Source organism: Lupinus angustifolius, chromosome LG14, assembly GCF_001865875.1.
Source record: "Lupinus angustifolius cultivar Tanjil chromosome LG14, LupAngTanjil_v1.0, whole genome shotgun sequence".
Lineage (NCBI taxonomy): Eukaryota > Viridiplantae > Streptophyta > Magnoliopsida > Fabales > Fabaceae > Lupinus > Lupinus angustifolius.
In genome coordinates, this window is record NC_032022.1 from 15,110,517 (window position 1) to 15,249,524 (window position 139,008).

General features: G+C 32.1%; 23 protein-coding genes, 2 long non-coding RNA genes and 1 pseudogene across 35 annotated transcripts; 10 read left to right on the top strand and 16 right to left on the bottom strand.

Annotated features, from left to right (window-relative positions):
- LOC109326876 (probable protein phosphatase 2C 59) lies at positions 404 to 5,253 on the top strand. The gene is made up of 8 exons (XM_019559756.1): positions 404 to 805; positions 1,660 to 1,787; positions 2,582 to 2,680; positions 2,769 to 2,927; positions 3,283 to 3,369; positions 3,464 to 3,555; positions 4,087 to 4,161; positions 4,738 to 5,253. The coding sequence occupies exons 1-8, from the start codon at positions 723 to 725 to the stop codon at positions 4,930 to 4,932; spliced, it is 918 nt and encodes a 305-aa protein (XP_019415301.1). The 5' UTR covers positions 404 to 722; the 3' UTR covers positions 4,933 to 5,253.
- On the bottom strand, positions 8,467 to 9,153 carry LOC109326878 (protein GLUTAMINE DUMPER 2-like). The gene has a single exon (XM_019559759.1). It carries the CDS (start codon positions 9,111 to 9,113, stop codon positions 8,631 to 8,633), a length of 483 nt encoding a protein of 160 aa, XP_019415304.1. The 5' UTR covers positions 9,114 to 9,153; the 3' UTR covers positions 8,467 to 8,630.
- LOC109326877 (uncharacterized protein At1g32220, chloroplastic) lies at positions 13,173 to 17,914 on the top strand. Its single transcript, XM_019559758.1, has 10 exons — positions 13,173 to 13,328; positions 13,650 to 13,767; positions 13,898 to 13,986; positions 14,520 to 14,575; positions 14,688 to 14,743; positions 15,435 to 15,528; positions 15,923 to 16,002; positions 16,683 to 16,725; positions 17,024 to 17,115; positions 17,547 to 17,914. Exons 1-10 carry the CDS (start codon positions 13,273 to 13,275, stop codon positions 17,724 to 17,726), a joined length of 864 nt encoding a protein of 287 aa, XP_019415303.1. The 5' UTR covers positions 13,173 to 13,272; the 3' UTR covers positions 17,727 to 17,914.
- Positions 19,265 to 21,768, top strand: LOC109326875 (F-box only protein 13-like). Its single transcript, XM_019559755.1, has 2 exons — positions 19,265 to 19,917; positions 20,346 to 21,768. The coding sequence occupies exons 1-2, from the start codon at positions 19,849 to 19,851 to the stop codon at positions 21,612 to 21,614; spliced, it is 1,338 nt and encodes a 445-aa protein (XP_019415300.1). The 5' UTR covers positions 19,265 to 19,848; the 3' UTR covers positions 21,615 to 21,768.
- On the top strand, positions 27,287 to 29,889 carry LOC109326699 (transcription factor btd). Its single transcript, XM_019559444.1, has 2 exons — positions 27,287 to 28,515; positions 29,646 to 29,889. The coding sequence occupies exons 1-2, from the start codon at positions 27,509 to 27,511 to the stop codon at positions 29,692 to 29,694; spliced, it is 1,056 nt and encodes a 351-aa protein (XP_019414989.1). The 5' UTR covers positions 27,287 to 27,508; the 3' UTR covers positions 29,695 to 29,889.
- On the bottom strand, positions 29,288 to 41,516 carry LOC109326698 (putative receptor-like protein kinase At1g72540). 2 transcript variants are annotated; one of them, XM_019559443.1, is made up of 6 exons: positions 41,067 to 41,516; positions 40,621 to 40,756; positions 40,093 to 40,229; positions 39,859 to 39,982; positions 39,213 to 39,620; positions 29,288 to 29,319 (listed from the first exon to the last, which is right to left on the bottom strand). In XM_019559443.1, the coding sequence occupies exons 1-5, from the start codon at positions 41,436 to 41,438 to the stop codon at positions 39,256 to 39,258; spliced, it is 1,134 nt and encodes a 377-aa protein (XP_019414988.1). In that variant the 5' UTR covers positions 41,439 to 41,516; the 3' UTR covers positions 29,288 to 29,319; positions 39,213 to 39,255. The 2 variants fall into 2 exon arrangements, with proteins under 2 accessions (XP_019414988.1, XP_019414987.1); XM_019559442.1 differs by lacking the exon at positions 29,288 to 29,319 and having other exon boundaries at positions 39,194 to 39,620; positions 41,067 to 41,505.
- LOC109326697 (protein ROOT PRIMORDIUM DEFECTIVE 1) lies at positions 31,206 to 32,814 on the bottom strand. Its single transcript, XM_019559441.1, has one exon. The coding sequence runs from the start codon at positions 32,670 to 32,672 to the stop codon at positions 31,341 to 31,343; it is 1,332 nt and encodes a 443-aa protein (XP_019414986.1). The 5' UTR covers positions 32,673 to 32,814; the 3' UTR covers positions 31,206 to 31,340.
- On the bottom strand, positions 33,340 to 37,580 carry LOC109326696 (polyadenylate-binding protein-interacting protein 7-like). 3 transcript variants are annotated; one of them, XM_019559440.1, is made up of 6 exons: positions 37,389 to 37,580; positions 35,720 to 36,611; positions 34,713 to 35,154; positions 34,563 to 34,633; positions 34,099 to 34,223; positions 33,340 to 33,953 (listed from the first exon to the last, which is right to left on the bottom strand). In XM_019559440.1, the coding sequence occupies exons 2-6, from the start codon at positions 36,491 to 36,493 to the stop codon at positions 33,653 to 33,655; spliced, it is 1,713 nt and encodes a 570-aa protein (XP_019414985.1). In that variant the 5' UTR covers positions 36,494 to 36,611; positions 37,389 to 37,580; the 3' UTR covers positions 33,340 to 33,652. The 3 variants fall into 3 exon arrangements, with proteins under 3 accessions (XP_019414985.1, XP_019414983.1, XP_019414984.1); XM_019559438.1 differs by having other exon boundaries at positions 34,713 to 35,160; positions 37,389 to 37,578; XM_019559439.1 differs by lacking the exon at positions 37,389 to 37,580 and adding an exon at positions 37,197 to 37,293 and having other exon boundaries at positions 34,713 to 35,160.
- Positions 38,944 to 41,709, bottom strand: LOC109326701. Its single transcript, XR_002105279.1, has 3 exons — positions 41,697 to 41,709; positions 39,058 to 39,228; positions 38,944 to 39,019 (listed from the first exon to the last, which is right to left on the bottom strand). It is a non-coding gene; the product is annotated as an uncharacterized LOC109326701 (long non-coding RNA).
- On the top strand, positions 49,941 to 51,808 carry LOC109326770. Its single transcript, XM_019559573.1, has 2 exons — positions 49,941 to 50,255; positions 51,033 to 51,808. Exons 1-2 carry the CDS (start codon positions 50,005 to 50,007, stop codon positions 51,535 to 51,537), a joined length of 756 nt encoding a protein of 251 aa, XP_019415118.1. The 5' UTR covers positions 49,941 to 50,004; the 3' UTR covers positions 51,538 to 51,808.
- On the bottom strand, positions 51,415 to 59,002 carry LOC109326776. Its single transcript, XR_002105288.1, has 3 exons — positions 58,990 to 59,002; positions 51,583 to 51,895; positions 51,415 to 51,520 (listed from the first exon to the last, which is right to left on the bottom strand). It is a non-coding gene; the product is annotated as an uncharacterized LOC109326776 (long non-coding RNA).
- On the top strand, positions 52,988 to 53,482 carry LOC109326773. The gene has a single exon (XM_019559576.1). The coding sequence runs from the start codon at positions 53,072 to 53,074 to the stop codon at positions 53,405 to 53,407; it is 336 nt and encodes a 111-aa protein (XP_019415121.1). The 5' UTR covers positions 52,988 to 53,071; the 3' UTR covers positions 53,408 to 53,482.
- LOC109326771 lies at positions 53,864 to 56,312 on the bottom strand. The gene is made up of 2 exons (XM_019559574.1): positions 56,149 to 56,312; positions 53,864 to 54,647 (listed from the first exon to the last, which is right to left on the bottom strand). The coding sequence occupies exons 1-2, from the start codon at positions 56,222 to 56,224 to the stop codon at positions 54,055 to 54,057; spliced, it is 669 nt and encodes a 222-aa protein (XP_019415119.1). The 5' UTR covers positions 56,225 to 56,312; the 3' UTR covers positions 53,864 to 54,054.
- LOC109326772 (NAD(P)H-quinone oxidoreductase subunit U, chloroplastic) lies at positions 57,267 to 58,872 on the bottom strand. Its single transcript, XM_019559575.1, has 5 exons — positions 58,559 to 58,872; positions 58,240 to 58,301; positions 58,056 to 58,145; positions 57,794 to 57,937; positions 57,267 to 57,447 (listed from the first exon to the last, which is right to left on the bottom strand). The coding sequence occupies exons 1-5, from the start codon at positions 58,818 to 58,820 to the stop codon at positions 57,349 to 57,351; spliced, it is 657 nt and encodes a 218-aa protein (XP_019415120.1). The 5' UTR covers positions 58,821 to 58,872; the 3' UTR covers positions 57,267 to 57,348.
- On the top strand, positions 63,065 to 65,799 carry LOC109326777 (thermospermine synthase ACAULIS5-like). Its single transcript, XM_019559577.1, has 10 exons — positions 63,065 to 63,230; positions 63,332 to 63,398; positions 63,481 to 63,575; positions 63,985 to 64,087; positions 64,213 to 64,301; positions 64,525 to 64,681; positions 64,867 to 64,942; positions 65,064 to 65,122; positions 65,203 to 65,339; positions 65,452 to 65,799. Exons 1-10 carry the CDS (start codon positions 63,100 to 63,102, stop codon positions 65,528 to 65,530), a joined length of 993 nt encoding a protein of 330 aa, XP_019415122.1. The 5' UTR covers positions 63,065 to 63,099; the 3' UTR covers positions 65,531 to 65,799.
- Positions 66,228 to 70,597, bottom strand: LOC109327088 (omega-amidase, chloroplastic). Its single transcript, XM_019560098.1, has 10 exons — positions 70,319 to 70,597; positions 70,100 to 70,216; positions 69,788 to 70,012; positions 69,479 to 69,572; positions 68,230 to 68,304; positions 67,720 to 67,798; positions 67,323 to 67,338; positions 66,942 to 67,022; positions 66,665 to 66,747; positions 66,228 to 66,563 (listed from the first exon to the last, which is right to left on the bottom strand). The coding sequence occupies exons 1-10, from the start codon at positions 70,544 to 70,546 to the stop codon at positions 66,485 to 66,487; spliced, it is 1,077 nt and encodes a 358-aa protein (XP_019415643.1). The 5' UTR covers positions 70,547 to 70,597; the 3' UTR covers positions 66,228 to 66,484.
- Positions 72,104 to 75,908, top strand: LOC109326067 (PHD finger protein ALFIN-LIKE 4-like). Of its 2 annotated transcripts, XM_019558718.1 has the most exons (6): positions 72,104 to 72,255; positions 72,344 to 72,376; positions 73,284 to 73,512; positions 74,943 to 75,075; positions 75,394 to 75,671; positions 75,750 to 75,908. In XM_019558718.1, the coding sequence occupies exons 1-5, from the start codon at positions 72,159 to 72,161 to the stop codon at positions 75,661 to 75,663; spliced, it is 762 nt and encodes a 253-aa protein (XP_019414263.1). In that variant the 5' UTR covers positions 72,104 to 72,158; the 3' UTR covers positions 75,664 to 75,671; positions 75,750 to 75,908. The 2 variants fall into 2 exon arrangements, with proteins under 2 accessions (XP_019414263.1, XP_019414262.1); XM_019558717.1 differs by having other exon boundaries at positions 72,105 to 72,255; positions 75,394 to 75,908.
- LOC109326172 (solute carrier family 25 member 44-like) lies at positions 78,041 to 79,867 on the bottom strand. The gene has a single exon (XM_019558854.1). It carries the CDS (start codon positions 79,326 to 79,328, stop codon positions 78,276 to 78,278), a length of 1,053 nt encoding a protein of 350 aa, XP_019414399.1. The 5' UTR covers positions 79,329 to 79,867; the 3' UTR covers positions 78,041 to 78,275.
- Positions 81,404 to 83,833, bottom strand: LOC109327066 (transcription initiation factor TFIID subunit 13-like). The gene is made up of 6 exons (XM_019560064.1): positions 83,740 to 83,833; positions 83,204 to 83,343; positions 83,086 to 83,123; positions 82,906 to 82,965; positions 82,738 to 82,812; positions 81,404 to 81,768 (listed from the first exon to the last, which is right to left on the bottom strand). The coding sequence occupies exons 2-6, from the start codon at positions 83,304 to 83,306 to the stop codon at positions 81,634 to 81,636; spliced, it is 411 nt and encodes a 136-aa protein (XP_019415609.1). The 5' UTR covers positions 83,307 to 83,343; positions 83,740 to 83,833; the 3' UTR covers positions 81,404 to 81,633.
- On the bottom strand, positions 84,682 to 88,683 carry LOC109327065 (probable 28S rRNA (cytosine-C(5))-methyltransferase). The gene is made up of 12 exons (XM_019560062.1): positions 88,344 to 88,683; positions 88,196 to 88,246; positions 87,368 to 87,503; positions 87,190 to 87,275; positions 86,957 to 87,055; positions 86,520 to 86,573; positions 86,287 to 86,431; positions 85,975 to 86,036; positions 85,806 to 85,893; positions 85,424 to 85,498; positions 85,114 to 85,275; positions 84,682 to 85,031 (listed from the first exon to the last, which is right to left on the bottom strand). Exons 1-12 carry the CDS (start codon positions 88,653 to 88,655, stop codon positions 84,781 to 84,783), a joined length of 1,521 nt encoding a protein of 506 aa, XP_019415607.1. The 5' UTR covers positions 88,656 to 88,683; the 3' UTR covers positions 84,682 to 84,780.
- Positions 89,747 to 93,380, bottom strand: LOC109326951 (probable protein phosphatase 2C 53). Of its 4 annotated transcripts, none has more exons than XM_019559886.1 (6): positions 93,327 to 93,380; positions 93,142 to 93,210; positions 91,346 to 92,652; positions 90,925 to 91,242; positions 90,718 to 90,823; positions 89,747 to 90,432 (listed from the first exon to the last, which is right to left on the bottom strand). In XM_019559886.1, exons 3-6 carry the CDS (start codon positions 92,255 to 92,257, stop codon positions 90,098 to 90,100), a joined length of 1,671 nt encoding a protein of 556 aa, XP_019415431.1. In that variant the 5' UTR covers positions 92,258 to 92,652; positions 93,142 to 93,210; positions 93,327 to 93,380; the 3' UTR covers positions 89,747 to 90,097. The 4 variants fall into 4 exon arrangements, with proteins under 4 accessions (XP_019415431.1, XP_019415433.1, XP_019415432.1 ...); XM_019559888.1 differs by having other exon boundaries at positions 91,346 to 92,672; positions 93,327 to 93,352; XM_019559887.1 differs by lacking the exon at positions 93,327 to 93,380 and having other exon boundaries at positions 93,142 to 93,274.
- On the bottom strand, positions 95,385 to 103,572 carry LOC109326928 (serine/threonine-protein kinase tricorner). Of its 2 annotated transcripts, XM_019559848.1 has the most exons (12): positions 103,380 to 103,571; positions 101,373 to 101,547; positions 101,128 to 101,211; positions 100,658 to 100,899; positions 100,286 to 100,532; positions 99,439 to 99,518; positions 98,867 to 98,951; positions 98,049 to 98,180; positions 97,856 to 97,969; positions 97,139 to 97,186; positions 95,864 to 95,948; positions 95,385 to 95,495 (listed from the first exon to the last, which is right to left on the bottom strand). In XM_019559848.1, the coding sequence occupies exons 1-12, from the start codon at positions 103,523 to 103,525 to the stop codon at positions 95,404 to 95,406; spliced, it is 1,530 nt and encodes a 509-aa protein (XP_019415393.1). In that variant the 5' UTR covers positions 103,526 to 103,571; the 3' UTR covers positions 95,385 to 95,403. The 2 variants fall into 2 exon arrangements, with proteins under 2 accessions (XP_019415393.1, XP_019415394.1); XM_019559849.1 differs by lacking the exons at positions 95,385 to 95,495; positions 95,864 to 95,948; positions 97,139 to 97,186 and adding an exon at positions 97,227 to 97,383 and having other exon boundaries at positions 103,380 to 103,572.
- Positions 106,179 to 108,474, top strand: LOC109326289 (annotated as a pseudogene).
- LOC109327167 (putative nuclease HARBI1) lies at positions 109,955 to 111,792 on the bottom strand. 2 transcript variants are annotated; one of them, XM_019560234.1, is made up of 2 exons: positions 111,539 to 111,792; positions 109,955 to 111,499 (listed from the first exon to the last, which is right to left on the bottom strand). In XM_019560234.1, the coding sequence occupies exons 1-2, from the start codon at positions 111,697 to 111,699 to the stop codon at positions 110,245 to 110,247; spliced, it is 1,416 nt and encodes a 471-aa protein (XP_019415779.1). In that variant the 5' UTR covers positions 111,700 to 111,792; the 3' UTR covers positions 109,955 to 110,244. The 2 variants fall into 2 exon arrangements, with proteins under 2 accessions (XP_019415779.1, XP_019415778.1); XM_019560233.1 differs by having other exon boundaries at positions 109,955 to 111,792.
- On the bottom strand, positions 131,784 to 133,694 carry LOC109327036 (ribosomal RNA-processing protein 14-like). Its single transcript, XM_019560012.1, has 2 exons — positions 133,547 to 133,694; positions 131,784 to 133,035 (listed from the first exon to the last, which is right to left on the bottom strand). The coding sequence occupies exon 2, from the start codon at positions 133,023 to 133,025 to the stop codon at positions 132,021 to 132,023; it is 1,005 nt and encodes a 334-aa protein (XP_019415557.1). The 5' UTR covers positions 133,026 to 133,035; positions 133,547 to 133,694; the 3' UTR covers positions 131,784 to 132,020.
- Positions 135,148 to 138,748, top strand: LOC109327231 (probable magnesium transporter NIPA9). Of its 2 annotated transcripts, XM_019560314.1 has the most exons (10): positions 135,148 to 135,318; positions 135,677 to 135,775; positions 135,915 to 136,044; positions 136,511 to 136,599; positions 136,830 to 136,886; positions 137,029 to 137,087; positions 137,689 to 137,809; positions 137,973 to 138,121; positions 138,472 to 138,552; positions 138,586 to 138,748. In XM_019560314.1, the coding sequence occupies exons 1-10, from the start codon at positions 135,208 to 135,210 to the stop codon at positions 138,686 to 138,688; spliced, it is 999 nt and encodes a 332-aa protein (XP_019415859.1). In that variant the 5' UTR covers positions 135,148 to 135,207; the 3' UTR covers positions 138,689 to 138,748. The 2 variants fall into 2 exon arrangements, with proteins under 2 accessions (XP_019415859.1, XP_019415858.1); XM_019560313.1 differs by having other exon boundaries at positions 138,472 to 138,748.

The following is a 139,008-nucleotide window of genomic DNA, read 5'->3' on the forward strand; positions in this document are numbered from 1 at the left end:
CGAGAAACAATATTTAAGATCAGAATAAGTTATATCACACTTATTTTTACCCCTACTCCAAACAATTTTCGAGTTCCAAATGAATCATAATAACAATAAAATAGTGGTATGTAATATATATTATTAAATATATAATAACTAAATAGTCAATTTAATAATATATTCTTCCATTAATTTCATTTTCTTTAAATAGTCAAATTAATAATATATTTTCCATTATTTGATTATGACATGATTTTAACATCTAAACTCAATTATTGGACAAACAAGATGAAGTTGCGTTGAGCTAAAATCAAACACACAACCAACTTTCTCTCCCCCCTCTCTCTCTCTCCCGCCCTCCCTCTCTCATGCAATTTTCTCTCTCTTCCCTCTCTAATGCGTATCTTCTATCTCTCTTTCTCTCCCCTATTCAATAATTCTTCTCAAATCTTCATTATTGCTCAACCTTTCAATTCACCATCTTTATGCTTTTACCTGTATTAATTACACGATTATGCGTAGAGTTTGTCTTTTGTTAACTCTTTTTAAATAAATTTCAATTTCTTCCTTGGGGTGTTGTGTTGTGAATGCAGGTTAGATATGAAAGCGATTAGGGATTTCAAAATGACCCCCCATTAATGTTATGATCACTTGGAATCGTTGATTACACAATAGAACTTTTGTTTCTTGATTTTCTTCAATAAATAGTATCTGGGTACCCTTAATATTGAAGTGGTAAGATGGGTTATCTCAATTCAGTGTTGTCCTCTTCAACCCAAGTTCATGCTGTTGCTGATGCACCTGTCACCGGTGGGGGACTCAGGTTCACACTTCCTTTCACATATCCAAATTTCTATAGTTCTGTTATTGGCTGAAATGAAAATGTTTCCTTTTTCCTTTTTCATACTTGGTTGTCCCATTGAAAAGGGGGTGAGTCCGGTTGTGAGCTTCGGCGCAAGGATAAAGTTGTTGTCTCCTTTTGATTTGGAGGTCAGACGTTCAAATTCAGTAAATGACCCCACTGCTTGCTGGGATAAGAGTGTGTGTATCTACCCTTCTCAGACCCCTTTAGATGAGAGTGTCATGCACTGACCCGACCCTTTTTCGTTGTCTCGTTGACTTTCTGTCAAACATACCCACGGTGTATTGATTTGCATGTTCATAACTCTATTATATGTTATTCTTGCATTCATATGAATTCTATATGTATTTCATTTAGCATGTATCTTTGAATTATGGGGTATGCATTGTTTAACAAAAAACTTTGACAAAACCTTTGTCAATCTAGCACTGTTTTCCCCCAACATTTGACTTTCTCCTCTTTGTTCTTCCTATCACTCTCCTTCTTCACCATTGTACTATCCTTGATTGTTGGTCTTTATTGATTGCCGTTCTTCAAATCGAATATGTTTGCAAATTGCAATCTGTTTCTCAGTTGAGGATGCGTGTCCTTGTTTGATGAAATTTTGTTTTTTATTATGTATATGATGTGAGTTTTCTGCATTACTGATTTAATTGATTCATTGATTAGCAAAAAAGAAGACAGTACTATCTATTTATTGTTGTGTTGAAATTGTATGCTTAAAAAATTGTTTGGCATTTCCATTTAAATATAAATATTAAGAACGAGACTTTATAAGAGGATTGTGACACGTTTTTTATGATTCGTGTCTACAGTCACAATGGCAAATTCAGCTATGGGTATGCTAGCTCTCCTGGCAGGCGATCTTCAATGGAAGACTTTTATGAGACAAGAATTGATGGTGTTGATGGTGAAATCATTGGCCTTTTTGGAGTTTTTGATGGTATATTTAGTTCTTTCTCTTATCTCTGTATCCGGTATGTCCATTCAATGGAAAAGACAACAACAACCAAGCATTAGTCCCAGAGGGGTCAGCCGTAGGCTTACATTGAATGGAAAATATGCCAAAATATAAAAAAAATTCTTTTATGATTTTCCCTTTCTTAAAATAATGGGAAGTTAATTGTTTGATGTAACTTGTTGCTTCCATATGTAGATTCTTCTGCACTTTATGCACTCATAGAATACATAACCAACTTTTGTATTTTTGTCCTCCATGGTCAGTCTTTTCTTCTGCTTATATTTTCTCAAATATACATACACACCTAAAGAGGAAATTTTGGATTTCTTCATAGTTGTGGTCTCCTCACACCTTTGACCTCAAGTCAGTCTAATTCTGGATGGCTTGGTTATTCTGTTTGGGCATAGTATTGTTTTCTGCACATCTAATCAATCTTTCTATGGGCATAATTTCCAGATGCTTAATCCCCCTCTTCTTGAATCCAAACTTCTCTTTACTATCCTGTTTTGTAAAGTGTGATTAAGGCTTGGCTGTTGTTGTAGTATTCTGTTTTGTGACTTTAGAACCTTCATTTCTTCTTCCACGTGAGCAATTATGAAGTACAAAGTGTTTCTTTATTTGGCATCAGAATCTATTTCTTCCGTAGAAGTTAAGCATGAAGGAATTATTTCCTATTGGCTATACCAAAATATAAGTATATAACCTATGCTTGATAATTTTTATCCTCTCAGAAAAATAGAAAACAGTTGCAAGTTTCTTGTTTATAACTCTTTCAGGTCACGGCGGTGTTCGTGCTGCTGAGTATGTCAAACAAAACCTGTTTAGCAATTTGATGAGTCACCCAAAATTCATTTCTGACACCAAATCAGCAATATGTATGTTATCTCCCACTTTAGATGTGTGATATTTTTACCCGATGTTTTCTAATTTGTTAAATCCTCAGAGTAACTTTATTTTACACAGCCGATGCATATAATCATACCGACTCTGAGTTTCTGAAATCAGAACATAGTCATAACAGAGATGCTGGGTCAACTGCTTCCACTGCCATTCTAGTTGGTGATCGTTTGCTTGTTGCAAATGTTGGGGACTCCAGAGCTGTTATATGCAGGGGTGGTAACGGTAAGCCTATTAGCTTTATACAGATACATCGTATATTATATATTCTTAGATGTGTGCAGTTAATTACTTATATTGTTAAATTGTGCCAAATGAATTATAATTTTCTGATTCTTAAAGAGCTCATAATTTTTTTCAAAAAAAAATTATCAAATGCCATTATTTAGATTTCCTGTCTATCCTTATCAGCCTATGCTGAAAGGCTATCTTGATATTATTGATAAATTATATAAAGGAAATTAGTTTATTTTTAAGCGTGCTTATGTTAGTGCACCTGTTGTCATTCGTAAAGAATCCTTCAACCTCCCTATTTTGAATGATTACTTAATATTTTCCTTCCAATTGTGGACTCCTGTAGCAATTGCCGTATCTCGAGATCACAAGCCAGACCAAAGTGATGAGAGGCAAAGGATTGAAGATGCAGGGGGCTTTGTCATTTGGGCCGGTAAGGTCAACATATATTAGTTTTTTTTTAATATATTTCATTTTAAAGATTTATCTTATTTCTCACTATTGATAACTTAACATGACATATTCAGGAACTTGGAGAGTTGGTGGTGTTCTTGCTGTTTCTCGTGCATTTGGTGATAGACAACTGAAGCAGTATGTTGTTGCTGATCCAGAAATCCAGGTGTGTTTGCCATCCTCATTCAGGGATATTTCATATAGCTGTAGAAGATTCATTTCAACCATTGCTTATACAGAATTAATGATTATGTGTATGGTTCACATTATGTGCATATAAGGTGATATACAGTAATCTGGTTTTCATCTAAATGAAGATTAAAAGTGTCCCAGAGAAAGATGCTACGTCGAAAATGAATAACATAGATTAGAAAGAAATTTCTACCAAATTTTTGCTCACTGATATTGGAACTCATTAATTTGTTCTGTAACAAGAAAAGTAACAGATTTGCATGAATACATTTTTATGCATAACATCGTAATTATTAGATCTTTTTTTGTTTTTTGAGGTTCCCACAAATTATGTTGGTGAAACAGTAGAAGGTAGTAAATCTTATATTGTTATAATTACTCTGCAAACCAACCTTCTACTCCCGCTCTGACAGATTTTCTTTACTCTGGTTGACACGACAATAAATCTTATTTGTCTCGCCTTTTTTTGTATAGCTAAGTCCCAAACATGTCTGTGGTCTTGCAGGAGGAAAAGATTGACAGCACTCTTGAGTTTCTTATATTGGCCAGTGATGGGCTATGGGATGTTGTCTCAAATGAGGTTTGCAATGATTTTCATTTCTTCCGCTTCTTCTCATTGGTAATTATAGTGCATCTCCAATCCATCATAACCACTAAAATTTAGATGAACTAAGCTTTGATGCAAAAACTCATAGCAGTAGTCAATGCCTTGTTTTGTAAAATGTGAGTCTAAGATTGCCTACACTAAAAGATGAAAAACCACCAAGTGTCAGCTCGTGGCTCTCGCTTTACTCTCTGCCATTCTTATCATAATAATAATAATGATGATGATGGTATTCTCACATCACTCTTTATCTATACTGCCATTGATCATTTATCATTGTTGTTCCAAAGCATAGGTCTTTCGATCAATGAATATCAAGTTGGTGTAAAAACGGTGAGTAAAAAGTTATGTGAGAGAATAATTTTCCTTCTTATCATTCTTCAAGTCCATTATTTTTGTAAAATGATTATGGCTCATTTTGTCACTCTAAAGATGAAATGATATACATGATCATCATATCTGTAAAAATACATTGGTTGTAAAGTAAACAAAGTCAAATGCCACAAAATCATATTTTTTTCAACTCACTTAAAACATTTAAGCTTTTTTCAGGAAGCTGTTGCTATGGTTAAACCAATTGAGGATGCAGAGGAGGCAGCAAAGATACTAATGTTAGAAGCATCTAAAAGAGGCAGTGCTGACAATATCACTTGTGTTGTCGTTCGTTTCTCGGTGAACCAAGCTGCTTCTTCTCATAGTATCTCCGGCGAAGCAACCTTTGGAGGAAGGATTGTTGTGCATTGCTAATGGTGGTGGATCCAAAGATGGGAAGCAAACCCTGTATCTGTTTTACCACTGAAGAATAGGGAACAAATTCAAACTTGTTATGGTCCTCTAAACATAGAGCTATTCCTCATTGTTTCAGTTTCATAATTAATTGGACACTATATGTAGCTATGAAAAAGTGCATGTGTGCAAGGAGTGTAGCAAGATTTATAATTGGATATGCTGCAAACTTGGTTCTTTGTGTCCATTTAATTTGATTAATGTTAGTTGCTTCAATTCCAAGTAACAGTGATGAATTATGGTTTGTATGAATTGTAATGACAAAATCTGATGCTTTTTCATCATTATGACTATGTTTGATTGAATACATTCACTCAGGATTGTAGAACTTAGTAAGCCAGGTTGAGTAGAAAGCAACCAAATTTGCTGAGTTGGTAGTGAGAAATAGAATGAATCAGAGGTTTTTGTTGGTTCAGTTGGCACAGACTAGTGGAGATGACCAACAAGGTATTGTTCTAGTGGTGTAAGACTCTACTAGATCCTCATGATAACCAAAAGGTTAAGGGTTCGACTTCTGGGAGCGACTTTTGTTAGGAGGAACAATTATATATTGCGAAAGAGATTAGTTCTTTACCTAAGAGAAAAAACTTGTGTGGAAATGTATATAATCAACAAAATTTTGGCAACGTATTATAAATTGATTTTAATTAAAAATAAATCGTACATAATAGTAACAGAAAACATAAATACAATTGTATTCAAATATGACTTATTGGATATATCTTTACAGAAGTTTTTTTAGAAAATGCCCTCATCCTCTTGTTCTTTTGATACAAATAGGCAAATTTAAGAACTCAAGTCCTAAAGAACATGGAAGGACTGTTTTTCAAATGAAGGGCAATTTTCTTGTTAGTACCGTTAAACTATGTTTTTCCATCTTGATTTCCTGTTATGTATTACTGTACAATATTTTAGAACACTCTGTAAGAAACCTTTTCCCATTAAGGGGATATTAATAATTGTCCTAAATATTATTCTATAAAAAAATTGAAATTTTGTCTTGATTAAATGCCGTTTTTACCCAAGTGTTAGACTTAATTTGGAATGTTAATTTTTTCTTTTATTATTATTAGCGTGTCGATCAACATTTTATATTTGTCAGTTTGCATTCTTATTTTTCTGATATCAAGTGTATATAAAAAGATTCTATAAATTCTCAATTTGTGTCTACAAAATTCTCAAAATTTCTAGGAGTTAAAGAAATGTATCAAATCCAATCAAATTTCATTCTTCTTTTATGTTTTATGCAACATGTATGTTATAAACTCACTTGCAACTTGTGTTGCAAAATTATTATCAACTTATATGTTACACAGATAAACATACAAACATAGCAAATGTCAAAATTGGAATATAAAAATTATGTATGTTTAATTATATATTTACCCTAATTTATGAGAACTTCTATCTTCATTTGAATTTTATAAATGCACTGGTTAGTCAAGGGCAACGTTTTCTCTATGCAATATATTCCTTTTATTTTATTAAAGTTAAGATAAATTTGTGTCTATTTCAACTAGTTTGTATTTTTTAATTTTGTCCATGACACATGGACCCTACAAAAGACTCATAATGGATAACCTTCGACATAATTAGTAGATACTTGTGTTTTTAATAACTTTATTATATAATGTTTTTTACATAATTATTAATTTTATTTAAGACATTAAAATAGATAATATAAAACACAATCTATTCATAAACTATTTATAACCCTAATCATGTGTAAACAAGAATTAAGCTCTACTCCAGGTGTCATGCCTAATTATGTATATTGATAAGATTTTGTTAGGAATTTATGCATTGTTAATAATAAATAGTGAATGATATATTGAGAGTATCAGTGATGTAAAAACCGTACCATGTTGGTCAGTTCGACCAGAAAACCGGTGAACCGGATTTTTAATCGGTACGGTACAGATGTTGAACCGGCTAAGTATCAAAATCGGTCACAACCAGTTGAAAACCGGTCAAAACTAGTGAACCGATCGGAATTTGACTAAACCGGCCGATTTATACACATTTTTTTTAAAAAAAAAACTTAAAAACTCATTACATGCCGACCCCTCTTTCCAACTATTCTTCAACACTGCACATGTTTTCAAGGTCTACATTGGTAATGTTGGTGTGTAATCTCAGTGACATTTGTGTAATCTCAATGATATTTGTGTAATCTTGAAATCAACTATCTGAAGTTAGGATTTGATGCAAAAATGAAACCTCGATATGAGACAATTTAACTTTTTGGTGTTAAATGTTAAAACTCCAAATTTATTTTGTTACAACTCAAATATCCACGTAACAATTCAAATTAATATATGATATTATGTTCATTACTATTTCTTTCCCTTTTTACTGTATTAAATTTTTTCTTCCCATTTCTATTATTATTGCTCCATCAAATTTGTATATAATATTATGTCCATTAGTATTTCTTTCCTTTTTACTATATTATTTTTTTATTTCGTTTTCTATTATTATTACTCCATCAATATCTTAAAAAGTCATTGCTTGAGAAGAGTAAACATGTTATTATTAATATATTGGTAAGTTTTATGTGATGATAAAAATAGTAAAAACATCAACCCATTTCATTAATAATAAGATAATAGATTGTACCACTTTGATCTTTGTGTATTATAAGGGATTAATTTCTCAAAGGTAGTTTGGGACACCTTCCCTCAAATAAAATAAAAATATGAGACTACTCATTTACGAATAGGATTTAATATGTATACAATGACAGTGTAAATGTTTTGTACACTGTCAGTAAATCATCAACCATTGATTTGTTAACCATCATTGACTCATAAACAAAAGTAATACAAATCAATGGTAAATAATATACTGACAGTATAAAAAACTTTACAACAGTCGGCACAAATTTTAAACTTTTTTCCCCAAATATAATAAACCTACATATGCAGGAATGAAGAACCCAAGAGTTGTTTTAGTCAATTTTATTTTCCAATGTTAAGAAAGACTGTTAATTTATTGTTTATTTATTTATTTTGTGTAATCTTGGTATTTCTCAAATGATGTGGTGGGAGTTAAGCTCCTCTCCAACCCAATATTTGAATATGATGAAAAGGATAATTTTTTTAATTTTTTTATTAAAAAATTTTAAAATCATAACCTTTAAAACTTTTTTTCATCACGCATCGTAATTACAATCCAATACTGAAATTTCGAGCACGAGAGAAGATTCCGATGTATGTAGTTGACATAATTATTTTATGTCTTTCCCTTTTCGGAAAGCAAGATTAATGCTTGACCCCTCACTAATTGAATCCTACATCCAAGTTGTTCATAGTTAACCACTCTTCAGTAATAATTAACAATGTAATGAACAAGTAATTATATATCACATGTATGCTAAATAGAAGTGTACAAAGTAACAAAGAAGATTGAACAAAATCTATTGCCCTTAGATTGAAAGGAAACTCCACAATTCTATCATTCATCTCCATTTAAATTTACATTTTCCTAATCATGGAAGACATATAATAATGCTAAATTAAACTAGTGATTACGTTTACCATGTTTGCTAACTAATGCGGAAAAATGTAATCAATATGATCATAATTTATGCTAGCGAAAACCATAAGCCTTCGTAATCGTAATCGCGGACTCAGAATTAAAACCTTAAAACAAAATTGTTAATGAGGCTGGCTTTGTTGTTGTGAACTTGTACTTATAGTTTGAACATGATTGCCCTTATTTTTCTCTAATCTCTCACAAGTTTCTTCTTTGTCTATGTTAAAATCATTCTCAGCTCCATTACCAATAGAAGATAAGTTGTTACAAGCTGGGGTGGCTAAAAAAGTAGGTTTATGATTTCCAGCCATAATGACTAGAACCTTGTCTTCATAAACCTTTTTTATAGGCTCATTTTTTGCACTATGGTCACTTTCTCTTTCAGCAACACTTTCCAAGTCCCTTTGTTCATTTTGGGTATGCAATCGACCAGAGAGTTTCCAATAAGAGCATGCTAAGATCAAGAGAGCAAAAGCAATGAGACCAAGCATAGCAGCAAGTCCTCCAAAAAGGTATGGAATTGGAGAGTGCCATGTTGAATGTTGAGTAGTGCTTGTGTCTGTGTAGGTTAATGAAGATGTAGTTGTGGTAAGAATGGTTCTCATTTTTAAATGGCTTTTGGTTAATGGGTAGAGGAAAAGAAAGAAGTGAAGTTTATAATGTGAGTTTGGAAGAGATTATTGGGGTGGCAGGGTATTTATAAGGTGATTTTGATATTTAAATTTTCTTTTTCTTTGTCTTTAAATATAATTTTGTTTGAATATTCATTAATCCTAAGGTTGAGAGTTTGATTCTTGAGAACAACATTTTTTAAGATGAACAATCATAAAATTTGAAAGAGATTAGTTTATTACCCAAAAAGTCATGATGAGATACTTTATTAGTACCAAAAAAATTCATTACCACAACTTTTATTATTATTGTTATTATGTGTTTGGGTCAGAATGACGTGTTTGTCCAAGGTGAGGGAAAGTTGGGTATTGGCTTTTGTGAATAGGGTCATGGACTATTACAGGGTTTGGGTGCCTTAAAAGTTGGATCAGTGTGTAATAGGTAGGGTCATGGGTTAGTTAGTTAGTGGGGATTTTTTGAGTTTTTGTTGAACTAAATGCTGATGTGGGGTCCTAGGGACAGATTCTTAATGACAACTAATTTTTTTTTGTGTTATAAAGGGTATATGAATTAATTTTTTGAGTGTATATCTATTTCTCCCAATAAATATCGTTCTCAGAAATTGAATCATTAATTTTTTGATCATCTTAAAAATATAGCGGAACCTTATACCATTAGATCAATATTGATATTGAGAAGTGAACTAGGTCAAGGGAATCTCTATATTTAAGAGAAAAGCAAAATTAAATTTTATTTTATTTTTTCCCGTCTTAAAATTATTTTCAAAGGTTATGGGATATATTTTTTTAATCCACCAAAGGTCTTACTCCATCGTCTATCCTATAAACAATGGTAACTTTTAAAAAATATTGTGACCCCTTGTCATTATTAAATGTCATTGATCATGAAAGAGTTGTAAATGTGATGTAGTTGCTGTAAAAACAAAATTGGACCGAATATTAAGTTACTAACTCCACTACCTACTCATTGGTTCAAACTTTCAATTTTTATTATTTCACTTAATTTGATCCAAACAATAGATTCTTATAAATTATATCTACTAGAGTCCAAACATCTTCATATGTAAAAATCTTATGCAATTGAAAAGTTACTCCACAAATTGAAAAATCTTAGTTATGTTTTGTACAAATTAAATAGGACCAAAGAGAAGTAGATCATACATCTACATATGATGTTTGTCCTCAATCGAAACATGATGATGTCATTTGCACTTCTAAAAAATGTGGGGTTCAAGAAAATAATCACTCTAGTAGCTACAGTGTTAATATCTTATGATATTTTGCTTTTTTTTAACATAGAAGCATGAAAGAGGTAACTGTATTATTTAATATCTAGTCTTGTAATAATGCATCTATATAGGAATGTGAGATATTTAGTTGAGAAAATAAGAAAAGAAGGGAAAACACTTACCCAGTTAGCTCGGAAACACATCTGTTATCCTACATTTTATACTATTTTATGTACCATACATTTATGATTGGTTAGAAAAATATTTAATAATTAAATTTTAACTTAAATATATTTTTTCTAACGAATCACATGTACATGGAGTGACACAAAATATGAGATAGTATATATGTACCCATTTAGGTGAGTCGCCATTCCAATGTTGGTTATTGGGTCCCAATCCATGGCCACAGTGTTGAAAGTAACCACAATCATCAATAAGAGATAAAAGAGAATAAGCAATGTGCACAAAAGTGGAAACAAAGCTATTGAGGCTTTCCTTTTGTTTCATCATTTAACATATTTATACAGTCCCATAGTAATTAAGGTTCTTCATCACCATTGTTTCTACTATTGAGCATAGGGAACTCCATATTATTTAGGAACGAGAACATCATTTTTATAGATGAAAATATATGAAATTTCATTTTTACTATATAAAAAAATATTAAAAGTAAGGTATCATATACACAAATTTGGTGTGCATGAGTACATATCCTCAAGTCGATGTGGCTCCACTAGAACATCCCACCTACACCTTCATCATCATTGTCTCTCGTTATACCTATCATATTTGAACATTCACAATTAGAAATCCTCCGATCGACACCACCCAGTATTTTAAATTATACTTAAGGTTATTATGGTCATTGCGATACAGTTGATGACTATTGTGGTGTGATTTTGTTGTGAACTGAATATGCTACAAATGCGATTCGATACAGTTGTATTGCTGCTCAATTCAGCCACATTATTTTGATTCAGGTTCACATCACAATTGTAATGTAATACAATTGCAGTGATCACGATATAATCCATAATTTAAAAAAGTGGAGCCACCCTTTGGAGGGTTGGGAGAATGATGGATAGAGTCGGAGTGGGACAAGATAATAAGGGCAAATTGTCATTTTAATGTTATTCATCTTTTAATCTCAACTCACCATTTTTATTTGATAAAGCTAAGCTATGATGGTAAATGGTGGAACATCACCAAAACTGAAAATGGGTGGGTCAAAGCATCACCCTCTAATCAATTATCCCCACCAATTAATTCTCCTATTACTACAGCATTATTCCATTACAAATTCCAATTTGGGTTTGTGATAGATGATCACTTTATAACCTGATGAGACATAACAATTCAATTTTGTAGTATATTTTAAGTAGGAAAAATGTAAATTTAGTATAAATTAAAGGATATAATTATTTTTGTCTTTTGATTTTTTAATGTTATTTCTAATAACTATCATTTCTAGTAATAGAGAGGAGTCTAGCTCGTAGTATTAAGTCAAATATATAGCAATTGCATTATATAATTGTATTTTGCAGTTTATATAATTGTATGCACATCACTTTCTCCTTTCAATCATTTTGATCAACTGCTATAGGTTGATTCCCCAATAGCCCCGGTGAAGATATTTTTATATTTTGGATTAAAAGATAAAGTATTTTTCTATGTTCATGAAAAAGCAAAAAGGTATTGAAATATAATTTCATGACCTCTTGCAATAACGGCCTTATTCACTTGAAATAATAAAGAAAATATTTTTTTTGCCTCCCCATTTTCTTATATCTTTAATTACATTAGGTTTTAACTGTAAGTTAAACATAGCTGTTGTATAAAACTGTTGTGACTCTATTTAAGATTAAAATGACTAGTAACCAGTGGTGTCATGAGTTGGTGAAGTTAATCACTATATGTACTATGATGATGCGTTTTAATTGAATATTCTTATATAATATATGCGCATTTTTATTATCTTCTTTATGTGCAGCTTTTATTATGTGACTATAGTATGACAAATCAATTTTTATAATTATAACATTCAAGGATTATATCTTTATTAAACTTTTTTTGTTAATATGGTTAAAATCAAATCTATGATGTCATATTCTAGACATGAAGGAAAGTCAAGAAAAATAAATAGTATGTAAAACAATTGGAAAATATATAAAGATCAATTTTTATCAATTCACATATAATTTATGTAGAATATTATGATCTCCTAATAAGATTGTTGATCTACTTTTTGCTAAATATGTTTGTTGAGTGACTTACAAATTCTAAAACATTTTTTATATACTAGACAAAAGTTATGATTTGATCTTTTAAAAGTGAGAGCCCATGTAATACCCTAATGAAATGGAATAAAGGCCCATATAAGACCCACACAAAACAACCCATTTTTGTGTGTAAATCATGTGTCTTTGATAAAATGTTATTTCTCAAGTAAATAATCACTTTCTAATAGGCAGTGACAGAATTAGGAATGATAGCGTTTGTCTTAAGTCGGTTTAGTTTAATCACTTTTTAATATAGAATTTAAAATAAATGCAGTATAAAATTTTACACTGTCAACATATCATCCATCATTAATTTATAATACTTTTGTTTGAACAATGATAATTAACATACAAATGACGAAGACTTATTGACAATGTAAAAAAATGTATACATATTAAATCCATAAATAAATGTATATATATTGTAGATGAAAAAAGGTTGAGGTCGGAATTAGAGCCACATGTGATAAACAAGGTGGTGCCATGTGTAATCGTTTATGCTCTCTGTTTCTATACTTATTACTACTATTCACTGTTCCTCATTTCTTCTTCTCATCGTTCTTATTTCCTAATTCTAATTCTAAAAGAGAGAGAGGGTTCAACTGAATTCAATTCTCAAGAATGAGAACACTAGTGTCACGTTTGATCCATTCCACTACCTCAGTTTCTAGACTCAAGTAATTACCTTTTCACCTTTTTTTTCCATCTCCTTTTCTCTGGGATTCCAAGTTTTCATTTGTATATTTAAATTCAATTTATAGTTCTTAATATTATAACCCTAATTCATTTGAAATTCAGCTCTATCAAATAAACACTGCTGCGTAGATTATACTATATAGCTAGCTTGTGCAAATTGAGTGTATTTTGAGCTTATCTATTTGTTTATTTATAGGATCAAGTTTAGTACAAATGTGGTTTGAGTTTTATTATGCTTAGTTTAGTTGGGGTATTTATTTATTGGTTGAATTCATCATTTGTGATTTTTTTTTACCTTGAAGTGCAATGGCCATGTCAAAGAGCGTGAGAAATCTCTCCACTGATTCCAACAAGGTGGATGAGCCCTTCAAAGTTGAAGAAGCAGAGACCGTAAATGTGCCACCACCCCCAACTGAAAGGGTACTCTACAATCATAACTTCATAACCACAATATTTATGTATTGTATATATATATATATATATATATGTTATATGTATGTATTTATGCCTTTTCTAACTTAATACTTATTTATATTCAATGTTAATCAAGTTGCTTGTGTTGGGGGGCAATGGATTTGTTGGATCACACATTTGTAGAGAGGCTTTGGATCGTGGTTTGACTGTTGCCAGTCTTAGCAGGTTTGTTTGATGCTTTTTCATATTTGTCACAACTATTTATCTTTCATATTTACGAATTGCAAGGTTTAATCCTTTCCTTATGATTATTTTTCATGGATATCAGGATAGTCATGGATTGTTAACTCAATTGCCTGTTGTGTTTAAATTATGCCGTGCAAGCCTTGTTATCTCATTTTCATATTTCTTATGTAACACCTATGAAGTACAAACACTTCAAAGATGCCTCACGGAAACCTTCGGATATTTTTAACTGTATTCTACAATTTTTTTAATTTTGATACCACTATACATGGAAATGTTATAGTAATTAGATGGATGTTAACATTTTATTATGTTTATAATGACACAGCACTAATTTATTATGTTAGCCTTATTAATTTTATATCATGTATCATATTCGTGTCATGACTCATGTCTTATATTTTTTTATATTTGCCGTGTCCACGTTTCTGTGGTGTCGAATTTGTGCCCCCTAATTAACACTTTCTTGCTGTAATGTGTCTACCTGCTCATCCACACTGTTTTACTTCCAGGTCTGGTAAGTCATCCCTGCATGATTCCTGGGCTAACAATATTGCCTGGTATAAAGGTTTGCTTTCTTTCTTTTTAATTAATTTTATTTTGTGCATTTCCTTGTAGACAATATCTTAGTGTGATGCTCTAATAGTTCTAATATATCTAAATTGTCTTCCCATAATCAGGGAATATTCTTTCAACTGATTCGTTCAAGGAAGCTTTGAATGGGGTCACTGCTGTTGTAAGTTTCTCTTTATCTTGTTATAATGCCTGGTAAATATTTAGTAACTAAGACTAAGAGGAAGCCCAAAGATGCAGGGGTTTTACTTATTTTCTGTTCCTTTTTCAATCATAAGCTGTTTGCTTTTGGTTTAAACAATTACTTCAGTAAGAGTCCCCTGTGCTTTGATGAAGTTTTCACTTACATTTTAAAAGGAAAACTTGCGTTTTTTTATTTGAGATTTATTGAAGTTTTCCACTTTTACCATAAATTTATGAAACTAGCAAGCTTTACCGTTTAGTATTTTGTGTGGAAAAAAAAAATCTATTGTAGCGGGGACAAGTGAACATTTGAGTTGCAAGCCCACAAGGTGTGGGTACCAATTAGTGGCAAGGTAGGTAAAGGTGGTCGAAGTCTGGCCTCCAGGTTCTAGCAATCTTGAATTTAGATAATAATGAAGAGAAGGATACTACTGTTTGTTGTAGATTACGTAAGATGGGGGAGGGAGGAATAAGAAATAGAAAAACATGCTAACAGATTGACATGGAAAGAGGAGTGAATGTTTGTGATTGACTAGGGAACAATTTTGGGCCAGAAGAATTGTAGTAAACATAGCTTATTAATGTCCAAATGTGATTGACTTGGGAGACAATTTTGTTGCCTGTGAATTATATTATAGGTTTATTGTGCTAACATGTATTTCTTTCATAAGATCTCCTGTGTCGGTGGTTTTGGCTCCAACTCGTACATGTACAAAATTAATGGAACTGCTAACATCAATGCAATTAGAGCAGCTGCTGAACAAGGTAATTGTAGAATTATTGTTAAAAAACAAAGAAGATAGTTTGTGTGTGCATATGTGTATATATATATATATAAAATATATGTATATATTACTTGGTTGAATTATCTGTAAATAGGTTGCCCCCTTCATATATATCCTAAGCAGCTTTCAAGGACTAAATTGAACATATTGACTAGATCTGAGGGACCTAATTATGTTTTTAGGTCCACCAGGGACTAAATTAGTGATGGTTAACAGTCGAGAACTAAATTTGTTTTATGCGTAATGTTGGGACCAAATTGACTGATTGTGCCCATTTCAGGACCAAATTGATAATTTACTCACTAGTTATTGTCTTCTCTTCTACAGTATTTTGGCACTTACTGTTGTAATTTGATTTCCCCTTGGTCTTACAGGTGTTAAAAGATTTGTGTATATCTCTGCTGCTGACTTTGGTGTAGTAAATTACTTACTGCAAGGGTATTATGAAGGAAAGGTAAGTTGCCAACTCATTATTGTTAAGGATTTTTTGAGGAATGAATCATCTTTCGATTAAAGTTGTTGGATTTATTCTAGTGTAAAGTTGCACATTGAGTATAGGGAAATGAGTGAAAGAGTTTATAAGTGGAAAATTGTCAGAAGGCCCATGGAACCATTGCTTTTAAGGTTCTGGTTCAAGACATGGTGTCTCTCTTGTTGTTGTTCACTCTTCCCATTCCCTGGTAACGATGAGACTCCCTAGTGGTTGGAGGCTCATCAGTCGAGGACGAATCCAACTAAACCTGTCAGGAGATTTAATTGTAAACTTTGCTGAAAATTTTAGAAATTTTTCTATTGAGTGTCCTTGCCTATGTGATGGAGAAATATTAACAATTTTCTTAATGTTTGTTGTCTGTTAATTGTGTTCGCCTAAAGTCATTTGAAAAGAAGCATACTGGTTTCACTTTTCATGGTTGGCCTTTTGTATTTTACTGCTCCTATTGTTTATGCTTTACTTCTCCATACATTAATTTATGATATTCTAAATTCCACCTCTCTTTGCCCCTGTATCTCGAGTTAATACTTATCAAGTACACTTGTTTGTTTTTCTACAAGAGAAAAATAGTTATGCACACATGATTTTGAGATATTTCCATTTTAATATCATGGAAATTATATGGTGTCTTATTTATGCAGAGAGCTGCTGAAACAGAGCTTCTTACCAGGTTTCCTTATGGAGGTATGTATCCAGTCTCTTAACTTTCTCATTGAGTCATGGATAGGTTTATTCTACAATGTCTGTAATCAATGTATTGGGTATATAACGTTAACGTATAAGTAAAATCCTCATAACATGTTAAAACTTTGTTAAAATTTTATCTTCCATCTGATAATCTATTTGCTACACCGTTCATTCTCACTCATTTTATGGTTTGCTTTTACAAAGATGCTTTGTTAGAACAAGAAAGTAAAATTTTCAATCTACCTGAAAAGTATGGAGGAAAGTTACTGATGGTGTGGGCCATACCTTTTTCCAGGAATAATTCTGAGGCCAGGATTTATTTATGGGACTCGAAGTGTTGGGAGTGCAAAGATACCCCTTGGTCTAATTGGGTCTCCATTGGAGATGGTAATTTCACGTGTTCTCTAATATGGCATGGACATTCCATTTTCAATCGTGATTTGCAAATATTTTTCCTCTGATATTAATTTTGTATATCAATGTATACAGAATATGCTAATTTGTGTAAGGTTTTCCCCATCCTTGAACCCACCATGTTTATTAGTAATTCATATATGGTTTCACTCATTCAATTGCAGTTGTCAAACCGTTCACCATTTGATTGATTGAGTTTTGAGTGTAGCCATCCTGAAATTGAACTTTGAATTTCTCTTATGACAAAAGCTCCATTTTTCTTTGATATTCGTATGTTTGCATAGCACATTTTACCTGTCAAGTTTTAACTAATGCTTAAAAATGCTTTACTTGTCTTGAATATCAGGGTAAGAAACTTGTTGTTTCCTTTATTTCTGATTGCAATTCATTCTGAGTTTTTGTAGGTTCTACAACATGCTAAACCATTGAACCAGGTACCACTTGTTGGGCCTTTATTGACACCTCCTGTCGATGTTACTGCGGTGGCGAAAGTTGCTGTTAGAGCTGCTACTGATCCTGTTTTCCCTCCTGGGATAGTTGATGTCTATGGAATACAACGTTACAGTCAGCATAAGTCAAAGTAAATTTATCTTTTATACTTTTGTTTTCTGGGAATCTGATATGAGGCGATCTTTGCCTCTGAAAATCTGTGTTTGCTATTGCTAAACTGAGAATATTTCTCCATGCCATTTTCTTTAATAGAATAATGTCTAATAGAGCGTGCATGTAACCATAGGTTGTTTCTCAAATTCAATGTCAAAATCTTTTTCACCAACTCTTGTGTCGTGCCTGATGTAATTACCCATGTGTTGAGAAACTTTGTTTAGCTAGATTGCTTAATTATAACTAGTTCCACTGAACCAAGTAGGTTACATTAGTATGATTGTATGCCTTTAAACTAATCAAGATTGTTATTTAATTGAGATTTAGGAGGTGAATACCAATGCTTTTGTCACTAAAGGTGATTTGTCAATAATAAACAATGATTTATGACGTAACAATATAACATTAGTCTTTTCATGGCTTCATCTAATGGAACTCATTAGTGAGAATTGATCTTGGCCGATCAACTAAACAATTCATATCGTTGACCAAACAAGATCTAAACAATAATATAAGGACTACTTTTGTCATCCGTCTAACACATTGTCTGTACAAGACTATCATGTCATTTGACAACATAGACCTCCGCATGTCACCTGTATATCACACCTACTTTTTGCTAGATGATAAGGACAAACCTAGAATACGACTACTCAGCCTATCATAGATTATAAATCAACTATCCATAGAGTACGAACCTGTCAGAGTCATCCAACATGGGTTAAACATTTGCTTGTTTGGAACAAGGTCGACAAGGTCAGTTGGTCAGTCAGACCAACAATATTTCTCAGAGAATATTCCATGCACCTCTCTACTTGTAAGGAAGTTACTATAAACTCTAAACTCTTTATCTCAACTCTCTTATTATTACTCTAGCATTCTATATTCTCTTTATTTTCATACCTCTCTCAAATACTGACTTAAAGAATCTCAAGCAACATTAAAAACACTTTCCACCATCTACAATATTTAAGAGGCTTCCATTTAGTGGCATATAAGAAGACAATATTGTTTTTAAGATGCCTAATTTATAAAAAAATCAATAAAGTTTTACAGTCATATGGTAACTAAATTATAATGAGAGTTCTCCATAAGCAGAGAAGCTGATTGCTCAATTTTATCATTTTTTACAATTGTATAAAACTAACTAAGAGAATTGGCAACTTACTTAACCAATTTTAATATAGTGAGGTTTATAAAAATCTAATGTTGACATATTCATATTAGAGGAAGAGGCTCCTCAACAAGATTAGATTTAACAACTCAGTTATTTATTCCATATTCCACAGGTAAAGGTCATAAACCCTTTAAATTGTTCATGGGGTGAAAAAGAAAGAGACCAAAAATAATTTGACAAATTAAGTTGCATCATGTGAAAAATCGAAACTTTTCTGCTGGAAAGCACACGAGGAGAAGCAAAAGAAAACATAAACAATAACTCATTTAACAGCTTTTGCTTTTCAACATTTTCTCCTCACTACAAGTCTACAACTTAATATAATCTAATATAATCACTTTTTTCAACAACAAAAAAAGTGCTTGGTTTATAGCTAGGGGCATTGAGCAATGAGCATTGACTTTTATGAATGTAGTTGTAGGAACTAGCAAGCATAACATAGTAGGGTCCCTAGTCCCTATATCCAAAAGAAGACAAAGATTCGGTTAACGAGGGTTTGGTTTGTTACTTGCTTTTTTGCTTTTAGAGACAAGAACAGTGACACACAAATATCATACCTTTGACAATTTTTGTGGTCCTTTTCTCTTTCTTTTATGCAATGTGAAAGAAACGATTAAAGTTATTGCATGTGGCACCACACCACTGTTTTGTTTAGTGTTCTTTCATTTTCTAACCCTCTCTCAGAAATCAGAATCCAAAGCTTAGATTCTTTGGATAGTAATAAGAGTCAACTACTTGTTACTGTTTTTCACTTCCAAAAACAAGTTCCAACCCTCGTGTGTGTATGTGATTCTTAAACTTGTGTAAGTGTCAACTCTAACAAAGGAAGGTTCCTACATAACTTCCAACTGTTTCATTTTGCTTTTTGGATTTCCTGCATTGCTTTTTTGCACTTACCCCTATATTTAAATCACACACACTCTTATATGTTTATCTATTGTGTCTTGTGTTGTTTTCTCATCCATTTTACTAAGCACCACTTTCAGTTCTATCAGGTTTGTTCATTATCTTACTTCCTTGTCTCAATGACTATGATTTTCTTCTACTCCTTGTGTGGGTCTTGTTTGATTTCACTTCAACATTGTTTTCTTTTCCATTCTTTTGTTTCATTGTTTCAAGTTCAAAGAATGTTTTAGAAGAGGGTACACTTATATTTATGCTACCAGGGTCTTTTAATAGTTTCCTAACTATGAAGCTTTAATTATATTGTTCCTCAGAATTCATAAAAGTTGCAATTTTCATGTTGAAAAGTTGAAGAATAGTAATATTGTTGAGAAATTAATTCAAGACCAATATTTTTATGATATAGTTTTGGAACAATTTAGTATTCTTCACTCACTGCTAATGACTTCTAAGATTAGTATAGTCTTTGAAACTGAGAAAGTTGATTATTTGATAACATTTTATTACTTTGTTGCTTCAGTTACTTTCACCCCAGAAAATTTCAATGGAACATAATGGTGTTTGGCATAGTCAAGGTTTGAAGAGAAAGACACCAGAAGATGAAAATCATGAACTCCTCAACAATTTTTCTCTGAATGACCTTAATGAAGATCTCTTTGAAATGATACTTTCATGGCTTCCAACTTCCACATTCTTTCGCCTTACTTCTGTGTGCAAAAGATGGAAATCAGTTCCTTCTTCTTCAAGTTTCAAGCTTGCATGCTCTCAAATTCTTTCAAGGGAACCTTGGTTCTTAATGGTTGCTCCTAACCTTAACCAATCTATTATATTTGACTCTGCTGAAAGCACTTGGAAAAGGCTCAGTCACCCTCCTCTTCTGCAACAAGAGTCTAACCAAAATTGCATGCCAGTTGCAGCCTCTGGTGGCTTGATTTGTTACCGAAAATTATCCGGCGACTTCATTGTTTCCAATCCTGTCACAGGTTCATGTAGTGAACTCCCTCCCCTGCATTTTGCAACACAAAACCAACCTCTAAATGCCATAGTGATGAGTAAAGTTTCCAAAGACCAACTCTCTTACAAAATTGTGTTAGTCTTTGGTGAAATTCCAAATCTTTTGTTTCAAGTCTACAATTCAATCTCTGGCTGTTGGGAAAATGAGGCTGCAATGAAGAGAAAGGTCAATGATAATTCGGAGGTACATGATTCAACCGACGACAATGTAGTATACTTCCTCAGCAAGGTTGGAACTGTAGTTGCAAACAACATCCAAAGAAGTCCATCTAAGCAATATTCATCAGTCATAACTACTACAAAATCCAATGAAGAAGTTGTATATTTTCTTAGCTCCTCAGGGAAAGTGGTAGCTTGCAATTTGACACACAAGTGCTTCGTCGAGTACCCGAGGCTGTTGCCTATTTTCAGCGAGTACTCGATTGATATTGTGGAATGCAATGGTGAGATGCTAGTTGTTTTATTATCAGAATTCTTGGAAAGTGCAAGTTTAAGAGTATGGAAATATGATGAGGCTAATAGAGGGTGGCACCAAATTGATGCAATGCCTGCAGCAATGTCTCATGAATGGTATGGAAAGAAGGCAGATATTAACTGCATTGGTTCTGGTAACCAGATATTGATATGCTTGAATTCCCTTGAGCTATGTACTTATGTTATGTGTGATTTGGTGACTAAAAAGTGGGTTGAATTACCAAATTGTTGCATAAATGGTAAAGTTATTGATTTCATGTCTGCATTTTCATTTGAGCCAAGATTAGAGGCTTCTGTATGACAACAAAATGGAAAGTCTGGTATCTTAGTTGCTATCTATCAGCTACTTGTACTTGAAATTCTGTTATATAAGCTCAAATTTTCTATTCATTTCTTTGTTATTTGAATTATTTCAATCTTCAAGTATATGGATATTTTAAGGTAAGATAGTTATTGTTGATAGAATTCATGGAATGTTTTTGGTACTACTAGGGTATCTCCTCACCATTTTTGGGTAAGGAACTAATCTCTTTTGGAGTGCGTAGTTGCCCCTCCCAACAAATGTAGTTTGTAGGAATCGAATTTTTGGTTTTTTGGTTATCTTGAGAATCTAATGAGGCTTTACACCACTATATTAACACCTAGTTGATATAGAATTCATGGAATACAAAACTGCCAACATTCACTCAAAATCAAAATTCAAAGCAATGACTTAGGGACAAAAAATCAAGCAGGCCTAGGCCCAAAATAAATATCCCTCAATAATATTGAATTCTAACTCAATAGAAAGTGACAAATCATTTAGAAAGTGACAGATATCATGTATAAGATGTGACAAATCATTTAGAAAGTGATGTATTTAAATAAGAGTGTAATATTTATACACTATCAATATAAAAATAAGATTTATATAGTCATTATATTATTTATCACTCATTTAAATTATTATTTTTTAATTACTTTTTCACATCCATAACCGAAGTGGCTTCACTCCCATCTTTATAGAAACTTTATTTTATTTTCTTCCCTCTATTGTGCCTTCACTCCATTTTATTCTGGTTCATTATCATGATGACGTCAGCATGCAGGGCAGGCCCAATTGGAAGAAGAGAGAAAAGTGGTGGCAGATTAAAACATAAGCAAACAGTGCAAGCCCATGCTCACTTATAGCTGAAAATGACATATCAATTTTGAGGGTAAATGTTTTTTTTAATAGTACACAATGGTATCTCCTCACCTTTTGGGTAATGTACTAATCTTTTTTGGATTTGTATCTTCCCGATAAGTGTTACTCACAGAAATCGAACTTTCGACCTTATGAATCTAGTGGGGGGCTCACACCAATTTTGAGGGTAAATTGAGTGAGAGACAAATGATGTAAGGGGGGCTGTATTCATAATTCATAAATGATAATTTAATGTTGCCAACAAAGTTTGTATGCGATATTTACTCAAATTGGAGTGGAGACCACATTATAATTGTTGATATGAATTCAAAGGATATTGATGCATCCACTATATATATATAAGGATTATTAATTTCCTTATCTACGCACGTGGCAACCACTATCTGATTCGATACTCGAACCTCAAGCAATGTGGCATTGTCAGTAATAGCACTCTGTCAATTAAACAAAAAACAAAAATAAGATTCCTCCTATTTTGGAGTTTTTAAGAACTTGTCCTAAGTTTTTTATTAATTTCAAATGTGGTTACTTGTTATATATAAAAATTTATATTTATTGTGAATAAATATTACATTCATTTCAAATGTGTTTGATTTTATAGAAAATGAATCATTAGTTGGATAAAAAAAGAAACATTGTGACAGTTAATTGATCATGAATATAAAACTTTGTCCAATTATATCATTTGATCCTTATAATCTATAAATTCAAATTTAGTTGTGATAATAACTCATAACTCGTTATTACATGAAATATTTTTTCATAATGTGGGGGTGGTGGAGCCAATTGTACTTAAGCATACCCTCAAATAAATAAATAAAGTGTGTTGATTGGCACCATCTTGCTCATCAACTACCACTCTTATTATTTGAAATTGAGTATATAATGTTTCAAATTAGAAATTCTTATAAAAGTATTAACTTTCTAATTTGGAACAATTTTTTCATTGTAAAATCAACGGAATAAAAGTGACACACATGAAAATGAAATCAAACTTAGTATCTTAGTTATTTAACAGAAAAAATCTAAATTAAAGATGAGATAAGACACATTAAACATGTGCTTCATTTTAAAGATCACAAAATTGTAATATAAAAATTACATATGTTCAATTAATTGTTTATCCATAAAGAACATTTTTTTTTAAAAATATATATTTTTCAATCGATCTCTCTTTATTACTTTTTTTAGAATAAAATAAGATGCAATTAAAATTTAAAACATATAAAATTCATTTATGTTATTTTACTTTTTTTTCTGATAGAATCTAAAGAGAGAAATGAAAGGAGGAATGAAAGTGACATAACCTCCCATCTCCATAGACTTGTTTTGGGATTGGCTGAACTTGGGTGCTTTCCTTTGGTTTTATCTCACTCTCACTGTTACTGAAGAAACATAACATCCATATCCAACTTTCATTTTATCCACTCCTATCTTCCCCTACTATCTCTTTCTCATTTCCATTCAAATCCCCACTACACAATTGTCATTAATCCTGTCCAAGTCAGGAATATCCACATGTACGTGAGACTAATTCTCTCAAATTTGATTATTAAGACTCGAACTGAGACCTTACTTAAGGGAAATCAAATTAGATTATTAAGAACCAACCATTTATTACATCCAACTACCTTCAAGCCCAATTGATATGGGTTAATATTTTGATGTGAAGTTGGTACCCCATAAGTAATAGCAAAGCCCCAAACAGGAAAGAGAGATTGAGTTTTGATCAAAAACTTTAAGACATTAAGTTTCTTATTACATATATGCAATTGAATATATATATTCGTATCCAATGTGTGACTTGTTTTACCCTATATTATCAAAATTTAAAATTCAAACAAGTATTTGGCGACGTCTCAAGGGTTTATAAGATGATAAACGAGTTTTTTGATATAAAAAAACAAGGGTGTAATTTTGTAAAGTCAACGGAAATAAATTATGACTTATAAGTTGAGAGATTTTTAAGTTAGTTACTCTTATCAACTAATTGATCTACTACTAGTTTTAACCATAACTTTCAATTCAATCAAAAAGATTATTAACCATAAGTTTCAGCTATTTGTATAATGAGCCTGGACCTAAGTCTATGGAGATGAGAGGTTATGTCAGTTGAGACCAACTATAGTATATGAATAGTATATGACACATGCCACTTGAAATTTTTATAGTAATACTTATATAGAAAAAAAGTTGTATGGAGACACATGTAACATGTCACATTCGGAAAGTACATTTTATAGTTTTTCATATTATCATTTAAATTTAATTAAAATTAAAATATTAATATGTTGTAAAGATTTTATTAGTTGTTTATCCATGATTTCATATCCAAACTAGTCTTTTTCTATTTACATATTGCTTATTGCTAAAGGTTCTTTTGGTTTATGGAAGTATTTTACTTCCTTTCCTTTGTCTTACTAGTGTGCTACTCTTATTAAAATAGGTGAAGGTGGAGTTCAAAATATAATTTAATTGTGGATTTTGAACCAGCTAGGGATAATCCAATACTATCCTAGGATACAAGTGATTATTTATATATAAAAGTTATCATCTGGGATTTATGGGTCGGTTGAATTTGTTGCAACTTGTATCATTGTCTTTATGTCATAATAATGTCAGGGCTTCTCTTTGTGGCGTACTTTACAAGTTGTATTATTAGGACAGTAAAACTTTCTATCAGGTGTCTGCACCAATGGTACTTTTTTTACCTTTATTAATCATTAATTTCATATGGTAAGTGTAAATTTAGTTTGCTATTGCTACATATTCCTAAAGATCTAAATATCGAAAATTACAATACTTGTTAGGAAAAGTAGTAATAAATTTTAAAAGAGATTAATCTCTTACCAAAAAAAGTAAAAGGATAATATCATTGATAATACCAAAAAATTGTGGAGCAGGAAGATATTTAAAAGTGAAATGCTATAATATTGCACTTCAACTCAATATTCTTTTGAAGGGGTAGAATCAATCTAATTTATTGAGATGTTATTGATTGTACTGTGAATTCTGATGTTACTTCTTCTCATGTTTATGCTAATCAACCTCGAGACATATAATGCCACATTGAAGTATTGGTTTTAAATTAAATTAAAAGTTTATTTTTTGACAAAATCTAATAATCTTAGGAAAAAATGTGAAAGTCATTCCATTGGTAAAATTGTGGATCAACAAGAACAAGACGTTAGTCTAGTGTTGTAAAACATCGTTAGATTCCTAGAATGACAAAAAAGGTTAAGAATAACACTTGTTGAGAGAGCAAATCACAACTATGTATCTCGAAAGGGATTAGTTCTTTACTTCTAGGACGATGTACCCTTTTGAAAAGAGAGGGAGAGAGGGAAATAGGGATGGAGAGATTTTGTCTTCATTATTTTGAAGAGGTCCAACCGTCTAAGTTCCCTGTTCTATGAACAGACTCAAATGAACCTCAACTTGTTCATACAAAAAATTTGGGCTTTCTCTATTTATGTCATGCAATATGTAGAAAATACAAGGCAATGTTATTATAGCAGTAATGTAGATTCTTCAGTCATTATCCATTTGCTCTTGCTGACGTATTAGAAACTTGGTCCCATAGCACTAGCAAACAAGTGTGTAACACTCTTAATTGTACAATACCATAAGTATCCTTTGCTTTGATTATCCTCTACCATGTTACACCTTTAACTGTGTCACAACAATTGTGGCAAATCCTTTCACTCATGTTTTATTATTGTGTTCGGTTTACTCAGTTAGCACATACAATACATATGGGATGTTAGATATAAAATCATTGATCAACCTTTAGTTAGTTTCATATTTGTCACCCTTGGTTCTTTCAAATAAAACTTGAATTGCAGTATAAGATACAATGGACATGAGAACTAGAATAACTATCAGTTAAAAGCTTAAGTTTTATAGGATAGTTACCCTTTAAAAAAATTGTTCTTTTTAGTGTTGATGGGATATAGTTAGAATTGAGAACCCGATTGAGTAGCATGCCTGGAGATTGGTCAGAATGGAGCTTAGACCCGCCAATGGAGGTACCTGAAAAGATTCTCTTATGATCAAGTCAATATTAGACTTAGTGAGAGTGATTGAAAGTAAATATGAGAGAGATGAGAGTAGAAAATAATGAATGCAAGTAATAAATGAGAGAATATGATATTAATGATACTTCATTTATGGAAGCCTCTTATTTATAGTATTTGGGATGACTAACGTGACATTTGGGTATTGGTTGATTGTAATTCAGCATATACGGTAGGAGTATAGTAAGCGTACATTAAGTTGTCGATCTGTCGGGGGTAAGTAGAATTTGTAGGTGACGTAGCAGGTAGAATGTCAGCGACGCATTAGTAACAGGTTAGAGCTGCATTAGTTGTGCTTACAAATTTGCATTAATGATACTTGAAGTAGGGTCTACCAGAACTTGACCGATTAGGGAAATGAGGATTTTGGGTGAGTACTCCTCCAATTTACTCGGGGTGGAACAAAAACTATACAACTATGTTGACACATATACGGGTATATGGCATATAAAAATAAACTAGAAAATGTAGAAGAATATTATGTATGCCAAAAATACACATAAAAACTATACAAGTTGGTGTTATTGTTGAAGTAAAATATGGCATGGTGAGAGTAATGCATTTAAAGAGGGTAATAAAATGGTAACAAACATAGGTTGCTGCTGTTTGCCAAAGAAGGGAAAAGTCCAACATTTATTTTGTAGACTAAAGTCCAAAATATTTTAAGGCCATAGGGCCTAGATACTATCCCTACCCACCTATTTATAAAGCTCATGAGACCATCCATGAGGACCAGCACTTTGTTCTGATCACTATCTACCTCTTTATTGTCTTGTACTTTGTCCCTCAGAATTTTATGAGAAAGATAACCCAATGTTTCCACCAACCTACCATTTCATTTCTCAATTCTAACTACACCAAAGTTGATACAAAGCCAGAAGGAATAGTATTATATAAGTGAAAGAAGTAACCACTTCTAAAACAAAAGACACCATGAACCCAAAAGAACAAGATCTTGTAGTGGATGGTGATGTTTGTGAAGCAAAGCAATCTAATACACAACAAATCAAACAACATAAAAAACAAGTTAGGAGGAGACTTCACACTAGCAGGCCTTATCAAGAAAAGCTTCTGAATATGGCAGAAGCTAGGAGGGAAATTGTCACTGCCTTGAAATATCACAGAGCAACTATGAAACAAGCCAGTGAACAAAAACAACAGCAACAACAAAACCAAGAAGAGCAACAAAAGCCATTAATATCATTCAATTACTCCCACAAACCTAGTTTTGACCAAGATGGAAGATACAAGTCTAAGAGAAATCCTAGAATTTACCCATCATGCAAAACCAATTCTACAAATTACATGAATGGTTTTTCACATTCATACTCACCATATCCTCCTCCACAAGCTTCAAATTATTACACATACCCTTCTGCTTCTACACTTGCACCACCAACCCTTATGCCTGATAACCCAAATTTCATACTTCCAAGTCAAACTTTAGGATTGAATCTCAATTTTCATGATTTTAACACCATAGATACTACTACTTTTCACCTCAAAAACTCATCATTCTCCTCTTCATACTCATCCACAACCTCATCTTCTCCTCCACTTTCTGTTGTCACTGATCAGGAAGTTCCTTCAGCACTTGGAGAAGGGTCTTCTTCACTGGTACTAGATTCTATTCAATCATGTGCCTCAACACAGGTTAGTGGAGGATTACACACAGCCATGGATGATGAGGGCATGGAAGAGATAAGATCATTAGGAGAGCAATATCAAATGGAATGGAATGACACTATGAGTTTGGTGAAATCAGCATGTTGGTTCAAGTTCTTGAAAAACATGGAAAACGGGGCACATGAAGCCAAGATTGAAGATGGGTCATGCCATGTTTTTGAAGAACTTGTGGAGTTTCCACCTTGGTTGGATGCAAATGGGAGCTGCTTAGAACAGTGCTCTCAGAATTACTTCCAAGATTCTACTTTACCTTGGTAAGTTCAACATAAGTCTCATCTCCATGATTCTACTTCAGTTGCGAGTTAAGTTTTAGAGTGGAATGAACAATATATGAGGCTTTAAAATCATCTCACAATTATATGTAATGACTTTCAAATCTTCCATTTCTCTTTATTTTCATCCAAATCACAACTTGCAAACTGAACGGACTATAAAGGAATAGAGGAGTTTCACCTTTTTGCTACACTAAAAAAGTTTGCATATTTTCTCCACAACAACATTATAAGATATAATTGATTGATTTTTGAATGCTTCATTTCTTTTAAAGAAAATGACTTGGACGAAGACGAAACCATATAAACACAGTCAATAAGATTTTGACAGTACATTAATATTTTAATTTAATTAAATTTAATTTTAAATGATAGCATTAAAAACCATAAAATGTATTTGTCTTTAACTATGACGTGTTACATGTGCCTCCATACAATTAAATGTCCTAATAATTACTTAGATTGTGATGTGAAATAGCCATTGAATACTAAGTAATTTCCTTGTCTGGTTCTTTTTTTAGTATGAATTTGAGTAGCTTGTGGGTGAAACCTTCAAATGGAATCTTGTGGCTATGGTCCATATATTGTTATCCTTCCATGCAATTAAGCTTGTTGTATATGTTTCTTTCACTCTGGGTTTTCTAGTGTTAGGTCTAGTTGTGAAGTTGGACCACTACAGTTTTGATATAAATTTGAAAAATATGTGGTCGTAATCTATTATCATTATACATTCAAATATTAAAAGTAATATTTATATATAGATATTAAAGTCTAGTTAGAAATACACTTTTAAAAATAATTTTTTTTATGCATGTCGACTATAACTTAAGTATTTATCATATCAGTCCCTAAATTATGTCTCTAACTCTTTCCATCCAATCAGATTTTGGTGTATAATAAAAAGTAATATGTAATTTAAACTTTCCTTTCTATTACTTATTTTTTCTCTTTTTTAAGTACTTTTGGCTTTCTTTGACTATCCCATTATAGCTACTATTTGTTTTGTGGTTTTTAGTTTTGGTAGGTGAATAAGAATAATAATAATAATGTAATTATTCTCTATGTGATTGAATTGGGGTAGATACTTATATATTTTTATTTTCTGTACACAGCATGGACATTGGAGATATTGAAGGCATGGATGAGGATTGGTTAGAGTGACAATAATTGTTTATTTTAGTTTCATCAAATATTTGGATGCTCTCATTATATTTTTCTTTCAGTTATAGGGGTTTGGGACACTATTATTATATTCCCTCTCCCATTTTCCCCTCCTTTTTTATAATGAATAAGGCTTGCAAAATATATCATAAGAGGCAAGCAGAATTAATAATGTGAATTATTTTTTATTTTAATTATTCCTATAATTTATTTTGTTAAGTTTCGGTTCTCTTGATTTAGCTAACATCCATATGTGACTATCAAGAAATTTTTACAAAATTCTGGTTTTAGACTAAAAACATATTTAAGTAATAAAAATATTAACAAATTCCAAGCAAATCAAAGAATAAAAAATAAGACATAACTTTATTTACTATTGCTGAATAGACATGATGAAATAATCCAACAAATATCTATATTCCAAAGTAATTTTAGAAAATTTATTCATTAAATAACAACAAGATGGTAGATTGATAATGGTAAGTGCGATGCAAATATTCCTTACCCATATGCATATATATATATATATGCATATATATATATATATGCATATATATATATATATGTATATATATATATATATATGTGTAAAAGATAGATAATGCATACATATACATATATTATGCATATATACTAAGGTTTCCTTTTAACCTTGTTAGTGTCAAAATAAAGCCTAGAAACACGAAATATGACATCATTGGTAAGAAGCATAATATCTTCTAGCTTCCTATGGAGCATGACCCTAATAGTTTTGTCTACATAGTCCTCTTGTAGTGCACGGTGGCACATATCATTGAAGCTCATAACACCATTAACCATACTCTCTAACACCTTGGTGCCACCATAAAAGGGTGACCCAACACCAAATTGTTGCAACTTATTTAACTCATTAAGAACATTACTCATGCCATCACTTAAGCCTCTCACACATTGAAGAAGTTGGTCACTATTTACTCCTTCCACATATCCTAAGCATTTAAGATTTGGAATTGAGTCTATGAATGCTTTAGAATGGTTCATCTCAGAAATTGTTATGCTAATGGCATCTTGAGCAACTCGTCCTAGTTCACCAAGTGGCCATGAAGGAGACTCGGTTGTTTGGCTAGTTACACATAATAATGATGTTATGAATATCAATGACACAAAGGGTAAGGGATTTTGATTTGCCATTGATAATTTATTTATTTGTGAAGGTTTAAAGTCCAAACATTGTATTTATAACACAAATGCATGCAACGGTTATGAGGTGCTTTCTGCATGCATGGTTACTGTTTTATGAGTAAAGGAGAGGTTAACCTATAATGTTACCCTACCGTGTGCAATTGTCAAAGATATTAATATTCAAATTTGTACATAGCTAGTTCAGTTTTCTGTAATTCACAAGTTGTACTTGACACATTCATGAGTACAATAAGGCCATCTAAATTCTTAAACAACAAACATTATTCTATATTATATATGTAAATCTAAAATAGACATAAAGCATAATATATATGCATTGATAGTGTAAAGAACAACGATAGAGCTCTGCAACTTAATTATGCCATACTTTCATTTAATAAGTAATCATGCCTACAATCATAAGGGTGTTTTCTTTAAAATACACAATTATCTCAAGGCAAAATTGAATTACAACAAAAACCTCATCAAGATTTAAGGTTTTGATATGCACATGTAATCTCTTCCACATTCATCTCAGAATCATCAAGTAAAGGATCCTCATAGTCCATGGTATCTTGCTGCTCAAGTACCACATCCAAGTTCCCTACTTCAGAGTCACTCTGTATCAAACCATCATCATCTTCCGGATCAGACTCGTCGCTGAATGTTTCAAACTTCTTCTTCCTTCCTCTATAACCAACAAGGCTTAACAATTTCTCCCTCCATAAAACCAAGGGACATTTCTCAATGAGCTCAGAACCTTCATAAGCTTCGGTTAAGAACACGCTAAACCTCTTCCCCCTCTCAGAGACATAAAATATTCCACAATGCTTAAGCAAAAGCCTCATAAGTTTCTGAGGCATCACAAGTTCCCAACGAAAGTGAGTTAAGTGATCAGTTACTAATCTCTTCTCAATAGTAAAACTAAGCAATTCATGCATAACAGCAATTGCCCTTTTATCAAATTCTAAAGAACCAGCCTTAAGACCCTTTGCATCAGCATAAGGAGACAAATAAGGCCTTTGCTGAAAAAGTTGAATATTTTTACCATAACTAGATACCCTTTTATAATTTGCAGGGAATTTCAAAGGGAATGGAAGTGAAAGCATACATGGGGTTGTTATTTCAGTTATTTCAGGTATACCCTTCACTTTCTTCTCCAATTCTGTGATTGCCCAATTAGGGTTCCAATTAACAAGCTCCAAAAATTCAACTTCATCCAAAGACTTCACAACTCTAAAATTGTGAGGATAATTATGCACCCAATTGGTTCTAAAATCCATTGGCAACCCAAAATCTCTTCTAAAATGAGCAATCTTTTCCAAAGGAAGACGTTTATCAATCGACATCATCAAAAACCTAGTAACATGTTCCGCAGCTTTATCCGCGTGATTATTAATGACCCTTTCCTCTTCTTCAACCAAGTCTTCACCTTTACGTGTCAAACCGCACCATAACACACCGTTATGGTCCTTATAGAGTTCGAAGAGCTTGGGTGTTTTTCGAAGGAAATCGGAGATCCTATGTGGCTTGGGAAGATTAATTTGCCTACGATATTGATTGAGGGAGCGAACGGGAATAACCATTTCTGGTTCTTGCTTTAGAATCTCTAATAAGAAGAAGATTTTCGAAGTTATCTTCCATTTTTCTGTTGCGACTTCGAGGTCGTGAACCCTTTTCTTTTTGCTTCTGTCTTGGACGCGTTTACTTGTTGTCATCCATCGACTCTGAAACCCACTTCTGGTTGGAGCGGGATATTGAATCGTAGGTGCATTGAAATGCTTCTTCATTGATTTAAGCATTCGAGTGAGAAGCATTTTAGTATGCCTTGCAAGTGTTCGAGGAAATGTTTCAAAGAAGTGGAGTCAGAACATAGAGCCTCAGCGTTGGCCCAATTTGTTCGGTGTTCAAATTATTACATTGGGTTCGGATTGATTCCCATTACATGAGTTAGTTTTATCAGAACAAGTTTGTTTATGTTTTGGATATAAAATTATACATAGATAATGTACAATTGGCTTATAATTTAGAAACTTTTTTTTTTAAATCTCCTCTAACCATATAATGTTGCAATTTATTTTTCGTCAAATAAACACATAATTGGCTTATAATACCCTTTAGGGTATGATTGAGAGTTATTTTTTGAAGGAAAAATGAAATCTTGAAAATCATCTTATAAGTATATTTCGTCATTATCAAGGCTTTTACTTCCCTTTCAGAAATCAAGTGGCAAACATGTATGTAAAACCTTGTCAAAAAGCATTTCAGATTTCACCTCATTTCTCTGGAAAATAGAATGCTGTGAGACTAGGTGTGCCTGAATTAACTAGTAGAAAGCCTCCTAGTATAACTTTTTCTGGTACAAAAAACCTTCCTTATAGAACTATGGAAAGTGCAAGTGGTTACTAAACATGTTTTTAGATTCTTTGGCATTGAATCTAATTTGCAAAGTCTGATTTATATCGTGTAATTGAATTAGTTACCTCTGAGTCAAGAGAAAAAGGAATTTAACAAAGAAGTGAAATTTGGAGTACAAGATTAACAAACGTAAAATGACCCCATAATAACATGGGTTGATGTGATACCTGCTGACTAATGTAACAATCTGCTGCTGCAACTAAACCTTAATGACACAATTTTGCTACAACCCTTCTCTTTCTTTTCTTTTTCTCCCCTAACCCTTTTTTGTTCTTTTTGGATAGTGCTTTTACTTCTCATATACAGAGATACAAGAATGACTACAATGTCTACATGTGACTTTTAACTGTATCAAAAACTTGTACACATTATACTTGGCTCAATATATCACAATACGAAGTAGGCCTGGCTGAGGTTCTGTGAAGTCATGGCCCTCTTCGAGTAGAAATCGATGTACAACTATTGGAAGTCTAGCAGGAATGCGAGAACCCCTTGTATGTTGACCCGTGCCAACAAAAATATAAACTTGTAAAAATTGCTCTGCGGCTCGGGCAGTGCTTTTCAGCACACTCAATTCATGTTTAAGCACATGAATCGCTTCATTTGCATGTAATCCATGCAGATCTATTATCCTCTCGTGTCCCCTTTCGTTTCCCTGCATATCTGGAGCAACTGGGTTTCTGAAAAGAAAATATGTTTTAAGAGGAAAATGAGTAGAGCAAGCTCATCAACAGAAAATTTTTGTATCATGAGGTCAAAGCAGATATTTTCCTAAACTAAAACTCGGGTGGAGAGGAGGAACGAAAACATTGAGGAAGAACAAACCTCTGGTGGTAAATAGGCTCGTTAACTTTTCCATGAGCTGCTTTCACTTGCATGTTGTGCAGTTGCCCTTTAGCACTTAGATCATTTGCTAGGTCCTTATTGCCAATAAGATAAGCTTGCTGCGCCTGTTTTCAAATTCTAAACTATTAAAACACAAAATGTAAGGTCAAACAAAAACACGCCCAATAACAGATGGTTTTGGTAGGGACTTAATTGTTCATTCATGTTCATGTTTTGTATCAGCCCAAAAGCTCCTTTCATTAAATCTACTCGCCCTATCTTGTCCCAACTTGATTATCCGTAGTTATATGTCATTAAAAAAATTCTTCTAAAAAAGAGAGATGTTAAACTAAAATGAAGACTAACTCGGGAGGAAAAAAAGATTTAGAAAATCAAGGGAAATCATGACTTTATATTCTCATTCACTTGCCATTAACTTCTTCAAAGCATGAACTCAGGCCCACCTGCTCAAAATATGCATCACGTAAGCGAGCATGATCACCAGCCTCCTCCCGCATCTCTGAATACATATTTGCTGCCATGCAAAGTTGTTTAAATAACAAAATCTACAAGGAACTTATCCCAAATCGAAGCATATAAACACAATTATTTACCAACAGTGTCACCGGTTTCAAGCCAAACAGGAGCTGCCCGAGCTGAGCCACGGCTTTGTAACCTATCGCCAAAGTCAGCTCTCCCATGTCCACCATAGTAGCCACTGGCCAGAACATGAGAACTCCTACTTGAGCCGATAGCAACATCACCAAAACCATTTTTATCATACTTCCAAATACCAGAATCCTGAGTAGCCAGCTTCTTAACAGCTGAAGCAAAGTCAACAGCACCTCCAGATGGAACTGTAGAGCTAGATTTGGAAAACAGCATCTCTTTGTCAGGCGATCGATAAGGATTGCCACTTTGTTGAACACTATCTACAGCAAATCTTACAGAAGGAGCCTGGCCATCTGGAGAAGTAAGTGCAGGAAAGTCCATGGCACCGAGATTGGGAGCTGACAAAGTCTTGGAATTCAGATTCTGGTTGAAATTACCGTCAACTTGAAGCTACACATTTGTAGGGTGGGGTGAATATAAAAGAGATAATCAGTATAAAGCGCCTTGGCGATAAGTAATAATGAATTAATGATAAAAAATGACAGCACGGAAAGGACAACAAAGTATACTACTTGATCATATGCCAGAAGAGATTATGTATCGCACAATATTCTAACAAAATGACAGTGGACCAACATCACATAACCAAACTCAGAAAGATGCAGATCAAGACCAAAGGGTAAGATTATCTATAAGTCTCTAACAACCCACTCCCCCAATACCGGGCAACTTGGATTAGAAACTGGAAGCTGTGTTGCACCTGAATCACTTCAGAACTTTATGGGGAAATTGCTCTTCCCTGCCAAAACAAGCCACAGGTATCGCTCTAAATACTTAGCATCCATCCCATCAGATGTAGTATTCTACTAAAACATATTGAATATGCTAGGAATAGTTACACACATAAATATAACTGAACATATACATTCTTACAGGCAAACACATAATAGGAGAGTTATAAGGAACCACAATTTAACCACAAGTCGGTTATTAAGTGAAGATCAACTACCTCTAACTGACTGAGTATCTCAGTTGTCAGATGTAAATCACATCCATTGGCATAGTAAACTTCTATTATGCTTTCTGCTGCAAAACCAGGGAATAGAGAAGCTAAAAACTCCAAGGGATTCAAACCAGTATCATCTATAATTGAATTCTCAACCAAAATGTCATTTAAGAATCCCTGTTCAGAGTAGTCATCATAAGTAAGCCCCTCTTGACCACTGCTAACATGGTGGCCGGTACTCCCAATTGGCATATCCCATGGCTTTGCTGAAGTGCTAAGGAAGTTTGTTGAAGGCAGGTCCTCCCTGTAGCTTGAATTGGAAAACCGTAATTTATCTACAAAATTATTGTCGTTAATGAGCTGTTGAGATAATTCATCATGCTCATTTAATATATATCTACTTCCTTTAGAAGAAGGAAACACTGAGGCTTCATTGTCGCCGTGTATGGATAAGCGTGCTAAAGAGAGGTCGTTCAGACCCTGGGACTCCTCTTCTCCCGTGAACTTGAAATCAGGGGTGATATCATCAGGGAGCTGACATCGCCAGTATTGGTGCACTTCATCATCAGAATTATTTGAAATGGATGATTCTGTTCGATCTACAACAGCTTTCCCGAGAGCTCCCCTGGCTGTTGAATCAACTGAGCTAGTAGTTCTAGACAGCGACGATCGGAGTGAAAAGGGAATAAACTCTGCTGCATTTGGATTCAAAGTGGTTGCCTTGTTTGGAATGCCTAGTTTTGCATCAGTGTGAGGTCCTTTCTTGGATAAGTTCATTATTAACTACAGTATGGACAAAATAACTACAACATAGATAAGCTCAATAAACAATAACGGCACGTTCCCAGTCAGACTCAACCAAACCCAACTTGATCCTGCTCATTGATCAACCAAACTGCCATAAAAAAAGAACCCGGGATCAATAAAAATTCCACAAAAAATGTCAGACAATATTCACTAGACAAATGAACTCAATATCACCCCAGATAACATGAATGTGCCAAATAATTAACTCAAAATGTAGGACAGTGGAGCATATCATGCATAATTATAAGAGGCATAGTTAATTATGCTGAATATCAGTGCAAGCAAATATAGCTGCCCATTTTCATTACTAAAAGTTGTGAGTGAATCATGCAAAGCTAAACTGAACAACATAGGGACTATTATGCAAGGTTTACAAAACTTATAATTTATAACAAATCTTACAATCCCCAAAGAGAAAAGTGCTTTGGAGGACAATGATCAATTTCAGAACAAATAAGACACTGGACAAGGTTACAATCCTAAATTTTGTTCGATGTCTACAATTGAAAGTGTTATAATAATAAAAAAAAATGAATTAAACAATACTCCCAATAAACTCCATTAAAAAATGTTAAAAACAATAGAAATTCAGGAGTTTCAAACCCGAATAAAACAAGAACCCCAACAAAACTGATATAACGAATTGAAACCATGAGAACGCGAAAAACACAACCTCCCAATACGGAAGCTGCAAACTTTAAGAGATCGAGAGCAATTCAACGCCTCAAAAAAATATAATAAAACAGACCCAATTACTAGAAAACAAAGCAAACGTAAAGAAGCTGAAAATTACGTCAAAATAATGATAAATTAGTGAGAAGGGTTAGTCAAAGATCTGAAATTTATACATAAAAAAAAATTATACCTTTGCGAAAAAAATTAAAGAGATCCATGGGAAAATGAAAGAAATCAAGATAGAGAGAAAACGTGGAGCTGAAACTTGATTTAATTTAGTGGAAATTTGAGCTTTGAATGTAAGTATGAGGAGTATGATTTAGATTATGAGGGTTTGTTCCTTCTCTCTTCTGTTCCTCTAATATTATTATTATTATTATTATTATTATTATTATTTGGTAAATTTAATTTTGTGTTTGAAAGACTCTTACCCAATACGAATGAACACTAGCACCACAAAATATTAAACAAGACTTTGGCCACTAGATTTGACCTCTCTCTTTCTCTTTAAAATATCATCATTGGAACAATCTCTTCTATTCCAAAGTTTGTATATCTTGTTTCTCATTCGTTAGAAAAGTAAAACATGAATTAATGTAAATTAAGTTTATATTTTTTAACTAATAATAATAAAAGAATACATAGAATGATATACATTTTGGGACAAAAAATGAGTTCTCATTTATTAATACATCTACCCTCCTCCAAGTAAATAATTAATATACTTAATTGGGATTTGTGACCATAAGTTTCCTCACATCTTTAACTTTGATTCCTTTGATATTTTATGGGTAGTGGTTTATTATTTATGAAATAAAAATATTTTTATGATAAATTTTAGTTGTATTTTGGTTTTTATGATAAATTTGAGATGTGTGGATATAAAACATGGAAAATAAGTGAAAAATAAATATAATTTGATTTGTTATATCATAAATTATTGAATTTTTAAATAAAAAAAAGTTTTCTTGATGGGTGTCTTTAACTTGTTATGTTATTACATTGGAAAAAATATATAATCGGACATTAGTTAATTTCTCGTGCATTTTCCAAAGAAATTTTGGGATCTTAAAAAGTTGTTAGATGATATTTGTCTCTAAAAATAAGTTTTGTTAACCAATGTCCTTAAGGAATTCCAAATATAAAATCAGTCTTAAAATATCTAAAAGTTTGACTCTTAACATTAAATGTATTTACTTCCAAGATTTACATTGCATTTAAGATTTCTTTAAGTAATGTCATTAGGTATTAGGTATTGATGGTTAGCAAAACCTTAAGAAATGCTATAAGTTGTGCAAATTAATATTGGAAAATCAAACTCAACCCATCTTTGTATATAATACTTATCATTTTCATGTACAAAATATATTTTTCTTCCTTAAGTAATACCCTCTAACATGAGTTTATAATGTTATATCATTCTACCTATGAGAAGATAACTATATACTATAATTAATGGACTTGATTAATTTATAGTACATTTAAATTTTTGTAGGATATTTTTGTCATGGGGATTAAAAAATGTGAAAACATAATTAAATATGTAAACAATTATATCGCCTTTACCAAAAATTGTCCTTCATAAAAAGAACTAATTTCCTTATAGGTAACCAAAAATCATAGGTCCTAATTGCCTATTATACTGAATCAGAAACCATCTCTATAGCTATAAATGTTGAAAGTTGAAACAAACCACAATAGCTTTGTTTTTTATGTTTTTCTGAGGAAGTTTATTACTATTTAGATAACACCTCATTCAAATGTGTATACTATACTGCTATACAATTATTCTAGCTTTACACGTAATAATATCTAACCTTACTTGTATAAGAGTACATATAGTCATCAAATGCTTTTACATTGTTGCCTATAACATTAGAAAAGCTTGTTTCTATCTATGTTACTTTCAATTCAGCTTCATAATTATGAATATCAAGTTAACTCTCACAAATCAAAATAGCAAACACTAAATAGCTTTTTTTGCCTTTGTGCTATCTGCTATATTTTTATGTACATTAATTTATCTGTTCCTGCAACCATGGCAGCATGTATTAATCTCAGTGGCTGGTTTCACTTACTGCTACATATACAATTGGTCCAATGAACTCATCATCAAAATCCTGAAGTGACTCTAATATCTTGACCACATCACTCATAGTTGGCCTTGGATTTGGGTGTTGGCTCAAGCATTTATAAGTCAATGCAGCAACCTTTATAGCTCCTTTCGTAGGAAATTGCCCTTCCAATCTCGGGTCTACGATACGCTGCAGCTTTCCTTGATCTCTTAATAGTGGTCTTGCCCATTCCACCAGGCTTCTCTGTCCATGACACCTTGACTTATTACTCACTACCCTTTTTCCTGTAAGCAATTCCAGCATAACAACTCCGTAGCTATACACATCGCTCTTTGTAGTAAGGTGGCCTGCGATCGAAAAATGAATTAGCTTCGAATCTCCGTGTTACGGGAATAAGGCATTTCGGTGAACTTTATAGGAAGAAAACAAGGTTGCTTCTGATCAAAATCTTAAGATAACTTCAAAATGTAGTGAGAGCCTTGACTTTTTAACTTGTTTCTTTAATGACTCATGAGTATTTGAGCAATTATGTTGTGTACCTAATAGGCATTGAGCCCATAGAAGATTTATTTGTGTCTATATTACCTGTCATGATGTACTCGGGAGCGGCATAGCCGTGTGTTCCCATTATTCGCGTCGTTACACGTGTGTCTTCTCCTTCAAGTCCATCCTTAGCTAGCCCAAAGTCTGATAGTTTAGCTGTGTAATCCTGGATTTGAAGAAAATTGATATTCATAAACTTGATTTGATATAGGAGATGCAACAACATCATCCTTCAACAGATTTGCATAGCTGCATATTGCACAGAAGAGAACATACTGAGTCTAGTAAGATATTCGATGCTTTGAAATCCCGGTATATTACATGCTTATCTGCTTCATGAAGGAAGGCAAGACCCTTCGCCGCACCCAACGCAATTTTCATCCTAGTCGACCACGGCATGGCAGCAGAGTATCCTGCTTGTATCAGAACAAAACAATTAGCAGCAGGCCTTAAAGGCTTGATTTATGGTATATAAGTTCATCCCTAGTACTTATGTAAGATATGTCTCATCACAATCCAATACAAAACATTGGATTTGAAACAATCATAAACAACATATAATTATTCGATCATGGAGCCATCTTGATCGTAAAATTCTTTATCAACTAAGTACTGATATAATCAGACACGTAGACACATGATATGAACCAGCGACTTTCTACTCTATTTCACTCCTTTGAGGAAAGATCGAGAAACAAAAGAGTAATGATATTCTCACAATCATTCTTTCTACGTATCCTTTTTTTTTTCAACTACTTGATAATAATTGATCATACTTAGAATAAATAAATAAATAAAACATACTTCTGAAGAGTTGATTCTCCAAGCTGCCTCTAGCCATGTATTCATACACCAAAAGCCTATGCTCATCTTCACAACAGTACCCAATTAACTTCACAAGATGTGGATGCCTTAGCTGTCCAAGAATTATAATCTCTGCCTACAAAACAAAATAAGTTCCAAGCTAGTATCATTCAAATATCCATTAATCATATTTCATTACCTAGATTTTTTTTGGTGAAGTATTTTCAAGTTGATTTGTGACTAATATGGACTATTTATCCCTGAGGTTACGCGTTCGAGTCGCAGAAGGCTCCCATTGGAGGGGAATAAAATACTACAGATGTATTTAAATTTAATGAGTGGCAAGCTCAGTATATTCATGGGTCTGAGAAGTCGCATGTCAACTGAGGTATTATAGGGTAACAAAAAGAAAAACTATATTGAATGGCTATTCAGAAAAAGCTTACTAGCCATTCTCTGTGACCTTGGAAACCATCCAAGTCCAATTGTTTCACAGCCACAGTTTGAGCCTTCAAACCATGCCTAAGTTTATCATCAACAAAACCTTTATGCACAGGTCCAAATCCACCTTCACCAATATGATTACTCCATGAGAAATCATGTGTTGCTTCTCTTAGCTCCTCAAGAGTGAATGTGTAAAGCCTTGAACCAACTAGGGAAATGGAAAGATCTTCTATAGAGCTAGAAAGGCTTATATCTGAGAAACATAGCTTTTGGAATGAACCTTGTTTTTCTGATTCCTCTAAAGTGCATTTTATCTTGCCACAACTTAAGATAAAGATAAAGAACTTCCATTTACTCTTTTTAGAACTCATCATTTAATGCCCCAAATACAAAATCCTTGCTTTCAAGTTTCAAATGTAGTAGTATACTATAAAGTATAAAGACAACATAGAAGATGGAAAGTTGAGAAATTTGTAGTATATACATTCCCTTAGTCCTAAGTCCTAACTACCCCTTTTGCTGCATGCACGAATGATTTTTATTACATTTTTATGTCACATACTTTATATTTTTATATGACTATTATAATGATTGACATACACATACATGGTTTTCTAATTTTCTTTAATCACAATTGATATTTTCCAATTCTCAGTTTTTGGTAGGTGATGTTCCTTTGGATTGTTAACTGTTAAGATGTCAATATCAGACATGACAATCCGACAATTATAATATACTTTAAAATTCATAATGAGATTATAATGTATGGCTAGCTTCTAGAATTGGAATAACTCTGAGTATGACTATGGAATTGGTATTAATTAAAACAAGAACAAAGTCTATAACATTCTTATTTATTAGGATATGAATATGGTAGATATATATAAGTCTTATCATCATAAACAAAAAGATATTTTCGGGGATTTTGAAACAATAAAAATCACCAAACTCCTTAGCTTTTTGGTTTAGCCATAAGACTACAAATGCAGCCTAGACAACCAAAGGACGGAGAAGAAATAGTTTTTTTGGCCTACCAAGAATATTCTCTCATATTTTTTGGTAAATGATTAATCTCCTTTTGGATTTATGGTTATCTCTTCTAACAAGTGTCACTCCTAAGAATCGAACTATCGATTTAGGAAATCCAATTAGACCGTAAATTATTAGACTAAGATGTAATTGGTAGAAAAAAGTATTTAGATAATAAGATATATTGAACCTATTGACAAAAGAAGAGATAAAAAAAGTGGGCTTTGCCAAGAAGGTCAAAGAGAAAGAGTGAATCAAACAACCTAATTCTTATGGGAAATATGCCAAAATTCTAAACCTTCTTTTGGAAATGGAAGCTATAGAAAGGTTAATCATTGCGTCATGCGTTGACAATTTAATTGCCCTTTCCAAGTGTTTAGTGGTCACAATTTGGTTTGAAATGTTTGAATATAAATTGTAAATAACAAGTACTTTAGCTAATCATCATGAAAATACATTAGCTTTAAGAATTATAATATATAGTAGTTCTCCAGCGTGAATAAGTCTGAGTTATTTGAAAAAACGACTTAAGTGATCTCACTAATTGTTACCTTTAAAAGATGACACTGGAAAAAAATGTGAAAATATTTGTAAGTAAATAAAGTATTTCCTCACACCAGGTAATTTGTATCTTTTAATCAATAAAAATGTGATATATTATTTTATTTAGTTTTAGAGGTGTTTTTTTGTACAAAATAATTAAATAAAACAAATGTCATGATTTTAATGTCTTGAGACCACTTATGTTCTTATAAACATGCAACTATCCAATGTGCAAAACAAAAATTACCTACTTCAGTTGCCACTTGCAAGTTTCAACGTGCAAGCACTAACGAAATTAGTAAAAAACACTCAAACGTGATCAATTTTAAACACCTTCGCCTAAAGAACTATAAAATAGGCATCAAAGCAAATTAATTAATATTAATCAATCAATCAAATACTAATGAATGTTGGTTCAAGTGGTACATGTTTGATTCCCTTAAGCAATGTCTCGGGTTCAAGTCTTGTGGATAGAAAAAATATCCGCCAGGAGGTTAGCCCCATGTACATGTTAATATTCCCAGCTCGAACAGGATTGCCTCGAGGATGAAACCAAAAAAATCAATCAAATGCATTAGATCATGGTCTCCAATCTCCATATATAAGAATACTTAACGTGCTTCAGTTAATGAAGGTCGTAATCAAAACAGTGAGGTATCTAGGGCTTGCGGTAGGTGAAGTGAAATGTTCAAACAAAAGGCAATAGGGTAATGCCTCATTATTATAAGGTAGCTTAGGTCCTTTAAAAAAATTACATTTTTTTGCATTTTGTAAAATGAAAATAATTTGAATTTAAACTAGAATCATAATCCCTTTTATTTTTTGCACTATTTTGATAAGCTATTAAATTATAATATGTCTAAACTAGATCGAGTGAGGCCATAAAAAAGTACAAATTTAAAGTTTGTTATAGGTCGATGTTAGTATTTTGTTACAGGTGAGATTCAAACTCACAACTTTTTTTGTTTCATTCTTTAAATTCTTTATCATAACTATCAGACCACCTTATAATTAATGGGGAAGGAAAAATCGATGTGTATATATACAATGTTTCTTATTCCTCTTCCGATTCTCCCCTCATAGAAAATCCCCTTACCTTAAGAAATCAATGACGACCAATTATGTTTGTTTATTATTTTTAAACAATGTTTTGGACATTAAAATTCTTATATTCTATAACACGTGGACAAGCTAATGTTGCAGCATTTTGAGAAACTAGAGCAACCACATTCATTATAGTAGTTGATATTTTTTGTATTTTGTAAGGTAAATTCCAAAGAGTATTGTAAAAAGATGCCCTAGATAATGGAGAGAATTCTTATAGGCTTGTCTTTTAGATGAAGACACTTTTGAATGAACCATTCTATAGTTTGCTAAAGATATATGTTGAGTTTCTATGAGAACCACAAACATATGTTTATACAGAGTCCATAGAAGCTAGAGGCCCAATCAAAACAAAAGAGAAGAATATCTGATTTTTTGTTCCCAAGGGGAAGGTTTTTTATTAGAATAATCACAGAGCAGTGCAACCAATTACCCTCATATATCATCGTATTCTTGTAAGAGATTTTAACTGTTGAGTATATCATTTTTTCATATTTTATTTATTATTGCCTTCTAAATATAAATAATATATATAAATGATGAATAATATACTAAATATAAAAAAATTACGCTCACATTAAAAATATATTATACTATTACATAATAAGGTTAATTACCAACAAACTAGCATAATTGATAGATAATAAGCATAATTATGGTATAAACTAGCATAATCGATAGATAATTAATTACTTTCCTTAATATATGTCAAATTAATTAAAATTTTAATGAAAAAAACTTTTGAAATAAGGTAAGAATCAAAAGTTTTTAAATATGTTAAGTAACGGGAGTAAATAAGATATGAGAGAAATATTTATGCATTTTCAATGCAAAGATTTATATACAGTTAAGACATTATCTACATTTATATGGGGAAGCTAACCTATACATGTAACCCATTCATTATCTTTACAAAAAATCCAGAAACCAAACGACTAAAAATAAAAAAGCTTCCTTAGTTCTTATCTATGGCTATATGGCAATGGCGTCCACAACTCCAATTCTGGGAGAAGAAAGGGTGGAGAAAGTGGTAATAGCGAGCTCAGGTGTAAACATGAAGAAAAGTGATAATGTGAGTTTGTTGGAAAGAGCTCAAGTGGTAAGTAACTCATCATCCACTTTTTCTAGCAGTTGTTGCAGATTTTTATCACTATCATTTCTATAACTAAGACTTTATTCATGTAGATTAAGCTTAGTTAAAAGAGTATACAAAAATAAGAAACATAATACAAGTTAATTCTATGTTTTTTCTTGCAGACATTATACTCAGAAAATAAGAAAGAAAAGGTGGAGCTTCTAAATGGGATATCAGTTGGAAGAGAAAACACTTCAAACATTTCACCTCTTCAACAAGTAGACCTATAACTCATATACTCGTATTATATAGTGACTATATATGAAATTAAATATGATATCTGATCCTTATTATGGTTCATTCATAATGTTCTTACTCAGGAGGTTCTCATAATCTGGGGGGAGAATGACCAATTATTTCCCGTGCAGATGGTCCATGAACTCAAAGAGTATGTATCTAAATTCTTCAATATTATATTATTAGTTCTTTGTGCCTTCTTCTTCTTCTTTCTTATATTTTTTTCTTCTATACACAAATCCTAATAACACATGTGTATATATATATTTAACTCGAGGACTCAACCCTTGATAACTACTTCTGTAATTGAATCATTTGTTATATATATATATACACTTGCTGCATGGAGTGGATTATTAAATTTTGTTTGTCATGTAATAATGGCAGGGAATAATGACGAGAGATTTTATTAGGGTTTTTAATCAAACTAAAGTTGTAAAATTTCTCTGAAAACATTTGTTATATTTCTTTTAAACACATGATCACATCACAAGAAGTTATATCCATTTCCTTTGTTTTGTTTTAGGATATATGTACTTCTAGTTTATAGAAGGTTTTATAGGTACATTGGTCGAGTAAATGCATTGTTCATTATTCACAAATATTAATATCATTAATACAATAATGTCAAACAAGGTAATGATAACGAAAAAATAATAATTTATTAAGTAAATTATATTCCTACCTTAAGTTTTAGTGAAATTATGTAATCAACCCTTTATTTAAACTTACACAAATCACTCCTATTTTTGTACATATATTACATTTATTACCCCTATAGAAAAGATAAATATAATTTCTTAAACAAAAAATCGTGACGAATGTAATTAAATTAAGTAAAATATTATAAAGGCAAGTCCAAATAGTATAAAAATCATTCTCTATTTATTATGTTAGTTATAATTACAATATAGTATAAGAGTAATTTAAACATCTCTTTAGAACTATTGATACAATTTGTAACGAACCAAAAATAATGAATAAATATTAACTTTTATACTATTTGAACTTATCTTTATAATATATTACATTTTGTTTCACTTAATTATACAGATGAAATTATTTATAATAAGGAACAAAAGGAGTAATTATATTTTTAAAAATCAAGATGATATTAGTAATAATTTCTAATGTTTCTTATCTTGGATAAAGATAATGTGTGAAAAGTTAATTACTATTATTATTAGAGAAAATAAAGAGTAGATCGAGATAAGTTTATATATAACTTTAATATCAATATATAAATTACATTTTTCAATATGTGCAACAACATTAAAGAGAATTAAGAACTGTTTCCTCCATTTTCATAACTTTTGATATTTAGGATTATCACATTTTTTGGACTACAGCTGGTATTCAATTACTCTATAAATATAAGGAACTAATCATTTTTGTGTGCGACTCCTTCCAATAAGTATCGCTCTTAGGTGTGGAACTTTTACCTTTTGATTTTTCTAGCAGAGTCTTATACTATTAGACCAATATTTTGTTGGTGGATTATCACATAATTTATATTTAAGAATGGGTTTAATGATGTAAAAATTTGATATGATTTAATTAATATAACTTATTTAATTCACATTGAAAAGTACATTTAAAATAAATTGAAAAATGAAGTGTGAAAAAGAATGATTATAAAGAATAATAGTTATAAATAAAGTGGAAACATTTATTGGTTTTCTAAAAATAAAATAAAAAACAAAAAATGAATAAAATGAAAAATCAAAAGGTATAGAACACATGGGGTGTAATTATAACAAGGTGTACATGTTTTCAATTTAAACCGTAAAACTAATGGAACTGAACCAAATCATAAAATGTGATTCAATTTTACAATTTATTTTAATTATTTTTTAAAAAAACTGCTTATGTTCAGTTTATGATTTTAGAAATTTAGTAACAGTTTGAATTAAACCATACCATAAAATAAAGAAATAGATACTATAAATGATGTTGTATTTTTGTTTGGTTTCTTCGAGAAATTTTGTTACTTAAATTATCAATTTTGTGTGAATCATAGTGTTATATATGTTACTAAATTGTAGTTGTTATGTTAATGTTATATGTGGTGTTATTTACTAAATTGTTATATATATATATATGTGTTCCATTCCTAAAGTCTTTATGATTTAGAACATATCTTCAAACTTTTGTGGTGTTCGATTTGAAACTAACATATATTAATATATGTATATGTTACTAAATTATTATGTTGGTTACTAATCATAAATTATATTTTTATATATGTTATTAATTAATATATGTATATTTTACTAAATTGTTATGTAAGTTACAAATTATAAATTATATTTTATATATGTTACTAATTGTGGATTGTACTGTCATACATTTGGTCATTCAGTTTTTTCTTCATAAATTTCATAATTGTTATATATGTTACTAACAAATAATTATGAATCTAATTTTTTACCCATCTAGTTATGATTTATATTTTATGATAATAATAATGATAATATTTATTTGTCATACATCATTCACTGCAGTTACTTTTTAAAGAAAAATCAATAGTGATTACATATGATTAGTAGATCATAACATTGTACAAAACTTATAATATATTATTTATTTATTTTACTTTGTTTTATTGTAATACATTTCCAAAGAACAATCTTTAATGGGATAGAGTAGTGGGTTGTAAAATGTTGGAAGTGAGGATAGAATAATGAAATAATATGAGTAATTAATATAATTTTTCCATTAACTTTATGAGAAATATATATATATATACACTAATAGTATAAGAGTTTTTATACTATCATTATATCATCTATTATTATTCATTTTCAATCGTCATTATCTCTTTAAACAAAAATAACATATTTGAGTGATGGATAATACATTAATCATGTATAAACTTTTATATGTTAGTATATATATATATTACATTATAAATTTATTGACTTAAAAATTAAAAACGGTAAAAATATAAATATTGTAATATTTTTAAATGATTGAAATATGTAACATTAACTATTTCTTTTTTGTGTGTAATAATTCAGTTAAAATTGACTTACTAGGAAGAGACTATATCCATATGTCGGTAAATTATGGATGTGATCGGTGAAACATTGAATGTAGACAGCGACAACAAGTGTACATAGACACTATTTACGGTAAATTATTAGCAAGATTAAGAGGTGGGTAACAACTGTAAAATCGAAGCAACTAGTCACAACACGTTTTAAATGAATATATCAGAGTTTAAGAAATTTTTAGATACCATAAAAAGTTGATATGACTTAATTACTAACCCATTAATAAACTCACTTTTATTTTGAATATTTGCTCTTATTTCATAATTAAGATAATAAAAATACTTTAAGAAATTATTAAATAATATAAAATTCTAATATAATTTGTTTAAATTAAATTCATTCAATCCATACTAGAAATTACATCAAAATAGAAATGAAAAAGTGGAATAAAAATAATAATTCGTATATAGAATTATATTGAAGAATAATTATACATTATATAGCAAAAACGGTAAGGCTATGTTTGGTTGGCATGAAAATGTGAGGAAAGAAAGTGATGAGAATGATAAATGAAGGAAAATAATTTTTTCCATTGTTTGATTGCAGTGAAAAGAATGAAGAAAAGAAAAAAATGGTGGACCCATGCCATTATGTTTTCTCTCCATTATTAGGAGGAAAACAAGTAGAAAAATTAGACCCAGCTCGATTGTCCTAAGTATGTTTTAAACCATGTTCTAAACCAATGACGATGAAGGAAAAACAAAGAAAATAATGAGTATTTAATTTTTAATTGATATGGCATATTTTCATTGGTTTATAACGTGATTTGAGACATATTTTGAGTGATGTTAAATTCCGCTAGATCCATAAAAAGACAAAAATGTCAAGGGTCGATTCTTGAGTTAGACACTTATTGAAAGAGATAGTCACACATCATAAACAAGATTAGCTCCTTACTTACATAGTAATGAGATACTCTTGATAATACAACGAAAATATCATTATTAAATAATAATTATATTATTTTCTCTTTACTTTCTTTCCATTTTTTATCATACCAAAAAACTAAAAAATCACAAAATTTTCTACCCATTTTCTTTTCTCAAGTTTTCTTTCCTCAATTTTTTTCCTTAACTTTTCTTCTCTAAACCAAACACAATATAAGTATAGATTGAAATCCGAAAATATCAAAACACTTAAAAAAAATCAAATAAATATATAAAAGTGGAGGGGAAAAATTAATTACTAAATTATGTTAAAATAAAATATTATTATTTTTAATTTCTGAAATATGATCTTTTTAAAAGGAAAATTCAAAATTATCAGAAAATAGTTGGAAGACTTGTTTTTTTGTTCCTCACATGTATCCTCGCACGAGAGGCAATCCTATCCGAACCGGAATATCCACTAGTGTGTAGAGCTAACTCTCCCAGCAGATATTTTTTTATCTACGAAACTCAAATCCAAGACCCTGCGATAATCAACACTATATTCTCACCAAATGGGTAAGTAATTAATTTATATCCATTATGTAACTGTTACTTCGTATAAATATTGTTCACATAAATTAAATTTTTGATCATTAATCTATCTTTTAGTAGAGCCTTATTCTACATATTTTTTATAGAAAAATATAAAAGATCAATAATAGATGATACAACATCAGCAAACAATTTACTAGAATACTTGTTGCGATTGAGGATAAGGTCAAGTCCCGACCTTCCATATATTTGTCCCACTGATGAAAACTAATAAAATATAAAAAGTGGGTATACCTAAAAAAAGCGTTATCATACTTATCCACTATCTAAGCCTAAGTGGATAACAATGATTATATAAATAACCAAACACATAAAAAGGAAGACCAACAACACATACCATTTTCTTCAAGATCAGATGAAGATGCAAGTATCGGGATTGACACGCGCTGTGAAACGCGCGTCGGCGTTGTTTGAGAGCAGAAAGAGTGATGATGAGGAGGAGGAGGAGGCGTGTTACTCCACAACGACGTCGTCGTCGTCGATCGGAAACGACAGCGATGCGGATGCGACGTCGTCGGAGACAGAGAACGAAGAAAATGAGGCTCATAGTTCGTATAACGGTCCTTTGGATATGATGGATTCTCTCGAAGAGGTTCTTCCAATTAGGTTTGTTACCATCTTAACTTGCATGCTTTGATTTTTTGTCCTTTTTTGTTCGTTTTGATTTTTGATCTTGGTTTATGCTTTCTTTCTATTTTTGTTGCTTTTATTTGTGGATTTCAAATTAGTTGTTCTCTTCCTAGGGACATTTCAATAAAACATAAATAAATAGGGGATTGTAGTCTCACGGCGAAGCATAACAATTTTTATACTAAATCTTGTTGTCGAGTTGGAACAAATGCATTTTTGGGCCTCATTTCATGTATGAAATTTGGTGATCATGTTATGAAATTTAATTTGAGGTCCACTCGTGAGTTGAGTTTTCCCAAACTCAATCGAGTTTTGGAGGGAAAGGAAGGGAAAATGAAGACTTTAGAGCCACATCATGAGTGTATTTCATGCCTTCCATTTTTTTATTCTCCTCCAGAATTCAACTCTTTCATTTTCTTGTTCTCCTCCAAAATTCAACTAGTAAACAGACCGGTAAAATGTCAAACAATAAATTAGACTCAATATAGTGGTCACGGGGATGTTATTTTGGACTAGTGCACATATTAGATCAGATATGATTATGAATTAATGTATTAGGGAGAAATATGAGTTAGAAAATATGGTAAACTCATCTTGAGTGATTTGGGCATGTGTGGAGGAAACCTTAGAAGCCAAGTAACTAAGGCATGGTTGCCGTTCTTATGAAATTTAATTTGTGTATAACATTTTTTGTCGCTAAAAATTGCTGGATGTAGACTGGTTTCTGATGGTTGGGTTTGATGTCATTCACAGGAGGGCAATCTCAAAGTTCTATAATGGCAAATCTAAGTCCTTCACAAGCCTTGCCGATTCATCAATGGAAGACATTGTAAAACCAGAGAATGGATACACGAGGAGGCGTAGGAACTTGATGGCATTTCATCACGGTTGGGACAAGAATCGAAACTTCCCTTTAAGAAGCAACAGTGTTAGTGGTGGCATTTGTAAGAGAACCATAAGCTCAAGTAGAAGTACATTGGCACTTGCATTTGCTTTGAACTATGACAGTTGCAGTAGTTGTACAAGCGAGGGTTCTACTTCAAGCTCAAATTCGCGGTCACCCTCACCGTGTCTACCACCACTCCATCCACGAATTCGAGTATCTGGTGCTAGTGCAGGCCCATCTTCACCTTTCCACCAGAGCTTATCATCTTCTTGGCGATCATTTTCCTTTGCTGATCTTCAACATTGTGCTACTGCTGCTACAATAAAGTTACCGGCCTCACAGCTTGGTAATGAAGCTGCTAATCCATTATAGTTAACCGACCTCATAACTCAACTATGTTTTAGCCTCTTTTTGAACAAATACCCTGCTTAATTGCTATTTGTCTAAGTGAGCTATAGGTTGAAAAGGTAACCAATGATAGATCTTTAAATATGATCTCTTTAGGTTAACGATAATTGTATATAGCAAGGCCATGTAATGCTAGTATCAACACATCTTTTGGTATTAACCTTTCAGCTCTAGTTTAAATGACATTATCTATTGTAGTTTTTGAAAGTTATATTTTGAAGCATACTTGCTTTCACATTTTTGTTCATTAACTTTCTGCAAATAACAGTTTTTATCTTTAGTACTAGTTTTTGCCAAACATAGCTACATTCTCACAGGTAGACTAAACAATAATTTATAATTAGTGTGCCATTCTATTAAATATAAAAAAATATGATGAAAACCAAGATTCTTAGACATGTGAAATAAGAAACTTGGCACAGGGATCTCCACACAAAAATGCTGGTAGATTAACATCAACCGCATCTATAGCCGTGGTTCCAATATCCACGTTTTCAGCAGCTAAAGGAAAGCTGCGCCAAGAATTGAAGGAGGATAAGATGAAGGATTAAAGAAAATGGAATCACAGGGTCAAAAAAATGCTGCACTAGAAAATCCCATAAGGATTAAAGATTCATATCGGAATACAAAAATTCTATACATCTAGGTAACTAGTAATTAACATAGAGTACAAAAATTCTTGTTTGTTCTGTCTTGCATTAATTTTGAGGCATGACATTCTCAAGTTAAAACTACATGATAACATGAATCTTGTTGAAATAGGCTCATACATTTGGGAATATGTTTACAAGACTTTCAAGACATTCCATATTGCTTTGTAATTGATATTGTGTGGACTTCTGCAGCAAAAAGAACGGCATCAGATTCCAAAACAATCTTTTTTTAACATGATTCCAAATGAAACTTAGGCAGGCACAACATCGAATATGTAACTTTGTAAATGGAGAATCTTATTCACATCTATACAATGTAAGAACCCAAGATTTTGTAGTCAGCACCAAGGAGCAAATTCTGCCATGTGCTTTAGAACATACATTTTTTAGTCCTCTCTTACATTTCATGTTCTTCAAGAATCAAAGTCGATTTGCTTTATAAAAAGAGGATATCATTTCCTAATAGTAATACCAAACTATTAAACGCGTAGATTAGCCAAACAATACAATAACTAAGCTTTTATCCCACTAGGTGGGGTCAACTATAGATGCAAATAGCAAAAAATACGTAGATTGTTAGCCTAAATAGGATTCATGCCAAATATTACATCAATTTAACTTTACTCATTTGCATTGTTCTTTCTGAAAAATGATATCATGGTCTTTCTTTAATCTTTCCTCTACCCAAAGTAGTGCTAATATTTAAAGAAATTTTTTTAGTGCAGCATATGCTTGTTACTAATGTTAAAAAGGTTGCTTATCCATTACAGTTCCACTATACATATTTTGGCAGAAAAAGATTAGGCATAGAGAACCAAGGTGACTCATCACCATCAATCTTATGAATGGAACTTGAAGCTAACAGAAGAGGAAGCAAATTTTCTTCATATGAGAGAATAGCTGCCATAGGCTTGGTGGTTCTGGCAGTGGCTTCTCCTCTCTTTATAGACCGCAAACCGGAGGGTGACTTGGAAGAAGATGAACAAGCAATAGGCATTGCTTTTCCATTGCCTCTACTGCTGTTTCTATTGATTTCAGCCATAGCTGTATCAACCGTCCTAGACCGTGATTTCACCAGGTTCGACCGTGAATGGATTCATAGAGTTGGTGGTTCTTCTGCTGGTATTGTGGTGGTTCTTACTGTTCTTTTTCTTATCTTGAAGTGTAAATCCTCTTTGTAAAGTCCTGTTATGCTCAAGCTGTATTATAAGGCATTGAAAAGCTATGTAATGTAAGAATTTCCTTTCTGATGTTTATTCATCTTAAGACAGTAGTAAGAATAACTTACCTATCTAGTAGTAAAAAAAAACATGTCAGCTCTTTCTATCTACTATTTTTCAACTGAAATATATTAGAAATTATATGATGAAGTATTACTAAAAAGTTTGTTCTTCTTGCTGATGTATAGGTGAAAGAATCAGAATTACACGGCTCAACTGAACTTACATGATGAAAAATAGAGAGGAGATTTGAGTAACATTGTTGTTACAAAAAATGATACTTGTTAATGTCATCCTTAAACTATTTTGGGGTTAGGATAAATTCTCTAAGATCCACATCCATATTAATGAGACAGAAATTGTCTTATGTAGCTTTTGATTTACCAAGAAAACTTGGAGCCCACCTAAGAGATTCACTAGAGCAAATACCATAAACTTTATATGTAAACAAGAAATTAAGGAAATATTTTTGTCCTGAATCCATTAACAAATAGCAAAACCAAAATGACTGAAAAAAGAATAACTTAGGCCAAGCCTGCCATATAAAACAAAGAGGAGGGAGGCCCCTAAATCTAGTAGAAAACAATACAGTTTATCTCAGTTTATGATTATAATAGAAAAGCTAACAGAAATGAAGTGGCAAATAGCCATATTCCAGTGAGTGAAGACCAACTATTAGCACCACTGCACACATCATTTGCTCCACTAAAGCAACCAGGTTTTGTTAGTTTAGCCACACCACCCTCAAAGGCAAAGGTGCTATTAGGTTTGCCACTGCTAAACAACACACACCAGAAATAAGGGGACCCTCCATCAGTACCTGTCACAGCAGCACCAACTTGAGTGTGGTTCTTACTATACAGTATGTCTAGGCTCCTCTGGTTCCTTATCAGGATGTCGGAAAATGCCTCAGGTGCATGGACATACTTAGTCTGGCACCCAAGGAAACGACCGGTTATAGGGGCAAGAGTTGATGCCTTAACGCCACAGTTTGGAGCAAATACTTCAGCAAATTGAGATTCTGGTGGCTTCTTGGCATCAGATCCTCCAACAGCACCACAATCACCCTGGTATGCCTTTATGTATTGCAAAGCAAGACATGCAAGCCCCGGGTTGTCAGATAAAGTTGATACCTTGTGAGCTGTTCTGTTTTCGTTAAGCACAGCTACCAACTTGTCCGCGGGGTTATCAGTAACCTTGACTGCAAAGTTTTGTTCATTATGTCACATATGGGGAATTACAAAACAGGTAAGCAGGGAAATACTACTAAAAACAATATGAATTTGAAGTGTTTGAATGATACTATTAGATGACAAATACAACAATGAAGTAAGGATTCAGAATCATTAGTGGGTTGGTGCTTAGGAACTTGCATTAAGCCATAAGGTCGCTTTATAATATGAGGAAAGTAGTCGTATATATAAAATCAATGAAACATCAAATATGTAACCCGAAGCTAATAGAAAGCAAGGCCTACCATACACTCACTTTTGCAATTGTGTTTGATACAAACACAAGCAAGAAGTAAAACATAAAATAAGTACAGCATCACTCAAAGACATACTATATATGACAAGTCAAAGGAAGAAAAGAACTAATAAAACTTCAAGTAACAGAATATTAACTGATCAATAGATTCTATGAGGAAGAATCTAATCTATCATCTAGTTAGCACAAGTCCTAGACAACATTATGATACATTCCACTAAACATAATACAGCTTGCAAGGAATCGCTATCATGCTGAGGGAAATATCAGTAACACAAGATTTTTAAAGCAGCAGCTAAAGTTTTATGTTTCTTCCTTCCTTTGTTTCACTTCACTTCGACATCCCATCTTAAAATACCCTATTCAACTGATAAACCAGAGGCAATTATGAATGTTTACAGGTTCATTTTCTCACAACTTGTTCTCCAATTCCCAACCAACAACCAAATCTCAAATTCCTAAATCCTAATGTTGTCTGTTAATACTAAAGACTCCACTATTAATGATTCCTTAATAAAATGCTGATGCCAATTACATAGGAATCATGTTTCAAAAGCAGAACTGGTTTGCAGTTTGCAGGGATCCTGAACAAACATGGTAATTATGTCAAAAAGTGCAGAAACAGAAAGTTTAATGATATCTAACGCCAAAGTCATAATTTTAACATGGGGGTCAATTAATTTAGCTCCTTACCACAACAAAAGTTATGAATTTTCACATAGGAAAATAAAGCCATTTGGTTAAACCCACTTTCATATAAACCCAACAGTCACATTTTAATAAAATCAATATAGAGGGGTGATCAAATTAGGTCCTAAAGTTATACTGAAAGAGTGAATGTTCATGATTCAACATGAATAGTACTTTTCCCTCAAACAATAAAATATGAAACAACTTTCCCTCAGAGATCAAACGTACACAATAGTTTTACACTTCTACTTCTAAGAAATTAAGATCTAGTCCTAGAAAATCTAAAAGCTTCAGTTTCAAACAATGCATTGTAATGCGTGGACACTTTCTAAACCCTTTGAAATGTCAAATATGAAATCGAGAATGAGGAGCAGCATTGTGACGCATCAGAAAAACTAAAACTAAAACTAAAAACTCAAAAAACTATCTTTTTCAAGTGGGTGTAAGGGCAAGACATAACAGAAAAATTCCAAATCTGAAACAGAAATCACTTCACATAAAGAAACAAACTTTTTGATTCTTACTTTGAGTATCAGCAGAAGCAGCACGAAAGAAGAAAGGGGTGACCAATACATAACACATACACATAATCTTTACCATTGTTATTGTTTCAGAAGAACAGAACACAGAGGTAGATCGAAGTGAAAGAGGATGAATCAGTGTTATGTCTGTCTCAACGTGGTACCCTCTGCTTCAAAAATAGCTGGAAGAAACTCAACAAATCTGGGGCCCACTACAACTTGGTTTTTTCTTTCTTTTTTGTTTTTTTTTTCTTCCTCTTTGGTGAAGTTACCATGTCACTTTGAAGTGATTCTGGAAGTTTAATAAGATTGAGGAACGTGGTTAAATTAGAAATGATGAATGGATTATTGAAGTTGGTATAAAAAGATCAAATTAACACGTTTCTGTCGGTGAGTTATATTTAGTTATTCCAAAATCATGATATATATGTGTATGGTATGTGTGTAAGATACTAAGTTAGTGAGTGTTTATCCATTCATAACAATAGTATTTTGTTTTATTAGCAACAAGATATTAATATAGTAATATAATATTCTGCTATATCAAGATTTAGAAGTGATATCTGTTAAAAGTGACCAAATCCATGAGATAATATCCTTGTTAATATAAAACAATATTAAAAATTCAGTTAACTAAAATTGTCTTGAAGGTACTTATATTTTAAATATAAAATTACTTTTTTATGCCATGTCAAGAAATAGATATTTTGTCCAATTAAAGATAGTTGCACTTTCAAGAATGGAAGCATAATATTTAGCCATAGCAATTTCTGCTACTCAACTTTAGGAATAATTTTCGATAATAAATTTGGTCCCCACTCGAAATATGAGTAATTATTATTTTATTCCCCTAGTAGTGGTGTTGGCTCTTAGCAAAAGCTAAAGTTTGAATATGTATTGTTTCTTCAATGGAATATTTGGTGTACCCATATTTTATTTCTTGGGTGTTGATATTTTTCTTAACATCAACATTATATTTCAACAAGACAATTTCCTTTTAATTGCCAACCTAATATAAATGGTCCATTTTTTTATTAATAATGAATGGATCGTTTTAGCTGGTAGATCAAAGCACTCATATCTATGAGTTCATTCATGAAGTTTAAGAATTTAAGAGTTGATGCAAAGTGAAGAGTTAATTTACTGAAGTTGTATACATTACATTGTTGTTCTGCTGAAAAAGTTTCATAAACCTACATTTTTTTACTGTAAGTTTAACCCAATAGATAACACAAATGATAGCATCACCCATGCTAATAAGAAGTATCCAACCAGCCTTGTCGGTCCTACATCCTCAGGTTCCTGCCATGGAAAAATTTAGTATTGCTTGTCTAAGACAATTGATATCATCAGAGAAAAAATGTATACATTAACCGACTTTATCTTGTCACTATATCATCTTCGATACATGTTCATTAAAGACTTATTTAATATTAAAAATTAGATAAAAATAAACTAGATTATTTCCATAAACTTATTCTCTAATAAACTTATTGAAGTAGGCTAAAATAAGCTTATATAAAGATCATAAGGGATGTTTGGAAAAGTTATATAGAAATTATTATTTGGGCATGAAAGAATAGTTTAAGAAGATCATAATTGATGAATGATAATTTAACAACATTGAAGATGAAGGAAGAAGAAATACCTTTGGTGGAGGATCTCCTCCTTTTTGGATTTGTGTTATGTCAACCTCGAATGGCCAAATATATTTGTCTGTATTTTCTGATCTAGCTAAGCTCCAATCATATATTCTTCTTTCATCTTCTGATGACAGGATTGTGTATGATTCCTATAATATGCATATTGTAAATTAAATCATCATGCATGAATGATATACTTTTACATATATATATATATATCAAATATGAATGAATAATTAACACGCATGCATGTATCTACTTGCTGACTTTAACAAGTTCCAATTTCTTGTTCAGTTCTTCTTCCTCTAAACCTTGACTCTTCAATTCTTGAACCTTGTTATTATATGCAACTGCAACCTGTTAAAAATGAAGAGAAGTAAAGAGAGAAAGAGGTTAACATGAATATAAGTTGAAACAAAAAACCAATTTTATGATGTTTCTGAGTTCTGACCTTGTCAAACGCACACCCTCTTGCAATTCCAAGTCTACCATAATGATCAGCGTCTGTAATAGCTGCATTCTAAACTATATCTCCTTCAATTAAATGCACAACTTTCACATTTATATAGATAAAGTATAATATCTATGACTGTTATAATAAAAATTTATATACAAGTGATTATATCGTCCGCTATTCATTTGTATTACTTTTGTTTTAAGAGAATCAATAATGATTAAATATCAACGAATAACCACATATCATACTCATACACTGTGATGTATTGAAGAGTACATAATACATAAGAGATTATATTAATTGTTACACTTACGTATACCACGGAGAGCCCTTTCGACATTAAGAGCAGAAATCAAAGAATATGGTTCCTTTGGAACTTCAATGGAACTCTCTTCTGAATCAACCTCTGTGGCTGTTGTTTCAGCTGAAAAATCACTAGAGCTTCTAATACAAAGTCTTGGTGGTTTCACAGTAAAAGAAATGGTACTTGAGAATCCAAATAATTTTGATGTTTGAGTGGTTGGAATGTTGTTACAGGGAATGCATAGTGTGGTAGTGGTAGAGGACACAGCCATTATTGCCTCAGATAAGAAGACTTAACAAATATAATAATTTAGGAGCATAGGTTATATTGTCATCAAATGAAATATATGTTGGATAAGGCAATCACTCTTTGCCAGTAATGAGTTATCTGTAACTGGCCCACATAAAATCATATCACCTTAAATTTTGAAAGTATTACACTAAAAAAAACTATCTTGGTTCTCAATTTTTTTTTTAATGCTAGTGACAATTTTGTCCTTAAAAAACTTAAAATGTCGTACTAAAATATTAAATGTGGGTTGAAGTAATAGTTTTTTTAGTATTTTTATTTTCACATATATTATTTTGACTCACGCCACAAATGTTTATAAAGATAAAAGTGAATATTCATTTAAAATATTAATAAATAAGAAAAGGTATCAACAAAGTCTTTACCTAACTCGAGCTAGACTCAAGTTAACTCAACTCCAAATATTAATCGGGTCAGCTTTTGAATCCAAATCCAACCATAGATCTTACTAAAAATAATGCATACATTTTTAGATAAAATATTTTTAATATTATTTATTATTATGAATATATAATTTGAAACATGAAAAAATATATGCAGATATTTTGTTAATTATTTTACATATATGTATATATGAAGAAAAAGTAAGAGAATCAATGACATTTTAGACCTAAATGATATCATTGCTCTATTCATAATTGAATATGTACATATACAAACACAATGAATGGATGGTTATATGACAAGTTAGATCAGATCATACTTGTTCCTTAACTGACCATAAATATTAATCGAGACTAATTTTTGAACTTGAACTTAGCTCTAGACCCGATGAAATCCCTAAAATTTATTCATACATTACCCTAACTACTTCTATATAAGAAATAAATGTAATATTTTAGACAAAAAAAGGGTGATGCGTGTAAATTTAAGCAAAATATAATATATTATGGAGACAAATCTCAATAGTATAAGAGTCATGTCTCTTCATTATTTTTAGTCCGATATAAAATACATCAATAATTCGAATGAAATATTGTTTAAATCACTCTTATACTATATTATGATGAACCAAAAATAATGAATGTATTGACTCGTATATTACTTGAACTTGTCTCAATAATATATCATATTTTATTTAATTTAATTACATTCATTATTAGAAGATTACGATTATCTCTCTCGTGTAAGTTAACTTTTATTTATATATATATATATTAGGAATTTTGTGTAGGTATAAAAAATTAGGAATAATTTATATAATTTTACTAAAACTCAATATTAGTGTAATTAACATAAAAATAATTAATCCTTAAAATCTGGATCTTAATTCAGTAAGTATTCCTTTGGTTACTCAGGGGACCCGGTTTTAGTCCCTCGGAATGACGTGTATATTGAGGATTTAAGACAGAAACCAAATAAAAGAAAGTGTTTGGTAGCTTTTATATTTCAAAGCCAATAAATGTAAATTTACTTCTTTATTAAATATTTGGGTTTTGCTAAATGTTGTTTTAAATGGAAATAGTTAAGAAACTCAAAATTCAAAGTCAACGTTGAATACTAAAAATGTTAATTTTATTTTATTAAATACACAATTTTCAAGGTTAACTTTTACACCTTGCCCTAGGGAAAAGCAGAGTATGTTTGATACATGAAAGTGAAGGGCTAAATTTGGATAGCATTGTCATTTTAAACAAAAAAAATGCTTAAAGGAAAGATGTTTTCCATTTGATTAATTTCAGGTTTTTGTTTCTTTATTTTTAATGAAAATGGTTACTTGTTCTAGAAATATTATTATGAAGGTAATATATATATTGTTGGAAATATATATATATATATAGTTCGTCTTAACGAATCAGCATACCAATTTAGAGTGTTCCACAATCAAGGCTATTGTTTGAAATAAAGACAAAAGGAAACGTGTTTTGAATAAAATAATATAAATACGAAATGAGTAAAATAATGTAATATTATACTATATTTTGATAAAATAATATTAAAATTAATAAAAGAATAATATAAAAACAAAATGAGTAAATTAGTTTGAAAAATAATAAAGTGTGAATTTAATAAGATGGTAAATGAATATACTGTTACGTCAATTTTAAATAAAATAACATATATTTAATATTAATGGTTCTCTATTATTATATTATTTTACTAAATATGATAATATTGATACAACAGGATAAAATAATGACAGAATAGTATATTATTATATTGCTGTGAATAAAATAATATAAATATCAAACGAATAGCTATTTGAAGAAAATGAATAATAACATGCAAAATAAACAAAATTGTAAGTATTTGATAAAGAGGCAAAGTAAATGATATTCATCCATAATTTCTTCCAGCACGTGAAAATTTTCCTTTATGAATTCTAAGAAAATAGCGACATTTATAAGTATTGTTGATATTGAACTAAAAATTTAATAAGGTTTTTGAAGTTAGTAAAAAAAAATACCATCCACCTTTCCCACGGCTGGAGAGAAAGCAAGAATTATATCTTACTATTTTTTATTCCCTTTTATTTATGAGAAAAGATTGTATACTCTGACATATTGTTCGAGTTTTATAGACTATTATTATGTCATTTATTATTAATTTTTAATCATTACTGATTCTTCAAAAAATTAATTCAAATGATGGGTGAATGATATACTAATTGTGTATAAAATTTTATACTATTAATATATAGATATTATATGTACTCTTCCTTTATTTATATGCAATCAAATAATAGAAAAAAATATTTACCCTCTTTTATTTGTCTCAACTTCTATCTCAATCAAACACATGTACAATGTTTTATGTTATGTTATGTATTACTCACGATATATAATTAAAATGACCCGAAATATAAATCAAATTCATCTCAAAAATATATTTGGTCTAGTTTTTAAAACTCGAATATGTAAAAATAAGCTTAACATGTATTACACATCTCTAACCTAGTATTTTAATGTTTTATGTACTTATATTCAACTGTGACCCTAAAATAAATAACTACAACATGAAATATTTTATTTTCTACTTTTCATTTAAGCAAAATTTTGTAATACAAGTCCAAAGTTATAAATTTACACTTTCTTAATATCAAACTTCATTTAAACATTCATCCCAAACCCTAAGATTTTATATATATATATATATATATATATATATATATATATATATAAATAAAAGATAGTTTTATTATCAAATTAAATATCTATTTAAGTAATTGCCCCATTACTTATGATAAAATATTAGCTATAGTAAATCACCCATAAAAAGAGTTTAATATTTATATAGTTTTTGTGTAAAAGTATGCGCGCAATAATTGTGTGTTTGATATAAATTATGTTTTTACTTTTAATTTATAAACTATAAGATTATAAACCATGAGATAATAATTTGTTCATATAATATTTCATTTATGTTCGGATATTTTAATTGAATACTGAACATAAGTTAATATTTTTCAGTAAGGCATCAATATTATTTTAAAAGATTAAATTATAAAAATTGAAGTTATTTATTTATGATATAATTATTTTGATTGGTTTTATATTATTTTTAAAATATAATTTTTAATATTTATTGTCATTTATAAACTTACTATAAATTTTCTAACCTTTAATACCTCATAAAAAGGGCTAAAAACGATAAAACAAAACACAATATAAAAATTAATATTAATATTTTAAAATAACATGAAACACAAATAAATAAAAGTTAGTGAACTTGAATTAGATAATCCACAAAACAAATAGTGCACAAATAATTAAATAAGAAATCAAATGAGAGGTCAATCCAAAAAATGAAAGTACTATTGAAATTTGAGGGGTAAAATAGAAATTGAAATTGGTTGGAAAAATAAGCTATCTAAAAAAAGAAACTCACCATAAAAGAGAGTATCTTCTTATACTTATTTGGCTAATAAACATATTTGTACTGCAACTTTAAGCTCGTATTTAAAAAATAAGCAAAAACTACAAACTTTCATCTATATCAAGAAAATACTAAATAGTACACAATTGATCATTATGTATAATGCTTTTATTTAAGAGAAAGTAATGATTAATAAATAATGAACGATATAAGTAAAAAAAACTTTTATATTGTGAAAATAATAAATATAGTACCAAAAAACTAATAAAATAAGAGTCCATGTATTTAATAATAGTCATATTAAGATAACAAATTTAATGATATAGTTCTTCTTCTTATCTTAGTTGGGTGGTGTTACTATAAAAGGTGATGTGCACCCATTCTATTTCATAATAAGTGTAGAAAATAATAATATTGTGTAAAACATGGGTGAGTTGTTTTTAGTCAACAAGTTCTCAATGTCTGGCCATGAAACTGCCATTGATAAGAACCATGATGTTTGTTGGTACGAGGAAGTGATCGATGATGATCTCAAATGGTCTTTTGCTCTTAACAGGTTTAATTTCTCACCCCTTTTACAATTCACTTATAACAAACACAAAATAATTCATTTAATTACTATAATAACTCATTTATGCTTTATAATATTTTCAATAGCGTGCTTCACAAAGGGATCAGTGATTACCAACAGATTGCTCTCATTGATACAAAGCGTTTTGGAAAGGTTTGCAAGCTTTTATATATATATATATAATTTTATATGTATATGTGACGATCCTTATTAATGCAACATTATATATATGCAGGCCTTAGTGATTGATGGGAAGATGCAGAGTGCTGAAATAGATGAATTCATTTATCATGAATGCTTGATTCATCCACCTCTTCTATGTCACCCCAAGTAAGTTTCTAAACTTTTGATGACATCAAATTATATATATATATATATATATATATATGTAATTATGACTATATATATATAATATCAATGTTTGAATTACATAATATAAGTACGGTATGGTTTGTGGTTTTAATAAATAATCAATCCATGACCACCCATATTACATATAACATTATTAGTATTATTATTTATTAAAGTGTCAAGTGAGAGGCACAATTTCGTTGTTGTTTGTCACTGTCATCATAAAATAATTCACATGCACTAAATATTTTATCTTGATAAAATAGTTGGAAAGTCATAAATATTAAACTAAATATTGAACCCTTTGACTAATTTTATATTACTATGATAATAAAGCATTTGAAGCCTTTGACTAACATGTAGAGGCATGTGTTAATAATTGTGGCAGCCCAAAAACAGTGTTTATAATGGGAGGTGGCGAAGGGTCTGCTGCTAGGGAAGTCCTCAAGCACAAGTCTTTGGAGAAAGTGGTCATGTGTGACATAGATCAGGTTATTTATCATTTATTTGTATTACTTGTTTCGAAAAGTTAATAATGATTAGACATAAATGATGAATGATACAATGACAATGTATATATTTTATTTACTAAATTTTCAACCACTGATTATTGCAGGAGGTGGTGGATTTCTGCAGAAAATATTTGACTGAAAATAAGGAGGCCTTCTCTCATAAGAAGCTTGACCTTGTCATCAATGATGCCAAGTAAGTTATCTTTATTTTGTTTTATTATTTTCTTTTTCATTTTTTTGTTCACTAGAGATTACAAAATGGGAGGTATTTTGTTTGCCTTATTTCCTACACTGAGTATTATTTTCTAAATAATATAAACTAAGTAGTAAGTACCTTAAAAAGAAATATAGTTTTCTAATTAGTATTACTTAATGTTCTCTTAACTATAAGTTTCAACATGAATTTTATGTTGCAGGGCTGAATTAGAGAAGAGAAATGAGAGGTTTGATATCATTGTTGGAGATTTGGCAGACCCAGTTGAAGGTGGGCCATGCTATCAACTCTATACAAAATCATTCTATGAGAATATTCTGAAGCCCAAGCTTAATGCTAATGGCATTTTTGTGACACAGGTTAGAATATTAACACAGTAATTGACACTATTTTCATACCACATTTTAAAAATGATAAAATCACACAAATCCACATAGAAAATATTCTACATGAATAGTATTTCTTATTAAGAATGTTCTTTTATGTCCTAGGAAGATGTTATGTTATGTTATGTACATAGTACAATTGTTTCTATCATGTGCAGGCTGGACCAGCAGGTATATTGACACACAAGGAGGTTTTCACTTCAATATACAACACAATCAAACATGTTTTTAAATGTAAGACTCTCTAATTCAAACCACTTTTGTTATCATTATTCAAATTCAGATATTAATAGTAAAGTCAACATGATACAAGGATATGTTTTTATTATGTACTATTGTGATTGTTTCTTTGCAGATGTAGTGGCTTACACAACTCATGTACCATCTTTTGCTGACACATGGGGATGGGTTATGGTAAGAAAAAATGTAACATTTGCTTATGTTGCTACTTAGTTACCTTGTTTATCATAATTTATATGATTTTTATAACTCAGGCTTCAGACCAACCACTATTCATTGGTGCTGAAGAAATGGACAAAAGAATTGAAGCAAGAATAAATGGTGAATTGCTCTATCTAGATGGTAACTGGTTTCACTCATCTACCACCATGAATAAGACTCTTTCTAGATCGTAAGTACATTTCATTTGCAATTTACATAATTCAAAACCCCTTTTAAGACTTTTTAATAATATCAATTTTCTAACTTAAAACTTATGAATCTTGGCATCATGGTTGTTTCAGGCTGTTGAATGAAACTCTGATATATACAGAAGAAAATGCTAGGTTCATTCCTGGACATGGAGTGGCTTATAATCTCTAAACATAGGCTGAAGATAATTTCTTTTATACTCTTAAAGTATTGTACTGAGTCTAGATTCTACTTCAAAGTTAATGTGAAAACAAAAATTTAATCTTTATGTCACATTATGCTTTGATGGTCACAGTAACTCTTAAGAAGTATATATAAGAATTTAGCGTACATAAAATGAATATTAAATAATGAAATTTAGATGTGACTAGTCTCTTGTGTAATTGTGTTGAAGTATGCAAGTAATATTATTCAATAAAAGTTAACATCTGTTTCATCAATTTGGTTCTGTATATTTGAAGTTAGGTTCATTCGGATGTTCTATGGATTCAAGGGATGAACTCAAGTTTTGAGGCATCCCTCTCTATTTTCAACACTTTTCAGTCCAAATATATTATAAACTGGCATCTCTAACATTAATACGTGAATCAGCTATAATAATCAGCAAAATCCAAACACCGTGATCAGACAGTATAGTTTTATTTATTTATATTTTGTGTGGTACAATTTTGAAACATAAATCAGTTAAAAGTTTGAGGAACAGCTTGGGAACCAATTCAGCAAAATACTGGTTTATGGCATATTTGGTAGATGGACACCAATTTGTTCGGAATTGTTAGAAAAATCAAGCATAAAATGGGAATCAGAGAAACATCCAATGAGCAGAAAAGACTAAAAGAGGAAGCAACTCTACTAATATTGGTGTTGCTTGAAGAGAAGGAATTTTCAAGATTCCATAAATAGCATACCCAATTAAAATGTTTTAGAATTTTCAAATTTCTTTTAGCAAATATCCATACAGAGTATTTTATAGGATAATATTTAAATGCTCTAAAAAATTACATTTCCCTGCTAAACTCCTTTATGCAAAGACACCCTTATTTCTTTTATCCCTTCAGGATTTGGGTTTCATATCAGCAATAATACAGCAATGTAGATTTACCAATTAGAAACGCAGTGCTCACATCAGTGGGAATTCAGCCTTTGAAAATCCACCAATTGGTAAAGATCACCTCTTCTTTGCTTAGTCACAGGGAGATTTGTCCTGAATATTTAAATCACAAAATAAGACTTTAAATTTATTACAAATTGAAATCATAAGCTGAACACATGGAAGAGATAGCTTTAGTGTCAAGAAAAGAAAACCTTCTCTGCTCTAATATTGAATAATCAATTTCTGCTACGATGATTGCTTCCTCATGTTCTGTAGTAGCCAGAATTTCTCCAAACTGCCACATTGATATATTCCTTAGTAAGTACTTATGCACAAGTCATCTTTAGAAGCTTTACTAATAGCTAAGATGTTTATTTCCCTTTCTATTTGGTAATTAAAACTCAGAAGTCAGAACATAAAATACCAACTTACATAATCAGCACACTTAAATGGTACCAAGGAAAAGCTAAACATAAAGGATCAACTTACTGGTCCAACTAGAGTGGAGTGGCCCCAAGCCACATAACCAGATCCAGTATCCCGAGCAGGTGAGCAGGTTGCCACATATAACTGTCAGTAAGAAATTTCAGTATCGTAAACATTCACTAACGTATGATAAATTCCTTACTTATAGGTTTGTAGTTTTGTGCTTTTGTAGTTCTTGTTTTACTGATTTCTTATTCATAGTGCAAACCTATCCCAATTCAAAGCTACTATTTTAAGATTCATTATTTATTTACCCATTGAGAATTGAACCCCAAATAAATGAATAAAAACAATAGTTGATTTTCAGGTTTGATATACTTGTCTTTAATGCTAAAATACATGCGGCAAAAATTCTCCAATGTTCCAAAAGTAAGGGGTCGTTACCTGATTATCTGTGGCCCTGCAAGCGAAGAAGTGAAACACAGATTAGCATCGGAATATAGATCTCACTCATTGCTTAATTGATAAATATTTAAAATGATTGCGGTGCCAAAGATAAAGAAGAAGCAGAAGAAATTGCTATTAAGTATGATCATAAGTTTCTAGCTACTACTGCAAGTTTGCAATATATTCCACGGTAATTTACAAATAATAAATATGGTTCAGCAAACCATCAGTCCAATCTAACGGAACTAACTAGGAGAAAACCCATTGAACAAATAGATTTATTGTGGTTCTTTCCGGACAGTAGCCAACATACACATTATTTGGGAAAGGATAGTATACCGGAAAGTGGAAACATAAAGCAACTGTAATAACATTAGATTGTACTTATTACTACCTTGCCCTCTGCAATAACTCCCAATGCAATGGCCCGGTTGTCATGTTAAATGCCCCAGGGTAGCAGAGCAAGTGAGCACCTGAAGCCAAAAGCAGATACTGTAAGATTCCCAATGCTTACGAAAAATAATAAGAGCATGGCAAGCAACTTCAGAAACAAATCAATACAAATGGACGATTGGTGCTTACAGGTTACAGACAACACAAATAAGAAAAATAATTGACAGATATCATAACAAGAGGAATGAAACATACCGAGGATATCACATTACAGCTGAAATAAAGAATGATACTAATAGGAAGAGTTGCCCAACAAAAAGAGAAAAAACAAAAACGCATAGCCAACAAAATTGTTAGTTTGTTACTCGGTGATGAATTGATGATAGTAGAACATAGGATGCTCCATGAATGAAATGCAATGGAAAACTCAAGTTTCTCCAATACCGCCAAGTAAAAGCAGAACAAGATTCACTGTATTCAAGCAAATTACAAATTAATCCGAAGGACAAACCTCTTGCAGCATAAATCATTGCTAGTTCTGGAAAGCGAATATCATAACAGATGCCTATGCCAATTCGCCCAACCTCTGCATGATTCAACTCATTATTAGTACTTTTAATCCAAACATCGAAAAATTCATTGCACAAAAAATCAGAAAGAAAGAAAGAAAAAAAAATAGACCACCCTCATGAAGACAGCAGTAAGAAAAGACATTCTATTTATAAATATAGAATGATTAGACAGCCTTTACAAGTTCGCTTATTTTTCTCTTCAATTTTATTAAGAATGATTATATGGGAAGCAAATGACTTTCATATAAGTTAAAGTAATATGGAGTATAAGTTTAGCAAGAGGCGGACAACCTATGTTGTATATGTAAATCATATGATTCAAGCGGATGCATGAAATGTCAGAATGTTTCACGTGTCATATATGATAGAAATGTCAACAAGAGAATAAACTCCATGTGAAAATACGAAAATATTGTGTTGGATGAGCGAACACATTAGACCAGATAGGATTAGAAATGAATGCATTCAGAATAAAGTTGAACTAGCTCCTTTTGTATAAAAGATAGTAGAATTGCGCCTTAGGTGGTTTGTACATGTGTGGAAGAAACCGTTAAAAGCCCCAATAAGGAGAGTCAGTCAAATCGAAGCCAAAAAAACTAGGCGAAACGATTAGGAAAGATTTAAAGGTCAATGTTTTGCCAATGAACACGATTTATGATAGCACATTATGACGTCATTCGGTCCATGTAGTCAAGCCCACATAGTAGAATTGAGGCTTCGTAGTTGTTGTATTTATTAAGGCTACGAACAAAACTAGCACTTGGGTGATCCTCCCCTTTTGCACTAAGCTCCTGATTACTTAATAAAAACTGCATCCTTTCCAACTTAAGTCATAACACATACACAAAAGGTCAGGACTATAACAACAACAGCCAAGCTTTAATCGCACTAAGTGGGGACGAGAGGTCGGGACTATATAAAAATAAAAGTAGTCTGAACAGAATTATTAAAATCTGAAACTTAGTTTTCAACAAAACTGCCATATATTCACTCATTGAACATAAGATAAGAAGGCATGGCATTTAAGTTCAAGTTGAGCTATTGAAGAGTATAAGATGACATTGCCCTATCCTCATCCACCTGTCAATATCAGTATCAGCTTAAAACATAGCAGAATCAAATACTGCACTATTACTAATGCCATACAGAACCAAATGCATAAATGTACGAAGTAGGAATATGTTACACCTGTGTCCACGATTGTTGGAGTCTCCCCAGCAGAAAGAGTTTTTGATTCAATAAAGGTAATCTTCCCAGGGATGTCAATATCAAAGAGATGTATCTATAACAACACCGATATGTCAGAAATTACAGAACAGAGCAAATTCTAAAATTGATTGTATTAATCCATTGATCCATTCAACATGCATACAAAATAATCTGAAATGTCGCAAGTAAATCACAATAATAAAGAAAATCGCCATATACAAAGCATCAAAAGCAAACATTACATATGGATGGAATTTTGAAAGTACATAGATTGGCATGAAATTGTACCTTGCGATGCTTGGCTTTGAGCTTTCCATCGGTGCCGAAGACACAGCAAGTGTTGTATAACCGTCCTTCGGAACGTTCAGGTATAGAACCACCAACTATAGTGATCTTCAAATTATGAGACAATTGAGAAAGCATAGCAGTGGACGGAGAAGCATCACCACCAGCATCAATATCCTCAGCATAGATCGGAAAACTATCATTTGAATAAGGACTATTCCAAATTTCCTAATAACAAACAAAAAGTAACAAATTACACTTCAATTACAACTACAAAATAAGCAAAACGAACAATGAAAAGCAGTTATCACTCACCGGCAATAGAACAAGCTTCGCACCCTTGGCCGCGGCTTCCTGAATAGCGTTGCGGGCGTGGGCGATGTTCCTGTCCTTATCAGGAGTGACTGAGAGTTGACAGAGGCCGATCTTGAACTGAAATGAAACATAGTGAATTAATTAGAGTTAACGAAATATCTCGAGTTTTAAATTGCGGTTGCGGTTACGATTCCGGAATAAATAAGATGAATGGCTTGCCTTAGTGAGAGGGGGAGTTGGAAGGGGAGTGGGTGGTGGGGCCCGGGCAGTGTCTGAGCTGGACAGGGACATGATTGGGGAAGAGTGAATTTGATTGGTGCGAGAGAGAAAGGGAAAGAAAAAGGGTTTAAAATTAGAATGAGTGAAGGTGTGAGTGTGGTGATGGTGGTGGAGAATGAATGATTTGGAGTTGGTAAAGAGTGAGGATATTGATGCGTGTAAACTCATTTTTCCTTTTCTCTGATTCTAAATCCAATCCAAACCCTTTGTTTTTTGTTTCATCCTCATTGAATTTGTTCTTTTTCACGGTGGTTGTCCAACGACGTCGTTGCAGGATCAACTAATTTTCCTTTTTAAAAAAATAGTAGTTAACTATTTTAAATATATATTAAAAGCCCTTCCATCACAGGATTTTCATAAATTAAGAAATATAAGTGCATGAAAAGGTCATAATGATATTACCTTATTATTCCCTTAAATATAATAATATAACATTGTTATTTTTTAGGCACAAACAAAATCCTGAGTTGATAACTTATCTTTCTAGTAACAATATAAAAGCTTTATATAGTTTATTATTTATCATTTATTTTCAGTCATTATTAACTCTTAAAAAAATATATATAAATAGTAAATGATTTCTAAATTATTTATAAATATTTACATTGTCATTATACAAATATTATCCTCGTTTTTTAAAAATGAAATAAGATAAATAAAGAATGAGGGAGATCAAATGGAGTATAGATGACTCATCCCAAAACTTTTCAACTTTTTTAAAGGGTTTGTTAACCTTCACCCTAAGATAAAGAGTAAAAATAAAATAAGCAAATATTGAAAAGCCAACTCCACTTTCAAAATGATTAAGTGTATATTTTTTTTAAGAGAATAAAATATTTCTCTGTACAAAAAGATAAATTATTCTCTAATCAGTACAAATAAGTATTTTATAAAAAATGATTAAATGAAATACTGTAAAACTACTTTTTATTGTAGGTCTACATGTGAGTGTTAAGAATATCATCAATAGTTTCATTTGAGAAGTGAAGTATTTGTAATTTCTAGAAAACTTATAATATAATGTAATGCTTAAAATTGCAATTTAACACAATCCTAAAATTCCTTTCATAAAAAATGAGCTTAAGTGAAAAGTAAAAAAAATAGTGTAGGTGGGTATTTACATATAATTAGTTAAAATACATTTAAATCTTAAACCAGTAAATGATAGATGAGTCTTTCCTTATTTGCTTATTTATTTATAACAAGTTGGTAGAGTAGACTAGTTTGGTAGAGTAGACTAGTTGTCCCAACAACTATTAGTGTAATAGCTTCAATGAGGATATATGAAACTATGAAAGCAACCTCCTCAGTAATAAGTATGATGCAAAATCTCCATAACAAAAATAAATCACATTTGAGAAAAATGTATAAAAAAAGTGTTTTGTTATAGGTTGAGATTATATAAATAGATATCCAAAGAAAAATTTGAGATTAAATAATGAGAAAAAATGAGTTCTTTATATGGTTATTGCTTCATTTATCTTTATACTTAATCATTATTAATTTTTAAATATAAATAATTTAATTAAATAACAGTGCATGATATATTAACTATGTATAATAATGTATAAATATTTACATCAACATTATATAAATATTACACTCTTAAATAAATCAAAATTCAACAAACAATATTTTCTAGCTCTAATAGAATAACAAAAATCCTTAATAGAAAAAATGAACCATAATTCATATATATATAAAATATGATTAATATATAAACTAGTTCCGGTGAATAGTGAAAGAAACGAGGTAGTTGAAATTGAGAGTGAGAGTAACAATGGAAGGTAGTGCCATGCACAATCCGCGTACGGTGGTGGAAGTCTTCACCGATTTCAAATCCCGCAGAACTGCGATCATTAAAGCTCTTACCATTGGTATCTACGCTTAACCTTTCTTCTTTTGATTCTTCCCTTTTTCAATTTTAATCATGTTTTTTTCTTTCGTTTTCGTTTGCTTATTCAGATGTTGAAGACTTCTTTCACCAATGCGATCCTGGTATATATACTTTTATTTATTATCTCCTTTGGATTCTCCTTTTTTCCTATTTGATTTTAGATTATTTGATACGAACCTTGTAATTTTAACATTTTAGATAAATGGAGCATTAAATATGTTTTTTAGAGTAAGGTGGGCGTGAATGAGAAGAAACCCTAACGGTTTAACATGTTCATTTTAGCATTTTTCGGTGACTTTTGGTAGTTTTTCATTTCATTTTAATTTTTTAACATTTTTAAAGAATTTCAAGGAAGTCATAGCTTGCTAACTTGATTTCAGCTTGTATCTTATGGGAACAAAAAATTAATGATATTTAATACATAATGGTCTGAGATATTATTACCTTAGTGCCGGGATGCTTAGCGGACAGGTTCTCTAAAATGTTATGCATTGCTTCTCCCAGCCTGTTTCTGGTCGAGCAAATTGAACCGAATGATGACAATGGGCTGAGCTGATAAGGACCGGGATGTTGACTTGTTATCAAATATGGTTAGACTGAATGGAAGTTGAAAACTACTCAACCAGCACCATATTCGAATATGGTTGTTTTTTCTGTCATTTATGTGAATGAATTTCGATTTACCCCTTTACTAAAGATTGTGTTTTGGCCTTTTGGGTTCGAAAAATGTTCCTAATGTTTTAGGCTCTTAGATAGGGAATTTGTGTTTTATCCTTAACACGATGACATGCAAGAGAGACTTTTTGCTAATGTTTTAGGCTCTTAGATAGGGACTTTTCACCATGGATACTTGATTGCTTTGATCTATTAGCTTGTCATTTTACCCGTTTCTCCAATGTACTTCTAAATTCCCTATTATAAATTTTCTTTATATAGCATTCGAATTTATTTTTTATATAAATTTTGTTTTAGAAACTTATGTTCATTTGCATGTGCTTTGTGATACAGACAAAGAGAATCTTTGCCTTTATGGATTTCCTAGTGAACACTGGGAAGTCAATCTGCCTGCTGAGGAGGTGCCTCCAGAGCTTCCAGAGCCAGCTTTGGGTATTAACTTTGCAAGAGATGGGATGCAACAAAAGGATTGGCTGACCTTGGTTGCTGTCCACAGTGATGCATGGTTACTTTCTGTGGCTTTCTATTTTGGTGCTAGGTTTGGATTTGATCAGGCTGATAGGTAGTTATTTTCCTTGTCCCCTTTATTCATGGTTTTACTCTGCTGGCTAGTGTTTATTCTTTTCTTTTGTATATGTTTGATCTGAAGATGCTTAGGTTCATTGTCAATTGTCTGAATGTCTGGTCATTGTTTTCACATTAGTGTCAAAATATTATACCACAGACAGTTCTTATGCTTCTTTGTTGGCACGTGAAGTAAGAAATTAGGCTATAAAGAAGAAAGTTTTAGACACAACAGTGATGAATGTCAAATAAATACACATAAGCAGGAAGTGTCACATGAGAATACCTTAGTATCTAATATACTCCCTTTTGCCTGTTTGCTACATTGACAATTGCAACTAGTTATAAGTTGGTTATTCTTTGTTTCATTTGAGGGAAAAAGGCAGAATATGAAACACAATGGAATGTTTTAAAGATGTTTATTCCAATAATAGTATGTTAGTAACATGTAGTGATTTTGACAGTATAAAGATTTGGTCCTAGTGAGGCTGACTTGAGATAATATGTAGCTTCAGGAACATTTAAACAGCAGTCTGTTCAATTTCAGTTCCACTTTTTTTACAGTTGAAAACTTAACCTGTAATTATACTATGGTTGTTCCATACAGTCGGAGGAAGTTACTCATCAACCTCTGGGTGAAATACATACTCCATAGTCTTTGTTTCATGGCTTGCACTTTTTTTATGTGCCCAATGCTTGTATTAGAATATATATGAGAAAATCTCAAATGTCTCATAGTATCATTGTTGTATATATTCTAAGATCCTAGTTGATCTCTTAGGATTTATTTCCTATTTAGATTATCTAATTTGTTTTCTTATTTAATTAGGACGAAGTCTACTATTAGCATAAGTAGCATTGTTAGATTTGTCTTCTGTATCACATTATCATATTATAAGTATATTCTCCTCCACATCTCTATTCTCTCTTTTCCTCCTTCCTTACCTAAAATCCTCCAATGGCGCAGTGTGGTTATAATAATAATAGACAATTACTTTAGAGTTCTGTCATTCTTTTAACTTGCCACTATCTGCTGAACTTGCTATCCTTGTCTAAAATATCCAGTGTATTACTAATCATGTCTCTGGATGGTGAAATTAATGTGGGAATTCAGTCATAAGAGAGTGATAACCTTCCAATAGTCCTGTTCGCGTGATTAACATAGTTGATTAACTATCTAACGATTCTAAGTACATGAATGATGTTTGAAGATGTATTACTTAAGAAGTTGGAAGCTAGCATTTTTTACAGGTAGTTATGTTGTTACTTCTATAATCGTCAGAATTTGTGCTTTTAGTGGGTCCTAATACCATCAGTACGTGTTCTCTCATGAGTCATGATTATATAGGGTTTACCCTCTCAAGTTGGTAATTAATTTGATATATGTTGTCATCTCAGTAATATTTATTTCTCATTCTTCATATACAGGAAACGGCTGTTTACTATGATTAATGATCTTCCAACAATATCTGAGGTTGTCACTGGGTTGGCCAAGAAACAGGGAAAGGAAAAGTCATCAGTTTCTAATCATAGCAGTAACAAACCCAAATCAAATTCTAAGGTATGCAGGCTTGAAAGTCAAAACAACCATTCGTAGTTATAGTTTGTTGATGGCATAATTTTTAGCAATGAAGCTAGTTGTTTACTCCTAAATTTATTTTTGAATTTGATACAAAATTCCATGGTTAGTTTAGAGTCTTTAGACATGAGGTGCTGGAATAAGTGGGGATTCTTCTGGGGAAATGGGGATGAATAATTTCAGACAATATAGTCTTTTGTTAAGTGGTCTGTTAAGTTGTTTTGTAGATAACATTGGAATTAGATGTGGGCACCCGATTCGTATTTTTTGTGACAATCTCTTTCGATTTGGCACTTACAGGGAGGTTCTGAATCTCAAGCTAAGTATTCCAGAGCAATGCAATCAGAGGATGAGAATGGTTTTGGAGAGGAAGACGAGGAGGAGCATGAAGAGAGTAAATGTGGGGCATGTGGAGAGAACGATGCAGACGAGCAGTTCTGGATTTTCTGCGACTCCTGTGAGAGGTGGTTCCATGGAAAGTGTGTGAAAATTACGCCTGCAAGAGCTGATCATATCAAACATTACAAATGTCCATCTTGCAGCCACAAGAGATCTCGACCTTTACCATGACTATGATGGTGTCTAATGTATATCCCTGCCAATTTTAGGAACTGAATATTTATTAGGCCAGGTTTATTAACCATTGTCAATTTTAGGTAATCTGTTTCAGGTGTTACATTAGGAGGCATGAATTACTGTGGATTCCATCTAAAATTCGGATATGTTTATAAAGCGAACGCAAATATGGTTGTGTTGTGTGTTTCCTTAAACATGGTATTGTTTTAATAGAAGTTATTGATAATCTATAAGTTATAAAACTTATAGATTATTTTGAGTTAAACCATTAACAGTTAACTACTCCATTTTACATGGCAATGAAAAATTCATTTGGAAAGTAATCTCCATGCTGAGAAAAACTGCAATATTTTCCGAAGATTGTTATGCATGATGTACAAAACTCTACTCGCCATTTCTGTTATGAAGATTTGACCCTGTTCGGTTTTTGTCTATAATAACTTATCCTTTGTCTTTGTCTATGTGGTTCAGTTTCATGCGCAATCTGAAAACTTGCACCCTTTGCATAGATATTGCGGATAATGTGGGTATCATTTCTATTGTGAATTGATTTTAAAATATAAGATTTATGGATAAGAGAATAGCACATTGTTTTTCCTTGTAAGTGGTCCATAGAAATGCAAATTCATTGTTGTATATAAAAAATGGTTTTTCTTATCAGCCCATGGTTTCAAGAAAGGACAAGAAGATTCTGGAGGTGCCCTTCATGCTTCATGGAATGAGTTTTCTATATATTTCGTTTGTCTCATTCTGCCACCGCCAATTAAATTAATATATAGCTTCATATCTTAGAGTTCATTGCTTCAATAAAATGGTCATTACTCTGTGTAACCACATATATGTATTTATTTCTATAATTGGATCCTTCACCCAACTGAATTGCAAGTTTTAGCCAACTTACTCTATTCTACATGCATATAACCATTTCACTTCGTTTAAGAAGATAAAAAAAAAAAGAGGTTGGGGGTGAAAAGGGAAGGAAAGAAAGTGAGAGGAATGAAAGAGAAAGGAAAAGAGTTTTTTCTATTATTTGGTTGCATTGAAAAGAAGGAAAGAAAGAAAAAAATTGGTGGACCCATGTATTATGTTTTCTCTCCATTATTGAAAGAAAAACATATAGAAAAAATTGTATGAGGATCGATTGTTACGAAGTATGTCTTAAACTATGTTCTAAATCAATGATGATGAAATAAAAACAGAAAAAAACAAGATATTTTTAATTTTTTAATTCATATTGCATGTTTTTATTGGTTTAAGACATGATTTGAGATATACATTGAGATATTATCTCTTTGATAGTACAAATAAAATATTATTATTAATAATAATTATATTATTTTCTCTTCACTTTCTTTCCATTTTCTATCATACCAAACAACTAAAAAATCATCACATTTTCTATCCATTTTCTTCTCTCAAGTTTCCCTTCCTCAACTTTTCTTTCCTTCATTTTCTTCTCTAAACCAAACACATAGCGTAAGTGCACAAGACCTCACATAGTGAGATCTTAAAGAATCTAACAAAAAGACTATTTTAAACTTACATCAGGTCTCACTCTATGAAAAGGAACTATTCCATTTTAGGTGCAGTAATTATTCATTTCTACAAATATTATTAGGAACCAAATGTTTGAGTTCATTTCTACAAATATTATTAGGAACCAAATGTTTGAGTTTGGCACACATGTTAAATCAACTTTCATTGATTACAATAGAATTTAATTGGAATAGACTCTTGATACATACTAATATTTATCCTATCAACCAATCATGGTTGAGATGTCAACAAAAATATTTGACTCTTAAAATAATGGTTACACAGAAGTTGATACATGATTTTTTGTTTCAAACTAGTGAAGAAATGTAGGGTTCTTGGTTAAATAAACATGTAAACCTATTGTGACTAACCATTATGACTAGTAATTTATTTTTACTAATCGAAAAAAAAATACAAAACATGCACCTATTTCAAGATGGTGCATATAGAAGCACCTAAATAATCAAAAGAAACACCATACAAATTTCAAAGAAAATTCAATCCTTGGGAATGATTTCTGTAGGCAAATTATATACATGTTATGCCAATATTTTGGACAACAAACCATCTATACACATTTTTCCACTCTACCTTGAAACATTTGATACTTTGATATTCACTCACACTCACATAAATCCAATGTTGTCCCAAATGTTTTCTATAAAAAAAACATTTCTTAGGTCCCCATTTATGGGTGTTATATAGGCAAAAAATATAAGGAAAAGTAAAAAAAAAAAACAATCTTTTTCAGAGCCTTATCCATCCCATATTCCTATCCTCAAGATTTAACTAAAGTAAAAGAACAACACTTTTAAAATTAAACACTGAAAGACAAATCTTAAAAAATATAAGTACTGTCTTTGGTAAATGAAGAGAATAACAAGAGTAGGATATACAATGTCATAGTCATATTGGTTGTGACTGATGAGGTAGACTATTACAAACTACAAATAAGAAAAAAGAAAGAAAAGCCCAAGAGATATGAATATGAGAAATTAAACAAGGGAATCCTAATAGTAATAATTCCTACAATACTATAAGATCTTTTACTACTTTGGCATATTATGGAGTCAATTACTCTTAGTAGACATTCGTTTCAAAAACTCATAGGTTGTAATCATGGTTGTTGCAGACATTGACATTGAAACCCACCTTGGTCCCAATCCTCTGTAACAAGCATGCAAGCCACCTTCATTCACCAAATTCTTCACAGTTTGCACAAAAGTTAAAGGCTTTCTTCTCCCATTTTCCTCACTATCCAATACTTGCAACCTTGTCTTGATTGTGTCAAATGGCATTGTCACAATTGCTGATACCCCACTTGCCATAACAGCACTCAAACATTGGACAGCAACCATTGTCTTGGAATCAGGCCTAAAATCACACCCTCTATTGACCAAATTACCCTCATTTTTCTTACCAATGTAGCTACCAAAGGTACCCCAAATGAGCCTATGGACCATAGAGTAAGAAGTCCACCAAACTGCATTGGATGGTGCATAAGTCAATATTGAAATACCAAATCCCCTATAGAACCCTCTTGGTCCATCAGCACATAGAATTTTCCTGAATGCATCAAAACCATTCCTATAACTCTCAGAGTTAAGATTGGTTACTATATTTTTAGTGTTGGTGGTACTATTGCAGCCTTGGACCATAAGTCTTTGGCTCACAACATCAATTGGTGTCCAAACCAATTGTGCAGCCATAGCAGAAGTGACACCAGCAGCAGCATTAGCAATAGCAGTGGCAGTGGTATCAGAAAACCCATGATCAATAAGAGCAGTGCCAACATTACTCTTGGTAACTTCAAGTGAAGCCATGTAAAGTGCACGAGCAGGGATTGTTCCCATCAAAGAAGTTCCAAAACCTTTGTAAAAACCTCTGAATCCTTCATAGCGCATAATGGCACAAGACATGTTGAGACAAGAGTATTGTGCTGAAGAACATTGTTGTCGTGTCTTCAACACAACCATAGGATAAAGAGCAGCTGAGACACCAGAGAATAAGGCGGCGCCTAGGAAGAAAAACTTGGACTTATCAAGCATATGCCAATCTATCTCGGCAGGGATATGAACCTCTGAAGAAGAAGAAGAATCATTCTTGGTTGTGCTTAAACTCATCTTCACCACTTTTGGAAGAAAAAAATATCAAACACCTTTCCTTCCCAAATATCACAATCAAAGGTGGTAGGTTGGATGGTCCAATAACTTTGTATTCATCCACCCAATTATCTAAACCTTAAATGGGTATGTTTGTTTCTATAAAAAGGACAGATTTTTAGATGAAATCAACACAGAGAGTGGGTTTGGGATTGTCCTGTATGAGAGAGAAAATGGATAAAAAAGAAAAGGGGAATTTGAAGAAATGGGTTATGGGATTTATCAGTTTCTTTTCTTCTTGTGGAGACAGATTTGAGAACCGGTGTGGATAAGAATAAATGGGTCAAACATTAGTTGGCAGAAGAAGAAGAAGTTTCAACAGAGTGAAGTATAAGTCTTAACATATACTATGATGACATGTGTTTTTTCATGAGTTGCTGATAATATCTTTCAATGAAAAAACTCATACGGTGGCTATGGTTGTGGTGGTGATGTTGAAAAGAGGAAGGTGGCGTGAAGGAAAATGAAACCTAATGCAGAGAGAGAGAGAGAGAGAGAGAGAGAGAGAGAGAGAGAGAGAGAGAGAGAGAGAGAGAGAGAGAGAGAGAGAGAGAGAGAGAGAGAGAGAGAGAGAGAGAGAGAGAGAGAGAGAGAGAGAGAGAGAGAGAGAGAGAGAGAGAGAGAGAGAGAGAGAGAGAGAGAGAGAGAGAGAGAGAGAGAGAGAGAGAGAGAGAGAGAGAGAGAGAGAAAAGGAGAGAATTTGAAGAGAGACATGTGAAGGGTTTTGTGGATTTATTTTAGGATGAAGGAAATTGACACGTGGCTGTGGGTACTTAGGTGAGTGTTCTGATTATGGTTCTGTCTTCTGCGTTGGGGTTCAAGGATCAAGGTAACAACACACCCATTGTATCACTCTCTTCTTTCTTCATTTGCTGTGGGTCCAATATAATAATACTAATATAACACCAATATTATATCCTATTTATAAATCCTTTTAAGGAATCATCTTTAAGACTAAATAGAGCAAATATTCAATGTATAATATCTAAGAGAAAAAAATATGTTCTGATATTAAGTCAGTTTTATACAGTGATATTCATTAACTTTTCTTCAAAAAAAAAAAAAAAAAAGAAAACCAAATGAGAATGATGTAGTGATTGTATAAAAATATTATTGTAAATGTTTTATTGTATTGAAATTGGAAAAAGAAATATGTTTTCTATTTTAGGTAATTAGGAGAGTTTTTAGAAGGGTATACCTTTACTCTTAACATAATATGCATACCATTACTACTTCTTTGTATAACTATAGAATCAATATATAAATCACTCTCAATAATGTTCATAAGGAATGGACTTGACTTTAGTTAGGTTTGGTTCAACTTGATTGATAAAAATTGGGCTACTATGATCAATATAAATCATTGAATAAAGATTAAACGACTTAGATTTAGTCTCACTAAATCAAATTAAATTGTACTTTTTTGGAATATAAGCTTATAACAAGACATTGATAAATAAAGTATGATTGAAATTACTGAACATTTTAGGAAGCAACGATCCCTTAACATTTGTTAAACTATACATAACCGAAGACAAGAATTACCATATTGTATGGAACCTATCAAACCTAAACCCCAATTCTAAAATTTCCATTTCAATCAGCAAATTTTTATTTAATTTTTTTTTTGCAATTGGATGTTAGTGTTATTTCAACACTCAAAACATTATTGTTTTCAAGGTAATATATCATTGAATACTATATAAAAATTGTCGTGGCCCGACAAAAATGATTTCCTTCTGCACGTTTGGGTTATTAGGCGTGGTGGTTATGAAAATCTTACCCCAACCATATCTCGATATCTAATAAGTAATTTATTATGCAAATAAATGATTTTGTTATTAATAATAATAACAAACAAACTCTAAATCCTCTTATACTGTCGTAAGATCATGTTAAAAGCGGAAGGTAAAATTTCTCAAACTTACTAACTTGAAGGGAACTTAAATATCAGGTTGGAATGGAAAATTCTTTTGTTTTTCATTTAACAAATCTCCAAAACTTAAAAAATAATTATTACTTATAGTTACTAGTATAACTTAAATAAATATTGTTAAACAATAATTTTTCTTTCAATAAACTTGTTAGTTTAAGATAAAATATGACTGACATGAAAAAACAAAAGAATGCTTAACTTGCAACTATAAGAAATAAAGCTGCTAAATTTATGAACAAGTTTATGAGTACATTGTGAAATACCAAGTGAGGAAAGGTCAGCACCAATCTAAAATGCAGCTTTGGCCAGTTCAATAAACCTCTTCATTCATCATTCAGCTGCTGTTTCATCTACTTCAAATACCTTCCTCAGTTTCTCTTCATCTGATTCAAAAACCTTCCTTGCTTGTTTCAGTTCTTCGTTCATGGACAGTAGTTCAGTACACCGGTTAAGTTTTTTATTATCCTGCACAGTACATAAGGACTTTTATGAGTTCAAGTCAAATAACATATTATCATGACTCGGCAAATAGTAATGATAATCAAATGCAGTGTTGGCTCAGAATCTTCTCTTTGAATTGAAGGCCATGGCATTTCAGGTTTTTGCGTGAACAGTATCTAAGCTTGCATTACAATTCCAAATTTCATTTTAACTAGTATCTACTGGATATGACCCTCCGAAATGTTGGGGATCAACCAGTTCTTTGTACCAATTACCAAAAGCTAATAGAGTGAGTTTTCCCTTCATTTTTAACAAAAGATTACAACAATTAGTCTTCACTAATTTCTAATAAGATAAAGGTCCACTTGGTCAACTTAACTAACTGTCATAATGTTCTTCTTAGGCATCACGAATATCCAAGAAACTTGTCACTCAGGATTCTCCTACAGAAGGTTTCTGCCAAAGTGTGTTTCAGCCTATGTGGAACCAGTAAACAACTTCTGCTTGTAGGTTGCAACAATCTATGACACTTGCATTTAGATTTGCTAGCAGAACTTCATAATCTCTAATACACAAAGCTTACTCAACCTAAATTTGACCAATACACATATCTAATGCTTAAGTTTAATGGTATTATTGCTATAAAACCGAAGGAATAGGAGGAAGTAGAATCAGGATCAAAGGTATACTAACTACATAGAGGTCATAAATAGGCATGAGTGCTTTTCTGCAGACTGGCAGGACAAAGGATAGGACCATAGTCCATAGTGTTCAGCCTTTCATATATCATATGCCTGTAATCAAGTGAAGATCGTATTTTGATATAGGAAGTCCAGATCCAGAATAGAGTTTCCGGCTAGTAAATGTGTTAGATTTTACCGAGTCTCGTGAAGTTATGTTTCTGAAAAGTTTGAAATTAAGTTTTGTGTTTCATTTCTAATGCATAAGATCTTCATAATAATTATTTGAAAATTCTTATTAACAAAAAATCACCTTGCGAATCAAATAGAGAAAATCCTCAACTGAAAGCTTCCCCCTCTGTGATCCAATATCTTGGGCTTTATGTACCTAGGCACAAAATGTTTTCATAATAAGACAAACGCCAACCACTCCATGGCCCTCAGACTCAGTTCAACAACAAAAATATACTAATGTACTTACAAGTTCCGTGACATATTCCACAACGATGTCCTCCATAAGTGTGACGCTTTCAGGAAGCGGCTAATTGTGCAGCGGTAAACACATACAACAGTTTAAGTCAATCAATACATAGTTAAATAATTACATAACCATGATAAAGAAATTGTGTACAAAAGAAGAAAAATAAGGAATAACACTTACATTAATATCATCTCCGAATCCATACATCATGTGCTGCACTAAAACAACCAAAAACAAAGGATTAGAAAAAAGGTGGAGATAACTATAGTAGAAAAAAATAAGGAACAAAAAATGTTACATTCTTTTTGAAAAACTCCTCTTTTGCGCTTGGATGAAGTTTCTGATGGTTGTGAAGAAGCTGTTCGGGGTTTTGATGATGTTGCAGCAGAAGAATTACTCATTGTTGTTGCTCAATGCTTTCACAGTTACTTACACACACTAAAGATAACAAGAGCAGTTATGTGGTATTGCCATAGCAGAAAGATTAACAATTCAAGAGAATAAAGCACCTCATTCCATATATTCAAGAGTAAAAAAAAAATGTAAGTTGTCACTGCATCATTCGTCATTCATGTTTAATCATCATTCAGTTTCAAACAACTAATACAAACGAATGGTAGATGATAATAATATACGTGAACAACGTAATGAAATCAGAAAGTGGCGTTGATTGAGAATGAAACCTAATTAGCTTAATTTCATTGGAGAGAAGAAAATGAAAATGAGGAGAGGAAGAAAAAGGGTATATCCGTGATTGATGGTTGTTCGCAGTTGTTAATTGACGGACATATATTATTAAACTTAATGCGATGCAATAAATCGAGATACACATACATGGAATGGAAGCAATGAAGCACTAGGATGAGTTAGCCAAGTTTGAGGAATAAGAGTTCTTCTTTTACCTCTTCCCTTCCCCTTATGCTTATATATTATATCCCATTTTAATACATGTATTTTTTTACCATATCATTCAATCAATTCATGTATTACTGACCCATCTCTTAAATAAGTTAAAAAGAGAAAAATGTATTTACTAATAACAATTCAATACATTTTTATCATTTGCTCAGTTAAAAAAAGTAATGTAAATTGTAAATGATGTAACGATTGTATATAAATTTTTTTATTGATAAGTTTTTAGGTACTAACAAGAGTTATTTCACCTTATAAATATACGAGGAATTAATCCATATCAGAGTATATAATTATCCTTTCTAACCAATGTATTACACATTTTAATTATGTGTATGAGTTTTAAGGTAATCAAGAAAATTGATATATGGAATGATCAGTTTTTCTGGAGAGCAAATGTGTTTCCCATTGACATGATTCTATAGTATAGAAGAACACATACAGTTCAATATTCATGTTTCATTTATGCAATATTAATGTATTGATTTATATGTAATTAATACATAATCCATCATTTATTTTTATTACTTTTTTTTTGAATAGTCAATAAAAATTAAATATAAATTGTAGATAATACAATAACAAATATTTTTTTTCTCATATATTATACTCAAATATCAAACTATAAAAACAAATACGCATGTGTCCTTTTTCACATTGATAATATTCTTTTGGCTATATCCTTTTTCACATTAATAGAATGAAAAATAACATGATTTGATTTTGAATTAGAATTGAATGAACTGAAAATTAGCATGCAGATTCTTACAATCTGTCCACAATTAGGTATAAATAATGCATCATCAAACATCGTCCTTTAACCAAATAAAACAGAAATTACAAGAAACCAAAGAATTGAACTTTATGAAAATAATCTCCTCTTACCCTTTCCAAATAAGGGGAAACACAGTTCTCTCTAATGGGCTTACATTGACATTAATTTGTTTCATAATATTTGTGTTTTTAGTCAGTTGTTGTATCCCTTCTATGCCGACCACTACAGCACTTGTCCATGCAACCATGCCGGTTCAGTTGACCATATAACCACATATTGAACAAGTTGGGTCGAATAAACGGCACAATCGATTTCTTCTTTTGCAGGTTTCTGGTTCTGGTAGAGTTATGGGGAGTTGTAGTTTCATCTTTCCTTGCAAACAAAGCAATGAAGAAACCCTCCCCGTGTTTTGCAGGATCTGTCCGAACCAAATTTTCGGCTGCAAGGAAGGAAAACAAGAAGTGTTAGAAAATTCGCCAGGGTCGGGCAGTTAATGATGCTGGCATAAGAATGGTACTTACAGCCTTCAAATACCGGAAGACCACGACATTCCCACTCTGGGAAGGGATTCGCAAGTTTGAATCCATATGATTCGGCTAAGGGCAGAACAGATTGGATGACATCTTCATTCTCAATTTGGTGGATTGAACATGTGCTGTAGACAATTCTTTCAACCGCGGGAACTGTCAAATATAACAATGTTTTCATATATTTTCAACTGAACAAAGCTAAGCATGTGCTTTAAGGAACATCTCTAAACTTTCAAAGAATCGACATAGAAACAGGAAAATGAATAAAATTGAATTGACAAGGAAAATCGAACTAACGCACATAGTAAAGCATGCTCGAGAGCCTTTCTCTGAAAAGCTGAAAGCTTGTTCAGTCTTTCAATATCAGTATCCTGACCTGTACTTAAAACTTGACAATTAAAAAGAAAATCTTCATATTTAATTTACATGAAGTTGACAAAGAATACCAGTCCATTGCTAAAACGAGGTCATGGTGCATGTTATGAATTAGGTTTGTGTACCATAAATTTGCTTATAAAAAAAGGTTTGTGTCCCATAAATTTGGTTTTAAGATAGTCTACCATTGTGATTATTTTTTTCAACACCATGATAAATTTGAACTCATTTAGAGGCATTTTCTATGCACAAAAGTTGATAGCTAGGTACAAACAATCTAAAACGTAGAAGGTAGAACTAAATGTAACCTTCAGCTTTAGATGGGAGCAGATGGTCTAGTCTTGTAGCAGCGGTACCAGAGCCAGAGCAAGAAGGATCCAAAAGAATAGCCTGAATCTGGAATGATAAATCTGATAATAAGTAACTAGACACAAAAAATGAACAAACATAGATTATAGATAAGAAAATATATTCCACCTTAGAATATGAAGGAGCCTTGGGATCTATGTTCAAGAAATCCTCATTGAGAGCTTGTATGTCTGAACTTGAGTTAAGTTTGAACGGTAGCAAAACAAAATGAAAGCTAACTAAAGAAGGGATAAAAATAGTTTCACAAGATTTAATATAGTATTGTTCCTCACTGCTCCGGAGGCATCATGCTATAACATGCAGAATGGTAATGTGGACAATTGCTTAGCACGTATGATTATATAAAATCAAACTCACTGATCAATGATCATTGTAACATTGTAAGAGCAATCTAGAGAGCAGACAAATATCAATGGATACTAGAAGCACCAGATAGCTTGATAGTGTCTTTCAAACGCTTAACCCTTTCTTTCCGCAGCTCACATGCTATGATCCTACCCTTTCTCTTCATAAGGGCAGCAAGGTGGACAGTCTTGTTTCCTGGTGCCGCACAAGCATCGAGAACCTTAAAATACATTGAAAGTGCACAAAATATTTAATGACACGCCTCTCATCCTCATGATATCATTATATTTAATGCAGCAATAACTCACCTCCCATCCTGGTTCAGGGCTAAGGGCTGGTGCTACCATGGAACTCGCCTTACCCTTTCCATAAGATTGACCAATGTTAGCAAAAAAGAATAGAAAAACAAAAATTGTCATGTTAGTATATTTCTAAGGGTTTTGCTAACCATTGTCATTAAGGCAATGGATAAGCAACCCAAAAGTGTAAAGTCAATGTAGGAAGTTCTGTGTTTAATTTTTAAGAGTCGACATTTTAAGTTTTTCAAAAATGACTTTACACTTTTGGTTTGATATCAATTTCCCTAAGGGCAATGGTTAGCAAAACTCTATTTCTAAAATAGCAAAAAATATTTACTACTCCATCCCACGGACCTATATATAGATAATGATATGCATCTATAACTTCCTTATGTCTTTTTTTATAAAAGAACGAAAGAATAAAGCTCAGAAACTGTAGTTCTTACTTGCAAAAAGATACTTCCGTTTTTGACAAGAGGGTGGTCATGCAAATCAGTGCCTGGTGGAAGTATCAGTAAGTCAGACAGTAAATCGTCCTTTTGAACCTATTTCACAAGCCAAATTGAGAATAATAGCAAAATAAATAACCCTTCCGGATTTATTTATATCATCACCAGAAAGTAGAGCAATAGCTTCAATGAAGAAAAAGAACAATACAGGGATATTTTAAGAGAAGTACCGAGTATTTTTCCCGAAGTTGAAGTAAGGCAGAATCAACATCGAGTTTAAGTGTATTCACACGAACATAACGAGGTAGAGAAACATCTGCATATGAAAAATTCGACCAAATGTAATAATTACAAAATCCACAACGTTCCTATTTAAAAACATATAACAAAAAGTGGAGTTCAAGTGACCTGGAACTTGATGCAGAGCAACCAATTGCTTAACATCCTTGACTTTTCTCTGTATCATAAGCTGTTTAAGAGATGAGTGGAGAGCCTCTTTGTGACGCACGAGGTACTTTTCTGCATCCCCAACCAGTGAAATTGCCTAAGATTATGTTAAGTTAGATATTGTTCGAAAAAATGGCACAGAAAAGAGAAGTGGAAGAGCGGAGAAAACTAGGAACTGATACTTACTAAATGAGTGAAGGTGCTTACAAAAAGCCAACTATGTCGCTTAAATACAATGTGAAAGTAACTAATGTATAAGTAATCTTAAGTTCTTAATTACTTCAACTAAACAACATCTAATACCACTATGTGTGTTTGACCTGACAAACTTATACATTATATGGTAAATTATAACTTATAGATTGGGTCAAAAACACTTTTAGAGCTGCCTTGTGAACCAAAAATAAAGGGATATTTTAGTTTTTGAAAGCTAGCTTATGGAAAATTATAAACTCTTCCAATAGTTTACCTCTCATTTTTCCTTTTAATTTTTTAGCAATTTACAATTCTTATCTCCAACCCAATTTAATATTAAATGACTTTTTAAGTCACTTAATAAATTTCAGCTAGTTGCACAAGCAGCTTTTGGAAAATAACTCCAATTCAATTAGTTAGCTACACAACTATAAGCTTAAAGCTTATACTACAATCTCGCAGTTTTGAACTAAATTTATAGCTATAAGCCATAATCACACAACTATTAACCATAATCACCTGTTATAATAACCATACAAATAATTGCCAAAGTTCATGTACAAGTAATTTATAAAGATAGAGATCCTTACAAACCTGACCAAAAAGAATATCATAGACAATGATGTAAATCAATTCTTCTTGTCTCTGAAAAAAAACAATAGCAGAATGCAGTGTTATTAAACAAGTAAACAATAATGAAAATGAAATGAGTAACTTATACAATATATTATAATAATGAAACCTTCCACTTGGAGTTGAGTATAGAAGAAGAATCCAAAACATGTTTGATAATAGGAAGATGTTTAAGGGTTTGACAAATAATAGCAAAAGTAGCTTTTTTGTTTCTAACAGAAGGTTTATAGATTAAGGATTTGATTGAAGCAAGAGCACAACGCTTAGCATCTCCTTCAAGAACAACTTTCAAAATCTTTGCTGATTCTCTACGAGCGAAATATGCTGATCTTTCACTTCCACTCATCTTTGTTTTCGTTCCTTTCTTTTCTTCATTTTCAATTGCTTTTGGGTTTTTCTTCTGAACATGGATTCGCCCCATTGTTTTATGGTTTCAGGGTTTTGGTTAAGTTCGATGATGCATTTGTTTGTGTCTTTTGTTTTGTCTTTCGTTATGTTAACAAGTTATGTTTGTTGTTTTTTTTAGGTTTGAAAGTTCTTCGTTTTTTTAGTTGCTTGAAGCTACTAGGCCCAAAACAATGTGACCCAACAAAGATATGGTAAATTGAAACTTGCTTGGTGGGACCAATAGCTCTATGCTCTCACACTATTAGAAGACATTTGTTTAGATAAGGTTGACTCATTTTTTATGCTCAAATTAGATTAAGTGGAGAGAGAAAAGTTTCCAGTAAAATAGGTACATCATTTTTTCTCTACTACCAAGGGTATGTATCACCTATGATTAATGAAGTAATTATTTTCGAGTGTGTGATTGTCTATTCTAACAAACGTCGCTTACTAGAATCGAATCATCGACCTTTTCGTCGTCTTAGATTCTCGTCACCAATTTTAAGTACCTTAATGTTTCACTTTTTTATTTTTTTAAGCATCTATGATTCCAAAATCTTTTATTTTCCTTTATTATCCTTAAAAAATAAATTCGCAAACAAATCCCAAATAATTCGTTCTCTAACAAGTTTGCTTTCATATTAGTTTGCATTGACAACATTGAAACCCAATTTTGGTTTGTCATTTTCATCAATTCACTCTACCACCAAAAACCTGATAAAATGTGACTAGGCATCATCATGTATTTGTGACTTTATGCATGAAATGATTCCATAACAAGTTAGACCAAAAAAGAGTAAGTTAGCCAAAAATATGAATCACACAGCTTAATGTTCTGTTTATATGTTGATAGAAGTAGAAATTTCATGTCTTTGTTTTGGGCAAAAAATCTCACTATACATTTGAATCTGAGTCATGTCTTGATTTATGAATCTTACAATACATAACCAACACATCTTTAGAGACAACCAATAACCCCTTATCCATTATTGCTCTCAAAATTACTTTTTTGAATCAAAAGAGATGTGGGAAAAAGAGCATAAAGGATATTATTTTTGTTCTCTATATCATTGCACCACCATAGTGAATGCACTGCAAGCAGTGAAATTGTGACATTGACCACAATGCCAATTAACCACTAGTTTTTCTTAGCACTTGAGGCACAATATAATGAATACAATATGTGATAACAGATGTCAAAGCCATGAAACTAGTCTCCTATTCCTACAATAAGCAGCTAAGATTTACAAAGCCCCAATGTGAAAGTGTTGTATAGTACAAGGAGACTCTTAAATTAAATCAGTTGATTTCTAAAGAAAGGTGAAATGAGTGGTATTAAATGCTACTATAGTACATAGTGTTATTCCCATTTTTAAGCCAAAGAGATGCCCATATGAAAAATTAAGGGCACAAAACTATATTAAGCTTTTTTTACCATGCAATCATCTTCAAACGGAGGTGCAGTTGAAGAAACTGTCATGTTTTGGTCTTAAATTTTCTTTGGGCTTTCAAATCCACCACAATCACAGTGATGTTATCTTTGCTTCCTTTCTGAAGAGCATGGTTTGTTAGGTATTCGGCAGCTGATTGTGCAGCAGGGTCAATTTCCTCTCCCCTTACTGAGGGCAGTGTCGATCCATTTTTCTTGTGCCAGAGAAGTATTCGTCTCCGAGCTATGTCACATGCTTCTTCGTTTGTCATTACATCCCACAGACCATCACTGGCCAGAATCAGACATTCATCCTTTTTGGCACGAGGAAGAAATGTAACTTCTGGTTCTGGAATAATCCATGGCTTCAGATATCTATCGCCTGAAAGTTGCAGCAACAGTAAACAGAAAATGTTTCCCAAGTATTACATAGGTGCCTGAATTACAGGCAGAATGAACGACAAAATAAATGAGGTTTAAACATAGACGATACATCCGGTTTTCACCTTTTTCCATTCATATACTAAGATACAATAAACAATTGCATTGACAAAATAAAGTCATCTAATCAGCCACCTTAATCAAAAAACCTCCATGAAACTGAAAACTAGAACACAATAATAGAAACACCTAAATAAAGAAAAAATTATGAATAAGAAATACATACCTATGGACCTAGACATTGCAAGGACACCAAATACACGATGACCATTCCATTGTATCACCTTGCCTCCAGCTGCCTCAATTCTCGCATATTCATCATCTCGATTCGGCTATCATATAATGAACCAGACATGATCAATTTTTTCCTTCTAATTAGTTAAAATATTAAAATTTTGAAGGAGATGCAAAATTATAATTGGAGGTAGCCTACTTTATGATCGACAGACAACGCCATGGGTTCTTTACCACGACAGAGGACAGCTCTTGAATCACCACAGTTTGAAACTATGATATGAGATGAACATATGATAGCAACAACAGCAGTGGATCCAACAGTTTCTGGGGCAACAGGTTCACAATAAGCTTTCCCTCCAACTTCAGCATCAACCTTTAAAAAACAATTGGTGAAAGTTTTTTTCCACTGATCTTGACAATCATCCTTGGTATTTCCAACTATTAGACCTTCCTTGACAAATTCTATTTCCTCGGCCAAGGCCAAATGTAGATGATCACGACAATAGTTTGCCACCTGAATGAGGAAAGCAAGCTTTGTGACGAGTTATCAAGGGAAAACGCTAAAAACATTGGACACGAGAATCATGTTTAAACTTGAAAGCAAAATAAAACTTTACCTGAGAGCCACCATGACCATCATAGACTCCAAAGGAATGAGTTGTCTGCTGACTGAAACACTTGTCCATTCCATCAATTACCCTATCACCAATGAGCATTTGAATAGGAATTTTCGAAAACCGAGGTACAACTGCAACTGCATCTTCCATCTCAGGTCTTTCTCCACACACAGATGTAAACCCCCAAAGTGGGGTCCATTCCAATTCAAAAACACTCCGACCAACTGTTCCATTCACCCTTTTTTCCAGAGGTAGCTGATGAAGAACAACTGCAGTAGGATTTGGGGCAGATCTAATTCTAGTTTCTTCTTCAAGGGTCACTGCTACTGCCAGGGGTTCAGTCATAATATCTGCCATATCATTCGACTCTGCCAAATCCGCAGTATATGCTTCGGCAACAACACTAACAACACAGATGCTCTTCTCTATGTCAAAGGAACTCGATATCCCTAAATCAGCAATAGCCTCATAAGTGGCCAACTCATCTCCGCATATGCTACTGGCTACTGAAAAAGAACAAGAGATATCAATAATTGGAGTTGGATCACCTTCTAATGATAACGAATCATCCTCCGTTTCTGGTGTTAAAACTTCATCGCCAACAACCAAAGTGCCTTTATTTTGGGATATCATATCCAAGAAAGGAACTTCTCTTTCTCCTCCCTGTTTTGATGGCACAAGTGTGACTGCCGTAATACCAAGTTCACCGTTCATATTGCAACCATTATTATGATCCTCGTCAGAACCTATAACGGTCTCAGAGGAAAACTTGGTTATAGAATTATATAAAAAACTTGTATCTGTCATCATCTTAAGTCCGGACACATCCATGTGTGCAGCTATGGTTGACTTATCACACACTAAATCGGCTACTCTTAAAGGCACTGCAACCTCGGATGGCACCTCCTCCATCTAAACCCTTTCGCTCTTATGATATCACACAACCCTTCATACTACAATTTATTTATCATCTGTTCTTTTTTGATTGAAGCAGTCTCAGAATGTGAAGTGTGTGGACTTTAAAAGGTCATTTTCTATGTCTAGAAAGCCTCATAAGACCGAATGAGGAGGAAAATTCGGCATTGCAAAGCATAGACTAGTTAAAATGTAGTGAAAGTGGAATAGTGGTAATCAGATATAGTAACAACAATGGATCCAAACTTCCATTTGTGGAAAAATTCTAACAAAAACATTAGTCAGGTTACATCCTTTTCAAGTATTACTATCATATTCTTTTATGGATTCTTCTCTATCTACTTCCATCAACTCTAGTGAAAGAGAAATTGCTTCAAAGAAACAAGATATATCTGCAAAACAATATATTGCACTAAAAAGATTAAATCTCACAGATTAAGAAAAAGGAAAAAATTCACAGCACTCATTATCTACAGACACAAAAAATAAAAATAAAAAGGGTCATAAAAGAGAAACCAAGGAAAGGAAAGTCTCAAGAAAAATAAGTAAGCCCTCAAAAGATGACACCCTTTATTTCATATAACACCATGATTTGCAAATTCATCTAAGCCTCTATAATCTAATCTAACGATATAAGGCTCCGGTAGATCCTAGGATGACAAAAAAGTCAAAAGTTCAATTCGTGAGAGCGACACTTGAGAGTAGAATCACATATCCGAAAGAGATTAGTTTCTTATCCAATTCGTGAGAGCTACACTTGAGAGTAGAATCACATATCCGAAAGAGATTAGTTTCTTATCCAAAAAGGTAATGGATACCCTTGTTAGTAACAAAAAAAAATGAATGAATGAAACAAAGGAAGAGGGACATAGATTGAATACCTAATTGGAGAAGGGTGTTGTTCCTTCCTTACCTTCTCTTTTCACTTTATTGTCTTCTCATTTTAACACCTGAAACCCATTGATTGGAGAAGGGACAAATCATCAATAAAATTAATAATATATGATAAAAATAACACCTTGTTATACTTTAGCATATATAATATATATTATATACACATGCATACCATGGAAGCTGGATAAATGGAGTGGAGAAGAAAGAGAAAAAATGACCCAAAAAGGAAAAATTAAAACTTTAATAAAGAAATATAAAAAAAATGGTTGAATTAAAGCATCTCCTCCTCCACCTATTTATTTTCAACCATATACCTATACTCACTTTTCATCATCCAATTTCTTTAATTTTTCTTCTTCTTATTTGCTATAAGAAGGAATCATAGTGTATGATTATGTTGCTAATAGTGCTATCATTATTGAGTTTCCCATCAGTGGGTTTTGCAGCACTTTTTTTAATCAATTAGCTCAACCATCTTATTTTTAAAGCAATTCTACTACAATAATTGTTTTGCTTATAATATTTGTGATTAAAAAGGAATATACCATATAAGAAGTGATTAAAAAAGACATGCAATTTAACATTTTATTGATGAATATAATTTAATTGAGCATTATGATATTGTTTAATTTATGTATTGTGGCATATATGTGAAATAAATTAAACAATCACATATGTTCCATCAAAATAAAAGTAAAAATCACATAACTAGTCAAGCAGAAATATAATAAGTTAAGTGAAGTAGTAAAAGTCTAAATAAATTAAAATAAGTTTAAATGTTTCAAAATTTATTGAAAATTTGTGTTAAGTAGTTGAATTTTTCATGAGTGTTTCATCAGTTTTCATGGACGTCTTTTTGATTAAAGTCCTTTAAGTTGGTGAATTTTGAATTGATTAAAATTCTTTTAACCCCAAATGGATAGTCTGAAAAGAGTCTAATAGATTATGTGGAAATTAAATGGACATCAAAATCCTAACTCATCTTAAACTAATTAATATATTTTATTTTACATATTCATGAAATGCAATTATAAAATAATAATAAAGTATCTCATAATGTAAAGAGATATGTTATCTCATTCAGTCACTAAAATTATGACATATGTCTTATTTAATCATTTTTATATAAATATTTTTAAAACTAAACAAAATAAAACACATATCATACTTTTACTAACTTGATGAGATAAATTATCTTATAATATGAGTAAGTAATTTATTCTTATACAATATGAGAATAGAAAAACTAGTTACATTTTCAGTCCCAGTTTCCCAGAAAAGTTATAAATAAATCGTTTAAACATGTTTTAATTGGAAAGTGTGTATCATGAAGGACACTATATTTCGTCACCCATGACGTTAGAATTGGTGACTATATTTCGTCACCAATGAAATCTCCACAACTATATAAGGAGATAATGATACATCACTCGCATCCATGAAATGAGGAACACTTGTATGCATAGAGAACGAGTTAAATCTTAAAAGTATTTTCCTGTCTATGTTCTTCAACAAGTCAAGCATTGACGTAGTACATTGTTATTGGATAAGATATATATAATACACATTTTTTATGATGGACTGATTTCTTTCTTTGGTTTATGTCAACCATACATTCCCTTTGACATTTTTTATTCATTTTTAAACAAAAGTAGAACAAATCAATGAATAAATTACGCTACAAAATGCTTGAATTTATATAATCATGCATTAGACACAGAGGTTAATAACATCATAAATAGCATTTTTTCACACAAAAATAGGTTGCAACTGAGTAGATAAGACAACATTGATAATCCATTCCCAAGCATAGTGTTCTTTTTATAGTTAAATTTCAGCTACCTTCCAATAAATGTACACATCACATCACATCACATCACATCACATTGAATAATTTCATGAGGATGCTTTTTCTTGTGAGTAAAATTTGTCCATAACTAACATTTAACCAGCAACTGCCACTAGAGAAGGCAAGTTTCCACAGCCAACCTGGGCAGAGGACCACTCAGTTGCACAACTCTCAGTTCCTAATATGAAAATACAAATACAAATACAGATACAAATACAAATATAAATACACACACTCACACAGTGTTGCCCTACAAACTTTGACATTGTTGTTGTTCAACTACTACTTGCTGTACGCATACTTCCTGCAAATGGCATCATGATTCAAGTACTAAGAAAATATGTTTTTGGCCAAATATTTTAAGTCAAAGATGGTGGGCTTCATTTTGCATAAGTTTAACTTATGGTAACATGGGATCCCCGGATGAGGCAAGCATTTGTAAGCTTGCTTCCTCTGCTGCTCGTTTGGAAGCGTATTCTTGAATGGATTCACCTGCAAATTGCTAGACCATCAGTATATTCAACATCCGCAATTCTTAGGTTCGTCTAGCTCTTCTCTAAGTTTCGCTCATTTTTATTTCATTCCAGTCGTCGTGATTTAGTGCTTCTAAACTTAGATTTCACAAAGTGGTGGTTTTATGCTGCTCATGCCCATTAAATTTCACAATCTTTTTTCTCAAGATAGATTTGGAATTATTACAAAAACTCAGTTTGATATGCATATTTTCATTGAAAGAATACAAGGATGTAGACTTATAACAAAGTAAATTCAGCATATAACCACATGACATAACCACTAAATTCTCAACTATGTAATCTTCCACATGAAATGAAGAGTTAAAAATTTATTTCATTACATACCAAGAGACTGGCGAAGCCCTTCTTTTACAGCATCGAAGTTCTTGTACGTGTAACCAACAAAGTTAAGATCTTTGGGAGTTAGCATCTGCAGGAATTAGGTGGAAGTTAGAATATCAAAATATGACAACTTTTCGCTAAGCATAACAAAGAGTTGTATGATCAGAAGCATGGTACGTTCAAACCAAAAACGAACAAATAAATTCAATGACATAATGGATATTCGAAATAAAATGATATTAAGAGACAAATATGTTCCCACCTCCATAAGGAAATGGTTAAATAAATAAAGAAGACTACTGACTACTGACTTTTCATATTTATGTCCATAACTCAAACGGCAAAGCTCAAGGGGAAAAACAAATTGAGAAGGTGTCAGACGAATCCCCAAGTAAAGTCTTTAGTAGTGACTGCAAGGACTTGGGAATAAATCCCACCAGGGAAGGGAGTAGGCAAAGCAGTTTAAGGGAAGAGTTACCTCTCACTTTGAATCCCAGATCAATGGACCAACAGGCAACAAGAAATTAAGACAGATGATAAATCTATGACCAATAGTAAGCAGGAAACATATATATTACAAAATTAACAAGAATGATAAAGCACCATGCATTGAATTTTAAAGATCTAACTCATCCAATTATATTCCTCTTTATTTCCGCCAGCTTTTGAGAAAGTAAAAATAGACAAATTCTTACACTGGCTTACCACAGATGAAGCCTTTAATAAAGCAACAAAATTTGCTTTCCCAAATACATAAATTGTTTCAATATAACCTTCGACACCATACAAGAAAAATAGAATTTTGAAAACAACCCATGAACTTTTGCTATGCTATTAACAAAATAGTTTTTTAGCCAACATAGTCACAAATCAAAGTAAACATATCTCAAGCACAGAGTGTTGTTTGGTTTACAACTTTATGAAAACAGCACATACCATATAATAGTTTTTTTATACATAGAGCAAGGAAATATTTTTCAAAACTTGTCATCACTTAAAAAACTATGCCCTGAAAAGTGTAACGTTAACAACAAATTAGCAATAATAAACAAATAAAATATGCCGCCTTTCATCTCATAGCAATGATTATCAAAGAAGTTGTGGCAATCAAGGAGCAAGCATCTTAGAAGCCAGCGGCAAAAACTTTCAGTCTATTACTTTGTTTCCCATATGATTTAAGTCAAATGTATATTACACTTACACATGTCTTTAGATAAAACATTGGGATTTAAATGAAGAAAATGATAATGGCATGCAACCCAATAAAAGCTAGTGCACCTTTCGTGAGGATCCAGACCCAGTTCTTGCTGCTGTTGGTGGATCTACCTAACAATTCACAAAAGAACATGATTAGAAAATCTTGAAGCTTGGGTCAACAGCCCAGCTCACAGCATAATTGTGGACTTCATACACAGTAAAGAATATATCTGTATTTATCATTTAGGAAGTAGGACGAGAAAAATTATCCGAGCTCCACCAAGATTGCTGACACCTAAACTATTAATAACAGAGATTCTCAGAACCTGCCATATATCACAAAAGCCTAGATTTTAGCATTACCAGAACAAAACACAAAGGGTGAGGTCACCTTTTAGCATATCAAAATTTCCAATAGGGCAACAACAAAAAGTATTAAAAAATATACAACCCAGAGAGGCCTAGATTTACAATAGAAATATTTGATCTTAAGCAAAACCATACACCATGTTGCTAATAATGAAGCAACTCCTTTCAAATGCTATAAGCAAAAGTGAGATATTTGTAGTTCTACAGTAAGAACATATATAAACAGGGGGAACAATGGGGATAGCATAAAAAAGGTGATGGATTCCTATCATACTTCATCAAAACATACACCGCAATGCAAATATTGAAGCAAATACTTTCAAATGCTTATAAGCAAAAGTGAGATATTTGTAGTTCGACAGTAAGAATATATATAAACAGGGGCAACAATGGGGATAGCATAAAAAAGGTGATGGATTCTTATCATACTTCATCAAACTTCATGAAGTTTTGGGTATCCAGCTCGTCATTAACTTGTGGTTTAAAGGCTGCCTCCATTTCATACAGTTTCTCCCACTCCACGCCCCTGAACCAAGGATGAGCCTGGTATATATAGAGCATATAAGTAGATGACAGAAAATAAAGTTCACTCAGCAATATGCTAATAAAATAAACACCTTACCTTGATTTCACGTGCCCCTTGAGTACCTAACCTATGATCGACATCACATAGCAACCTGTATATTAGATCCTTAGCCTCAAGTGTCAAGTGGGCATCTTCTGGAAACCTTAAATGGTTTCTCCAATGAACAATCTGACAGCAATTGATTAATGGTGTCAACAAAAAAAGAATGTATTAACAGTTTAACACTGACTCGGGGTTGAAAATGAGGGTTGGCTCAACTAGCGCAGTCACACAATACAAAAAATATATCATTATTGGCTCAGTTCCTAGTCCTTGGGATGACTTACTCATGGTTATTCAGCCCAACGAGGTAAATAGAATATCGGGTATACATGTAATAACAATAGGAAATGATGCCAAGTCACACACTAGCTTAAATACTTCATGAATCAATTTATTTTAATGAACTATTAAGGTTCCATCTCAAAACCAATTGATAATGAGAGGTCCAACAAATATAAACTATGCCTCCTTAGAGAATGAGGAAGACGATGTGGCTTCCCAACATACCCCCTCCATAAAAGCCTGTCGGATCAGGCGAATGGCTATTTTGATCCATGATTAAAGGATAGCTTTTGGTCCATGACAACTGGAGAGGAGTCAGGTTGTAGCTTTGATATCAACTTGAATGAGACAAATTTGCTTGAGTGATTATATGCAGTCAACCTTTTCTACTTACAGTAGAAGAGTTCATATATGAATTTCTTCATTTTAAGGAAATAAAAATAAAATCAGAAAAATAAATATCCTATAATAAAATATAATCTTCTAATATCTCATTCAATAATCTCAACAAGAACAGTTCAGGATGTTACCTTTCTGCATGTGGTTATTGGGTCATCGGAGTAAAATGGAGGGTAACCAACCAGCATTTCGTACAGTATTGCTCCCAGTGACCACCTGCCATATGAAATAATTACACATGAAAAGTAACATTGTTAGGAACTCAAGAAACAGAAATGACAAATTGCTAGAATCAAATCTTGAAATCGAACAATTTTATGGGAACACTGAGAATAGGAGATAGGAATCTCCTTCAAGGGTTTCCCCTTCACAAAGGATTTCCCCTTTTACAGTTGAGTAATAGCTTTGTTCTCGAAATATTATAATTCTCTGCACCCCCACTACCCTATTTATATACCATATCACTAACAGACTAATCCCCTCTAATTATACTTTTATGAGTTTATCCTATCACAAAAAGATAGAAGACCGTAGATTTATTGTAGAACTTATTAAGCTGATTACTACACATTTCAAATTATCAGCCAAAAACACTACTATAGAGTACAGACTAAGCAGAACTGCAGCTCACAAATTAAAATAAAAACTTCACGAATTTAAGACTGATAGATCACGAGGCCAAAAACATAAGGTAAGAACTAACCAATCACATTCCATCCCATATCCTTTTTTCAAAAGTACTTCAGGTGCAATGTAGTCTGGTGTCCCCACTGTTGAAAATGCCTTGCAATGAGAATCAGGGGAAACGTGAGAACAGAAAAGGCTTATTATTTAACAACAATATCAGCAAAGAAATAGGTGCAGTAGTAATTTATGACCATGCAATTGAGAAGCATAATATATGTGCAATAGACACAAACACCAATGATCATGTGATGTATTACACAAAGTAGATTTACAGTACTTTAGCCCAAGTTATACTGTCCTGCACTATGGTAGGACATCCTGTAAAACTGCACATGGAGGCAGGATTACACTATAGTGTAGCAGGCTGAGAGTTTCCAAAATTTAAATAATTTCCCTGTAGAATTTTACATTCATAATGTAAATGTTTGGACTCTTCAAAAATTTTGTCTTCCCCTTAAAGTACCATCGATCTATTGCAACTCTCCCCACCCCCAAAAAAGATGTACTTGCTCCATGTACCATAGTTTCATTCAGATAGAAGAAATGGAATCTTATAACATTCTAAATGCATGTATGTGACATTTACTGTGGCACGCGAAGTCAGATTGTGAAACCAATGACAGTGACATGTTGAGAAAAGCATGGACCATTCTTGTGAATAAAATTGGCTCACATCTGATAAGCAATAGAAAACAGAAAGTTGTGCTTGAAGAAATTGGCTTGAGTATTATCATGAATGCAAATATAGATTTTCTTGGTAAAACAAATCTTTCAACTATAAGCGCAATTCGGCATAGAAACATGATTGACAACATTCTTCTTCCACATCTCAGTGATAAAGTATCAGTAATTTGCGAGCATACCAACTTCCTTCTGTTCATCTGCCAATGCTGAAGCTGTTCACGTGGACTTCTCCAGCTGCTACGATTGTCCGTGTCAGGAAAACATCCATCAATATCCATTGGCTCTACTGATTTTTCATCATCCATGGTCTGATGATGTTCATGCAGTGTAGACAGGGTTGTACAATCGAGAGGCTTACAGAGGCCAAAATCTGAGAGCTTCATGTGACCATTTTTATCCAGAAGCAGATTATCTGGTTTAATATCTCTGAAATGGTGATAATTAATATGACTGTTAAGCATGTAAAAATGTCCCATTTCACCGCCTAATAAACCATCATCACTGATTAAACAAATTAAGCCAAGAACTTTAAATGTGCAGCCAAACTAAACCTGTGAATGTAATTGTGCCTGTGAATAGACTCTATGGCCAGAACACTCTGTGCAATGTAAAACCTAGCAACATCTTCATTCAAGGTGTCTTCCCTCATCAGTAGAGTCATGACATCACCTCCAGGCAGATACTCCATAATCAGATACAAGTAGTCAGCATCCTGAAATGAGTAGTATAGTTTCACAATGCAATGGCTGGCAACTTCAGCCAGCAAATTCCTCTCAGCTCTAACATGTTCCACCTGTAAGAAAAAGTGGTCTGGTAACTAACATAGCAACTCACCATTCTTAAAGAATGACTGAATAGCTTAGCTTGGTGATCCATCTCAAATGGAAAGAGTATGGCCTACTACTGGGTTTAGATTAATACATTTCTGCCATAACATTGAAACTTGAAAATATTATATAGAGTGGTACGTAATATGTCAGGTATATTATTTGAATCCAGTTTATGCATCCATTCGTGATACCTGGCCTCTCTTGAGCATTTCAGATTTCTTCAGCTTTTTCATGGCATAAATATTCCCAGATTTCTTCTCTCGACACAGTCTAACCTGTATTGAACCAGTTAGCAAACAAGTAATACCAGAAACAACCCTTACATAGTAAGCCCGCAGAAGATTTTCCATTTCTAATCAACACCAAATAATGATGTATTGAATATCCAAAAAGTACTCTTTAATGAATTAATAAGTATTCCAAGGACAGTTCTGACCTCTCCAAAGGCCCCCCTTCCAATGATGGTCAAAAGCTCAAAATCATCTACACAAATCTTGTGCCTTTTTAGTCGCATATATTCAGTCTCCTTCCTTTCTAAATCTTTGATGAGGTTGATCCGTTCTTCGTTTGGCACATCTGAAGAAGCTAATTTTCGTTCTAAAACCCAACGCCTAGAATAAAAAGAATGTGTCAGGATCGAAAACTCCAAAACACAAGGAGATCAGATGATATGAATCAGACTAGACAGTGTTTTAGGAAAACAAATAAGCACGCTACTAGAAGAGGGGCCAATGTAAACCTTCAGATCTTTAACTATTTCCATTTCAGATGAAACTAACAAGAGGAAGTACTTGCATTAGGTTGTTTCAGCATAATCAAATTAGACCGAAACATAATGTCTAAAAAACAAGCTAAGGAATACCTCTTGAGATCAAACCAATAATTATTATGATCTCATTCAAAAACGGGTACAAAAGCACCATGTTATAAAGAGGAGAAATGATGAATAGTACAAATTTTACTGGACGAATTTGTCACAAGTTCTTTATCACTGGTTGATCATGGCCTTCTCGTTTTCTTTTTTCAAATTTGCTGAAAAATGTGAAATGGCTATGTGGGTGTGAGCCACATGATTTCATTAGAAGATTCTTACTTTTACTTTTGTACTAAATATGGTCCTCTATGCTGGGACACCACCCAATACAAGAGACTGGACGAAAAGAGTGGTTTTTACAACAATGCATGGATAGATAATTCCAAAGCAATAACTAGAATTACTAACAGAGACCAGAATGCTCAATCCAATTGAATCTATACAGAAAAACACATCATTGTCACGGTTTAGGATTCTAAGCGTAGGCATATGTTTGTCTCAATTTAGTAGCCATGTTTTTTTATTGCATCAATTTGTTCATTAATTTGAGTTCCCACTCAAACTGGTTATTGCCATCAAGTTCTTGTCTAGCTGTTTGCTTTGCTTACCAAATGGCATAAAAATGGAGCGCCCTTATATGGCATCAGCACAATTAATAATACAGGAACTAGAATGAAAAGTTTGTCAAATCATAGGGATTAATTAAGCTTGATCTTTTTAAGCCTCGAACCGTTACACTTTGGAATTCATCTAATGAATCTTTACTTGCCTAATATCAACAACAAATACAGCAAGTTGTGACCACGAGATGGTAAAATCTAAAAAGAACGGGAGGGAAAAGGGAAAATGCATGGTTTAGTACGTATAACGACAAAAAAGAGGAGGCAGTCATTTATTTACAGATTTTATGCCTTGATAAAGATAATTCAACCAATTGTAAGTTGTGATACTAGAAGAAGCACTTGAACTACTCCTCGGTAATCAAGTTTACAAATTTAACATATTATATATAAAACAGATGTACCTTCTGCAACTTATGAAGACAATAATCAGGTAGTTAAAGTCTGGGTTGTCATTAAGTTCATCCATTCCATTGAGTCTCATGGCTTATGGAGATGAGGGATTGATTACCATATCTCAAATCTAATAAATATACTTCAACAAAAAATCAGAGGCTCCAAATAGACCAATTAGTTATACACGAAAATGTTATATCGTCTAACAAATCCTCCTATATTCACCTAAAGTTAAACAATGTCACATGCTATAATCAGCAAAAACATAAAGCATTCATTAATATTGTCTTTTTATAACAATTTTCTACTTTTCTAACTAGGTAGGAGTATATAATAGCTCTATTACTATATAAATCATTAATTAAACCTGAATACATAGTAAGATCAGTTAAAGTGAGAAATTAAGTGTCAGTTATTGAGCTATGAAACCCGATATACATTAATTTACGGCTAGATTACGCTCAAGGCAAGCTGAAAATGCAATTAAATGATAAGATCTACACTTAAAACATATGCAATAACTTTTTCTACATAGTAGGGTTCAAAATTTCGTAAGTTAACGAATCACATGAAAATTGATTATTACTATATATATATAAAGAGTTTGATTTACCTTTCCTTGCGGTCTTGTATGTTCTTCATCTGTGCCCTATAATGATTCTCTATGAATTTCTTAGCAGCCGCTACTTTCTCCATCGTCAAGCTTGAACCTAATTCTTCTTCCCCTCTCTTCTCTTCTTCCTCTTTCAGATCCTCCATCTCTCTCTCTCTCTCCCACACTCTCTCTCCCACTCTCTCTCTCTCTCTGTAACTGTATCTATTTTTATTCTTAATTATTTATTAATTATTAATATCTAATCTATCTGGAAATGCTGAACCTTTTCTTTTTTTGCTACTTTCTCTCTCTACACTCCAACTCAGACACAGTACATACTTCTCTCTCTAAGAAAAGCTACTCTGTGTCTGGAACAGGCATGGATTTTAAGTTTTTAACTGCAGCGCAATTCCTTGGGTGCCACGTAACCGGGGTGCTTACGTGGCGAGATCTGGTGCGAGGGATGGTGAGAGAGTTGGTGGGGGTGTTGAGTAGGGAAAAAAGTGCGTTGTTGAGGGCGAAGGTGATGACGCGCTTAAGGGAGAGAGTGAGGAACACATTTCGCTGTGGTAGGAGAAAGTGTCGCTATCACATCATAAATGAAATTAAACGCGATTTTTGAAGTACATGAAAACAACGAGATGAGGGCCCACATTTTATGGGATTTGATTGGGGCGTGTCACCCACTCTCCATGGATGGGGTGTTTTGGTTTTTATTAAATTAAATTCTGTGAGCTCTGATTGGCTGTATCCGACTCAGCATAAACATTATGTCGTGGTGTGGCCGTTATGGGTTATGCTCTAGTGTGCGGTTCGTCGTGGTTGTGTTTACTAGGCTCTCGCTGTATTCATGTATTTTTATGCTGTATCTGAGTTGTACGGCTCCTATTCTATCTCCTACTTGGGAATGCCAGCGAGGCGGGGTGGAACGAGTGTGGGTAGTGCTCATCCCGGATATTTGGATCGATCCAAGATCCGATGGCAGTGATAGATGTTATTATGGAGAAAGATTTGTATGAAGATGAAACTAATAGAGGTAACCAATAAGATCTTAACAATATATTAATATTTTAATTCTAATTATAATAGCATAAATAATCATAAAATATATTTTTCTCTAAATATGACGTCCCATATAATATTTCCTCGTTGGTATGAGGAGTTAAAATGTATATTAATTAAGTGTTTTAGGGTACAAAAATACTGAGGTAAGGTATGCAAATATTTATTCCATGTGCAAACTCTGAACAACAAGTGGCTCTGCCATTACCCATAAAGAAGCATATTTTATATCCACATTATGTATTACTGGCTTACTCTATGTTATTAGTTTTGATTAGTTATAATAATATTTTATAATTATGTTTTTAATTTAAATATTTTTTTTAATTAATCACAACTCATAATATATAAAATGAGATGTAATGTAAAATATAAGATGTGCTCCTTATTTACACTTATTGTGGGTACTCTACAATTAACTGTTATTCACATTAGATAGTGAATTTTCAAGTTTAATTATATATTTATAATTTGTAGTAATCAATACATATAAATAAACATTACATCAATAATAACATGTATATATAGTGAATTTATCATTATATTTTAATTAGTAAAATTAATGGTTGAATAATAATAAAATAGATAATATATAATTTTAAAGTAGTAAAAATAATATCATGATATATATGTACACAGTTATAATTAAGCGGGTAACCATAATATCAGATAATGATTGTAGATATTTTTGCAAGTAGACATATATCATATATTTTTGTTATCATACTTCTTGCTCATTAAGGTAAACCCAAGTTCCCTGCTCATACATGACACCCTAAAAAATATTAGGGTATTAATTTTTCTTACAACTTCAGTCTTGTAAAATATTTAAAAAAACGGCAATAAATGCAGGAGACTCATATAAAATGGGGTTTGATGAGGATAGGTGTATACAATCTTATTATGTAATAAAAAATGGAGGAGACTCATAATATTTAAAACAAAGAACCTCGTATGTTTTGGTTCAAGATGTATAGTCTTACTTGTGACTCTCAACTTTTTTTATATCATAGTAACAATAAAACTTGCTGGTGGTTAAAGGCTCCCTAATTGTAGTCCTTTCCAACAATGATAAAGTTATAAATAATAGTATTTTCAACATAGTGTACAATTATTAAAATGATTTAATGGTCAATTATGTCACAAATAACTATAGTATCCAATTTTTGAATATTTAACTGTCATTTTAAAAAATGTGAATGTCGCCCTATACAGAGAGATATACTGATTTAACCATGGTATACATGGTTTTATGTATTTATATTTTAATCTTAAATAATTAAAAATAAATTTAAGTAATAAAATTATTAATAGGTAATTGAGATTTGAAAGTGCATTAAACCTTTTTGCATTAATCTCACACCATATTTATTATTCTGTTCATTATAGCTCAAGTAGTATTTTCGAAGAATTAATTTATGGTTCATCACTTTATCTATATAACTTTAACAAAAGGAAAACACAAAATAATCATTTTACTATTGTGTATAATTTATGATTTTCTATTTTGCTCTAATTATTTTCTTGTTTATACAAAAAAATCATATAATATTATGTTCTTATTTTATTAGCATTATATTCTTATTTTGAAAGCGTATTTAAAAAAGTTAAATATTATACCAATCGAGTAAATTTAATTACAAATTACAAATATTTAATATAAAATATTATATTTATAATATACAAACTATACATTATAAATGATAATAAAACATGTTGGCAGACACGGTAGTGACTCTCAAATGCTATTCTACATAAAATAAAATTGATTTAAAGTTCGGGAACAACCCAAAGTTGGTGCACTCGACCCGATTTACTTGTAAAACAGGAGTCCGATCCGAAACCATACGGGTCAACCCGGTCACGAAGAACAAATCGGGTACGTGTATTTTCCTTTGTATCACAGGCGAAGGTTGTGCTTTAATGGCGAATCCCTATTACCCTTACGCTACTCCACCACTCTCTGACACTGACCTAGGTACTCCCTCTTCTCATTCTTCTTTCACTAAACGCTAATATTAATTTCTTCCATCATGTTTTTTTAATTTGTAGGCATTGATTCAGAATAAAATAATAAATAGTAAATAATAAATGTTACATGTTCTTAATTACTCTCATTGGAGGAGAAGAAGTGTACTAAAACCTAGAGAACACTAGCACTAGCAACATTGTTATTCTGTTTCTTCTTTTTACATATAATACCATAAAACTCATGTTTTGATTGTGTCAGCATGTATTGCCAGAACTAGCTTTGCTGGTTATATTCCATTGACCGTACAGTCATTGTTGACCTCTCCTCGTGTATCAATTGCGACTGAATTGTGCGGTGCCGGACCAGATTACCTGAAGAAAGATGTAAAAAAAACAATGATCATTGGATTATTATTATGCAATGCACGCCTTGTGTGTGGGTGCGTATCGTGTTGATGATACTATCGGCTGTGGAGTTCATGCTGAACCTGTTATTGGTACAACAGGGCATGACATCAAGCGATATCCATCTATTGATGATCATGATCTAAGTAAAAAGCGAGATACTCTGTTAGGAGTTAGTCCAGGTGTTCCTGATATTCATAGTGAAAGACCGATCATGAGAAGCAATTATGACGCTGTCTTGATTTCACCATCGGAATGACGGATTCAAACATTCTGTTTGTGGGCGGACTTCCAAAGGACTGCACTAGGAGGGAAGTTGGACGTATCCTTCACTGCATACATGTCTGGTTTTGTTCATGTGAATATAAGATCCTTATTAGGTGTATTATATAAGGCCCTTATTAAATTCTTATTAGATGTATTATATAAGATCCTTTTTACCTATACTTTTGGAATTTGTAAGGGTCAGCCAAAACTTTGCGTGGACAATATAATTTGCCTACTAACAGTTATAGGAATGAAATTGATGCATGCCCGAAATAACATCGATCAGATTTCATTATTCTGTTTATATGAAAGCCTTGACCTATTCCTGAAGATCTTTTCCGTCCATTTATTGGCTACAAAGATGTCAAAGTTGTCCACAAGGAGCCTGTAAGTGTGTTAATTACGATTTTTTTTATATTTTAGATGGAGCCAACATCACAGGTGTTGGGTAAATTCACAAAGTCCTTAGCAGGCAACCGTTAGAGCATAAAAAATATTACATCTTGTAGTGCAACCTACATCTTTTGACAAAAGAAAAGTACAAGAAAGAATACTTCTGAGGTTGTGATTATTATCTGTCTCTTAGCATTTATTGCTTCTATGGTGTGTGTGTGTGTGTTTAAGAGAGACTGGGGGTGTAGAGTGAGGGAATAGAACCTGTCTCCATCTTGTGATGGCATGGCCTTTTTATAGGCTTAACCGGGTGCAGAACGCTTGACCTCACAAACCTGTGGAATGAGTTGGTTCTTTCTGTGGCCCCTCAGAATATCCTGCTGTTAGTGGGATTCCGGTCTGTGTACATGATCCTTGCGGTGCCCTGTTTTTACTCTGTCTAACTCCAGGCTTTTAGAGTTGGCGCCGAAACATAAATATTTTGCGAAGGTTTCGTCAGGTTGGGTCACATTTTTGTTGGGCTGCCTTGGTTCCAATTACCGGAACAGTTAAAAAAGGGGGACCCAATGCACGAGGTCCTACCTAGTATGGTAACAGTTGCTAAACTATATTTATCATAGAATGTCAATCTGTGTTCATTATTTTGTTGTTATTTATTATGAATGTCTAGTAGTTGTTAAATGACCAAGAGTACTGCAGAGTGGAGACAAGGCCGTGTTTCTGTGTTTTGTGGAGTTTGTTGACGCTAAATGTGCTCTCACTGGCATGGAAGCCCTGCAAGGTAAAATGTTTTTATTTTTTCAGTTTGCATTTAATTGAGCTTTATGTCCCTCCATACGCTCTTAAACTACTTTGTGTTGATACTAGAGAAGTCCTCTGAAAAATGAAATCAGATTATATGATACATGTGAATCAAAATACAGTGCATTAACACCTATACTATATATGTCAACATCCTAGCTCATTTACTACTGTGATCAGGGACAGATCGACGGGGATATATACGTATGATTAGTTACATATATGTAGGATTTTTTTGTATAAAAAAATGGTGACCCAATATATGAGGCTCCTACTTAGTGGGACATGGATTGTCAGATCTGAACACACAAAAATTAAGCAATAACCTAAAGACGATATTACCACCCTCTGAACGATTATTTAGTCTATCATTATAATTATAATTAATAAATGATTTTGCCTAATTGGTCCCTAGTTGGAAATTCCTTAGTCTCCAAGTTACCATGCCTGTAACGTGTCTTTTCAGAATCCAGTTTTGTTATTTTCTCCCGATAGTAGTTGGGTGGGAACTGTAGCAACAATAGCTGCAGCAAGATCTTTCAACTTGCTGGTGAAGTTAACATAGCATCTAATCCAAAACCAATGTGGGGTGTGAAAGTGACTCTCATTTCTGCATAAACAATAATGGTAGGTGTGCATTGTGAAAAGGTTTCTTTCTTCTTGGACTGTAAAAGGATCTGGTCCAATCAAACCTGGCCATTCCTTTTTCTTCTATTTTCTTTTCTTTCCCCACACTGGGACAATGTTAATGGGGATGAGTAGAATTTTCATTCCTACAATTGGCCACTACCACTGTCACTCGCCCAAAGACTGGAGTCAATTTCTGATTGATTAGTGGCAATCCAATGCGCAAGGCTCACATCTAGGAAAGTTTGAGAATAATAAATATACACAATTTTATCTGTTAGGGGATGATGTTATTTCCAGGGTTTGAACTTGTGACTTCCAGGTCACAAGAAGTTACAAGGTAAACAAACTTACTGTGGTGAGACTCGCACTCCTCAAGTTCTTATTGGTAAACAAAGAAAAGAAAACTAAGATTTAGTTTCAACTTTGAATAAAATATGCAAAGGAAACGCGTATGCTTGTTTTGTCCACAAATGTCACAAGTTCTTGTGTCTCACTTCCCACGGCTTCTATTGAGATGTGCATGTTTCATTTTCAATGTGCTGACATACATTTAAGTTTTAACTGAAAACTTAAAAGGGTCGAATACAAAGAAAATTTATTTCATAAGAGTAGTGGTGAGAAATAACATATAACCCAACATCTGCCTGTGATTGTGAACACCTTTATTAAGCAGTAAACATTGGAGTATGAAACATAAGCTGCTCCTAATTTCAGTGTAAAGTGGTTTGTAGGGAAGAAATTAAGTAACTGCAGAGAGAAAACTGATTTATCATTTTGGTCCCTGCAACCAATCATGATTCATTGCAGCAATATATTGCAGTTTATGATGAGAGAACTAATTTCTCATCAAGCACTTTGATCATTTATGAATTAAGATGCTAACAACTGTACATAAAGAAGTGGAGTGTCCAAGAATTAACATCACTTGGTAGAAGCAAAAATGGTTACTATACCATGTCTTTTCTTACCCTTAAATGTTAAGATCCTGCATAGCACAGAGAATCAAGCTAACAAATAAAACATGCTTGTCTGAAATCAGTGTAAGTGCCTTCATTCGAGAGGAGTGCTACAACAAAATATAATTCTCATTTTATCAACTAATCTCTTGTTTGACAATTAAAGTAAGAATCTGATTTACAACTTACAAGTCCCTGAACCTTATACATAAATAAAACCCTTATCCCTATGAAGACTATATAATACTAGTATAAATTCATCATATATTGTTGGAGGGGGTGAATACACCTTTTATAGCGACCCCTCCTATAAACAATGAAGAAGACTTTGATATAATGTATGAAAACAAGAAAATGAATTACAATATCTGAAAGAAAGAAAAACCTTCCAACTTCAACTAAAGAAATTTAGTTCCTGCAAGTCCATGGTGTAAAAGATCATGAGCAATAGCATCCCTTGCCTTCATGGAGTTAACCGATCTCAATGCAACCTCTGGTACCATATCATCGTCAACAATATCAAACATCAACTCAGGATCAATTTCTTCGTTCCTCGACTCGCATATATTATGCAACACACAGCAAGCGCCAAGGACAATAGGCAAATCTTGCAGCTTCACCTCAGTCCTCTTCTGCAAGCAACTCCACCTCCCTTTCAACCTCGCAAACGCGTCCTTAGCAACCTTCTGAACCTCACCGGTCTTCTCATTGAAAGCATGCTGCGTCCAAGTAAGATTCTGCTGAGTATACGGAACCAAAACCCAATCCATCAAAGGGTACCCGGAACCCCCAACAATCCACACACCCTTCATAAGCCCTCCATTAGCCCTATTGAAAAGGGCGGATTTTTCCAACACTTGATCATCATTCATGGACCCTGGCCAACCAATACAAACATCAGTGAACACCCCTCTCGGATCAACAACTCCCTGAACCGTAATCGAATACGAAGTCTTCTGATTCCTCTCAGTATGCCTCTTATTAAAATAAGCAGCAAGACTAATCTTAGGAGCTATAATAGGCACATGTGAGGTATATATAGATCCAACAACATTAGGAATACTCGAAATCGACTCAAACTCATTCTTAATCTTCCTCAATGAAACTTCATCAGGCCAATTCAAGTACTTAGGCATAAGCACATTCTTAATTGCAGTGCAAACCTCAAGAACAAGTTTATGACAAGTTGAAATCCCAAGTCCGAATCTTTTCGAGACAAGCCTTAATGGGTCACCAGTGGCTAATCTCCAAATGCAAACCGCTACTCTCTGCTTCACTGGAATTGCATTTCTCAAAGTTGTGTCCTCTTTTACAATCACTGAATTCAATTCTTCACAAATTGCTTCAAATGTTGCTTTTCCCATTCTGAAAGCTTTTTTGAACTCTTGTTCTGGGAATTGAGGTTTGTTGCATTCGTCCCACCACGCTCCTGATCGGTCCTTAACCCAAAGCCGCCGTTGAACACCACCACCACCGCCGCCGCCGTTAGATTTAGCATCTTTGGAATCAGCACCGTCTTCAGTAGCGGTTGCACGTGATCTCTTCCTCTTTATCTGTTCTGATTCTTCAACATCACTGCAGTAATCATGGTTATTGGAATAGTAATCGAGCATCGCGTTTTTTCTCTCAAATTCTGGTTGGTCTTCTTTATCTAAGAATGAAGTGAGGGTATCATTCACTTCTTCATCTTCATTCTTCTTCTTCTTCTGAGTTGACCCATCATCGGCATCGGAGTTAATACGGCGGCGTTTTCGGACGGTGGCGTTATTATCGTTCATTTGATCGAAGGAGGAAGTGAGTAAGGTGAAGAGGTGAGAGAGAGATTGTGGGTCAGAGAAAGTTGGGATTTTCATAAAGATGAGAATTGAAATGATGAAACTCAAAACTGAAAAAACCTTGTCTTCAATCTTTCTTTCTTTCTCTTGTTTCGTTCATATGATGTTTGTGTCGTGCTTTATTATTATATGTGTGTGTCAAACTCGTCGTGTCGTGTGAACGGGATGAGAAGTGTGTGATTCAACGTTTCCCAAACCCATTTAACTTATTATTCTAATTTTGTTGCTTCCATCGATCAACATAAACTACTTCTTTGAGATTTCATTGCTCTTCTTCTTAATATTTTGTGAATTTAGTTTATTATCCTAATTCAAATTTAATATTTTAGTATTTATGTAATGAAATTATAAGATTTAAATGTTTAGTTCATCATGTATTAATAATTTTATGATTAAAACATGAATAAGGAATGATTAGATGATTTGTTCAAGAGTATATGTTAAAGTCTATTATTTATTTATACACATTGAATATATATATATATATATATATATATATATATATTTATTTCATATTGCACCTGTTTTTAATACTTTTTGTTTGTATTTCAAGAATGTAAATATAAAAATGAAAGCAACAATAAATGAAGTAGAGCAGCTAGTTGTTGAGAATCTATGTGAAGATGAATTGATTCGGAATGGTGGGTATCATCTAAAGAAAAAAGGAAGTTGTGAACAACGTTTGAGGTTTTAAGAAAGTATTAAGATATATGATGGAACAGGTCCATGTTGAAGAAAAAAATGGTGAATAATTGTCATTGATAGTGATAGGCGAGGATCAAGTGTGAACCCGATTTAGAATGGGAACATTTTATGAGGGGAGTGGCATTTGCCTTTGGCTGTGTTAGGTGAAATAGAGCAAAACTCCTCTCAAATAATAAAGAGAAATATAAGGAGAAACCATTAAAATAATACGATCTTAAAATTTAAAAAATAACTTTGCAGACAATTATTTTCCCAAAATTCCTCTTTTGAATTTTTAATTGGGAAAAAATTATTTTTTAGCTCATGTCATAATATATTGTTAGGTAAATATGCATATCCTTTTCATGTAACCAAGTAAAATTACATGTGTACATAAATTCCCATATACATGTTGCTTCTTCAACCTTCTTTTCCATTACAGCATGGCATTAGAGACTTGGACTTTAGGATGCATGCTCAAATGGGTCCTACCTTTATATCTTATATTCAACATTATACACAACTTTTGACAATTTGCAACCAAATGTTTTTTGTACTACCAAATATTTTTTTCATCATTTGGTAAGAAACTAATCTCTTTCGGGGTGTGTGTTTGTCTTTCCTAATAAGTATCGTTATCGGAAATTGAATCATTAACTTTTTGTTCATACTGTACTAACATTATTTTGGTATTTGGAACTGAATGTGCTACAAATAATGGATGGCCAAAGGTTTTTAAAAAATAAAAAAACATAAAGTTAGAAAGGAAGGGAAATATCTCATGTAATGCATTAGATAAATTTGTCAACGTATTCATATGAAAAGGTTATGTAAGGGTTTAAGCACATAAATACAATGGAACCAAAATACTAAAGTATGACGTCAGTTATTTATGCTACTTAATTACGTAACATAGTTCTACTAAATCAAGCAATGTCATTCACATTAAAGGAAACTAGAAAATTGTTCACTTTGTCCACAAATTTCAATCTTATAATAAAAGAGGACATATTAAGGGTTTGATTTTAGTTTTTATTTATAGAATCAATGAGACTATAAACCATTGTGTTTGCATTATAACATTTGATGTACTTTTTTAACACTTGTGTCTTGAAGAGATGTAATAAGCATATTTGAGCTGAATAAAACTCTTCTTGTTGAGCATTCTGGGGATTTTTTTTATTTCCTAAATATATTTTCATGTTAGAGTCAATTATGTCTGAGCTGGAAATATCTACAAATATGTGAGGTTAACTCTCCTAATGGATATTTCATCCACAAGACTCGAATATGAGATATTGCTTAAGGAAAATCAAACATGTATTTAGATTTAAATTTAAAACCGGAAATACTAGTTTTCAATCCTACCTTTACATCAAGTTAGGATTTGAAGCTATCATATTTTAGTTCAAATATAAACTGTCGAATATTTGATGCATTTTCATTTACATAGACTCAAACTTGAAATATCTAATAAATGTGGACCAACTCTTCAATAATTGCTCTAAACACATGATAGTATTTGATGTACTTTTGACTTTCTTAAATTATTTTTAGAACTCATATATTTTGAACTGGTAATTAATAATTATGCATATACAATGAAGATAAAAATAAATGAAAATAAGGATATAAGTATAAATAATAAAATTCAATTATAATCTCGGGAGGGATATTTTTCGCACCACTCTAGTTCAGTTGCTCCATGATTTACTACTATTTATTAATTTTTGAGAAAAAATATATTCATTGATAAATTAAGAATTTTTACACTCTCAATATATTATATATTATTCATTTTTAATTATCATTGATTCTTAAATATAAGTACCAAGAAATTATTAATTTATCATCTTTAATCAATTCTTAAAACAACATATAAATAAAAAATTAATTGAAGAAGATGGGTGCCAAGAAATTAGTTGTCATTTATTCTTTTTGTTGTAATCAAAGAGTATCCGTTGGATTATCCATTTATATTATGGTAAAGAATTAATAAGTTTAGGAGTGAGTGGAGAAAGAGAAGTCAGACCTTATGGAAAAACAATGTGGGAGTAGGAAACTTATCCTTGAAAATTGAAATATCAACAAAAAAAAATTATATGTCCTAAAAAATTCATGTTTTCATATCTAAAATAAATGACATTCCACTAAATAATGTAAAAAAATATTTTCTGTTTTCATATTTTTCTTAAATATTTAAACATAAAAAAATGGGACAAATAATCTTCATAAAATATGTGATGTATGTTTATTTAATTTAGTTGTCACAATGTTATTGGTGGATTATGCTGATGTTATGTTGCAAGTCAAACACTTATAAGAATAAATCACCGGCCATAATATTAAAACATAGCAACTAAGTGTGTTTTTAAAAGCTAAACAAAACATGTATTGATGTTGCAGGTCAAACGTTCAGAAGAACTTACAAATGAATTAGTTTGTGATTCTGACAGTGTTTTCCTGAAACTGGATCATCTGTACATAAAAGTTCATGTCTCATGTCCCTAACCAGTTAGTGTTTGTCAATAAGTAAAAAATAATATCTTACTTTATTTTTATTTTATTAAAATAATATATTAATTTCATATGTCAATATATAAGTGGAACGGGACAGGAATAGGAACACCAAGTTGGAACAGGTGATCCCCATCGGTGTTTTCCTATGACAAGTTGAGAAGTGAAGACAAAAGAAGTCACACTGAAATGAATGAAAATTATACTGATTTCATATCAGAGTGCATGGGATTTAACAGCTCCTTTGAGATGAGATAAAATCATAAAATGTGTGTTGGAAAATTTAAGATATTTTAAAGCTTAAAGTCTGATATTGCTCAAGTATTTTTCATGTGCTTTATTTCCATTACTCAAATTTGATTTTATTACCATTTTCATTAGCAAGATCACTTCCTTCTGTAAGATGAAATTAAACTAGGACTCATCAAATAGAAGAAGAAAACAGCTTTGTGCACTCTCACCTACTTGGTTTGAAGATAATAGATGTAGAAAACCTTACTCATAAGTGGAAAAGTGTAATAACTAAGCAACAACATTATCCTCTAGCAAACAGAAATAATTCAGCAGAAATATGGCTCCTAAAAAAAATGAGAAACACTATGGAGAGTTGATTTGATATATCACCAAAATATCAACCATTGAAGTATTGCTCCCTTAATCTTGAAATTTACATCTAATTACTATTTACATGTTGAAGAGCTATAAAATTAACTCATTGTGATTACACAATTGTTCAACTACTTCTGCAGGTGTAATCCTCTCTCAGTTTCACATGTCTTCTTAACTTAAACTAAACTTCTCACAGGAATTCTGAAAACACCAAATCAACCAAGAGATAGTATTCAATTCTCACTCAGGATGACATCAAATTTGGTGTTAGAATTTTATTAATTTTGGAGTACCGCAATATACACAATATTTTATCATATCTTGTGCCCCATGACAAAGAAAAGGATCTTGCCAAGAAACCCTCACTTATGTGTATGTCACAGACTGGTCTTATTTAGAATGAGGGAGAATAGTACAAACGTGTGTCTAATATGCATTTGGTGTTGTGCAATTTATACAAATTATACACTTTTGTACAACCCATTTTTGTGCTTCGAAATGCCTTCAAGAGAATGAGGTCACTTTTGAAGCCATGTGTGGTGAGCATGACTTTAATTGTCAATATTTAAGACACTTAAAAAGAAGATTAATTGTCAATATTATGTAACATGTTCGAATGCATCAGATTTGTATTCTAATTTTTTTTAATGCAAGATGAAACTACACCCACAAATATATTAAGAGAACCAAGTTACAAGGGAACCATTACAAGTTCCTAAACCTATAGTTAGGAAGAAACAACATGTTCTATTAAAATCAAGCAAAATAAAAGGAGGACAATTCCACCACGAATCAGTCATAGAATTCATTCCAAAATTAGCCAACTTGTCAGCGCAAGCATTCCCTTCCCTAAATATGTGAGAAACTCTGACTTGCATATTCTATAGTATTCCTGCACTTGTGCATTATGTTGCTTAGCTTCCAAGGAAATTTCCACCATCCAAATTGAATCACACTCTAGCTAAATGAGGTGCCAACCTTTCGAGTAGGCAACCTGAACAAACAAAATTGTAGCAAGAACTTCATCATAAAGAGAGTCTTGAATACTAAAAAGAAGCAAAGCAACACAAGCAAGCACCATGGTCATCCCTAAAAATAGCACCTCCCCCTACATGCCCCGGAAAGCCCTTAGCTGCACCATCAAAGTTAATTGTATTTTAAATAGAGAACATAAACAATTGGCGAATTGATGTATCATAGAGATGATATGGATGAAAGAAATATGAGAAACTTCCATGAATCATATATTACAATTATCATAAATATGTCATCATCTTCTCATGCTCCTCATAACAAATGAAGAACACACATCACAACTCTCCCTCCTCCATCCTCACCTTATCTCTATTCACCCTCAACCTCCATTTTGTTTTTCTCACTTTCAAACTATTAGAATGACTGACTCAACCCTGATAGAATGGATAAACCTAACTCAACTTAATCCCCAAAACTAATTCGTAGAGTGGATTGTTTAAGCCTTATAAGCATTGTATCGGCCATATCTTAAGGCAAACCCTAGCTGCAAATATAGATGATATATGCAATTGGTGCTATAAACTTTAGCCATGCCTTGGATATCTGAAAAGTGAAAATTGTATGCTTTGATTCACGCTGCAGCCATGAGCATAGCTGAGAATAGTATTGGAAAATGGAGAAACAATTGATGTCAAAGAATCTGCAAGCTCCACTTTACAGACAAATAAGGCACAGCACACAAAAATCTTGAAAAAACCGCAAGTTTGGTACTCTATTGCAAGTTGTAACATTCAATATTCATAAATCATTGTAATTATCAGTCATCAATTTGCATAATATGTTTCAGTGGGTTTTAAACACATCACTGACATCAGGATTGAAACAAAAAATTCAAAATATATAGAGACCAAAACCAAAATTCAATAAATTTCTAGGATAAAAAACATATTTAAGCCTTTTATTTAAATAATATGGTATCATATAATGTATGGTCTTAGTAAATAGTAATTCAGATAGTCATCTTTGAGCTTGAATTGCAAATATTGCAGAAGCAAAAAAGTTGATGTAATCCTTTGATCTTAACCATCTAAATGCTCTAACATCTTGTTTATTGTTATGATGAAATTCAGGCTTAAAATGAAGCAGCAGATGAAGATCAAGGCCCATATTTTTTAAAAGTAAATGAAATCATTATCAAACGGTCATGAAAACTTAATTTTTAACATGTAGTAAAAATTGTTCATTTACATAACCTGCATAAAAATCTCAAGGCATGAAAGATCGATCATGACCATACAAATTGCTTTTTACCCTTTTTACCCTTTTTTCCATTCCTCTTAATTGTATTTTTTTTAATGTGCCAGTAAAAATAACTGCAATTGAAGGTCGTCAAAATTAACATGAAATCAAGAGAAATTGAGCTTTCTACTTTCCCCATTCTCAATCAATAAATAAACCACACATTTGCTATCAATGTCAATCGCTCATGTCTTTGAAGATCAAATAATGGAAGCCATGGATATAGTTGATTTTAATATTTTCAAAATATAAATATAAATAGGCCTAGCTACACCAGTGTTTCAATCCATTCAACATATAGATCCATAGGACACAGCATGCCAGCAGATTCCACAACCTTAAAGTAATGAAACTTATTATATTTTATGTTTTTAACAGACCTAGATCTCTATCTGTTGAAAACTAACATATCTTAGAACCCTGGGATGGAGACAATACAGTGATCAATATTTTTTTATTATCAAAAAATAGGAATATAAGCATACTCCAACCCATAAAAAAATTGTATAATTACAAGTACTAATTGTTACATCGCCTTAATGCTAGTTATTTAGTGCTATATATGACTCAGTGTACCTCCAGACTTTGTTTTAGAACATTTTATGTATATGATTTGAGTATATGAACATCCTATTTAGTTTATACTTATATATTGAATATGTGAAGCCATGGTATCTCTTGAATCTTGACTTTGTTTTAGGGTCACATTTGAGATTTGTGTTTTGAAGGAGAATGAAACTCGAGAGTTATGAAGTAGATTTGTAAAATTACTCTGAAACCTTCCAAATTTTTCTTTCACTTCTAATTTCTAAAATTCAACTCAGAAGTAAATCTTTATTAGTTTTTGAGATGAAAATATATGCTTATATATTCTATAGTATTCCTGCACTTGTGCATTATGTTGCTTAGCTTCCAAGGAAATTTCCACCATCCAAATTGAATCACACTCTAGCTAAATGAGGTGCCAACCTTTCGAGTAGGCAACCTGAACAAACAAAATTGTAGCAAGAACTTCATCATAAAGAGAGTCTTGAATACTAAAAAGAAGCAAAGCAACACAAGCAAGCACCATGGTCATCCCTAAAAATAGCACCTCCCCCTACATGCCCCGGAAAGCCCTTAGCTGCACCATCAAAGTTAATTGTATTTTAAATAGAGAACATAAACAATTGGCGAATTGATGTATCATAGAGATGATATGGATGAAAGAAATATGAGAAACTTCCATGAATCATATATTACAATTATCATAAATATGTCATCATCTTCTCATGCTCCTCATAACAAATGAAGAACACACATCACAACTCTCCCTCCTCCATCCTCACCTTATCTCTATTCACCCTCAACCTCCATTTTGTTTTTCTCACTTTCAAACTATTAGAATGACTGACTCAACCCTGATAGAATGGATAAACCTAACTCAACTTAATCCCCAAAACTAATTCGTAGAGTGGATTGTTTAAGCCTTATAAGCATTGTATCGGCCATATCTTAAGGCAAACCCTAGCTGCAAATATAGATGATATATGCAATTGGTGCTATAAACTTTAGCCATGCCTTGGATATCTGAAAAGTGAAAATTGTATGCTTTGATTCACGCTGCAGCCATGAGCATAGCTGAGAATAGTATTGGAAAATGGAGAAACAATTGATGTCAAAGAATCTGCAAGCTCCACTTTACAGACAAATAAGGCACAGCACACAAAAATCTTGAAAAAACCGCAAGTTTGGTACTCTATTGCAAGTTGTAACATTCAATATTCATAAATCATTGTAATTATCAGTCATCAATTTGCATAATATGTTTCAGTGGGTTTTAAACACATCACTGACATCAGGATTGAAACAAAAAATTCAAAATATATAGAGACCAAAACCAAAATTCAATAAATTTCTAGGATAAAAAACATATTTAAGCCTTTTATTTAAATAATATGGTATCATATAATGTATGGTCTTAGTAAATAGTAATTCAGATAGTCATCTTTGAGCTTGAATTGCAAATATTGCAGAAGCAAAAAAGTTGATGTAATCCTTTGATCTTAACCATCTAAATGCTCTAACATCTTGTTTATTGTTATGATGAAATTCAGGCTTAAAATGAAGCAGCAGATGAAGATCAAGGCCCATATTTTTTAAAAGTAAATGAAATCATTATCAAACGGTCATGAAAACTTAATTTTTAACATGTAGTAAAAATTGTTCATTTACATAACCTGCATAAAAATCTCAAGGCATGAAAGATCGATCATGACCATACAAATTGCTTTTTACCCTTTTTACCCTTTTTTCCATTCCTCTTAATTGTATTTTTTTTAATGTGCCAGTAAAAATAACTGCAATTGAAGGTCGTCAAAATTAACATGAAATCAAGAGAAATTGAGCTTTCTACTTTCCCCATTCTCAATCAATAAATAAACCACACATTTGCTATCAATGTCAATCGCTCATGTCTTTGAAGATCAAATAATGGAAGCCATGGATATAGTTGATTTTAATATTTTCAAAATATAAATATAAATAGGCCTAGCTACACCAGTGTTTCAATCCATTCAACATATAGATCCATAGGACACAGCATGCCAGCAGATTCCACAACCTTAAAGTAATGAAACTTATTATATTTTATGTTTTTAACAGACCTAGATCTCTATCTGTTGAAAACTAACATATCTTAGAACCCTGGGATGGAGACAATACAGTGATCAATATTTTTTTATTATCAAAAAATAGGAATATAAGCATACTCCAACCCATAAAAAAATTGTATAATTACAAGTACTAATTGTTACATCGCCTTAATGCTAGTTATTTAGTGCTATATATGACTCAGTGTACCTCCAGACTTTGTTTTAGAACATTTTATGTATATGATTTGAGTATATGAACATCCTATTTAGTTTATACTTATATATTGAATATGTGAAGCCATGGTATCTCTTGAATCTTGACTTTGTTTTAGGGTCACATTTGAGATTTGTGTTTTGAAGGAGAATGAAACTCGAGAGTTATGAAGTAGATTTGTAAAATTACTCTGAAACCTTCCAAATTTTTCTTTCACTTCTAATTTCTAAAATTCAACTCAGAAGTAAATCTTTATTAGTTTTTGAGATGAAAATATATGCTTATATAATTTATTTCAACCACATTACCTCTAACTTTTTTTTAAGCAAGGTGCAATAGCACCAAAATATATAAATGAAGAAAGTTACAAGAAAAAGGCAGTAAGCATGTTACAAGTTCCGGAATCTATAGTTCGGAAGATCATGCCTATTCAATTACCTCTAACTTTAAATACTGGATTAATTTATTTTTAAATATACCGATCAACTTACTCCTATATGAAGTTAAGTAAGTGACTGCTGATTAATTGTAGCATCTGGAAAATCTAATTTGTAGTTATTGATTCTGAGGGTTCAGAGACATGGTTTCTTTCACTTTATTATTTTGGTACATGTGCACTATCCATCTCTAAAATTGGAATAACAAAAAGATGTTAAAGTATTACAATTAATCGATATTCGAACATTAAGGTGGAGAAATTATTACTGACATGATGAAGCCATGAAAGTGTTACTGTCAGCAAATGAAGAACCTTATAAGAACATGCCATCAATATAGCAGAGGAAAAAATAAATTGGGATAAACTATGTTTAAATTGTGAAAAACATTGTTTTTAAAATTAATACACCCTCCTTGTATTACTAGTGCGATTTCTACCGAAAAAAAATACTCAGAATTAGATGAAGGTATTAGAGAAGATGAAGATAATAAGAGAGAAAGGGACTCTATATATAAAATAATTCATCAACTAGTATTTCTCTTCAATAAACATTATTTATGAACATAGTTAATCAATGCAAACTATTCACATTTTTTTTCTCATATTTAACTTCAAAACTATGAACAACAGAACAATAATTTAGAAAACACACATACCTATGATAGGTATGAGATGTGCTGAAAATATTATAAGATAAATGACTCATGGTCCCAACCTGCAAACTAGGGTTAGTCCTGCCATAAAAAAGGGAAAGCAAGAAAAGAAATAAACAAAAAAAAGCAATTATAGTAACAGAAAGGTTGAAGAGGTTGAGAATGAAAGAAAGAGATAGTGATGGGGTGACAGATAGAGGGTGAGCACACATAACTTCAAGCATGGAACATCATCATACATGAAAATATCATGTGTGCTCACTCTCTTCTGTCACCTCCCTTACCCCAACAATGAATGAAAATTGACATGAAACTAAGTAGCTTCTCTCCTTAAACCTTCAGTACTTGGATCAAAGACTATAAGGTAATTATCATTCTTGAAAAGGGTTTGGATTAGGGAGTTATAGGAGACAAGAAATTAGTTAGCCCTTGTTTCCTTCAACCTACCCCTAATTTGTTCCATTTCTATATATGGAACAAATACTAATGAAGTTGAGATTTTGTGTGATGAAGTGAAGGAAGGAGCAAGGGTTTATATAGAGCCAGAAAGAGAGTTTAATTGTATCATCACGTATGGAAGGAATAAGTGTGAGTTTATCTTCCACTGTCCCATTCTATAATATTTTAAACATTTTATGGAAGGGAAAAAAAGAGAAAGCAGAAAGAAGAAGTGTTGGAACTTTATCTTTATGATATCTCTCACTAGCCCAACCACACAAACTCATTTATTCATTGTTATTACCAATGCATCTTGTAATTCTAAATATATTAACCCTCCAATCGTATTTGCTAATTTTTTCAACATCCTTCAATACCCTATAATATTCTATGACTAGAAGCATCTGATTTGATGGTTTTTCATATAAAATAGAGTGTTATTAATCTTGTCCATAAGGATTTAGGAGAAATAATTTACAGTTATGTTGAAAACAATGTCTTAATTAATATATGGAAACTAATTAATGAAATTATTTTTCCAATTCTATGGGACTTACGCAAACCTATAAAATGAAGAGAACTATAATTAACCAGTATCTAATGATATCACATAAGGTTTTAAAAAATAAAAATTATCACTTATATATTTAATATCTTGAAAATAACAAATGATTTTGAACATAATTTTATCCTTGGATGATGTTTTGTGACACTTACTAGTAAGACCTTAATAATTTTACCTAGTACTCCTCAACCCAGCAGAATTGTGTCTAAAGAATTAGCTATACTTTAATGAATAGAAATTACTTATACCAAAAGAGTATCATCAATCATATCTCATTTAATAGAATTTTGACACATAATAAAAAGTAACACATTATTTTAATTATGTTTTTCACTATTCTAATTTATTTTAATACGTGCATGACAAAGTTTTATTGAATAAGACATGGTTTCGATTGAATTTACATTTCAACTTACAATGAGATGGTTTCGATTGAATATATAGTCATGCAAAGGATTGCGTTTAGATGTTAAGGAGTTTTCAACAATTGTTAATAATTACAAACATAAACAAATATGTATAAGAAGCTAGTATAATACTTACAATTTCAAAATTTTAAATGCACAATTTTCTAACTACATATTTTTTAACGAGTAATTTTTTCTTCAAGACACTTGGTAGTGATTTTAACTAAGTGCTTGATTAATTAGCAGGAATTTAAACTGGGTTTATAAAATTTTCAATCAATAGTGCAATATGTTTGACTTATTAAGCATATTTTTAAAAAGTATTCAATTTTTAGATAACACTGTCATTTTCAATTGATTCTAATGAATGAGATTCAATAAAAAAGATTCTTGCTCTGAATTATTATGTCAGAAAACTACTAATTAAGTGCAGTATTATTGTTATGTCCATCTTCAAGGAATATTCAAGGTATGCTCTTGTTTTGACACATATAATATGCTCCATATCGAATTAAAGACCAACACATGGAAAGGAATTGAATTAGACCTAATTGGCCAGATAATGCTTAACACAACCTCAAACTCAAATACAAAAGCACACGCAAAGATCTAATGCACCGCCTAAAGCACAGTTTAAAGTATATATGCTTTATGCTTTATTATTCTAGATAAAACATTTTATATAAATAAATAAATAAAGATGAATATATAGGACCACAAGTGTGCTCAACCCATATACAATGGACTTGAACAAATGAGAGAGTTACATTAAAATAATGAGCAAGATCATAAAAGAAATGACCCACATGATTACATGAGAGTAAAATCACCTTCAAATTTTAAATTGAATCAATTCCACAATTTGTAATTCACTTTGGATAAAAACCATTATATTCTTTAGAGGAGTCAATTTTCCTATAGTTGCCAATATTGATGGACATTGTAAATGTAATTAAACATAAATGTATATTAAACACTTTCATGGTTTCTATGTCCTTTCTACTATGACATCGTCATTGGAGGAAGTTAAACCAATTATATTATATTTTTAAAGAAGAAGAAATGATACATTATTCAATAGAAAAGGGTTTTCTCCATTATTGTAACATGTAATAATCCTTATAATACACATGGATCACGCCGAGTCACCGACCAAAGGATTTTCCACACCTCATGTGCGTCAAGTGCAAACCTTGAGGCCCTGTTCACATTAACCTAGTGCCTGTAGTTTTTGTGTGTCTGTGCCATCATAATAATGCCCTCTATTTATACCAAAAATAATGTTACTTGCTCCACCATATCACACTTCTATATACATTAGTATTTAATTAGAAGAGTAGAAATCTATACAATCACAAAAATTTATATACAGTCAGTTTATCATTCACCATTTATTTATATATATTCTTTTTATTTAAAAGTTAATAATAATTAAAAATAATTGATAATTGATACAGCAAACTGTTTAAAATTTTTACAAGATAGATACATCTTTTTCTCGGACTACAATTAGATTTGTCTTGTTTTCCATATGTTTATATTCTGATCATACCACATATAAATATAGATAACACTATAAATATAATTGTTATTACATCATTTACTATTATATTTAATTATTATTGATTTTTTTTAAATAATCTAAATAAATGATTGATAATATACTAAATATGTATATATCGTTACATTGTGCTCATAAATATAAAATAAGTATATGTGGAAAAAAGTTTCCCTACCATTTTCCATTCTTTTAAGTTATTTTTCCTTTTCAAATTAGCTATGTATGTCATAATCAAACCTCAAACGAAAAAAATATTGATTAATATTTTTATTTGATTTATATTTAAACTAAACCAAACTTGGGTATTTATTATGATTGTTATTTTAATATGTATATCATACTCTCTATGATTGGAGAAATATGAAGAAAAAAATATATATCATACTCTCAAGTTAGGAAAACATGTATATCATACTCTCTATGCTTGGAGAAATAGGAAAAATAAATATGCCATACTCCTATGATTGTAACCCAAGAAATTAACACATATATCAACTCCTATGATTGTAACCCAAAAAGATATTGGATGTAACAAAAAAATCCTAGATCAGAGAAAGAAGGATGAACAAAACAAGTAAAAAAATATAAAAAACAAAGTATTCTAGAATTAACCCTTTTTGGTGGAGAGGAGGCATGATATTCCATGATTGTTTGATTCCAAGTGTTTGAATGGACATGATATGATGATAAACCAAAAAATTGTGGACTTAGAAAGACCACTTGTATTTTCATCAACAATAATTATGATATGCATCTTCGTCTACCACGGCCAAATCTTTTTCTTTTACCTTTTTGGATACGGGAATGGAAATAAAAGAACTCATCAATCTTTGGAGTAGCAAATCATGTACTCATATATCTAGCAATAATACCACTTTCGGCAAGCTAAAATGGTGATTAACTGGTGCCTATGGCCTACGTCAAATATATGTGCATATATATGATTGTTATTGCAATTTTCTAAGGTAAACCATGCTTAAATAGAAGACCAAGATAGTGGGTTACTTGTCGCCACAATTTCTAAACAATTTTTATAATTAGGTTTTAGCTAACTAAAAAATAAAGCCAATCTCGAAAAACTTAAAATGATCATTTTAAAATTTAAATATTCAACTTCTACAATTAAATTTACCCTTTTGAGTTACTTATTGAGGCATTGGTTAATAAAGCTCTTATTTAAAGAAATTATCCTTTTACTTTTTATATGTTTGATTTTAAGTTCACCATTTGTAATTATGTAATATTGACACTCTGGCTTCATTTATTTTATTTTCAATAAAATTTAATGTATCAAATTAATAAAACTTTCTAAAAACAAAATTCAAATTTATTGTTAGCTATTTGAAATTATTTTCATTTAAACATATACATATAATATTAGTGAATATATACCTAAAACTTGTGTGCAGAATTATTTTTATTTAAACATATACATATAATATTAGTGAATATATTAGTGAATATTTATTTTATCATTTAAATATTTAAATTTTATTATTCCCTGCTAAAGAGTTTCTCAATAATTATTGTACAATGGCCTAATTTTTGAATAGTTTAGTGAATATGTAGGAACACTTCTACACTGTTATTCATGTATATTCTTTTAGTTTAAAGTAAATAATATTTAATACATGGATCATGAATAATATGTTGATGATGTAAAAGTATTTACATTGTAGTGTACAATTGTTTTTCTTTTTAAAAAGGGTAATAAATAAAAAAATAACTATAGTTAATAGCTTGATTTTTTTGGTATAATGTGAATTCTAAAATTAGGTCTTACTACCAAAACCAACACCGTATGATAACATTAGTTACATATATTTTTTATTTTTTGATAATTTATAATAAAAATATCTCATATAATATGATAAATACTTCATTCTTTTGTATTATCAAAATTATTAAATATAGAGAACTTCGTCCCTCATATTTTCTCAACATTAGTTTTATCTATCCACTTGTATCTTTTAAAAAGAGACAATTTGGATCAAGCAGATAACATCCACCTATGATGAATTTGTCTCTAGCTTCATTGATAATGTTCAAATTCATCAAATACTATTTCACAAAAATATCTTCAATTCCCCACATGTGTGGTTGGGGTTTCCTTGCGGATCAAATAATGGGTGATGGATTCTATTAAGATAATGGGCATGTTTGGCTAGTGCTGAGGATAAACCCTAATCAATCCATCTTTATTTATACCATTACTCTGCACATCCTTTGGAATTTGATACTCTCTCTACCCTCCACACACACACCACTTCACTGTGTCGGCAACCCTCCAACAAAACTAAGTCTAATGGGGTCAGTTCTAGTCCTAGTTATATGGTTCCTCATTTCGTGTCCGTCGATAGGATTTGGTCTTAGTTCTTCTCTTATGTGGTACTAACTTCCTTAGTTTTTAAAAATTGGTGTGTTAATATTTGGTATTGTATTAATATGGCTTGTAACAATATTCGTTCTTGACTTTTTTGTTTTAGGTAGAAATCTCTTGTGTTTCTTTAATACAATGTTGCTTATAAAAAACATATAAAAGAAAGTTGTAAATAATGTAAAAAGTGATAAACTACGTCGAATCGGGTACTTTTTTATCGACGATTGTTAGTATGTTAGTTTTTCTTTTTTGATAAAGAAAAATTGTATTAAAGGAGGACAAGGGGTGCCCACCCAATACAAGAAGGAAACAATCACAACTTAGTCTCACTTAGCGTAATACAAAGATTAGGATCCATACACCAATTAGCAAACGACAAGGATTTATGAGAAACAAAAGAAATAAACCAAATCCACGATCTAGTTTGCATCAAGTCAATTAAATGCACATAGCTCGGAGTCTTCTCCTGAAAGATAACTTCATTTCTCATAATCCACACTGACCAAACCACTGTGAACCAAAGCATTCTCCACACCTTTACACAAGTACCGCTTTTAAAAGTATCATGAAGCTTGACAAAATCCATAATTGTTGAAGGTATTGTGATAGGAACTTGAAGCCAAGTGTAAAAACCTTTCCAAACACTTGCAACAAAGTCACAAGATATAAACAAGTGGTCAATAATTTCAATATGATTATTGCAAAAAATACAAATCATATATTCCACCCTTGCAATAATATTCCTCTGAATAAGTGTTAGTATGTTAGTATTTTGTTGTGGGTGAGACTTCACTCTCAACATCTTCACTCTAACCATCAAACCATCTTATAACTCCATTTTTATTGTTGATGATGGGATTCAAATCCACAACTTCCTGCACTCCATTCTTTAAGTTCTCCCTGTTCACCATAAGACCACACAGTATCGAGTACTAGGAACACTAACCTCTCACTATGATTCCAATCTCCTTTTTATTTTAATTTTATATTTGATTTTGATCTGATGAGAAAGATGCATATGGGTGGGGTTGGAGCTGAAAGGGGTTATTGCCAACTCAGGAGCAAACAAACATGCATGTGATCAGAATTTGGAGCCATGTGCTTGAACCCTCATTCATATATTATTCACATTATTATTATTATTATTATTTTACTGGTCTTAACTGTGCACGCCAACATTGGTTGAGTGTGGCGGTGCAGCATTAGCAATATCCCCACCTCTGCACTATCACAGCACCTACCTAGAGAGAGTGCTTCTGAATTCAGAAGCTGCATATGTACATGCATTGGCTCTTTTATTTTTAGTCTTTATAGAAAGAAACTCAACTTTATTCCCTTTGTTTTATTGATTAATGATCATAAGAGATGGTTTGTAATTATATAGTAACTTTGTATTGGAATGGGGTATATAGTTTCTCTCTGTGGTCCATGGAAGCCGATGATTATGCAAATGGTTAAAGTTCAGCATCATAATATATATACATCTTTCATTTTTCTTTTTTGGTAATGACAGATAAATATTTCTACTATAGCAACCAATTAACAATCATATATATAATTTTATGTATTTGCTATATTTTGCAAAGAGAATGTCTCTTCGGGGAGAAATTATTGCATGACAAATATACATCCAAAAAGAAGCATTAAAATTGAAGTTAACTTTCTTCATGTTACCTTTGCGCCCTTGCCCTAGTATTAATTAAAGAGTTTAAAGTTAGATATAAAAATAGTAATAACACTATGAAGCAACAAGACACTTTGAAAAGAGTTTTGTCTACATTTGGCGTATTTCAGAGTTTATGATAACGTTTGGCACTTTAATTTGTAAGTGAAAACTGAAAAGGGAAACCCGAAATGTGAATCAAATCATAGATTTCCTCCCTTTCATTTGAGAAATGTAATATTACTCAAACAGATTAATTTCAAAATATCAAACATTTACCATCCTTGTAATAAACACTACATAACTATTTGTTAAATTGTTTTAGTTATCTTTGTCCAAACATAATATTTTCGAAGAATTTGGATATATATGAAGATGTTTGAGAAAAATTATAAAGTTCTTTTTGAATTCTTTAAAATAAAGTCATTGATTAAACACTTGACAAAATGATGGAAAATGATATGTAAACATCAAAAAATTGGCACTAATGCGATGCTCAATCATTTTTGCATGTATTTTTGTGAAAAAAAATATAGAAGATAGAAGTAGAAGAAAAATATAATATCAAATATGGTATAAAAAATTAAGTATTCACAAATCACAGCATAGTTTCTGAATGATTTATCCAAAATAGTCCAATATGAGTATCATTATAAAAACAAAAAAACTATTCCCTTGGTTCCTTTTTAAATACTATTTTAAGGCAATAAGAATGTCATCTTCACATGGTGTGGAGATGGAAATACTTTGTCTCAAGTTTGCAAGTGTGTTTTGCCTCCTCACACTTATGAAAATCACATCATATTGCCTTATCTCCTACTTATTAATATGCTTAAATGGCATTTAAGTACCTACACTAGAATTTAGAAGAGGGAGGTCTAAAGGGTTGTCAATTCTTGACCACATATCCAATATTGAGTATCAACAAAGCATTAATCTAGTGATGTAAGACCTACTAGATTCTCAAATAGTTTAAAATGTTAAAGATTTAGTTTTTGTAAATAACATTTATTGGGAGATATCACACATATTGAAGATATTAGTTACCCAAGGAGTGAATGATACTCTTGATTATATAAAAAAAAAAATGAAGTATTGAGGATTATAGCATTTTTCGTCTTCCTTGCATTTTCTTTTTCTGTCTTTGACCAACATAGCTATCAAATTCAAAACCACGATCTAATAGATAAAGTTAGCTTAGAGACACAATCCACTTTTGCTGCCATGAACCACTATTGGATTAAAAAAACATAAATGTTTCAAGTCCGGTCACTCTTTTGTGCTTGGCTTATCAACTTAACCCAACCCATTTATGCTAAAGCTAAATCCTTTATTACATGGTCGATTCAGAGTAGCGTTTGTGTAGTTGAAAATTGCTACCTTACCTTAGTTTCTACACACGGAAGTTGAGTAACAAATTCATTTTTTATGTTGCAGGGCTTGGTCCACAGCCACAGTTATGTGTTTGTGGTTGTTGCTAGATCTTCTGTCTGATTGTATTAGGTTCATTATATAGAATGACAATAAATCTTGGGCTGGTAGGCATATAGTATATTGTGTTTTATGATTTGGCCCTTTAATACAAGTTGAGAAACATCATATACAATGAAATACACCAACCAGAATTTTAAAAATCTATTGCCTTATTTATATACAAAGGTATTGTTTCACTACTTACTACTTAGTTCAGGAATCAATCTTAGTGTGAAACTAAGAGAGAAACTGAAAAATATTGACCAAAAAATACTGGATCAAAAACTTCTACACATATTACCATGGTTGACAAGAACGGAAGAGAAAAGTGAACACCTAAAACTTGTTATCGTAACATTCTATCAAACATTAAAAATTATTAGAAAGAATTGCTTTCGAGATATAGTAATTTTTTTTATGGGCAAAGTTTTTTTTTTTTTTTTTTTTTGGAGTTGAACACATGTGATTATCACATTTTATGTTCTATAACTCTATCAATTAAATGGCTTCCTGAGAACTTTAGGAGATACGCATCCATTTATAATGTTTCACCACATACAACGGATAATTAGTTGTGATTCATGTTGAATCAATGGGTATGTGATCTAGTTAGGTGAGTAATACTTCAATATTTGTTTGATTTGCCCCTGCCTCGCACAGAGGCTTACACCTAGTATGAAATGAAAAGTCTGAAACCCACAAAGTTTTATGCAAGACACAATCAATTTTTAAAAATAATACAAAAGGATAAAATGACTATTTTGTTTTGAGATGGGTGGGTTATAGGCCTATAACCTGACTTCAGAACTTGATATGGCACAATTTCTCCGGGATTACCTATGGCACAAGTAGCAGTTACAAGGTTTTTTTTATGATCTACACGTGATCTTACAATCTCAGGGTCTTCGCTAGCGGTAAAAACACTTACAGGATATAGCAATTTCACGTATTAAATCACGATCTTAACTACCATGCAGATTAGAACCAGTGTGGCTTTGATTGTGGTATTCACACTAGACACAGGCTGCTAGGTTTACGGAGATTCTAAGGCATCAGATTTCAAAGGTGGGGTGAAACATACAGGAATATTTTAGTGAAAGAAGTAACAATTGACCACAGCAGCAAGTTCACAACAAGCTCCAGGAAGAAATACAATAGTCATTATTAAGATAGAAAAAACTTCAAGCTAGACTTGGGGGGAACCAAGCAAATCTCAACAAATTCTGCAAATTAAAGTGACCAATGAATGTGTAAATCAGCCCAGTGTATTAAATTGCGGACGGCATCATCATGTGATGCAGCCGCAATACTGCGGTTGCGGTGACCGCTGCAACCACATCACACTGTAATTGTGGTGATACTGATTCACAGTGACGCGACCGCAACAGGCTGCAACACAACCGTATCTGGCCGCATTTGGACTGTATAGGGCCCCAACAGCATCGAGCCGCATCAGACCACATCGACGTCAAAAATATGTTTTTACTCACAAAGTAATTCACATCACAACGGCCGCAATCGCAGTAACCATGACCGCAATTTAAAACACTGAATAAGCCTATGCTGATAGGATGTAAACAAACAACCTGAGATAACTATCACTCAACAAAATGCTTGTGAATCCGTTGATAATCAGAAATAGTAACACTGCTGAATTGCCAAAATAAGCCACATGCTTTATAAAGTAGATAAAAATTGTTAGATTCAAGAAATCAACAAAACCATAGAAACTTATAACACCTCCTCCCAGATTGTCACTATCTGGTTCTTTGAAGGCAAAAGATAGTAATAGCATGAAAAGACAAAAATCAACAAACTTCGAAGCCATATTAGCCGGAACCACCATTTATAAAACCATCCTTACGACCTTCAAAACCTGGCCTCAAAAGCTTCTTCTCTCTCTTTGCAATTTTACGCATTTTCTTGTCATGACTCCTATCAGCTAGATTTTTCGACCTTTTTTGCTGCTTCTCTGCCTTCAATTGGTCCCGTGTTTGAATTCTGTCCTTCCATTTCTCAGCATTTTTTTGTTGCCTCTTCTTTCCCTTCTGTATGCTTTTCTGTATCAGTTTGGGATCATCGTGGACCTTAATCCCTGAAGCTCTACTTATTGCTGCTTTCCATGATTCCTTTTTAGCAACAGCTTCACCCTTCTCAGGATCTTTCTTCTTTTCTTCCTCCAATTTCTTTGCCCTTTCAAGTTCCTTATGCTTTGAAACTTTCCTCTTCTTCCCCTGTATTTCATCATTTGAAAGCTTGACGTGGCCAAACACAAGCTCTTTGGAAGCCTCGGAAGCATCCTTATTCACTTTCACTGCCGACTCATCAGGTGCAGGTGTACTTTCTTCAATTCCAACATCCCTCTTGCGTTTCTTGTCCAGATACCCTCTCCTTGCATCCCTATCATCCCTTTTCTTAGCTTTCTCCTCCGGGTTAGCACATACACGGCCAGCATGGAACTCATCAAGTTTGCGATGAAGCCTTTGCCGAAGTTCTTCATATGTCACAGAGCGATCATCACTGGCATTTACCTTTTCATTATCCAAGCTTTGCTTAAGCAGGTCAAGTGTAGTTGTATTGGTTTTGTCAGGGTCCATCCGCTCCCTACGAGACTTCTTAATGTTTTCCTTAGTCTCTTTCTTCTTTGCAGCTTTCGCAGCCTTGCTGAGACCTTGAAACCATGGATTCTCCTTATCATCAGTTGACAGATAAAACTTGGCAGGGATGAGCTCAATCAACTTGTCAAAGAAGAGGGTATTCTCATGGATCAAATGCACCATGTCTTCACCATCATTTCGTTCCGCAACAGACTTTTCCTTCTTCTTATTCTTCATCACTTTATATCTACAATACAAAATAAAAATGACCACTAAAAATCAGTTTTCTGAAGTACAAAGTTTATGCATCACTATTTGAATGTAACAAAAAAGTGGAATTGACAAAAATGAAACTCAAATGAAAAAAATGCAAACATTAATAAGGTCTAATCTCATTACTCGTGAGTACTGTTACATGCACAGCAAATATACATAACATGTCTTGGAATAAATTTACATTTTTACTATAAAATATAATACAAGTACTTTTCATTGTACAAATCAAATTAGTAGACTAACATTTGCATAGAAATATTGTATATGCATACATTCATTCTACTTCAAAACATGAGCTAATTTGTATCAATTTGGTGTTCATTCAAAGTGATGCTGCTGATAAACCTTAGGGATTAAACTGAGGTGCAATCAAATAATCACTTCCATAAACCTCATACAGTATATAGTATAAACAACCAAAGAAAATCAATTCAGAAAATAATTACTTTTTTATGTTTAACCACGATCACAGGGATTCGTACCAGTGTTTTGGGGGTATTGTTTCCTCCGTTACCAACTTCCTGTTCTTTATTCTACGGAGAAGAGAGTAATTGGCAGAACCCGAAAACCGAACCAAGGTTGAAACTTGATTCTACGCTATCGAATATATCCAAAACTTTGAATTCGAAGAGAATCGAAATTAGGGTTCTGTTTCTACTCTTTTTGTATGGACGAGGCCAATATATTGGGCCGAACCGACCCATCATGAGGCCCAAATCAATATTTTTTTTCTGTGGGCCCGTTTCTGAATAAGATGGTGATTATTTTGACTAAGCTGTATGCTGCGAACGATAACTCTTTTTAATTAATTTTAGGCAATACTAATACAAATTGGCTTTCACTCTCACCAATGATATCTTTTTTGGTAAGGTAACCAATGACAAATTAATTACTTTATTAAATTGTGAATTTTATTCTTGAAACTAATATCATAAGTCAATTTTGTTCTTGCAAGGTTAAGTAATTGGTTTATATTTTATTAAATAATTTAATTCAATATTTATTTACGATCCGTGTAAGAATTTTTTTGTATTAGTGCATCATTTATTATTTATATGTACTATTTTTATTTTAGAGCTCATGATAATATATACATAAATGATATATTGATAATATTAACAAAAAAATTGTTCATAAGATTTTAAATTAAGTTGTATAAAAAAATTTGAGATAAATCAATAATAACACAATTTGGCTTTCACTTTTATGACAATTCTTTTTTTAGTAAATTAATCAATGACAATTTAATTCCGATATCATATTATCAATTTTATTATTGTGATATCCTATGTGAATTTGATCCATGACATCGAATATCTTTTTACTTTAATCACTGCCATCAATTTAATCAAGGAAAAGTTGATAAATTACCAATTTGTTCCCTAAACTTTTGATAGTTCTACCCAATTGACTTATGACATTTGGTTTCACTCAATGTAGTACTTGCAAAAATTATAATATTTGGACTACTTTTTCTAAAAATAAATATTTATTTAATAATAAAGTAATAATATTTCTATATTTTAATATATCATTTATCATTTATATATGTTATTTTTAGGTCAACTATATTTAACAAATATAAACAATCAATAAATAATGTATTAAGAATATAAAAACTATTATATTTCCAATATATAAACTATTTCCTCTATTTTTCCAAAGGTCAAACATCCTTCCAAAAGGACTAAACATACTCATACACTAATAATTAGATTATCAAAATAAAAAATGAGTAATGATATATCTTTCTATAAATTATTATATATATTATTTTTAAACAATCATTAATCGATAGATAAAATATCATTTCATAATATTTATTATTTTTTATGATGTAAGAGAATATATCATTCCAAAATAATTGTTTAGGCATCAATATAACCTTTTAAAATAAGAATTAAGAGTAGAAAAAATATATAACTAAATAGTAAATAATGTATCGAGCATGCATAATTTATTTTATATTAACACTATATTATTACACTCATTTATAATACTCTAACAAAGTTTTTTTATGATAATATTAGACAAATAATAATTAATTAATTAATAGCTAGATTGTGAGAAAGAGGTCATAAACACAGGGAGAGGTAGCACACAAGGCAGAGAAGTGAGGAAGAAAGCGTTGGATCGGAGAAAGATGTGGGAATCAATTGTTTTAACGGTGATTGCCACCGCCGGCAACAACATCGGTAAAGTCCTTCAGAAGAAGGGCACAATCATTCTTCCTCCTCTCTCTTTCAAGCTCAAGGTATATTTCTCACTTTTATAACCCTTTTTTTTCTCAAAAAGCTATTCTTATGCCCCATTATTTGATTCCCACTAAAAATGTCACCTTTTTAGATACCAATTTGATTTCAAGTATTTGTATGTTGATTTTGTTGCTTTAATTTCGCCTTAATCGGAAACTTATAATTTACATTTTTTTGGAATAGTGAATTTGGGTAAATGCATGTGTGCCCATGTAGATGTATATGAGATAGGGTTTAGGGTTAGAAATAATTAAGCAAAATGAATTGAAATCACAATTTTTCATTGAAGGACAAGTTATTGTTTGATTATGGATTAACATTGCTTTGGACTTTTCCACAACTGTGTTTGTATTGCAGGTTATTAGGGCATATGCTCTAAACAAACCCTGGATGATAGGTTTTCTAATGGACATAGTTGGGGCATTATTGATGTTAAGGGCATTAGCTCTGGCTCCTGTAAGTGTTGCGGTCATGCCTATAAATTCGAGTCTGAGTTTTAAGGGATATATTTTTACCATTAGTATCCTTTTCAACTTCTACTATTTTGACTGTTTTTTTTATATTGGTACTAATCTTGTAGTTTTTTCTCGAATAGGTTTCGGTTATCCAACCAATTTCTGGTTGTGGACTTGCGATTCTTTCAATCTTTTCTCATTTTTATCTCAAGGAATTAATGAATACAGTTGATTGGGTTGGCATTACATTAGCAGGTTTTGGTACAATAGGTAATGTAAGTTTAGATTGCAAAAGAAAATAGCATTGAGTTTAACTGCTTTTAGTTACTTTAACATGCCAAGGTACATGGTTGTGGAGGCAATAGAAAAAAGTGTAGATTATTTATTCATTTTTATCCCTCCATGTGTCAGTGTGCATTTGTGTGAGCACACTATCAAGTAACAGAAAATTTTGTTTTTGACTATTGAATTGATTATGAGGAGATTAACAAATTTTCTAAGTGTTTATATAGTTCAGAATTTGAATATATATAGCAATTAAAACGGTGTGACCACCTCATGTTTCTGGATGCTATACAGTAACTCGTTTGTCCCGGCCATGGATTGAGATTTTGTGGAATTTCCCTCATTTATATTATCTGATTGCTCATTTAATGAATTCAATTTACCAATTGATATATGATTTTATACTCATGTATCCTAATTTATTCACTATTATGTGTTCTTCTATGCTTAGGAATTGGTGCTGGAGGTGAGCAGCAAGAGGCTGCTGATCTATCTATTTTGCGGATTCCATGGTTGGCATTTGTTATTCTCATCTTGTTTGTAGGTACCCCGTCTTATGCATCAGCTTATATTTCGAGTTATATTTTAGGAATACTTTGTTTCATTCATCACCAAAATTATTTGAAGCCAATAGGAAGACATTATTCTGGTCTCTTGGTATACAATAAATAATTGCATTATGTTTCCATTTTCATTAACCTGATAGCATGATTACAAGACCACTGGTTATAATATTTACTATTTCATTAATAATATTTTTGATTGTACAGATACTTCTTAATGGGTGGCTTCGAATATGCAAACGTCAGCGAAGAGAACAAGAGATGGTAACTCATGTTTTAATTATGGTTAAATACTTTCAAATATACATGTTTATTTTCATTATACACATCCCCATATGGTAATTTAATGAGATGCATTGTCCTTTGTTCTTCCATTGTTTGACAATTGACATTTTTATTGATACAGATTGGGTATGATGTTGTCGAGGAAATCATTTACGGCTTGGAATCTGGAATTTTATTTGGGTAATGGTGCTCCCTTACTGTAGTTATGCATTGAGTTCTTGTACATCAACACATTTCGTTTCTTTCATTTACCTCAACTCCTTAATATCAGGTCAAAAGTTAAGTGTTATGCCTTTGGGATATTACTCATACATGTCAGCTCAAGATTTTTTTCCTTTTTTTTATTCAATAAAGGTAGTCTTAGAGAGAACAGCACAGCTAGTAGAATTAAGATATTATATAAGTAGAAGAAAAAATAAATATATACACCAGAACTCAAAGTTTCATTAAAACAACTATCAGCAGTACATCTGAGAGATCATAAACGCAATCCTATAACATATGTAAAGGTAAACATGTGCCTAAGTGTAATCATTCCTCTTCAATCATATAAAGGTGATAATTAGTATTATTTTTTAATTTTTAACATCATCTAAAAGTTTGACGATTTTATGTTACTTTACTTGTGCCTTATGTAGTCTAAACTTAGTTTAACTAGAATTGTTAATTTCTATTAGGGGTTGCTGCTTTCTGTTGGCAATGAACAAAAGTCACAAACATTATTCACACACAGTGAGTTGATCACAAGTCCTTAACTTCATGGTGTTAATACTAAATGCAGGATGTCATCTGTAATATCAAAGATGGGTTTTTTATTCTATGAGCAAGGTTTCAACAAGCTGTTAGTTCCTATGTGCCTCATCATCAGTGTGTTTTCTAGTGGTACAGGCTTTTACTACCAGGTATTCTAAAGACCTCTTTTACACCATCTACTCTTGTGTGAACTGTTACACCTTTGAGGCCCGAAGGAATTTCAACCTATGGGTGGTAGGGAAGGTGGGTTGAATTCAATCGAACTGGGTAGACATTTGTGTTTTATGATAATTTATCTTCTCCACCATGCAGACACGCGGTCTAAAGCATGGGAGGGCTATTGTAATCTCTACATGTGCAGCTGTGGCATCAATTTTGACAGGTGTACTTGCAGGAATGCTTGCTTTGGGTGAGCGACTCCCTTCGGTCCCAAAAGCTCGCTTGTTACTTCTTCTTGGATGGTAATATAAGATGTTCTACTATTATTTTCTTTGTTTTACGTCCCTTTCTTTACCAGGTTCCCAACATACAACAAGACAGAAAATAAACTCAAAAGACTCATACTTTGTTCAATCTGCAAGAAGTTATACTGCATTTAGTTGTTTGTTACAAGCATCTCCCTTTTTTCATCTAATCTTTTGTGCAAGTCTTTATCCGGCTGGGTTGAATGACTTAATCAAGAGAACATATATATAAGATATGTAAAAGAAAATTTGGCGGACCCAGTCTAGTAATTATTTCCCTAACTATGGGAAAATATTCATGTTCTTATGTCTTAATTAAGCTAATTCAAAAAAACATTTCATTGCAGGCTACTAATTATTACAGGTGTGATTTTACTGGTTGGTTCAGCAAGGCTAATGAGATTGCTTAAATTTCCTTCACACCGCTTTAGAAGAAGCAGCGCTGATAAGAACTATGGCCATAGGAGATCAGGGAGCTCCCGTATTAGGGAGCCAAGCCCAACTGCTGTCATTCATGCAGCCACCCTAAATAACTTACTATCATCTTCCAAAGAAAAAGCTTGAGTTGATACGAGGTGGAAAATGATCCTTCATCCATTCTCAGGATTCAAAACCAAAAACAAATAGTTAGCTTTTAATATCAGGTTGTTTGTGTACACTGTACAGTTGCTACTTTATCAGAGGGCATGGAATTTTGGGGAGCAGTCCTTCTGGCTCACATACTTTACATGAAATATTCATCTAACTATCTATAAGACTAATAACCCACAAACTGTTTTTAGTATGATGGTATAAAGTATAAACTATTGCTGAACTTCCAATATTTCTCAATGTTGTATTTAGGATGATGGTATAGCAACATAAGGAATGCTTGTGTAGCATGG

Excerpts from the sequence above, each read along its gene's own strand:
- LOC109327088 (XM_019560098.1), bottom strand. The coding sequence starts at position 70,546 with ATGAGTTTACACGCATCAATATCCTCACTCTTTACCAACTCCAAATCA. Across the intron at positions 70,217-70,318 it reads CAACTCCCCCTCTCACTAAG|TTCAAGATCGGCCTCTGTCA; the intron begins GCAAGCCATTCA and ends GTTTCATTTCAG. Across the intron at positions 70,013-70,099 it reads CGAAGCTTGTTCTATTGCCG|GAAATTTGGAATAGTCCTTA; the intron begins GTGAGTGATAAC and ends GTTTGTTATTAG.
- LOC109326777 (XM_019559577.1), top strand. The coding sequence starts at position 63,100 with ATGGGTGAGTTGTTTTTAGTCAACAAGTTCTCAATGTCTGGCCATGAA. Across the intron at positions 63,576-63,984 it reads CCTCTTCTATGTCACCCCAA|CCCAAAAACAGTGTTTATAA; the intron begins GTAAGTTTCTAA and ends TAATTGTGGCAG. Across the intron at positions 64,943-65,063 it reads AATCAAACATGTTTTTAAAT|ATGTAGTGGCTTACACAACT; the intron begins GTAAGACTCTCT and ends GTTTCTTTGCAG.
- LOC109327065 (XM_019560062.1), bottom strand. The coding sequence starts at position 88,655 with ATGGGGCGAATCCATGTTCAGAAGAAAAACCCAAAAGCAATTGAAAAT. Across the intron at positions 87,276-87,367 it reads TGCTCTGCATCAAGTTCCAG|ATGTTTCTCTACCTCGTTAT; the intron begins GTCACTTGAACT and ends TTTCATATGCAG. Across the intron at positions 85,032-85,113 it reads TCTTCCGGTATTTGAAGGCT|CCGAAAATTTGGTTCGGACA; the intron begins GTAAGTACCATT and ends CCTTCCTTGCAG.
- LOC109326699 (XM_019559444.1), top strand. The coding sequence starts at position 27,509 with ATGAACCCAAAAGAACAAGATCTTGTAGTGGATGGTGATGTTTGTGAA. Across the intron at positions 28,516-29,645 it reads CAAGATTCTACTTTACCTTG|CATGGACATTGGAGATATTG; the intron begins GTAAGTTCAACA and ends TTCTGTACACAG.
- LOC109326698 (XM_019559443.1), bottom strand. The coding sequence starts at position 41,438 with ATGATGAGTTCTAAAAAGAGTAAATGGAAGTTCTTTATCTTTATCTTA. Across the intron at positions 40,757-41,066 it reads AAGGTCACAGAGAATGGCTA|GCAGAGATTATAATTCTTGG; the intron begins GTAAGCTTTTTC and ends TTTGTTTTGTAG. Across the intron at positions 39,983-40,092 it reads CGAATATCTTACTAGACTCA|GATTACACAGCTAAACTATC; the intron begins GTATGTTCTCTT and ends CTTCAAATCCAG.
- LOC109327231 (XM_019560313.1), top strand. The coding sequence starts at position 135,208 with ATGTGGGAATCAATTGTTTTAACGGTGATTGCCACCGCCGGCAACAAC. Across the intron at positions 135,776-135,914 it reads GGGCATTAGCTCTGGCTCCT|GTTTCGGTTATCCAACCAAT; the intron begins GTAAGTGTTGCG and ends TTTCTCGAATAG. Across the intron at positions 137,810-137,972 it reads GTACAGGCTTTTACTACCAG|ACACGCGGTCTAAAGCATGG; the intron begins GTATTCTAAAGA and ends TCCACCATGCAG.
- LOC109326877 (XM_019559758.1), top strand. The coding sequence starts at position 13,273 with ATGAGAACACTAGTGTCACGTTTGATCCATTCCACTACCTCAGTTTCT. Across the intron at positions 13,768-13,897 it reads CACCACCCCCAACTGAAAGG|TTGCTTGTGTTGGGGGGCAA; the intron begins GTACTCTACAAT and ends ATGTTAATCAAG. Across the intron at positions 15,529-15,922 it reads TAGAGCAGCTGCTGAACAAG|GTGTTAAAAGATTTGTGTAT; the intron begins GTAATTGTAGAA and ends TTGGTCTTACAG.
- LOC109326951 (XM_019559886.1), bottom strand. The coding sequence starts at position 92,257 with ATGGAGGAGGTGCCATCCGAGGTTGCAGTGCCTTTAAGAGTAGCCGAT. Across the intron at positions 91,243-91,345 it reads ATGGTCATGGTGGCTCTCAG|GTGGCAAACTATTGTCGTGA; the intron begins GTAAAGTTTTAT and ends TTCCTCATTCAG. Across the intron at positions 90,824-90,924 it reads CGTTGTCTGTCGATCATAAA|CCGAATCGAGATGATGAATA; the intron begins GTAGGCTACCTC and ends ATTATATGATAG.
- LOC109327036 (XM_019560012.1), bottom strand. The coding sequence starts at position 133,025 with ATGAAGAATAAGAAGAAGGAAAAGTCTGTTGCGGAACGAAATGATGGT.
- LOC109326696 (XM_019559438.1), bottom strand. The coding sequence starts at position 36,493 with ATGAACTTATCCAAGAAAGGACCTCACACTGATGCAAAACTAGGCATT. Across the intron at positions 35,161-35,719 it reads AGATACTCAGTCAGTTAGAG|CTTCAAGTTGACGGTAATTT; the intron begins GTAGTTGATCTT and ends ACAAATGTGTAG. Across the intron at positions 33,954-34,098 it reads GAGCCTATTTACCACCAGAG|AAACCCAGTTGCTCCAGATA; the intron begins GTTTGTTCTTCC and ends TTTTCTTTTCAG.
- LOC109326875 (XM_019559755.1), top strand. The coding sequence starts at position 19,849 with ATGTTTATCTATTGTGTCTTGTGTTGTTTTCTCATCCATTTTACTAAG. Across the intron at positions 19,918-20,345 it reads ACCACTTTCAGTTCTATCAG|TTACTTTCACCCCAGAAAAT; the intron begins GTTTGTTCATTA and ends TTGTTGCTTCAG.
- LOC109326172 (XM_019558854.1), bottom strand. The coding sequence starts at position 79,328 with ATGAGTTTAAGCACAACCAAGAATGATTCTTCTTCTTCTTCAGAGGTT.
- LOC109326771 (XM_019559574.1), bottom strand. The coding sequence starts at position 56,224 with ATGGTAAAGATTATGTGTATGTGTTATGTATTGGTCACCCCTTTCTTC. Across the intron at positions 54,648-56,148 it reads TGCTTCTGCTGATACTCAAA|TCAAGGTTACTGATAACCCC; the intron begins GTAAGAATCAAA and ends AAAACTTTGCAG.
- LOC109327167 (XM_019560233.1), bottom strand. The coding sequence starts at position 111,699 with ATGAAAATCCCAACTTTCTCTGACCCACAATCTCTCTCTCACCTCTTC.
- LOC109326773 (XM_019559576.1), top strand. The coding sequence starts at position 53,072 with ATGGAACTTGAAGCTAACAGAAGAGGAAGCAAATTTTCTTCATATGAG.
- LOC109326928 (XM_019559848.1), bottom strand. The coding sequence starts at position 103,525 with ATGGAGGATCTGAAAGAGGAAGAAGAGAAGAGAGGGGAAGAAGAATTA. Across the intron at positions 98,952-99,438 it reads TATGGGATGGAATGTGATTG|GTGGTCACTGGGAGCAATAC; the intron begins GTTAGTTCTTAC and ends TTCATATGGCAG. Across the intron at positions 97,970-98,048 it reads AAGGGGCACGTGAAATCAAG|GCTCATCCTTGGTTCAGGGG; the intron begins GTAAGGTGTTTA and ends TATATATACCAG.
- LOC109326770 (XM_019559573.1), top strand. The coding sequence starts at position 50,005 with ATGAAGATGCAAGTATCGGGATTGACACGCGCTGTGAAACGCGCGTCG. Across the intron at positions 50,256-51,032 it reads GAAGAGGTTCTTCCAATTAG|GAGGGCAATCTCAAAGTTCT; the intron begins GTTTGTTACCAT and ends TGTCATTCACAG.
- LOC109326067 (XM_019558718.1), top strand. The coding sequence starts at position 72,159 with ATGGAAGGTAGTGCCATGCACAATCCGCGTACGGTGGTGGAAGTCTTC. Across the intron at positions 72,377-73,283 it reads CTTTCACCAATGCGATCCTG|ACAAAGAGAATCTTTGCCTT; the intron begins GTATATATACTT and ends TTTGTGATACAG. Across the intron at positions 75,076-75,393 it reads AACCCAAATCAAATTCTAAG|GGAGGTTCTGAATCTCAAGC; the intron begins GTATGCAGGCTT and ends TGGCACTTACAG.
- LOC109326772 (XM_019559575.1), bottom strand. The coding sequence starts at position 58,820 with ATGGCTGTGTCCTCTACCACTACCACACTATGCATTCCCTGTAACAAC. Across the intron at positions 58,302-58,558 it reads AAGGGCTCTCCGTGGTATAC|CTATTACAGACGCTGATCAT; the intron begins GTAAGTGTAACA and ends TTTAGAATGCAG. Across the intron at positions 57,448-57,793 it reads GAGGAGATCCTCCACCAAAG|GAACCTGAGGATGTAGGACC; the intron begins GTATTTCTTCTT and ends TTTCCATGGCAG.
- LOC109327066 (XM_019560064.1), bottom strand. The coding sequence starts at position 83,306 with ATGAGTAATTCTTCTGCTGCAACATCATCAAAACCCCGAACAGCTTCT. Across the intron at positions 83,124-83,203 it reads AGGAGTTTTTCAAAAAGAAT|TGCAGCACATGATGTATGGA; the intron begins GTAACATTTTTT and ends TGGTTGTTTTAG. Across the intron at positions 82,813-82,905 it reads TGGAATATGTCACGGAACTT|GTACATAAAGCCCAAGATAT; the intron begins GTAAGTACATTA and ends TTTTGTGCCTAG.
- LOC109326878 (XM_019559759.1), bottom strand. The coding sequence starts at position 9,113 with ATGAGAACCATTCTTACCACAACTACATCTTCATTAACCTACACAGAC.
- LOC109326697 (XM_019559441.1), bottom strand. The coding sequence starts at position 32,672 with ATGCTTCTCACTCGAATGCTTAAATCAATGAAGAAGCATTTCAATGCA.
- LOC109326876 (XM_019559756.1), top strand. The coding sequence starts at position 723 with ATGGGTTATCTCAATTCAGTGTTGTCCTCTTCAACCCAAGTTCATGCT. Across the intron at positions 806-1,659 it reads GTCACCGGTGGGGGACTCAG|TCACAATGGCAAATTCAGCT; the intron begins GTTCACACTTCC and ends TCGTGTCTACAG. Across the intron at positions 2,681-2,768 it reads TGACACCAAATCAGCAATAT|CCGATGCATATAATCATACC; the intron begins GTATGTTATCTC and ends TATTTTACACAG.